The 144,179-nt window shown below is 39.4% G+C and overlaps 1 protein-coding gene and 1 non-coding gene across 2 annotated transcripts; both read left to right on the forward strand.

Annotated features, from left to right (window-relative positions):
- Nucleotides 1-10,882: 10,882 nt before the first annotated feature.
- Nucleotides 10,883-71,497, forward strand: LOC126298983 (Bardet-Biedl syndrome 5 protein homolog). The gene is made up of 7 exons (XM_049990606.1): nucleotides 10,883-11,085; nucleotides 13,131-13,279; nucleotides 16,898-16,947; nucleotides 21,925-22,055; nucleotides 49,848-49,983; nucleotides 50,069-50,170; nucleotides 70,746-71,497. Exons 1-7 carry the CDS (start codon nucleotides 11,036-11,038, stop codon nucleotides 70,917-70,919), a joined length of 792 nt encoding a protein of 263 aa, XP_049846563.1. The 5' UTR covers nucleotides 10,883-11,035; the 3' UTR covers nucleotides 70,920-71,497.
- On the forward strand, nucleotides 57,966-58,040 carry Trnas-cga (transfer RNA serine (anticodon CGA)). The gene has a single exon. It is a non-coding gene; the product is annotated as a tRNA-Ser (tRNA).
- Nucleotides 71,498-144,179: the final 72,682 nt, after the last annotated feature.

The following is a 144,179-nucleotide window of genomic DNA, read 5'->3' on the forward strand; positions in this document are numbered from 1 at the left end:
GAGCAAGCATAATGATTAAGAGTATATTTGCTTAAGATAGCTCTGTGCCTTTTCCTCATACAAGTTATTGGCAATGCATTAGTAGATTGCACTTCCAAACACGTGGTACGTGTTATTATGGCTACTGAGGAACATAAATTCACAAAGTTTGAAAATGCTCCCCATTTGGAGCAATGCCTGTGTGTAGTGTATGTCGACTTCGAATGCCTCTTTGCTCCTGTAACCCACTGTGATGGTGACCGTATGGCCTCACATATCACCTTTACAAAAAAACGTATACAAGGATTGTCTGTAAAGTAAAGTCTCCAACGAGCTTCCGTCAAGACGGAGCGAGCTAGCTTAAATCTGACAACAGCGTCATGTTCTTCGCTTCCCACACCACTATTCTTGCCAGTCCCCACCTCTCTGCGACGCTCATTGTTGGCGTAGCCGTCGTTAATGATGGAAGGGAAAATCGACGCTCCCACTAAGTGTGAATTGCAGTCTTTGATTAGATTTCTGTGGTTTACGGAGTCAAACCCTATTAAAGTCCATCCCCAGTTGACCGATGTGTATGGAGAGAAGCATATGGACGTAGAAAATATGTGTAGGTGGTGTGTGGAGTTCGCAGATGGCCATACAAACATTCACGACGAGACCGGCTTCAGGCGTTCATGAGTTTCAGAAGAGACAGTGACGAAAGTCGAAGAAGTTTTGCTTGCGGGTCAGCGTCTGACTGTGAAGGGGACGTGTCTAAGACTACTGTGGACAAGATTTTGACGGACACTTTGAAGTATCACAAGGAGTGCGCCAGGTGGGTGCCGCAGATACTCACTGATGAACACAAAAATAAGAGTATCAAAAGTGCCAGCAAGTTCCTGCACCGTTGCTGGGAGGAGGATGAGGAATTTTTTGATTTAGTTGTAAATGGGGGCGAGACCTGGGCCCACTACTTCACGCCAGAGACCAAGTAACAATCAAAAGAATGGCGGCATTACAGTTCTCCAAATGGCAAGAAGTTCAAGCAAATGCCGTCAGCAGGGAAGGTAATGGCTCCGGTGTTCTGGGATAGGAAAACTTTCTCCTGGTCCATTACCTAGAAAGAGGCACAACAATCAATGCGGCAAGGTGCTGTGAGAAACTAAAAAAGCTATGCCGTGCTATACAGAACAAAAGGAAGGGTAGGATGACAAAGGGAGCTTGTTTGGACCATGACAATGCGTGCCCTCAACTCGCCAGCAACAACACAGATCTCATGGCCAGCTTCTGGAGCGTCTCCAGAAATGCCTCCATCATGACGGGGATTACGTTGAAAATCAACTAAAAATCCAAGCTTTCAGAATCTGTTCTTGGTTTTGCAATAAAATGATGTCAGGTATGTGAAAAGTCGCTGGAAGCCTTAATTTACACACAACCCTCGCACCATTTCTGGCAGCGTACACAATTGCATCGTGCTATGATTTAAGACTTAACTGTTACAAATCTTATGTCGGGGATAATCTTGCGGTTTGGCTGCTCACGTAGCTCAGAATACTTTCATGGGAGCTTGATTACCTTTACAGTGACAACGTTCCCATAACCAGATCGAAGGAGATTTGTACAATAACGCGGTTGACGTGTCATATTTTTGGGCTGCCATTAGACAGAAAAACGGAGACTCCTCCTGGGAACCACAGTCATCTTACTAGGAAGTTCAGTGATGCAACTCACAATACGTGCAGTTTGAAGTACCAGCTAGCAAGGAACATACCCATTTTCTTCCATAATTTAAGCGTGTATGACTCTCACCTGCTTGCTGAGTATTTGGCTGATTTCGGCGTGGAGAAAGATCAGGTCAGTGTCCTACCCATGAGCGTTCAGAACGAGAGGATATGCATATCACTCTAGCTGCATTTCCCAACGAGGAAAAAGTGCAAATTGTGGCTAGAAAGGGGGTTTTCCCTTATGAGTGTCTGGATAGTATGGCAAAACTCAGCGAAACCAGGCTACTCGACTTGACTTCATTCTATAGCAACCTAAACAGGCAATGCCATAACGGACGCAGAGTATGAGCATGCCCTGAATGTCTGGCGGGAATTCAATATCACCACTTTAGGAGAGTCTGTTTGCTTGTGGACGTTTTCGAGAAATTCAAGAGTCTACGCATGGCCACATATCCTCTACAGCACCTGGTTTGTTTTAGGACGCAATGCTCAAGGAAATGAAGTGCTACATTGAATTATTGACCGACGCTGACATGCTTATTTTCTTCGAGAAAGGGGTCCGTGGGAGGCTTTGCCAGTGTGTCTATAGACACTCCAAGGCATATAACCTACGGATTTGTGACAGGTTCAACACATTCCTTGATTCAGGTTACATCACGTGCTTCGACGTAAAATACATTTATGAGCAGGCCATGCAAGAATCACTGCTGATAGGCGAATTTCGATGGGTGTCCAAAGATTAATGCAAGAGGGGTGTGGCAGCTGATTCTGATGTAGGATATGTGGTGGAAGCAGAGCTCACATATCCTATACTTGGCATGACGAGCAAGCCGATTTGCCACTGTGTCCAGAGCAACTAGTTCCTTGAGAAGGCTCCACCCCAAATTGATAACAACACTGGGGAATAAACGGAGATCCATTATTCATTGTCGTAATCTCCAGCAGTGTCACAGAGTGAGGATGGAGATCGTTAGTATCACTTGGACTGTCTCCTTCGAGCAGTCCCCCTGGTTGTAGCAGTATATTGATTTGAATACCAGACACAGAGCTTCTACGACGTGTGACTTCGACAAAGAGTTTTATATATCAATAAATAATTCAATTTTCTGCAAAACAATGGGGAATTTGAGGGAACGACGTGAAATTTTGATTAGAACCGAATGGGATGCGTGTATGGCGAGAAAATCGGTTGTCAGACAAAATTTTAAGCGGGTCACTATGTTCAATTGGAGCTTTATTGCTGTGGAGATGGCCAAGACTGCAATACAGTTTACAAAGCCTATTTATGTGGGTATGTGCATACCAGACCTCTCCAAATTCCACATGTACTGCTTTCATTATGAGTTTGCAAAAACTCATTTCACAGATCTTAAATTATTTTGTATGGATACGGATAGCCTCATCTTTTGAGTGAAAAACTGTGATCCATATAAAGTAATGAGGTATCATGGTAATGAATTCGAAAAGTCCTAAAACACAGCCGATAATCCTTACAGTATTGTTACACAGATCAAGAAGGTTATCAGCATTATGAAATAGGAGGCAAACGGTTTGCTGGTTGTCGAGCTTGCAGATCTGTGACTAAAAATGTATGCATATTGCATATTGGAAGGTGGCATCCAGAGGTGGGCTAATGGTGTGCATCATATGGCATCGAGAGATCTCTCTATCGAAGACAGTTTGCTGTGCTTGTACAGTGGTGTTCGTGGTGCTGTACTGCAGCCGTTGTCTGTGGTACAGCAAACTATTATTTGATTGAGAGGACACGAGGTGTACACTGTGCCATAGTCTAAAATTGGCCTGTCGCTTCATTATGATAAAAGAGTCATTTGTGATGAAGGGATTGTAATTCTCCCATACTCACACTACTCACTTGTAGTGAGAGAAGGTATGGGGAACTCAGACCAAATGAGAGGGAGGGAATAAGTGACACAGAGAGTGCGTGTGTCTGCAGAGTAGTCGACCCTTTTATCATAGTGTATGTAATTGTGTGTGCATGTGTGTGTGTATCTCTGAATTGAAATAGCACAGTCAAACTGTGTCTCAAGAGCTGAACTGTACCTCAAGACCTGAACCTTATGTTTAGAACTGAGCTGTATCTCCAAAATCAAATTGTATCTATGTGGATCGAATAAGTGAGAAAAATCGTTAATATACGTCGTTATGTTGTTATTTACAAAAGAAACTTATCCCCTGTTTCATTGTGCATATAAAGGCTGTGCATGACACAAATGACATTAGTTTTTGTGAAGATGAGTGCTATTAAGGAGGTAAAGTTTAAGATGGAAGATAACAAAATATATAGAATGGTTGTGGGGATTGCACCTATCATACAGCATGAATTTCCTTATCAGAGCAGAAGGCACATGACCATGTCTACTTCCAAAGACGTATAGCAAATATGTCTATAATTATATCTCCTGTGTTTCAAGAAAACCACAGGTGTAGTATCTGGGTGACACTGTATACTATTAAAGGGGGAACAGGGTGAAATTAGTAAAAAAGTACTCGCATATTATGAGATAAAAATTCATTTATTTCTCATTCAACTTATAAGTAATTTTACATTTTGATAAGCAGACATAGGAACGCCATTTCCAACCATCTTCTTCTTGAGTCGATGGAGAACAGAGCACCCGTTGAATTCCAGGCCTTGAATAGCAGCATCGATGCGATCTTCTCCTTCCACTTCATATAGATGATGGTACTCATATGGTGGAATAATCGAAGCGACGTCACCATATCCTTATAGGGTATCCCAGGATTATCCCAGAAATGTGTTAACCACTTTGCACTTTTCCGTGTTTCAGTGCACTTCACATTCTTGAAAAGCCTTGGTGACGCGATGTTTGCTGAGAAAGTCTCTATTAGTCCGGCATCTTTTATGATCGCTATGAATGCAAAATCTTGATGTATGAACTATGAAGTAAAGCTGTGAGGAGTGGGCATGAGTCGTGCTTGGGTAGCTCAGTTGGTAGAGCACTTGCCCGCGAAATGCTAAGTTCCCGAGTTGAGTCTTGGTCCAGCACACAGTTTTAATCTGCCAGGAAGTTTCATATCAGCTCAAACTCCGCCGTAGAGTGAAAATCTCATCACAGTGTATTATTTACTTGGAACTCAGCTCGTCCGTTCCTTCGAATTTCTCCCCTTCCCCCGCCCCCCCCCCCTTCATTTTGGTCAGTTCCAAATTAAAATGGTGACAATGTTGCAGAGAGGTTTCATTAAAGACAGAGGAAGAGCTACGAGGTGCCTAGAGATAGCCCATTATAGGCCATTCAGAGTGTTTCTCATCATCCTTCGCTGCTAGGTTCAACAAAGGAATAGCTCGTTGGGAAATAGAGGAGAGAGTACTAGATCTTTGAATCTTCGACTTTTTCCTGTGAATGTGAGAATACTTGGTGACTCCCACCAGCATCAAGAGTGAGGGAAGGGGGCAAATCATAATAAAATCTTACCAAATTTAAGCAAGTGTTTTTGCACCTTCTCTCTGCTGAAGGCTATATCCTATGCTGAGAAAGAGTATTTGTGTCATGTGGTGTAGGCAATGTAACAGGTTTCACAATATGTGCACATGTATAGGACGCTCGCAAAGTTATGCACAGGTTGGTTTAGCAATGATACAGAAATTGAGAACTGTGATGCACTGTCACTGGCTGTTAGAAGCCAAGTTTTTTTACTTGCTAGCTTCGTTAACAACTTATGGGGAGGGGGGGGGGCGACGTGTAGAATACCTCCAAGATGATGTACCCAGATATCGACTGCTAAGGCAGGGAGGCGAAAACTCTACTTTACTGGCAGCCATACTAGATCAGTCTCTCATGGCTACTCAAGACAACAGAGCAAGATAACAAACAACAACAAAGACTCTTCTCAGAGCCAGAGAAGGAATATGAAAACTTTTGGACAAAGTATTAATATTATACAAATCAATGTAGAAGGATCGACACAAACAAATGTGACTACTTCAGCATACTCACAAATGACGATGGCACTGAGATCATAGACCTCCAGGAATCCCATCCAAATGGAGACAAAATAGCAAAGAAAAAGTTTTTATGTTACAAAATGATAGGATACCTGCAATCATCAGCAGTTGGGTCTGTGATGTACACCAATTTTTTGTACTGGCTAGGGTTGTTAACAACTTGTAGAGTGCGACATGTAGACCACTTCCAAGGTTATGTACCTCGGCCAACAGACTGCTAAGGCAGGACAGCAAAAGTCTACATTACTGGTAGTCACACTAGTTCAGCCTCTCATGGTTCCTCAAGACAACAGCACAAGGAAACAAACTACAACAAAGGATCTTCTCAGAGCCAGACAAAGAATTTTAATATTTTTGGTCGAAGTGTTAGTATTTTACAAATCAATGTAGGAGAATTGACAAAATACAAATGGGACTTCTTGAGAAAACTGGGCACACATCATGGCACTGTTACCGTAGGCCTCCAGGAATACCATCTACACGAAGACAATATAGCAGATGGAAATCTTACAGGTTACAAAATGATAGGACACCTGCCATCATCTATATGTGGCAGTATCACGTATGATATATATATTTTTTTGCTTGATAGGCTTGTTAACTTGTTAGGATCGACATGCAGACAACCTCCTAGATGGTGTACACCAGGCATGGGATTGCTAAGCCAGGATGACTTACAGCCTACACTACTGGCTGCCAAAATAGATCAGTCTCTAATGGCTACACAAGAAAACACAGCAAGAAAACAAACTACAATACAGCCTCTTTTCAGAGCAAGACATAGGGTATGAAGGATTTTGGGGAAAGTTTAGTATTTTACATATCGATGTAAAAGGGTTGGCAAAAGAGAAATGTCACTACTTGAGCAAACTAGCCACTGACCATGGTACTGACACATATAATAGCATTCCATGAACCCCATCTGAACAAAGACAATATAGCAAAGGAAAAGGTTACAGGTTCCGAAATGATAGGATACTTACCATCATCAAAACATATGCTCTGTCATGTACATCTTTCTTTTTTTTTTTTTTTACTTGTTAGGGTTGTTAGCAACTGGTTGGGTCCGATGTGTAGTGCACCTCCAAGATTACGTACCCCTGGCAATGGTCTGCTAAGGCAGGACGGCTAAAGGTGTACACTAACGGCAGCCATACTAGATCCGTCTCTCTTGGCTCCTTAGGACATCAGTACGAGAAAACAAACTACAACAAAGACTCGTGTCAAAGCCACACAAAGAAAATGAAAAATTTTGGACAAGGTATTAGTATTATACAAATCAATGTAGAAGGATTGACAAAAGACAAATGGGACTACTTGAGAAAACTAGCCACAGACCATGGCAATGACATCATAGCACTCCAAGAATCCCATCTAAACAAGGACAATATAGCAAATGGAAAGTTAACAGATTACTAAATGATAGGATATTTGCCACCATCTATACATGGCTCTACCATGTAGCCAAAGTTTTCTTTTTTTTACTTGCTAGAGTCGATAATAACTTACGTTCTCCGATGTGTAGACCATATCTAAGATTATGTACCACAGGCAACGGACTGCTAAGGCAGGACGGCGAAAAATCTACACTACCGACAGCCATAGTAGCTCAGTCCCTCATAGCTACTCAAGACAACAGCACAAGAAAACAAAATATAACAAAGGTTCTTCTCAGAGCCAGACAAGCAGTATGAAGAATTTCGGACAAAGTATTGGCATATTACAAATCAATGTAAAAAGATTAACAAAAGACAAATGAGACTTCTTGAGCAAATTGCCCACAAACCATGGCACTGATATCATAGCCCTCCAGGAATGCCATATTAACGATGACAATATAGAAAAACGGAAAGTTTAGAGGTTACAAAATGATAGGATCCTTGCCATCATCTACACATGGCTAGAACATTTACTCCAATTTTTCTTACTTGCTAGGGTTGTTAACAACTTACTGGGTACGATGTGTCGACCGATTCCAAGATTATGTACCCTCGGCAAAGGACCGCTAAGGCAGGAGAGCGAAAAATCTGCACTACCAGGAGCCATACTAGATCCGTATCTCACTTCTACTCAAGACAACAGGGCACGGAAACAAACTTCAACAAAGGCTCTTCTCAGAGCCAGACAAAGAATATGAGGAATTTTTGGCAAAGTAGTTTCCAAATCAATGTAGAAGGATTGACAAAAGACAAATATGACTACTTGAGCAAAGTGGCAACAGATGATGGCACTGATATAATAGCCCTCCAGGAATCCCATCTAAATGATGACAATACAGCAAAGGAAAAGTTGTTAGATTACAAAATGATATGCTACCTGCAATTATCGACACATAGGTCTATCATGTACACCAATATTTTTTTTTTTTTTACTTCATAGGATTTTTAACGAGTTCTTGCTTGCGACATGTAGACCACATCCAAGATTATGCACTCCAGGCAACGGACTGCTAAGGCAGGATAGCGAGAAGTCTACACTACCACCAGCCATACTAGATCAGTCTCTCATGGCTACTCGAGAAAACAACACAAGGAAACAAACTACAGCGAAGGCTCTTCTCAGAATCAGACAAAGTGTATGAAGAATTTTGGACAAAGTATTAGTATTTTACAAATCAATCTAGAAGGATTGACAAAAGACAAATGTGACTACTTGAGTAAACTAGTCACAGATCATGGCTCCGATATCACAGCTTTCCTGGAAGCCCATCTAAACGAAGACAATATAGCAAAAGGAAAGGTTACAGGTTACAAAATAACATGATACTTGCCATCATCTACACATGGCTCTATCATGTACGCCAGTTATTTTTTTGTTTTTGATTTTTACTTACTTATTGGGTTGTTAAAAATGTATGGCTTGCGAAGTGTAGACCACCTCCAAGATTATGTACCCTGGGCAAAGGACCGCTAAGGCTGGACGGCGAAAAGTCTACACTACCGGCAACCATACTAGATCAGACTCTCATGGCTACTCAAGACAACAACTCAAGAAAACAAACTACAACAAAGGCTCTTCTCAGGGCAGGACAAAGAGTATGAAGATTTTTAGAAAAATTATTAGTATTCTTAAATCAATGTAAAAGGATTGACAAAAGACAAATGTGACTACTTGAGCAAAGTTTTCACAGACCCTGGTACTGATATCATAGCTCTCCAGGAATCCCATCTTAACGAAGACAATATAGCAAAGGGAAAAGTTACAGGTTACAAAATGATGGGATACTTGTCATCATCTACATGTACGCCAAAAACAGCGTTTCCGATATTAAAGGTGTGTGCTGCCAGGTGATCAGTGAAATAGAAGTGATAACCCTGTAGCTGAGTGGCTTAATTGTTGTCGCAGTCTACAAAGCACCAGTTGTCCCGTGGCCCACCCCATTCTTGCTATCTGTACCCCAGCCATGCATATATCTTGGTGATTTCAACAGCCACCACACAACCTGGGGTTACATAATCAGTGACATAAATGGAGAAAAATTAGTGGATTGGGCAGAAGGAGAAAAACTCTATCTCAGCTGTGACGCCAAAGAACCGAAAACCTTTCGCACCTGTAGGTGGCACACTGACACAAATTCTGACCTGTGTTTCTTCTCCACCGAAGAAACACACTCCCCTTGAGTCATACTAGGAAAGTTCTCCAACGGCTTCTTAAGAAGCCAGCACCGGCCAACAATAACAAAACTGTGATGGAGATACCCATAATAAATGTCATTAACAAGCCAAGATGAAATTTCAAGAAAGCTAACAGGGACCAATATACACGAGAAGTTGACAGCAACCTACGCTGGGTAGCCGCAAAAGCAGAATACTACAAAAGATTCGCGGGAGTCATAATTGGTGCTGCCAAACGTAATATACCTCGAGGGCTCAGGAAACAATACAGCCCTTGCTATGACGACACAATAGACACAATAGACACAATAGACACAATAGAAAACTTGCAGAATACCAACAAATTGAAAACCCTGACACTGGTAAAATAATACTAGAACAGCTAAATGAAGCAAGAAAGCAAAAATGGGTGGACCTGACGTCTAGTTTAAATTTCACCAATTCAAGCGGAAAGGCATGGAGATTATTAAGAAAACTTGGCACTGCAAGCAACGTCCGCAATCAGCAACCGAAGATAACACCATCAGAACTGGCACTACACATAAAATCAAGAGCTGAGAAGGTTCCTCTAGACCCAACCATGAAAGAAACAGTAAAGAACGAACTGAATGAAGTCAACAGACACCTCGAAGATAACACCACACTATCAGACCCCATTTCACATGAATTATTTCTTGATACCGGTTTGTGAAAGTCTGCAACAGAGGCGTAAGGTGGGATGCTTTTTACTGTCGGATATTTTATTGTGTTATAGAAGGAATTTCACAGTTTCTAAAAGATTATTTCATATCGGATTACTATGGCGACTATCTGGGCTTCGTAAACACGACTGCAGTTCCAATATAGTGAATGTAGAAATAAATAGAAAACAAACACCTCTAACGGCGTAATGGCTATAATTACATGGAGCTCTGTTAGGTGGCAGTAGGCCTAAATCCAAAAAATACTGCGCTGAAACACGAAAAAGGTGTTGTTAGCTTGCTGACACAGTATTTTATGGTCTGGAACTTCTTACGTGTTGACGAATATTATACATGTCGAAACATGGCATTGTTGAATTTTTTGTGCAGTATACTGGATTTCGGTGCCTGGAGGAGGCTGAATGGTTCGTTTCAGGAACTGTTTAATACACTGGAGACTTCGACGATGGGTGGCACTCGCGAGCACGTCGGTTTCTATGTTGTAGCGACGGCTTGGGTGAGGATTGTGCCATAGCCTACTGTGTTACTTAACTAGTGGCTGTAAATTGGACTACAGTGTAGGTATGACATTTCTGGTCTCATTTTATTTCAAACCGGTATTTACGATTATTAATTTGACTTCTCTATCTTTGTTTGGGTTCACTGTTCGAAATAAGTTATATACGGTCACAGCAAGACCAACATCTCTGACGAATACCGGTGAGATACAAGAACTGAAATTACGTAATATACTTCTCGAAATAACTTACAACGTAAAAAAAGTGTTACGGAAATGTTTTCAAATATTACTCTTTTTAACTTATTTGTTTCCGTTCGTTTCCGTTTACTTCGGTTGTTATGTGACCCACGTAGTGTTCACTACAACGAGCGCCAAATTTAGTTTTGTATCCGCAACCTAACGTCTTAACAATTGAAAAACAAACGACTGGCCCATAACTGTCGCATCATTTTTCTACGTAGAGGGAAATCTGGTAGGCTGATGCTTTCATAGCAGGTCAACAGCCATAATACAAACGGTAGGTTAATGTACAGTGTCGCCAAACTGTAAGAGTAATGGAGATGGAGATTCGCTCTGACAAATACGTTCGACACAACATGCCGAGGTACGTTAGTTTTCTCAAATTAAACTTATATTTAACTACTTACTTCATAAATGTAATCGTAACTGGAAAAACTAGCAAGTAAATAGTGTTCAGTCATAATTTTGCTTACGGTAAAATAGTAGTTTCTCCAAACAACATAGAAATTTTCATTTCATTTTTTACATTTATTTACTCATCATTCTTTTAGCAAAATGTTCCTACTATGTAACATAACAAAGGTATCTGAATCGTTTGGTGTCTTTAGAACAGAAATGATTCTGCAAATATACCGTGTAATATTACCGTATTTCATACATGGAGTGCTTTCGTACATCCCTCCTTCGATACTTGTAGGAAACTCCATCTGAGAAAAATTGCTTAGAATATTAAGGTTTCTTTAAAAGTTAACTTTAATAGGCTGCGCTTCTTCACTACTTACGGGTACTGTGACGCAAAGGGTCGCAATGAGAATTGTTGATTCCTCCAATTAGAAAGGTGTAGTGGTAGTCAAGTCTACTGCTAATTACGTCTCGTGAACATTATTTAATTTTTGTAAAAATAACCGTTTCACTTAGAAACGGGTGTGGTCTGGTTACTTACGAGGTGCTCTGGGCTACTTTTGCTCAGTGTTACCACTGCTTCTTTCAAAATTTAAAAATTTATAAGTTAGCAAGAGAAAGAATAGCTCATTTCTACACAGTGGCAGCATTTCTTATAAAATCAAACAATGGTCGTGTAGATTGTCAGAAGATCTCATAGTACTGTAATTAGAACACATTGCAGCATCGGGTTCAGTTACGAGGGTTGCACTAGGTATCAAAATCTTCTGTTAGCTTTAGTGTTAAATCGAACTTTTTCTGTCTCAGTTTATATTACAGTACTGACCTTTTTTAATAACTTCACATTGCTTAATGTTGTACATGTCATAACATTAATTATAGTACTGAATAAATGGTTCATAATATTGTGCCATTACAACACTGTGATAAACCATAAGACACCTCCAAAATTTTCCTACCCAGTCCAGCTTTATTATTTCCCTCACCATGTGACAGTAAACACCTGACACCGCTATACAGTAGCCAATGAGCTATGTAACTAGAAAAATGAACGAGTAAAAATGTCCCACATATTTCCCAAATATTAAAGTACCACATTGACCACTTATAACCCCTGATTCGACTAACCCTTCGATCTACAGAATCTCATTCAAGAACCAATGATGCGCTTCCCATCATGTCCACATGTTTTGAATTTTCATAGTTCTTACCACACTTACATTTCATAACTATTATAGCTCTGTTGTATGACAAATATGAAGCAAGAGATAATATTGGTGCTGTTATTACATGTAACTGTAATGAACCTGTAGTAATTGGAAACTGAAAATCATTCTCCTTTAATGAAAACATTTCACATTTTAAATTTCTGAAGTTATGTTATATAAACCTACATAATTGATGTTCGCATGTACAAATGTGGTATAGTGTAATAATTGTTGTAAATGTGATGAGAATGAAACAGCCTCTGCCCTACATTGAAACACAGGCTATACTAAATGCTAAATATGTTTTTTTTTTTAAAAAATGACTTCTGCAGAATATACTTACATTGTCCAAGATTACACATTGGAAAAGGCTTCCTTCTTTTCCTTGTCCGTTTTTGAGGACTATTGTACCACCCTTGTGCGCTGCACTGTCTGATAACACAAACAACTTGTAATACAGAAAATATCTCTGTCGTACTGTGGGTCCATTTATTGAAAGTGTAGTAAATATTCTTTATACTTGAGCTTTTTTTCTGACCACTTGTGTCATTTCCTTTTGTTCCTGTGATTAGGAGATAACTTGGGTAGTTTGACAGAAAACGATAAATGTTTGCAATTTGTTTATATGAAGAGCATAGGACAATCAGTTCGTACAGTGCCAACTAACAAAACGAACATGTCATGTATTGGACATTAAAATAAATTTTTGAGGTGTTATCATATCTGCTTTCATGAACTAAAAACTGATGTTCTGTGTTGATGTTCTTTGAATTTCTACGTACGGTTTTATTATTTGCAGTGGCTTTGTGCAGAGCTTTGGGGAATCAGTCCGGCGCAGTCTTAAGGGAATTGAAATAATGGATAAGTTTCCTGGAGATGTCGGTACTTTACTTACAACAAACTTCCGAGTGTTCTGGTATTCTGAGACCAACACTGGTCGTAATGTATGTGAGTATCTTGCTTTATAAAGTGGGTGCCAGAGTATCACATTTCCCTGTCCATTCATATGCTACATTAAGCAGAGCCTAGTATAATACCAAATATTACCTCATATTAGTATGGAAGTCTCCATTATGTTTGAGGAAAGTGAAGTACTGGTGCCTACTTTAGCTGCTGTCTGTGTGTTCCTTTGTACTTCATTTATATGTATGTATCTGCAATCATGTCAAATGATAACAAATATGTGCTGCTTGTAAGAATCGTATTATGTGATCACAGTAATTTGACTCAATATCAAATTTTGCACTTCTTATTTTCCATGAAGCAACTATCTGACATGTTAGCACAATAATTATATGTTAGATATGCTCTCTTAATATGAGAAAATGTGTAATGTCAGTGGACGTGTTTGCACATGAATTTAGATATGTATTAGAACGGACTGAAATGTGGTGAGCCTGGTCATCTTTAAAAGAATGCTGTGTTGTATGTGCTTGCTGGCTAGTTGTGTTTTCATTTTTAAGGGAACCAGTAAGATTAGATTGAAAATTGCACCATTATTAAAGACAGGCAGGATATAAATAAATATTGAGATGCTGAAAATGATTTATGAATCCTCACCCAGGCCAAAAGTTTCTAAGTTCATGAGATATATGCATGCCACACACCTAATAATAGTGCAATGGAACTTGGCACAGCTGTCAATGAAACCACGCATATCACCCTAGGAGTGCATAACCACTCAATATTCAAAACGTAAACCAACAAAGCTTACAAAAAGTTTTTTGGTTCAGCTGTGATAGATCTCGGTAATAAATTGTGCATCAAGGTAGTTATTACTATAGGAACTTAAATGTACTAGCACTTTTACTTTGTCACATACCAGTTGAGGGAAAGGAGAAGTCATCTTGGCTCATGAGAATTTTGAGTTAAAAATTAATGTAAATAATTTTTAGTTATACAAAAAGAAGACAGTTTAGTGTAATTTTCATAAAGGAATTTATCTGAAAAGTTATTTAAATATGCTGTGAGCCACTTACAGTCTAGTATCAGTGAAAAATTTCTCTACTCGGCTGTCTTGGATTATAGCACCTCTATAGGGCCTATATTATTTTTCATACAACATACATAAGCCTGTTCACTTGTAAGTTACACTGTACTTTGTGCTCACTGTGAAGAGTGTGCCAACACTGATGCCATTAACTGCAGGTCCACATTGTTTTGCAAATTTGTTCAAAACCATACTCACGAATCTTTCGTACAATTCCAATTTTTCTTTCATTAGCACACCTCCACTCTGACAGGCATTTATAAAATTATTGAATGAGTAATAAAATTTTTACATGCCCTTCTAAGGAATACACTACACATACAAGTGAACACAACTCACACACATATGACAACTGTTTCTCACCACTGAGAACTCAGTGGCCAGAGGCAGTGGTCTTGTGTGAATGTGTGCTGTCTACTTTAGAAGGAGGTCTTTTGGCTGAAAGTTAACATTCTTAGCACTTATAACCTTCGACTAGATGAGTTATATTGTTATGCAGTAGATGGACATTTTGTTCTTATTTAAAAAACAATATGAAGAAAGATACTGTTGGCCTTTCCAGTAATTCTGAAAAATAACACCACATTATTTGTTTGGGGAGGAAGTACAGCCAGAATTCTGATGGTTTTCATCATTAATTATTCTTAATTTCTATTATTTCTTCTCATGGCAAAATGAATACATTTTAAAGAAAAGTATTGTTGTCAAAATGTAGGGGAAACATCAACAGAGAAAATGACATTTTTTCATTTGTGGAAGTTTGCAACTAATGTTGTGCAAACAGGCTGGCTGTGAACCTTTGGGACTGCAAGGCTAATCCTCTTTCAAAATACCATTATTATCCAGTTTCCAAATAATAGATTGTAAGAATATAAAATAATAAACAAGGAAGAATTTTTCAAATTCTTTGATGTCCATACTGATGTAATTGCAACTGGGAAATCCCTATAGTAGGCCTGAAAGGTCATGTAGCCCCTGTTCGTTTCCCACATGAATAACTGCCAATTTTTGGCATGTAGGTATTCGCTTCTTTTTTCAGGAATAAATTTCATTTGCAATGATACTTTATGGTAATTACTTACTTAGGCAAAACACAGCTGATTGTACCACAGATCATATATCGATTTAAGTGTCGATTTGACATATTTACATCTTGTAGACATTGATTTAAGCAGTTGTGGTTAACAATCACAGCTGCAGAGTACATTTGTTCACTGATGAACTTTGTCATCAGCTGTATATATTAGAGTGTCAGAAGTAAAAATATTGGCAAAATCTATTTTAGAATTAAATATTATGTACTCTACCTTGTAGTGAAACAGCCTATCACCCACAATTAGCAATATGCTAGTACCCAAATCTCTTCGATCAATCATCCATAGAATAAAATGCCCATCTAACAGCAACATTGATTTCAAATGTAGTATGAAGCTATTTCTCCTTACAAACTTCTAATGAACGATTAACCAACTTCATTAATAAGAGAAATACATAGCCAGCCAGCAGGTCCAGATTTTATAATTGTCAGCTTATGAACATCTACCTGCACCAGTTTATGAGATCTAGACATAAACATATTTTTTGCACTAATAACTCATTTTGTTACCTTTATGACATTTGTATGCTCACTGCTTACATAATGGCTAACACTGCTAGTATGTGCTGGAGGACTGTATATGCTAATAGCTTTTGCAAACCATCCACATACTGATATTTACTTTCACATACTGGTATTGTATTTCTTGAAATATGTATGTTATGACACCTAATTTACAGCAACATCTGTCAAACAATTCCACTTATAGCACTACATTCATTAATATGATTCATTGATACAGCTCTGTTTTTAACAGCCGTTTCCTTTACACAGTACATGAGCCCAGAACATCCATTCCTAAAATAGGTTTGATTTACCTAGGTCTGTATAATGCTCTTGTGCTTTTCTATCTTTTCCAGACATTCCTCTCCCCATGACTTTTTTCTCTTTCTCTATGGATTAATGTTCATCCTCATGATCTTCCTTCCCTTCTTTTCTCTGCTGCCTCCCATATATTACATGACGCTCAAAATTAATATTTTTATTTTCCCATAAGTGATGTGTTTGACTACTACAAAATCAAATCAGGGACACTCAGTAAATGACGAATTGTTGACATTCTATGTCAGTTTACATGTGTACTTGAATGTACGAGACTGTAGATGATGTGTCACTGTACACTCTCTTATGTTCAAGATGGACAATGTATTGAACAGTTCCTATACACAACAAGCTCTGCTTTGTAAAACATTAAAATGATCTATGCAACATTTAACTAAGTAACTAAAATAGAATTTATTTTACTATACAGAAACAATATTATTACACTACTATACATCCTGTTTGTTTTGTTAAGAAAATGTAAACTTGTATCTGATATATTATTATATGCAATAGTAAATAAATAAATATAATGACATGCTCTTGTCTGTATATTTTGAATATTTTGCTGTTCCAAGATTAACATTCATTGCCCTATTACCTTTAAGACACTTAATACAGTTTTGATATAAATTTCTGAAATCATTTTGCCTTTCAGCTATTGGCTTTGAGAAAGTGATTGCAGTTGGAAGACAGAAAATATATTGTGTAAGTTAAGTTCTTTTCTGCAAAATACACATTCATGTTAATAATTCTGTCTGTCTCTCTTTCTCCACATATTTCTAGATGATGTGACAGCTGTCAAAATCATTTAGGAGCCATTACTCTTTATATTTCTTAATTTGAATGTCAGTATTCTGCACTCTCAGGTAGACGAGCTACAATGAACTAGAAAGCTGAAAACAGATGTCTTATCTTCACATTGTTACAGAGATTCTTATAGTAAATGCATTGTGCACCTACTCACTGTAGTAAACATTGCCCTCATTAAGGACATGTTTGAAAGCACTTTTGAATAAGCATTGTCTGTTTGTTTCTCCTGTGTAATGCATGTCTTAACAACTTTTTCCAGAAATATTTAGTCTTTTGTCTCATGCAACAATACATTCTGATGCATTTCCATCTTAGACTGTCCTAGTGGCATTTATATCCATAACTTTTACTTTGCTTCCTATTAGTGAGAGAGATTGCCACTGAAATATTTGTTGCTACTTCCACTGCTCAGAATAATAATTTTCTCATTTCTACATGCTCTAGCAACAACCCATAAACATTCAGCTGTACATCAGAAATTTGAATTATGTTACACTGACAGTTTTCCTTTAGTTTGTGACATTTGAGGAATTCTGTGATGTGAGATTGGCTGCAAGTGCTATGTAGTTTTCACTGAAAATTTTACTGACTTCGTTTGGCTCCAAAAGTTCTTGGCCTTTCTTTCTCAGAGTTGTACTTCCATGAGTGTGACAGAGCTTCCATTTAGTTTTATGTTTTTGTAATTCAAATCCTTGCCACACTATCACATATTTCAATACCATTTTTGAAGTACTGTAATTTAGTCACTCTTATTGATCTGTTTTACAGTTTCTCAAATTTCTTTTGGTAATTCTCTTTAGTGCCTTGGTTTTAGTCAGTTCTTAATTAACCTTACTTTTCTCATACATCACGTATCAATAACTCTTGAGTTATTGCTGAATCATGCAAGGTTTTTGACTTGCATTTCTAGATACTGATTATTGATTCAATCATGTAGGTGTCTGTCAATTGAACTATCTTTCAGTGTAATAATATTAATGTCCTTCATGACTATTAAGTATGAGAATTTCTTCAGAGCCTTTTGTAGCATCATGCCCAGTTGCTTTAGAAACAACCCACTCCTGTGCTTGGAGATCTATATAGTTCTGTTAGCAAATACATCCTTTCTTGTATCGTCATCTCTATAGCTGACACTTCATAATGCATTTCTGCACGCTTCCACATGTCACTGGTATCCTATCCTCTACTTTGCTAATAATATATATTGCTACTCCACCCCATCTGTGTTACAATATGCTGTGAGAAGCAGGAGTTTCATAGCCATAAATGCTGTAGTTAATTTTTTTTGTCTCTCACTCTCAGTCCATGCTCAGTCATGATTTATATACTTGTCAGAAATAAAAGGTATTAAAAAACATATTTGAATACTTAAATAGAAAATCAAATCACTCTTCTACCAACTTTGATAACACTCATAGCTAATCAAAATATGCGGTCTGTTTATTGGCACAAGGAATGCTAGCCACTCAGCCCTCATCTCCTATAGTTATTATTATTTGGTTCATGGCCACACCATATTTTGGTTCAGTGAAATGTTCAGGATGTCCTTAAATCACAAGAATCTGTTTCTAAATCTGAAGTATCAAAATAATTAATTATTTTGACAACTGTGTATGCAATTTTGACTATAGATAAGGTACATAGTGACTAACCACAGGTCTTTGAAGCCATCTGCGTCATGCCAACAGGATGAGCTATTCGTATTTGTTTGTTCTTTTAACGCTTTGAGGTCCAACCAATTAGAAAGCTTTTGGGATTAGAAAACCACCCATTTATGCCATTATTTAAAATGTTACTGGTGCCTTTGTGTTTGCCTATCTTAAAGGATAAAAAAATGCTATAAATATCACACTTGAAGATTTATTTTTCATATTGATTTCAGTTCTTTGATACAATAGATGTATTACAATAAAGATGGCAAAAATTATAGTTATCCTTACAAAAAAAGAAAAATTTTGAACCTAACTGGTTTTTTTTTATGGAAATGTCTGAAGTATTCTGTCATGCAAAGAGGTGTGTATTAATCAGTATAATACTACATTGTTTCTTTCCCGCTTGCTTTACAAGTAAATTGTGTCCTCTCCTCCAAACAAGTTTTGTAATCCAGTCATATGTTGAATGGGGGGATTCATCATACGTGTTATCTGTAAAAAAAGAAGAGCTTTAGACAGGTAAAACAAAATGAAACTGTAAATAAAATAGCAATGTCTGTAGCAACAATATCAGTGATGAAGAATCTCCCTTTAATACAGAATCATGAAATTCTCCCCCCTGAGGTTCCAAATAATCTGGATAAACAGGAGTTTTTATTTTGAAAGATTACAACATAAAACAAAACCCAATGAGTACACACACAAAACTCACAACTACACAAGCACACACTGGCTCAGTCAGTCACAACAACTTCTATGTTTTCTACTGTTTGTTCTGAATGTATTCCAGAAATTGACAATAGAAGACATCACCTGAGAATGGGTGGGTACCAAGAAGGCTGTATGTTGTTCTCATACAAAATATGTGTGATATGAATCTCCCTATCTCAGTGAGTGAGTAACTTAATATAAAATTGACAGTCCAGCATTCAGTTCATGTGCAGTAATGGAACTTCTCCTGACTTTTATTCCTCCAACAAGTCTTTCAATTCTTTGTGTAGGCAACATGAATTGACAGCAGATTGGTCAGAATCCATTTTAAACTTCATGTGTACATAATACTAGCTGGTCGACTTAGTTAAAGTGTAAGATAAAGTAGAGTCTGCAGTTTGATGCAGAATTTTGTTTATTTCTGAAAACTGGAAGATTAACATCACTAATACACTCCTGGAAATTGAAATAAGAACACCGTGAATTCATTGTCCCAGGAAGGGGAAACTTTATTGACACATTCCTGGGGTCAGATACATCACATGATCACACTGACAGAACCACAGGCATATAGACACAGGCAACAGAGCATGCACAATGTCGGCACTAGTATAGTGTATATCCACCTTTCGCAGCAATGCAGGCTGCTATTCTCCCATGGAGACCATCGTAGAGATGCTGGATGTAGTCCTGTGGAATGGCTTGCCATGCCATTTCCACCTGGCGCCTCAGTTGGACCAGAGTTCGTGCTGGACGTGCAGACCGCGTGAGACGACGCTTCATCCAGTCCCAAACATGCTCAATGGGGGACAGATCCGGAGATCTTGCTGGCCAGGGTAGTTGACTTACACCTTCTAGAGCACGTTGGGTGGCACGGGATACATGCGGACGTGCATTGTCCTGTTGGAACAGCAAGTTCCCTTGCCGGTCTAGGAATGGTAGAACGATGGGTTCGATGACGGTTTGGATGTACCGTGCACTATTCAGTGTCCCCTCGACGATCACCAGAGGTGTACGGCCAGTGTAGGAGATTGCTCCCCACACCATGATGCCGGGTGTTGGCCCAGTGTGCCTCAGTCGTATGCAGTCCTGATTGTGGCGCTCACCTGCACGGCGCCAAACACGCATACGACCATCATTGACACCAAGGCAGAAGCGACTCTCATCGCTGAAGACGACACGTCTCCATTCGTCCCTCCATTCACGATTGTCGCTACACCACTGGAGGCGGGCTGCACGATGTTGGTGCATGAGCAGAAGATGGCCTAACGGTGTGCGGGACCGTAGCCCAGCTTCATGGAGACGGTTGCGAATGATCCTCGCCGATACCCCAGGAGCAACAGTGTCCCTAATTTGCTGGGAAGTGGCGGTGCGGTCCCCTACGGCACTGCGTAGTATCCTACGGTCTTGGCGTGCATCCGTGCGTCCCTGCGGTCCAGTCCCAGGTCGACGGGCACGTGCACCTTCCGCCGACCACTGGCGACAACATCGATGTACTGTGGAGACCTCACACCCCACGTGTTGAGCAATTCGGCGGTAGGTCCACCCGGCCTCCTGCATGCCCACTATACGCCCTCGCTCAAAGTCCGTCAACTGCACATTCAGTTCACGTCCACGCTGTCGCGGCATGCTACCAGTGTTAAAGACTGCGATGGAGCTCCGTATGCCACGGCAAACTGGCTGACACTGACGGCGGCGGTGCACAAATGCTGCGCAGCTAGCGCCATTCGACGGCCAATACCGCGGTTCCTGGTGTGTCCGCTGTGCCGTGCGTGTGATCATTGCTTGTACAGCCCTCTCGCAGTGTCCGGAGCAAGTATGGTGGGTCTGACACACCGGTGTCAATGTGTTCTTTTTTCCATTTCCAGGAGTGTATAAAGGCAAGAGGAAATAAATTGGTTTAACACTATTGCATTTGTAATTTTTGCATCAATGATGTTAAGTGGTTTTTCACATATTATATTCAGAAAAAATTAAATGTTTAAACCAGTATGCAGATGAGATAAATTTGCTAAAGTAATGATTGATATAAACGCAGTTTTTTTACCTTTCATCCATCTTGGTTCAACAATATAATGAAACACACCAACTAGTAGAAATTTCTGTGTGTAATATGTGCAGGATAGGGTCTCCCGTCATTCCTGATGACACTACCATTATGTCAGGGTTTTATATCTGTGGCACGCTATGTACAAATTTTTGTCTATCATCTTACTGCAGTTCATTATTCAAGCTATTGCCTTATCTCACACTACATCAGTTTTTCTATATAGCCTCTAGCGTACCTCCATTTTCTCAACTATATTGGTCTCTACTACATTTGTTGAGTACTAGCAAAATAGTGTAATATTTATCATCTAATGCACAGTACTTTTGATGTCTCAAGTTTGAAATATAATATTATTTAGTGAATAATAATAATAATAATAATAAGTAACACTGCACATGATTATTTTGTTACTTTTATGGCTTTTAGGCATGTCTTGTAACTGTAAATTTCATTTAACAGGGTGAACCAGATGAAACACAAGTGTTGCGTTTACTCACATATGATAGCCCATTCCACAGAGAATATGTGTTCAAAAATGCTAATGATGTGTATAATGTAGATCATATTAAAGTACTTCCGGATATTTTTAGGTGAGTAATATTGTGTATTGTATGCAAGGCTTCTATTACATACTGAAGGGATATCATCATCCTTGTATAACCTTTTTTCTGATATTTAACATTTAGTTCACCTGGAAAATATTCATATTAATGACTCTATGAACATTTAAAACCTTTTTTATTAGTCTTTAAACTTGTAGTTTTACAGATGTTGAATCAGAAGCATTTAATTAGGATATAACTTAGAAACTTCTTTATTAACCAGTGTTTATGAGTCTCCATTTACTTGTCTGAAGAGGAGCACCGAACATCAAAAGCATAATCTGTACTGTCATAACGTCTTAATAATATCACAAATTAATACTTCATATTTTTCCAGGCTACTATAAGTGCACCATGTTCTAGACTATCAACAATGGTAAGTTATGTCACTAACTGATTGATACTTGTGAAAATTTGTGATACTGAATGATGACTTAGGATATACATATTACAGAAATTCCCAAATTGCACAAAAATTCAAAAATATAATGAATCTGCATACTTTAGTTCCTTATGAACTTTCCAAACCATTACTGCAGCATCATTTATTTATTATTTATTTTATTTCTTACACCATGGATCCAACTGTGATAATTTCACATGGCTGTAGTGTGTGTCAGTTTTTACATTGCCAGTGACAAGTACTTATACACTATGTTCACACGTAAAGATTAGAAAGTTACGTAACTACTATAATGATACATAACACAATATGATGAAATGAGAAACCTTTGGCCTACAGATTACAAAGTATAAAACATAGTAAATTAAATATGAAAAGGTCATATAACCCAGAGAGTTAAATATAAGCAATTAACACTAAAAGAGTTACATATGTGGCAAGAATGTACAGTTTAATGTTCAATTTATATGCTAATACATCTTATTTTGTGTTAAGGCAGTTCCTCACTGTGTTTCATAAACTCTTCCAAACTGTAAAAAGGCATGGCTAAAAGAAATTGCCTGAGAAGCTCTTTGAATGTAGATTTGATGCCTATTTCACAGTAAAGGCCCAGGAACTCCACAATTTATGTCTGTCCATTCTGATGAAATCATTCCACCACACAAATTGTGTGACTTATCTAAGGCTACTTTCTGTTTCCTATCTGTCAGGTATGGTTGAAGCCAGTTGTTTGCCACACCACTTATTCCTAGATGGTCTGCCTTCAGTAATAGTATTTGGTAATTCACAGTGTCAAAGCCTTGAGATAAATAACAAAATAACCCTGTTGTCACCATTTTCTCATTTAGAGATTCCAAAACCTTATCTATAAAGCCATATATAGCTTGTGCAGCTGACAGACCTTTCCAGAAACCAAACTGATGTTTGTTAAGGGTATTGAATTTGTATAGGTGTTCTAAAATTCTAGCATACATAAATTTTTCTAGTACCTTTGAAAACACAGCCAGGAGAGATATTGGTCTGAAATTTGTATCATCAGTTTTCTCCTCTTTCTTAAAGAGTGCCTTCATGTTAGCATACATTAGTCTATCAGGAACAATTCCTTGTTGCAAAGAGGCATTGAAAATATGACACGGTATACAGCATACAGAAGTACATTACTGTTTTAACAATTTGTAGAAATATTGACTACTCCACAGGAGTTCTTGGTTTTCATGGAGACAATTTTTCTTTCTGTTTCTGATACTGTAATAGGTCTAATATGCATTTGAATGATTATCTTAGGGACAGCATTTTGTACAAAGTCTGTGATCTCAGGATTTTACACAAGATTCCCTTTGTGTTTAATTTTGAAGTTTTCTACAAGTCATTTTTTATTGTTCCCTGTCTCCTTGCTAACTATTTGCCAGACAGTCTTCATTTTATTATTGTAGTTATCAATTTCTTTTACATAATACAGTGCTTTTGATGTCTGAATAACCTTCTTCAGGATTTTACAATACATATTATCATGGATTATAAATTCTCTGTCCCTGGACCCTCTGGTTGCAATATAAAGTTTCCTCTTACATTTGCAAGAGACTCTAATACCCTTTGTGATCCATGGCTTCTTTATGGATCTTTTTATGAAAAGCTTCTTCAAAGCAGGATAGGAATTCGTTTATGAATATGTTAAACTTTGTATCAACATAATCTACCCTGTGCACTGAATTCCAGTCTTCATGCTGCAGCTCATGGTTAAAAATTTCCAGGGACTCTTTGTTCATAAGTCTGATTGCCTTGCAGGATGGGACTGTTTTCTTGAGAGGTCTATAGTCATGTAGAGGGAGGAGTTGTCCATCATGGTCTGGTATGCCATTTAAGATTGGGATGACAATGAAGTTCTGGTATAAACGTACATCTAAAAAGATATTGTCTATCAGAGATTGACAGTGAGGAGTGATCCTAGTAGGAAAGTCAACTACTGATGTAAGATTGTAGGAACTCTGCAAATTCTGGAGCTCTATTTTGTTGTTGCATTTGATTACAAAGTTGACATTAAAGTTCCCAAGTAAGATAATGTTATTATTTTTTAAAAAAGTTCTAACTGCACCATAAAGACTATGAAATTGGTTCCTGGTGCCCTGTAGACTGTAACCACTAATAATTTTCAACCATTTAATGTCACTTCTACTGCACATACTTCAAACTGTTGGTCAGTGCAATATTTCCTTACATCTACATATATAAAATTAAGTTACTTTTAATGAAAATAGCTACTCCACCATTTCCCATGCTATCTCCACAGTAGTAGGTGGCAAGGCTGTAACTGTCTACAGGGTGGTCCAGTCATAGTGACCAGGCCAAATATGTCACGAAATAAGCATCAAACGAAAAAACTACAAAGAACGAACTCTATCTAGGTTGTAGGGGGAAACCAGATGGCACTATGGTTGTCCCACTAGATGGCGCTGCCATAGGTCAAACGGATATCAACTGCATTTTTAAAAATAGGAACCCACATTTTGTATTACCTTTTCGTGTAGTACGTAAAGAGATATGAATGTTTTAGTTGGACCACTTTTTTCGCTTTGTGAGAGATGGCACTGTAGTAGTCACAAACGTATAAGTACGTGGTATCATGTAACATTCTGCCAGTGTGGACGGTATTTGCTTCATGATACATTACCCGTGTTAAAATGGACCATTTACCAACTGCGGAAAAGGTCAATTTCAGGTTGATGTATGGCTATAGTGGTCAAAATGCCCAACGGGCATGTGCTATGTAAGCTACTCGGTATCCTGGACAACATCATCCAAGTGTCTGGACCGTTTGCCGGATAGTTACGTTATTTAAGGAAACAGGAAGTGTCCAGCCACATCTGAAATGTCAACCATGACCTGCAACAAATGATGATGCCCAAGTAGGTGTTTTAGCTGCTGTCGCGGCTAATCTGCACAACATAAGCAGACAAACTGCACAAGAATCGAGAATCTCAAAAACGTCAGTGTCGAGAATGCTACATCAACATTGATTGCCCCCGTACCATATTTCTATGCACCAGGAATTGCCTGATGATGACTTTGAAAGTCGTGTACAGTTCTGACATTGGGCACAAGAGAACTTACAGCATGATGACAGATTTTTTGCACGCGTTCTATTTAGCGACGAAGCGTCATTCACCAACAGCGGTAACGTAAACTGGCATAATATACACTATTGGTCAACAGGAAATCCACAATGGCTGCGACAAGTGGAACATCAGCAATCTTGGGGTGTTAATGTATGGGGTGGCATTATGGGAGGAAGGGTAATTGGACCCCATTTTATCAATGACAATGTAAATGGTGCAGTGGATGCTGATTTCCTACCAATGTTACTACAAGATGTTTCACTGCATGATAGTGGTAATGAACTTCCAGCATGATGGATGTCCAGCACAGAGCTTGCGTGTGGTTGAAGCAGTAGTGAATAGCATATTTCATGACAGGCAGATTGGTCGTCGAAGCACCATACCATGGCCCACATGTTCAACGGATATGACGTCCCCGGATTTCTTTCTGTGGGGAAAGTTGAAGAATATTTGCTATCGTGATCCACCGACAATGCCTGACAACATGCGTCAGTGCATTGTCAATGCACGTGTGAATATTACGGAAGGCAACCTACTCGCTGTTGAGAGGAATGTCTTTACATGTATTGCCAAATGCATTGAGGTTGTTGGACATCTTTTTGAGCATTTATTGCATTAATGTGTTATTTACAGGTAATCATGCTGTAACAGCAAGCATTCTCAGAAATGATAAGTTCACAAAGGTACTTGTATCACATTGGAACAACCAAAATAAAATGTTCAAACATACCTATGTTCTGTATTTTAATTTAAAAATCCTACCTGTTACCTACTGTTCATCTAAAATTGTAAGCCATGTGTTTGTGATTATTACAGCACCATCTATCACAAAGCGAAAAAAGTGGTACAACTAAAACATTCATATTCCCTTATGTACTACAAGAATATGTAATAAAAATGGGGGTTCCTATTTTAAAAAATGCAGTTGATATCCATTTGACCTGTGGCAATGTCATCTAGCGGGCCAGCCATAGCGCCATCTGGTTTCCTTCTTCAAGCTAGACAAGTTTCGTTTGTTGTAGTTTTTACGTTTGACGCTTATTTCGTGAGATATTTGGCCCAGTCACAATCAATGGACCACCCTGTATAAGTAACATTTCAATTCTTTCTCTAATCTGGTGTTCTGAGAAACGTAAGATCTGATGTTCATAAAGTTTTGTCATTTATGTTAACTTCTAATTGATCTAGTTTGCTTCTTATTCCCCTTACGTTTTGATGAAAAATGGGGAAGGTGTTTGGGTTATTACCTCTTTTGGTGGTTTCTTCTTTTTCAAGCCTGTGGTTAAAAATCCTTCAAATGAGGAGGACACACAACTTTACATTTGGTTAAAGAATCCTTCAAATGAGGAGGATGCACAACTTTACGTTTACCTGCTGTTGTCTGAGAAGATGTTGATTTTTCTCAGTACATGCTGCCTTCATTACTGAAGATGATGAAGGTGTTGACTGGCTTGTTGATTTACCTTGAGCTGATGCTGTCATTTCCTTTGAAGATGATGAAGCTATTGACTTGATTGTAGGTGGGGATAAGACTGCTGTTACTGTGGGTTCCAGGGGTCTTACTGCTGTTCCAGCTGACCTTTCTGCTTATGACGATATTTTTGATGAACTGCACATAGGCTGGTGCACAAGCAGTGCTTCTGTAGGTTCAAAGGGTGGAACTGCTGCCTTTTCTTCTTCGATTGCAATTTCTTCTGAAGTATATGTAACCATTGACTTAACTCTGTTTGATGATGAAACTGGGTCATCTGAGCATCTAGCTACTGGAACTTCTGATGCATTCATTTCCTTCATTTTTGTTATGAACCTTATCATAAAGAAATGCGAATTATTCTATTCTCCTTTGAGGGAAAGAATTCACTTTTTTACAGATATGCCCTACTTGATTAAAATTGATGTTAACTGTTGGACAGTCTAAGCCCTAAATGGACCATAACATTTGCTGCTCTTCAGTCAAAAATAACAGTTGCATTTTGGTGGCTTTACTCCTGGTAATGTATGTGGGTTGTTGCTGAAACTGGTAATATAATTAGTGAAATAAAACTTGGCATTATATTTAATAAAATGCAAGAAACACTGGCAACAAAGCTGTCCAAATGCTTGACAGAACTGAATTTTTGTAGTTCTGACAACAATAAAAAGATCCATGGTGACAGAAATCTGTTCTGACTACATCGTTGTATGCAATTCTCGTACACATGCTTTTGTCACCATACCTAACAAAAGTACTTTGTTTACACCAAACCATTAATTCAATCAGTTGTTCATTCATATTCCTGTAGAATTTAGATTCCTTTATTCAGGATAACCCTGTGGGATAAAAAATAAAACATGGTATATCTCAGCAATAACAAAAGTATTTATAAATTTTTATTTATTTCAAATTCCATGAATCCAAATAGTGATGAACCACAAGGATGTGGAACGAAATCTACCCACTTCATCAAGGATCAGACAACATTTCTGTGTTATATAGTCTTTAGTAGATATATGAACTAAATATAAGATACTAATATTACCATGGCTATCTATTGCCAAAAGAATAGTTTATTTTGTCTAACGACACTGCTGCAAAAGCAAATTGCACTGTACAACAGGGAGTTAAATCACACAATAAAACTTGCAATGTTTCACTTCAAGTTACAGTCATGAGTGATACTTCCAAATACAAAACACACTAATCTAAAATTCTTGATTAATTTTTACATTTTGCTCCCAACATCAGTAATGGAAGGGAAAATGGCATCCCCTCTCCATATCATTGATAAGCTAAAATACACACAGTTCATTCAATGGAAACTCAGGCGGAACACTAGGACTGATATGAGATGTGTTGGATGGCCACACTGCTACTTTTCATCAATCCATTCTGACACTATTTGGAAGCACTCTGGTAGTGCGTTGTCTTCTGAAATGTATAGGTCACATTCTGAGACATGCAGACAAACAATGTGTGCACATAACAGCATAGTGTAATAGTATAATATTCACCAGCAGGTGATGATGGCAGATATATGACAGGTACCATTTAGTCTCAAACATCTCCCACATGAAAGTACCGCACATCTGCCTGAGTGGTTCACCAATTGCCAAAAAGGCACATCACCTAATGTGGTCGTCAATGTATTCACATGGTGCCACCATCATTGAAATTGCAAGTGATTTTCTGCACAGTGATTTGATAATCTATAATTACATTTATGTTCTGATGGTGGTGGTGGTGGTGGTGGCGGTTAGAGTTTAACGTCCCGTCGACAACAAGGTCATTAGAGACGAACCACAAGCTCGGGTTAGGGAAGGATTGGGAAGGAAATCAGCCGTGCCCTTTTAAAAGAACCATCCCGGCATTTGCCTGAAACGATTTAGGGAAATCACGGAAAACTTAAACCAGGATGGCAGGAGATGGGATTGAACCGTCGTCCTCCCGAATGCAAGTCCAGTGTGCTAACCACTGCGCCACGTCGCTCGGTTGTTCTGATGGAAAGCTCTGTATCCAAAATGTTGATCATGGCACTTTACGTTGTCAGTGACTGTATTCTTCTCTAAATTGAGGAACTCAGCAAACATCCTTAGCACAAACTCATATTAAAAGGCTAGAACCTGTGTGACCATAGAAATCGAATATCCCACTTATCAGCAACCTTCAGTTTATGTAAGATGACATGTCTGAAAGAACAGACTCCACCTGGAATCCACAGCTCTGATACATCAAACAGGGTGAGTCACTAACTATTGTCACCTAGAATAACTCCGAAAGTATGATAGTAGCTGAAATGTTTGTGGGACAAATGTTGCATGTTTTTTTTGAATGGGATGCTATAGTTTGGTATATATTTTCTGATAGCAGCTATTGAGATGAATCCAATGATGTGTAACAAACAGTAAGGTCTTTGAAGACCAGTGAAGGTCAAAAAGGTGGCATCAACTCCCATTTACAGAAGGTGTTTGAAGTGATGACCATTAGTATCAATGCAGTGTTCCAATCTTCTTATCATGGATTGAGTGGTATTCCTTATCACACTGACACCTATCAAAGCACATACTCTGACAATTCTCCCTCGTATATCGGGCAAATAGTAAATATTCGCCAAATATGGCATATCCATCTAACGTGCCATTGACATGTAAACACCAATCGATGGTTTTGCAATACAACACTAATAGGAATAGTAAGACTAGTATCATTGAATCAAGCAAATGTGAATGATGTATTCCTTCCAAGAACAATTCGATAGGCTTCTCATTTGTGTTCTCCATTGCCATAAATATCATGCTTACCATATCAGTCTCCACCAAGAATTAACGGATTGTATGTGTCACATTGAATTCTGCCGATGGGCTCAACTTCAGATTCAGAGAGATTGCACAGTTATTAATTTGATTTTATTTACTGCCAAGGCTACAATTATGAAGCATGAAAATGTTAATCTGCATAGTGCATTATTGGGCCACTGAAAATCCATGTCGGCTGTGGCAAATTGCACACCACAAAACTGTGGTCATTGAAAGTATGGTGTTGGATTCTGGAGGACAGAATTATAAAGCCCCATTTCATCGAAGGAAATCTTAATGGTAGTAAGTACACCACATTCCTGCAAGAAACATTAGGTCTGTTATTGGAAGAAATACCTTTACAAACAAGGAACAGTATGTTGTATCAATATGGTGTGTGTCCAGCACATTTTTCGCTGATGGCTAGGAATAAGTTGCAGAGACTATTCCCAAATCGTTGGATTGGATGCGGAGGAGATGTGTCATGGCAGGCTCATTCACCAGACTTGATGCCTCTGGATTTTTTCTTATGAACATTTGTAAAAGACATTGTTTATAAAGACATTCCAACTACAGAGAGAAAATTGTCAGAGCATGTGCTTCGATAAGTGCCAATGTGATAAGGAACACCACTCAATCCATGATAAGAAGATTGTAGCACTGCGTTGATTCCAATGGTCATCACTTCAAACACCTTCTCTAATGAATGTTCATGCCACTTTTGTGACCTTCATTGACCTTCAAATACCTTGCTGTTACACATCATTGGATTCATCTCAATAGCCCCTATCAGAAAATAAGTACCAAACTATAGCATCCCATTTAAAGAAACAACACTGACATTCATATTCTGACATGACCCCAACTACCAACAAAAAACCAACATCATATTAAGGCCCCCTTTGTCCCCTGCAACTTCTGTACCACAAACTTTACAGCTCCTCATACTTTCAGAGATATTCTTGGTGACAATAGTTAGTGACTCACCCTGTACATAAATTGAAGGTGGAGGTGGTGAGAAAGGAAATAGATTACTCATGTTAACTGCAATGAGATATTACTTACTTGGAATGCCTCGCAGCCAATCCACATTCCCATCAAGTGCCACCTAACCTCAGTGTCCTAAAGAACAGACACCATGCATTCATATAATTAATTCTCCTAGATGGGCAACAGATCCAGCTCCTTCAATGCAGATGCATAGGTACATCCAGCCTCCTGAGGGAATCTCAAAGTAGCAAACATGGAGGAAATGAACAGAGACTGTGGATAGTTGGCACTCATGGGAATGTGGATCGGCCGTGAAGTGTGCTGAGATAGCCCACACAGTTGCAATAACACTGTTACCAGATGATGCAATGGCTAACACATCTGCCTAGTAATGAGCAGATCCTGGGTTCGAATCCAGATCCACTACACATTTTCACTCTTCATGGCTGATTCTGCCTAATGTCCTGATGCAGCAGACATCAGTAACCACTTCCCTTCCCTTTCCTTTCTCCTCAAATCTACCTTCAATTTACCTAAACGATTTCTATGGTCATGCAGGTTCTATCCTTTTCACATGAGTATGTCCCAATGGTGTTTGCTGGGTTCCTCAATTTAGAGAAGAATACGGTCACTGAAAATATAAAGAGCCGTGCCCAGTATTTTGATTACAGAGCTTTCCATCAGCAAATGATGAATGTAAGGATTGATTATCAGATCACTGTGCAGCAAATCACTTGCAGTGTCATTGATGGAGTAGTCAAACAAAAGAAAATCAATTCCTGACATTCATATAACTGACAAAAAAAACCTTCAGGTTGTCTGCACACAAACACGCTCATGACAAGCCATGCCATGGTTTCACTTGACTCACATGTTAACAGCTTGTTTCATGTCCCAATTGTAATACAGCAGCTTTCTCCTATTTCTAATAAATATACAGAAGACCACAATGGTTGCTAGGCTGTAAAGCTACATTCCCAGAAATGTATCTTTACTTTGCATTCTGCTTTCAAATGGTACACAGTTCTGTTCTTAGGTAATTAATCTTCTGCTGCTATTTTAGCTTATAATGTATATACAGAATAAGAAATTTCATCCTCAGTGTTTCACTTACATTGTGACAAATTATTCCTCAGTGACAATGGCATACAGTAGAATACCATTTCATACTGAAATTGTATGTTGCCTCATTGTGGCACACTCTTATAATGTTATATTCTTCTGTTTCTTATTAAAGTGAAACTATATATAAAAATGAAGGTGATGGCTACTTGATTAATAGCATAACTTTTCAGTTTATTAATCAGAATCCATCCCTGTTTCACAGCCAAGATTACAGGAAATGATATCTGAATAATTATCCTTCTTTAGCACTACCATTGATTTTGTCTAACCAGGGGACCTCATTGTGATCAAAGTTTTGTAACTTTTTATATTCATTATAAGGGAAGTTCAGAACTCTAATATATCCCTCCAAAAGCAATTTGATGCAGCTCTCAAAAATTCTCAAGAAAAATGACTTTGAAGTTTTCCAACCAGGTGTAATATGTTACAGTAAGGTAAACATTTTTAATGAGCAATGTGTCTCCGTGGTTGAGTGCTTGCAAAATGAGTAACAGTGTGGGTTTGATTCAAGGTGGAATCAAGTTTTTAAAAACAGGTACATGTTCTATGAGCATTTAAGAATAGAATACATAAAGTGCATAAGACTGGTAACCATTAGGTTGTCTGATTTCAATCATTATTTTTTCCATTTTTCTTTCAGTTTCAATACCTAAGTAATGTAAATGTAAAATCTATCAGATATATGCATATTAACACACCAAAACATCATTTGTATCAAAAATACACATCTCCTTATTTCTATTTATATAGTTCACATGAAAATCCAGTTTTCGTTGCACACAAAAATTCTTAATTACCAATTTTTGTAAAAGAATATTAATCAATATTTAATAATTTAAAAAAATTTAAAATGCTTATTTTTGTCTTTTTGTGTTTTATGCTTCAGACAAATTATCATACAATGACTCCTTTGTTTAAGAGTTTGATTCTGAAAGGATTTGAACAGAGGCCACCTGCATCTCACATGAACACTCTACTACATAACCACACTGTTTGTCAAAAGAACGGCAGCTTTGTGTAGCATATCTTGATTAAAAATGTTAGGAAAACTGTAAAGTCATTTCCTCAAGTATTTTTTAGTATTGCATCAAACTGTTTTGGAAGAAGTATATTTATCTTTTGAACTTTACATACTGTAAATACAAAAAACTTACTGAAATCTGATCGCTGTGTGGGCTCCATCTAAGTCATTTCTTGTGATATTGTTTTTCCCAGAAGTGTTACTTGTGACAGGTGGACAGGCAAGTCTTTTTGGCATTTGGAAAGTTGAATGTACAAGAATGGCTTGGTTAGCAGATTTTCCAAATTTAATGACTTTTCAGGATTATATAACTTTTCACGTTAGATATTTTGTCAAATTATGTTTCATTTTGTGCTCTGTAATGGTTTTTATGGTTTTTTGGTTCCTTATGTAAGATTTGGTTATGATCTAAATAACTCAAGTGTTGTCCTATCTTTAGATATTTGCATGTCAAAACATGGGTGTCATTACATTTCATCAGAAAACTTTCTTTTGTTTATTAACTTTCAAGAATATAGGCTAAAATTAAATGAGTATAAATGACAGAGATAATATCCTGATGTTTATTTCTTCATATAAGGATATAATATGCCAATGATTGAGCATGCTAATTTCTAGTGAAGACCTCATACACAGGCAAAAGTTTGTTAATATTCGATACACAACCTTATCCTGTATTTAAGTATCTGATATATGGTAAAAAAATTTACAATATTTGTGTAAATGTTAAGCCCTATACATCTTTGTAGATGTTTATGTGGCCCTTTTATTGTTCTCATACTTTATGTAAGACAACTACAGAACTCACAGGTAGCCTGGGACAGATTTAGGGTGTGGTTGTGGTGGGGAGGGAGGCGTGATGGTTTTTATACTGACTCCCATCCCCTAAATATAAGATATTCTTATAATTACTTGTTACTCACCACAGACACCTAGGATTTTAATAACAATAAGAGTAAAATGTTTACTAGTAAGCTTACATTACTACTCAGCACATTAAGGTAATATAACCTCCTAGGAATTACAGTTCAGAAAATACATAGTTTGTAATGCATTCATCTGAAAATTTTAGATATACAGTTCATTAAAAAGCTATAACAGCAAGATATCCTCACAAGTTTAACACTGTCATAATTAACACAAAACAAAAGTCAGGGTGCTTATTTAACAGTAATCTCTGTTCCCTTCCTACAAGGTCATCCACGTGAGCCTTTTATGTAATTTTCTAGATTCCTTGCCATTTTAGAGACTTCAAGTATTGATGCTGCTTTATTTTTAAATAGTTACCTGAGAAATTTGGAAATGGATGTAGGTAAGAATATAAATTCTTTTAGTAAAAGGGGGGGGGGGAGGTGAATGTCATGACCCCACCTTTTGTATGCACCATTAGGTAGCACCATATTATATTGTAGGAAATACTCTATAGACAGTCACAAGTTCAGTTTTAAATGATTTTATTGTACCATTATTAGTTTCAGGTGAAAAGCCTTTGTCAGATGGTAGCATTGACTTCGTTGCAAGTTTTACATTTTTGTCCTAAAATATAACAAAGGTTTTATGATTAAATTGTTTTTCACACATATGTGTTCTATACATTGTACTTACTTCCTGGAACATGCTTCTTTACATATTGTAAGACAGAGGTTGGATTTTCCTTTAAAAAAATAAATAATAAAAATCCAACCTCTTTTATAACATATAAAGGAAGGCTTTCCAGGAGGCAAGTACAGTGTACAGAACAAGCATATACACATGAAAAACTATGTAATCATAAAAGTTTTATCCTATTTTAGGATGCAAAGGTAAAACCTTTTGTAAACTATGCATCACAAAAACTTTGTTATATTTTAGTACACAAATGTAAAACTTGCAGAGAAATCAACACTACCATCTGACAATGGGCTCAGGTCAGAAACTACTTATGGTACAAAAAAATCACTTCAAAAATCCTTGTGTTGGTTGCAGTGTTTCCTACTGTGTAATTTACAAAAACAGCTGTGCTGTTCAATAAAATGTGTAAAAATAGCACTGTATTATTAATGTTAAGTAAAGTTACTGTAATTCTATGGGAGGGAGGGGAGGGGGGATGATTCTTTATGTTATTTTGTGGTATGGCTATATAACAGTTTACCATTTTTAATGTAAATTTATTCTTGCTTCATATAAGCTTTGATATATTCCATTGCAATGACTTCATATTTTTAGGACATACATTTTTCTTTTACTAGATGTTTCTTCATGTAATTCAAACATTAAAAATAGAAAAATCTCCTGCACATTTCTGTGAGAAGAAGATCGACAGTTTCAGAAGGACTCTGTGCAGGGGTGAATGATTTTTCACAAGAATGAAAGTATCCAAAATACATTAGTTTCCCCATTCTTGAATCACAACTCCTACAGATTTTTCTGAACTAAGATGACTCATTATTTTTAGGATGTGGGTTTTCCAAACAACGTTGTGATGATGATGTTCGGTTTGTGGGGCACTAAACTGTGTGGTCATCAGTGCCCATACAAAGACCCAATTTTTACACAGTCAAATTGTTTGTGCACCATCCAATCCAGATGCGACAAACAAGCTGGGATATTTTTACTTCCCCCCTTGTTTTGCCATGTGTCTCCTTAAAAATCATTTTTTCATGTCTGACTAATTACCATTAACATACGTGAGTATAATCTGCATTTTCGTAATAAAAGAAAATGGTTGGCCCTCAGTTTTAAAGAATATAACACCAGATATAATTTTGTGCTTAGTTTTATATATGTAATTACTTTTCAACAATGCATCAACTTAACTGTGAAAGTAGTGTAACACAATTAGGCCATGTGTTAAAACAATCACAGTGTCTATTCAACATGTACCGTTTTATTCTGCAAGAACTGTGAACTGTGTGGTTAGATAGACAATCAACAGTGAACTGTGGTAGCAGTATGTTGATAACAAAGCTGTGGAGGTTAAGCTTTTAAATGAACAGAAGGACTTAATGGGAACTGGTTCTGTAGATGATAGTGCCTATAAATCATACATGAATGTAACTTTGGATGATAGGGATGGAAGTTCTGCTGTAAATGGAATGATAAGTGTCATATACATAGTATGGTGATGTGAGCAACATGGTCGAAAACAGTACTGAAGTGGATGAGATCATTATGATTAAGTAGGACGAATCTATCAGCAAAAGTCAGCAAGGGCAAAGTTTATGGCAGACAGAAAAGTGGTAGTAATGTTAAGGCAAATTATGAGTAGTTTGAGTAATATGAGTTCGAAAAAAGACATTAGTAGTATGAAAAAAGAGATTAGTAGGGTGGAAAATAGTATGAAAGGAAACATTAGTAGTATGAAAGTAGACATTAGTTGTATTAAAACTGACATGGCTAGCTTAGAAGATGAACTGAAGAAAGAAATTAAAAAGGAAATTAAGGTAGGTAGCTGTAGCCTTTCAGAATTAAATAAGAAGGTTGAGGCAGTATGGAAAGATTTTGATGAAAAGAAAAAGAAAATAGTACAGGATAGAAGTGAAACTGTGAAAGACTACTTGCTTCACCACTGCTTCTATTCTCTTTCTGAGTTTTTAGAGCACCATAAAAGTATAGTGTAACTGCTCAAATATTCTAAACCAATCTATCATTTTATTTCAATTATATTACTTTTGTCATCAGTATTCGACATGTACTGAATAATTTTTAATTATTTATCTTTTCAAAATAACAATGTGTATGATGTATATACTGTACCTGCCTGACTTGTCCTACATCGTGTGCACAAAATATGTACCTAAACACGATTTACAGGATGAATAAAGATATATAAATAAAAATATTAAAAGTGATTTAGAAATGGAGGTAGAAGCCTTGTGTACATTAGTGGTAGAGGAAAAACTGGTAAAAGTAAATAAAAATATAGACTCAACATTGGCTGAAATGAAGAAAAAGGTGTAAGAGGTAAAAAATCTACTGCATAGAGTATGCAGCATCCCAAGCAGTCCTTCATTTGTTAACTGTAAGAAATTTAATACTTTTGAATCATATGAAGAAGTGCATCCACTTGATTTCATTAGAGAATTTAATGATTTCCCCAAAACATGAAATGACAAAGAGAAAATGTCATTTGTGAGAGGATTTTTGAAAGTAAGTGCTTATGGACATGCAGCCCAGGTAGCTGATAGTTGCACTTCATGGCACAGCTTTGAGGAAGCGTTTTTAGATGAATATTGGTCCAAAGAGAAGCAGCAGAGATTTTTGAATGGATTTTGGGGAGGAGAGAAATTTGACTCTAGGGAGGGTACTGTGAAAGGTTTCTGTCTAACAAACTGAAATATTTGGACAAAGAGCTAGGTAGTGAATCAATAATTATGGATTTAGAAACTTAGTTGCCTCAGAAAGTTAGAGGATTGCCTGTACCTACCCCTAGAGGTAATATTAGTGATTTCTTGAATTGTGTTGATAAAGTGGAGAGGGTGAAGGCCTCAGTGGAAGATTGTAGGAGGAATTTTGATGACAATAATCAATCAGGGAGAGAATTTCAGGTAAATAGGATGAATAGGACTAATTCTAATAGAAATTCAAGAAATGGTTGGGTGGAGGATAGCTGGAATGGGCATGGAAATGGTAGGAGAAATTCAAGTAGCAGAAGTGGAGGAGATGATTTTAATTCTGGATGAAACCATTTAAAGTAAGCAATGCTCCAGTTTTGGCTTGCACTAGAGCAGGTAGTGATGAAGAACCACTTGTATATAAATTTTCTGTAATCACAGGTAACAGTAATGTAAATGATAGTAGTAAGACAAGAGTAAATTCTAATTCTAGTGAGATGTTGAATGATGATGTGTTGGTAGCAAAGTTTATTCCATAAAAGGAGAGGAGGAATTACAGACACTGCAGGAAGGACAAAGCAAGGTCAGTAAGTGTGCCGAATCTGCTTGTAGTCCCAGCAATCGAGCCTCCGTGTGCTTACCTCCTGCTACCCCTCACAACTGTGCTAACAAGTCTACCATAACGAGTACTGATAGTTCCACAGGACCACACACTCCTAACACAGCAGCATTTGACACTCGGCTGGACACAAGTGCGCATGCGTGACGAGTGTCACGTGTTCCTGTACTGATAGATCCTACCCCTCCCCTCACCGATAGCAACTAAAACTATGTAACTTCGGCTCCTGCGAACTGCCATAGGACCGCCACTGACAACACAAACAGTGCACTCGTGCCTAGGGCTTCGCTCGTGACTGTGCTACCACAGGCTGCATCCTCAGACAATGGACTCACTAACGCTTGACGAGCTCTACCGAGCTCACCTGAGCATGGTGCCACTGTTTCGGACTGGTTGCCATCTTGTCATGTTGACTCCTGGGATACTTCACCACCTCAGCTCCTGTCAGATCCACCGAATGGCTCCGAATACCACGACCTTGCCTTGCCTGTCCTGCCTGCCTCACATTATAAAAAAAACCCTCCCATGCCGCCGGCAACATTTCCGTCATCACCTACCGCATGGTTCACAAGCTTCACCTCATGCCAGGCCCTCCAATCTCCAATAAACCATGTCGACTTTGTCCTGAGCACCTCTCCGACCTTAAAAATCAGATTTCTGAACTTCTAAGCTCTGGCGCCATCGAACACTCTGCCAGCAGCTGGTCTATGCCCAATCATATGACACCCAAGAAAGACAGGTCCTGGAGCAAATGCGAAGACTACCGCCGACTAAACGCATGACAATTATGGACACCTACCCCATTTCCAACATTGCCGACTTTACTAGTTCCCTCGCAGGTGCAACCATTGATTGCAAACGGGCCTACCACTAGATCCCCATGGCTCATGGAGACATCGAGAAGACAGTAATCACCACTCCAATCGGATTATTTCAGTTTCAATTCATGCACTTTGGGCTAGAACAAATGCAACCCAGACCTGGCAATTCTTCATCAACGAAGTGGTATTTGGCCTAAAATTCTGCTTTGCATATCTTGATGACATTCTTGTGTTCAGCTCGAGGACAACATTTGACATGTGCAAACTGTTACGGACACACTCACGGCACCTAGCATCAAGACCAACCAGGACAAATTGCAGCGCTTTCTGGGGACAGTTAATTATTATCGCCGTCATCTACCATGACTTCTGGATCTTGGCCCATTCCGAGTACCCCTGCTATGACTGACTCTTTCTCTGCCCTCAAAAACCTTCTTGCTGAGGCCTGCACCATCGCGCATCCTAATCCCAATGCGCAGATTTCCATCACCACAGACGCGAGCGATACTGCCATCGGCCCTGTCCTTAGCCAGACAGTCGATGGCCAAACTTTGCCTCTGCAGTTCTTATTGCACAAGCTCACCAATGCACAACAGAAATATTACCCATTTGAGAGGGAGTTTCTCGCAGTTATCAACCATTTTAAGATCGACGTTGAGGGATGCCCTTTCTATGTTTCAACAGACCACTACCCCTGGCTGCGGTCATATCAAACCCGCCAGCTGACCCGCCTCCTCGCCGTTTCCCATACATGAACTTCATATCTCAGTTCACCACCGATGTCAGACACTTAAAGAGTGCTAACAATATAGTTGCTGATTTCCTTTCACGAGTCAACGCCATTCATTCACTGTTAGACCTCTCTGACCTGCCTAGCCGCCAACCAGCTGATGAGGAGACACAAAACCTGATTTCAGATTCTGCCTCTTCACTACACTTCCGCAGCACCTTCCCTGGCATTTCTGGTGAGATCTGGTGCAACAACAGTACGGGCATGTTATGCCCTCTCATCCCAACCATGCTCCGTCAAGCTGTCTTCAACGCACTGCATAATTTAGCCAACCCTGGTGTTTGTGCATCCGCCATCCACTTCTCTGTAAGCCTTACTTGTGTGAACATGTAAATAAATGAACTCCTGATTATAAAGTGTTGTTTGGTGTATCTCACCCGAGCATCCACCTCACCATCTTTATTTGCATCTGCCCCCTTAAAATCCATTTCTTTATGTCTGGCTAATTACCATTAACATACATAAGTATAACCTGTATTTTCATAAAAGAGAAAGGTTGGCCCTCAGTTTTAAAGAATATAACACCAGATATAATTTTGTGCTTAGTTTTATATATGTAATTGATTTTCTAATTTATTTTGAATATTCCTAATTAGTATCTTTTGTTGTAGGGTGAAATCAGTAATTGTTTCATAACTTAAATTTTATTGTTGGCTTACAAACATATATAAATTCAGTAATAATGATAAACATTTGGAAAAAGAATCACTAGGATTCTTACAGTATTTATTTGGTTCTATTCGAAAACATGTTAGCAAAGCCATTCCTTAATTAATTCCAAAGTAATTACCAGATCTGTCAAAAGTATCATTTGAACAACTATATCTGTTAGTTTCATGAGTTAAACAAATAATTTGGCTTAACCCTTGCAGTAGAAGAAGCTGTTAAAAAAAAAAAAGAATTTCTCCATGTTTTCAGTTGATTGAATGAGATATGTTTTAATTGTAATTTCTGTACATGAAACATCAAACAATGTATACTTTCATTGCCTATTATTGTGATGATATATGAAGGCCTGATTTTTGGTCTCGAGACAGTCAGTCCACGTCCACGGTCAAGTTTCAGATGAGGAACCCATATTGGTTAGATCAACAACAATGCATCAACTTAACTGTGAAATAAGTGTAACACAATTAGGCCATGTGCTAAAACAGTCACAGTGTCTATTCAATAAATACTGTTTCATTCTGCAAGAACTGTGAACTGTGTGGTTAGATAGATAATCAACAGTGAACTGTGGTAGCAGTATGTTGACATATGCCTGCAAACTATTAATGAAGCTTATTGAAAGTTAAACAATACTGCACTGACCATATAACTGTGTATTATTGGGGGGCAGGGGTTGTGAACAGTGAAAGTAAAGAACTGTGAAACACAAATATGCACCTGCTGACTACATCATTTAAAGTAGTCAGTGTTGAACTTCCACCCACCATTTTTCAGCCAGTATAGCAACCCAGTATGTCAACACTGAGAACAATCAATGAAGAAATAAAGCAGGAGAACATCACACAGCCACTGTCATGAATTATGATGATGATGATGATGCATTGATGAGGACAACAGAAACACCCAGTCCCAAGGAAGATAAAATCCCCTACCTGGCCAGGAATAAATAAGGTCTTGATGTACCTATAACTGTTAATTTGCATTAAACTTTAATGTACTGGAGTTTTTTTCTCTTACGTAATTGTAAACCAGAGATCATTAATATAATACTTTCATACATGCAGTATTGGCATCTGATTTATATATCTGTCAGTTTGATTCTCCCTTTTTACTCAGGGACAATAAAACAAATTTCACAGTCTGTAACAGCAGTTTGTGAGATTACTCCACAGATTTTATAATGACCACTTACAATTAGAATTCCTTTTTAATTCTAACACAGTCAGAGCATATTTAGTTAGGCAGTAAGAAACACTGAATGTATTTATCCCACAAATGGGAAAGTCTGAGATGCCACAGGTGCCCTATAGAATGAGCAACATGCTTCTAAAAACACACTCTATAGTAGAAAATAAAGTTGAAGTTACCATAACAATTTGTAAGTAAGCTTTAAAAGAAGTGATAGAAAACTCCAAATGCATCTACTGCAAGCCAACCATCATATATATGTGTCAAGGAAAAGATTCAAGCATTCATTTCTGCCCTGCTGGGCATAAGTCTCTTGTAGATTTCACTCAATGTCTGGAACCTAAAGTTTTAGTTATTATAGGAACTTGAAAATATATTTTTTGCCAGTAACTGTACCATGTTATATATGATGTAGTATGACTGATACTGTGTGCAACATATTTTATTCCAACCAATAGCCAGTGCTGTACACCATCATGGCAGATAGTACCATTGTGGGTTGAATATCAATAAGGTGATATAACAATAGTAGATTGTAGTAAACTTCAACTGCAGTTAAACATTTGTTTATTAGGGAATATAGGAGACATAGTTTCTTTACCACCACATCAGTTTATCAGTTTTACTTTGATGTTATATGAAGCAGATTAATGCACAGGTAATTCATAAATAAAAGTAAAGTAATCCATATATAGTGACCTGTGACTACTTACAGGCCTGTTGAAGGCCTTTAGTTTTAGTAGCCATTTCAATTGAATTATAATTTCCCATGCTTTCAACATTACTATGCTGTTTTTTAAGACAGCTTTCTTGTGAACAATATGATCAGAATTGTTTGTATCATCATCTTCCCCATAAGAAAAATGTTATAAACACAATAACACATAGGTCTAACATGACATCTGATAATGATCTTCTCCAGGCGGCACTGACATATTTCACACATTTGTTCAAGACAGGTGAACAGTTGAGTCACTTGCTCCATCAGAGTGGTTGTTCTATCACTAACATCAGCTGACCTTGTGTCTAGCATTTTTGTGCACTTTACCACTATCTTACATTTATACAGAAAACATTTGCATAAAACAGAGCAACATATTCCAAACAAGAAAAACACAATGTACAATGTTTGAAACTAGACTCAACTACTTCATTTGCCTGGTCATCACACAGCAACACTCAATACACTCGTGAGCTGCATTACCATACCATCTACAAGTAGAACAAATTACAGGTACAAATTTAGTGCATGATTCATCAAGACCTGCTTAATTACAAATAGTACATCTCACTCGTACCAAATGTTATTATTTTACAATTTCCTCTGAATTATAATAAATTAACAGATTCCATAGGTTTCAAAAAAGTTGCCTCGGTTCTGAGAGTTCAGGAACCTGTGTAGAAAATTGGAATAGAGATGAACATAAAATCATTTCCACCCTTTTTATTGCTCATGAAAACCACATATTGCATGTTGTACCATCATCCAGCGAGACCTTCAGAGGTGGTGGTCCAGGTTGCTGTACACACCGATACCTCTAATACCCAGTAGTGCATCCTCTTGCATCAATGCATGCCTGTATTTGTTGTGGCATACTATCCACAACTTCAGGAAGGCACTGTTGCTCCAGATTGTCCCACTCTTCAATGATGATTCAGCATGGATCCCTCAGAGTAGTTGGTGGGTCATGTCATCCATAAACAGTCCTTTTCAATATATCCCAGGCATGTTCAATGGGGTTCATGTCTGGAGAATGTGCTGGCCATTCTAGTCGAGCGGTGTCGTTATCCTGAAGGAAGTCATTCACAAGATGTGCATGATGGGGACATGAATTATTGTCCATGAAGATGAATGCCTCACCAATATGGTTGCACTAGAGGTCAGAGTAAGGCATTCATGTATCATACAGTCATTCTCAAAACAGCAGGGAACCCCCACCTTGCTGCACTCACTGGACAGTGTATCTAAGGCGTTCACCCTAATCAGGTTGCTTCCAAACACGTCTCCAGTGATTGTCTGGTTGAAAGCATATGTGGCACTCATCAGCATGCTGCATGGTGTTGTGGTTGCAAAGATGGACCTTGCCACAGATGTCGGAAGTGAAGTTGCGCATGATGCAGCCTATTGCACACAGTTTGAGTCATAACACAACATCCTGTCACTGAACTAAAAGCATTATTCAACATGGTGGCATTGCTTTCAGGGTTCCTCCGAGCCATAATCCATAGGTAGCGGTCATCCCCTGCAATAGTAACCCTTGGGTGGCCTGAGCAAGGCATGTCATTAAGCGTTCCTGTTTCTCTGTATCTCCTCCATGACTGAACAACATCGCTTTGATTCACTCTGAGATGTCTGGACGCTCCCCTTGTTGAGAGTCCTTCCTGGCACAAAGTAACAAACACAGTTTTGACTGTCTAGGCATGGTTGAACTACAGACAAAATTAGTCACATACCTCCTTCCTGATGGAATAAATGGAAGTGATAGGCTGTCGGACCTCCTGCATGTAATAGGCACTGCTCATGTATAGTTGTTTACATCTTTGGGTGGGTTTGGTGACATCTCTGAACAATCAAAGGGACTGTGTCTGTGATAAAATATCCACAGCCAAAGTCTATCTTCAGGAGTAAAATGCTTTTTGATGTGTGTAGAACGCCAATCGGTATGCCTAGACTCTGCCATATCACACCAAAGAAAGAAAAAATGTTCTTGGTGCATACTGCATTGTGGTTATTTCTTCAATGTGCTGATCACTGCCTTCAAATTCCAATGCCAAATTCTCTGTTGCCAGCATCAAAGCGCACACTTCTGCACAAAATTACATAGGAACTGAGTGGAGACACCTCTGCATGAAGTCAGGATAGCTGTTGGCAACCTGTGAAGTGTCTTCAACACTAACAAAACATTATTAGAGGTCGATCATTTATTCACTGTGTTTACAAGTTGGTGGTCTCCTGCACCAGCCTCATCTGTTGCTCATTCAGCATTGTGTTGGCTTCTACCACACATCCATCCAGGTAGTTAAGCATCTACAAACCCAGGAGATGGTGTAAGTGACCATGGTGCTGCAGCAGGTGGCGAGTGAGGAAATGCAGTTGTTGCCTTGTACAAAGTGACCTTACACTGGTTTCTGGAGTGTTCTCAGTAACACTCCAAATTCTACAACAAACCTTGATGATCCATCTGTGATACCCTGGTGTTGGTAGTCGTGTGGTCAGTTGACCATCTCCCTGCTGACCTGGTAGAGTTTAGCACCCATAGATGCCAGAGTGTTGAGCAGGAACATGGACCCCATGTTAGGTGCTGGCAGCACTCTGTGATGTGGTGTTGTTGAAAGACACTTTCTCCTTCAGTAGATAGTAGACTGTGAGCAGCGTACAGTTGATGAGGCAAAGACCATTGTCTTGAATACATCTTCAACTAGTTGATAAATTGTTCTGGAGCATGTAGGACATAGATTCATGGCAATACCGAAATGGTGGAATTGAGTGCTATTACCGTGTATGCCATCGATGCCAGTGATTAGCTAACGAGAACTGTATAAAACTGGAGCATTTAAAGGGTGCTATTATGAGGCTATGACACAAGGCTTAGTTCAGTATGATCGTATGTGTCCTCCTTATTATGCCATATTCTCTTAACAGGTTGCTAACTGCTGTATCTGGTCCTTGCTACATGTACATCTGTAAGAAATAGAGTTTCTTGTAGCACGTCTTAGGAGCTAATGAATATGCTCGTCTCAATTCCCTTGGTTTCCTGTCACAGTCTTCTTTTTGCTGAATGTGTATTCTTACTTGGTGGAGAGTGTCATAATGTGTCAAAGATCTGATCCACTTGTGACATACTGGCATGCTGCCTGCATCAGCCTCTGTCTCTGGCTTAACTCGATATTGCTTCAGGTAATGTAAACGAGTTTGAATAAAAATTTATCATTTCCTACATCTTACTCTTCTGTGCTGTAACAATGTGCACACCTGTGCTTAACACATGTGACATATAAAACAATTATGCCAGGTAATTTAGCAATGGTAATACATTGGCTACATAATATCTAACAAATATTGTTTTGAAAGGTAAGAATTATGTACCACGTAATAACTTTTTGGGATTTAGTTTTAAAAGATGCAGCCAAAAATGGATTATAACACAATAACTGTAAGTAAGATCAGGAGTGCACACTTAACAGGCATGTGGGCAAGATTTGGGACCTGGAACAAAACCAAAGATTGCTGCTGCAAAAGATTTTGAGAATGCTGACAAGGATTTATGGTACATCTACATCTACATATATATTTATACTCCGCAAGCCACCCAACAGTCTGTGGCGGAGGGCACTTTACATGCCACTGTCACTACCTCCCTTTCCTGTTCCAGTCACGTATGGTTTGCAGGAAGAACAACTGCCGGAAAGCCTCCGTGCGGGCTCGAATCTCTCTAATTTTACATTCGTGACCTCCTCAGTAGGTATAAGTAGTGGGAAGCAATATATTCAATACCTCATCCAGAAACGCACCCTTTCGAAACTTAGACAGCAACGTACACCACGATGCAGAGCGGCTCTCTTGCAGAGTCAGATACTTGAGCTTGTTAAACATCTTCGTAACGCTATCACGCTTACCAAATAACCCTATGATGAAATGTGCCTCTCTTCTGTGTATCTTCTCTATCTCCTCCATCAACCCGACCTGGTACGGAACCCACACTGATGAGCAATACTCAACAATAGGTCAAACGAGTGTTTTGTAAGCCACCTCCTTTCTTGATGGACTACATTTTCTAAGGACTCTCCCAATGAATCTCAACCTGGTACCCGCCTTACCAACAATTAATTTTATATGATCATTCCACTTCAAATCATTCAGTGCACATCCTCCCAGATATTTTACAGAAGTAACTGCTACCATTGTTTGTTCCGCTATAATATAATCATACAATAAAGGATCCTTCTTTCTATGTATTCGCAATACATTACATTTGTCTATGTCAAGGGTCAGTTGCCACTCCCTGCACCAAGTGCCCATCTGCTGCATTTTGCTGCAATTTTCTAATGCTGCAATTCTCTGTATACTACAGCATCATCCGCGAAAAGCCGCATGGAACTTCCGACACTATCTACTACGTCATTTATATATATTGTGAAAAGCAATGGTCCCATAACACTCCCCTGTGGCATGCCAGAGGATACTTTAACTTCTGTAGACATCTCTCCATCGAGAACAACATGCTGTGTTCTGTTTGCTAAAAACTCTTGAATCCAGCCTCATAGATGGTCTGATATTCCGTAGGCTCTTACTTCGTTTATAAGGTGACGGTGCGGAACTGTATCGAATGTCTTCCGGAATTCAAGGAAAATGGCATCTACCTGGAAGCCTGCATCTAATATTTGCTGGGTCTCATTAACAAATAAAGCGAGTTGGGTGTCACACGATCGCTGTTTCCGGAATCCATGTTGATTCCTACGGAGTAGATTCTGGGTTTCCAGAAATGACATGATATATGAGCAAAAAACATGTTCTAAAATTCTACAACAGATCAACATCAGAGATATAGGTCTATAGTTTTGCGCATCTGCTCGATGACCCTTCTTCAAGACTGGGAACCTTACTTTCCACTAGAGACTTGCGGTACATGGCTGTTAGAAGGGGGACAAGTTCTTTTCCGTACTCTGTGTAGAATCGAATTGGTATCCCGTCAGGTCCAGTGGACTTTCCTCTGTTGAGTGATTTCAGTTGCTTTCCTATTCCTTCGACATTTATTTTGATGTCAGCCATTTTTTGTTTGTGTGAGGATGTAGAGAAGGAACTGCAGTGCGGTCTTCCTCTGTGAAACAGCTTTGGAAAAATGTGTTTAGTATATAGCTTTACATGTGTCATCCTCTGTTTCAATGCCATCATCATCCTGGAGTGTCTGGATATGCTGTTTCGGGCCACTTACTGATTTAGTGTAAGACCAGAACTTCCTAGGATTTTGTGTCAAGTTGGTACATAGAATTTTACTTTCGAATTCACAGAAGGCTTCACGCAAAGCCCTCCTTATGCTAACTTTGACATCGTTTAGCTTCTGTTTGTCTGAGAGGTTTTGGCTGCACTTAAACTTGCAGTGAAGCTCTCTTTGCTTTCTCAGTAGTTTCCTAACTTTATTGTTGAACCACGGTGGGTTTTTCCCGTCCCTCACAGTTTTACTTGGCACGTACCTGTCTAAAACGCATTTTACGATTGCCTTGAACTTTTTCCATAAACTCTCAACATTGTCAGTATCAGAACAGAAATTTTTGTTTTGATCTGTTAGGTACTCTGAAATCTGCTTTCTATTACTCTTGCTAAACAGGTAAACCTTCCTCCCTTTTTTTTTTATATTCCTATTTACTTCCATATTCAGGGATGCTGCAACAGCCTTATGATCACTGATTCCCTGTTCTGTGCATACAGACTCGAAAGGTTCAGGTCTGTTTGTTATCAGTAGGTCCAAGATGTTATTTCCATGAGTCGGTTCTTTGTTTAATTGCTCAAGGTAATTTTCAGATATTGCACTCAGTATAATGTCACTTGATGCTCTGTCCCTACCACCCGTCCTAAACGTCTGGGTGTCCCAGTCTATATCTGGTAAATTGAAATCTCCACCTAAGACTATAACATGCTGAGGAAATTTATGTGAAATGTATTCCAGATTTTCTCTCAGTTGTTCTTCCACTAAAGCTGATGAGTCGGGAGGTCGGTAAAAGGTGCCAATTATTAACCTAGCTCGGTTGTTGAGTGGTACTGTGCTCTTTTTGTATTTCCAAGGAGTTTAACTGATTGTAGAGAAAGTAATGTTTTGTTATACATTCATACATATTTCATTAACAACCATTGCACATGTTATACTTCCTTTCTATTTACATGAGGAACACTAAGATACTGCTGACTTTCACTATACCCTCCCTGCTTTTGCATTTGTCTATTCAAATGACTGACTATGTTCTCCCCTCCCCCATGCCCCCACCCTGTTCTCAAATTAAGAATGATGGAACACTGGGGGAAGTATTGTCTATGACAGATATTGGGTGTAATATTTCTTATTATGCTTTATAAATGTAAGCAAGGATCAAGCAGGCTACTACTGACAAAAAGTAAAACTAGTGTTTGTGATATTCCTGTTTTGGCAATTTGGAGACTTTTTAGCTTATTTATTTTTCAGTCGGTAAGCATTATCTAGCAATCAGTGTTATAGTTTTATATACATGAACATGTTTGTGATATTTGTTTGTGATATTCCTGTTTTGGCAATTTGGAGACTTTTTAGCTAATTTATTTTTCAGTCGGTAAGCATTATCTAGCAATCAGTATTATAGTTTTATATACATGAACATGTTTGGAATGCAAATGGCTGCTCAGCACAATTCCGCTGACTCCATCTTCAGGTTTCAGCTTCCCCACACATTTATTGTCTTGGCCACTGAGCTTGATGGCTCTGGAGACGTTAGGTGTAAATGAAATTGTTTATTTGTCCAAAATGGAAGTAGAAGTATGTTTGTTGGGAACTATGTTCACAGAAAATTGGGGAAATAAACAAAGCATACCCTTAGAATTAGAAAGAAATGCAACTTTAAGTTTCCTTTATGTCTCTCACCATTGTGTTGAGGAAAAGAGTCAATTATCTGTACCATAGGTGAGGGTACCTGACACTGTGTTGTATGAAGAAACTGAACTGAAGCTATTGGATAGGATTGTACCATATGTTGGTATTTGTTTCCCTCTCATACTTCCCTCTCATCATCACCAACAACATAAATATTGCATTAAAATGCTCCATGCAGCACTCATCTCATGATGTGCTCATAGAGTCCACAATGCCACATAAAGTTTTTATCTCTGAGATTCAGAGTGGATCTCAGTATCTAGTATACATCACATACCACATATGGATACCACAACATGAAGTGTACATTGCTTATGAAATGCTGTGTACTACATGTTAACAAGTTTTCTTTATTCTGATATGAGGGCAGAACTCACCTGAAACAGTTTGATTTAGTTGATGATGAGGAAAGTGTTGTGTGACTTTGTATTTTGTGTGGATTCCTGTCCAAGCTTTTATGATTATGGTTGTAGTGTGTTTCCTGAGTCACTAGGTAATTTCATGATTAGTTCGGTAATCAGACATTTTTCTATGCTATATTGGCAGATATTTCTCAATCCAAATAAATCATGTCTGCAAAGTCTGTGTCTATAATGGTAGAAGAATATTCACTTGTTTTTCCTCTTATTTATGTGGATATTTTGTGTACTTGATTTTCCTGTTCATTACATGTACACTGTGTGGGGACAGTGACCCATCATTACCAAGTGTGTGTATTTATGATTATGTACTATTTTAAAACTCTAGTTATTGTAATTATGAACATAAGATACTACAATTACAGTTGTAAATGTATGGTAAATTTTTGTATTAATGGTCCGGAATAACCCAAACTTACAGGGCATACACCTCTACAAGATCCTACCGCGATGTTCTGTATAACTCTGACATCATTGAAAACAGGCAACTAAGAGTTCTACCATACGAGCAAATTTTTGGTAATGTGGATGGAGTGTGGAACCTGAATTATGTTGAGGTATCATGTGTGCACAATCAAATGACTATTAGCCATTTCAAGTACATTATAACAATAATTTAACCACCTTTAATCACTTTTTCAGAAACCATGTGGTACATTTGTCCTATCAAATATTCGATTTATTTGGTTTGCTGATGAAAATGAAACAAACAATTTATCTGTGCCATTTCTGTGTGTTGAAAAAGTAAGTACATCAAGCACACTTATTAAAACAGCATAATAAAAAAGTTACTTTTAACTATAAGTCTTTCCAATACATGATTTGTTAATAATGAGGCAGTGTTATTGGGTTAAGAGTACTTAACTTTTATATACTAATTTTGTAGTTGTATAAACCTTACACAAAATACTGATTTGGAATTTTAACCTTCTTAATATTAAATGTTTCTCTGTGGAACGAAAACATAGTGTCAGGGAGCATATTTTGTTGCTTCCCTTAAGGTTTGGCACTTGGACCACTAACGATGTTGGAATACACAAGTGACTCATCAAAGATAATAAAAGACTTAATGTAAACTGTAATTCTTGCTCATACCATGAGCGTGGAGATGAAGAGCTTAAGTCATTATTCCAGATATAGTGAAAGAGGTATATAAATTAGAGGAAGGAAGACTAAATTTGGATTTTCTGTTGCTGACAGTTTGGTTACAGTTGCCTTAAGCAGTGTGGGGAAACTGTGAGAAACCCACGTCTGAATGGCCATATGATGAATTAAACAGCTCCCCCCCCCCCCAAAAAAACCCACTGTATCTTACCACTCACTTGATATTGATAAATGACCTAGTGGGAAACACGTATCTCTTGCAGTTAGTGCAGTGTCTATATTTGACCATGAGTGTATAGTTTGATGCAAATGTCTTTCAGACTTGCATGCATATGTGAAAGAACAGACACTGATGATCTATGGTCATATTAAATTATGAAATGTATTCACAAATCATGAATATTTTATTACACCAGCTGCATAGTTTACATGAAAAATTTATACCAGACTGGGAGTTGAACACGGATTTCTTGCTTATCATGAATAGTCACTTTAACCATTTTGGCTATCTGTGCATGCCTCTGAGAACTATCCAGATTAACATATGTCAGAGTGTCCACTTCCCAGAGTGCTCGCACACCATTTGTGTGATTCCTCCAGAAATTAAGTGATCATGAGGGATACTGAGTTAAGTCAATAAGTAAACGTTGTTTGTGATTGACCATTAGGACAGTGTACTGTATTAAATATATAATAGCTTTTGGACTAAGAGGAAGAGAGAGTGCTAAATTAATTTATTAAACTATAAGTCATAAAGATATTTTCCATATAATGAGCATGCAGCTCTACTGTATGGTTAAATGATGATGGTATTCTCATGGGTAAAATATTCCACAAGGAAAATAGTCCCCCATTTGGATCTCTGCGAGGAAACTACTCAGAAGGATGTCATCATCAGTTGAAACAAAATTGCTGTTCTACAGATCCGAGTGCGGAATTTTAGACCCTTTACTCAGGCACGTAGGTTAGAAAATTTAAAAAGGGAAATGGATAGGCTGAAGTTAGATATAGTGAGAATTAGTGAAGTTCAGGGGCAGGAGGAACAGGACTTCTGGTCAGGTGAATAAAGAGTTATAAATGCAAAGTCAAATGGGGATAATGCAGGAATGGGTTTAATAATGAATAAGAAAACAGGAATGTAAATAAGCTGCTATGAACAGCATAGTAAATGCATTATTGTAGCCAGTGTAGACATCAAGCCAATGCCTACCTCAGTAATACAAATTTATGTGCCAACAAGCTCCTCAGATGATGAAGAGATTGAAAAAATGTATGATTTGATAAAACAAATTATTCAGCTTGTTAAAGTAGACAAAAATGTAATTTGATGGAGAACTGGAATTTGGTAGTAGGAAAAATAAGAAAAAGAAAAATAGTAGGTGAATATTGACTGGAGGAAATGAATGAAAGAGGGAGATACCCGGTAGAGTTTTGCACAGAGCATAATTTAATCATTGCGAACACTTGGTGTAAGAATGATAAAACGAAGATTGTTTACATGAAAGAGACCTGGAGACATTGGAAGGTTTCAGATTGATCATATAATGGTTAGGCAGAGATTTAGGAACCAAATTTTAAATTACAAAACATTTACAGGGACAGATGTATACTCTGACTGCAATTTATTGGTTATGAACCATAGATTAAAACTGAAGAAATTACAAAAAGGAGATGGGACCTGGATAAATAGAAAGAACCAGAGGTTGTTGAGAGTTTCAGAGGGAGCATTAGTCAACAGATGACTAGAACAGAGGAAAAATACATTAGAAGACACATGTGAGTAGTTGTAAGAGATGAAATAGTGAAAGCAGCAGAGGATCAAATATCTAAAAAGACAAGACCTAATAGAAATCCTTGGGTAACACATGAGATATTTAATTTAGCTGATTAAAGGAGAAAATTTTAAAAATGCTGCTAATGAAGCAGATGAAAGGGAATACAAATGTTTAGAAAATGAGATTGACAGGAAGTGCAAAATGGCTAAGCAGGAATGACTAGAGGACAAATGTAAGGATTTAGAAACATATTTGACTTTGGGAAAGATACATACCCACCTGATGAAGATAAAGAGGCCTTTGGGGAAAAGAGGAGTAGCTGTACAAATATCAATGGCTCAGACTTTCCCAGTCTCAAGCAAACAAGGGAATGTTGAAAGGTGGAAGGATACAAGGGACATGAACTTGAAGGCAATTTTGCAGAAAAGAACTGGATGTAGATGAACATGAGATGGGGGATATGATACTATAAGAAGAATTTGACAGAGCTCTTAAAGATCTAGGTCAAAACAAGGCCCTAAGGGTAGATCATATTCTGTCAGAATTACTGACAGCCTTGATAGAGCCAGCTATGACGAAACAGAGAGAGATTAGATTAGATTAGGTTAGATTTCTTTCATTCCAATTGATCCATAGTGAGGAGGTCCTCCAGGATGTAGACCATGTCAGAAAAACAATAATACATTAGAAATATTTACAACTGAAACATATAAGCTCATGTACCTTGCACAGATGGAATAACTGTCATTTTTTTAATGAACACTATATGAAAGCATCATTTTACAAACACTCATTTACTAAGATCACATTAATGTACTGAATTTAATATTTAAAAAATGTTTTTATTTATGTATAAGGTAATAAACATATAATAGAACTACTACAATACATGTGTTACTTGAGGCTTTCCCGATGGACATGTTGTATATATGGCTCTCGGTCGAGACGTCGGATGTCATAGTGAAAACTCCACAATATCTTGTCAGTGCAACTGTCCGACATCTTCTGGTGCGATGAACACAGTGCTAAGGCAGGACCAGAGCCCCACATTTATAACAGTCTTAGGCAGGAAGTATGCATGCGTGGAGGCACCAAATTCGATGGCGAATAGCGACGATATCAACCGATAGCTGGAAGGACAGCAACGCCACCTACAGGATGAAGAACCACTGCTCTGCGCTGCCATCGGCCACCCCAGTGACCTCTGTCAGAAGGCGCAAGCACGGAGGCTGCCGCTGTTACTCTGCGCTGTCATCGGCCGCCCCAGCGAACTCTGTCGGAAGCCGCAAGCAAAAATGCGCTTCCACGTGGGGGCCTTGATTATCCTCCTGTTGTCAACAGAATATTTATGTTGCTGGCGAATCGTCATCCATCTTATGATCAATAGTACTCCTCTCTGCCCTAAGCGACTTCAATATGGCCAGTGCAGGATCCCAAGCTGTACTATGCTGAAAGCCCTTGTCTCTGTTTACAAGATTCATCGAGCTACATATTTCCACTGCTTCCTTAATAAAACTGTCCCAGTATGAGCTCGGTGATGTGAGAATTTTTGTATGTTGATAATTCATAGAATGGCCTGTACTGAGACAGCTTAGTACTGCTTGGGATCCAGCACTGGCCAAATTGAAGTTGCTTAGAGCAGACAGGAGTACTATTGGTCATAAGACAGATGTCGATTCGCCAGCAACATAAATATTCTGTTGGCAATGGGAGGATAATCAAGGCACTTACGTAGATGCGCATCTTTGCTTGCGGCTTCCGACAGAGGTTGCTGCAGCAGCCGATGACAGTGCAGAGCAGTGGCGGCAGCCTCCATGCATTCGCGGAAGTATTTGGTTCTTCATCCTGTAGGTGGTGTTGCTGTCCTTCCAGCTATCTGCTGATATTGTCGCTATTGACCATCGAATTTGGCGCCTCCATGCATGCACACTGTCTGCCTAAGAATGGAATAAATAGGGGGCTCTGGTCCTGCCTTAGCAGTGTGTTCATCACACCTGAAGATGTCGGCTAGTTGCGCTGACGAAATATTGTGGAGTTTTCACTATGACATCCGACGTCTCGCCCGAGAACCATATATACTAATACAATACTTATTTACAATGTACACATTATTGCACTGAAATGCAACATAAATATTCTGTAGAAGGAGTTGGTCACCAATAAATCCTTTAGGCTTCAAATTGAATTTCATTGGTTGTTGAGCTTTTTATGACTGCTGTCAAGTTATTGAAAATGTATGTTCCTGAATAATGCACACCTTTTTGTACAAGAGTAAGTGACTTTAAATCATTGTGAATATTATTCTTATTTCTAGTATTTATTCAATGAATTGAGCTTTTGGTTTGAAAAAGTGATATATTTTTAATGACAAATTTCATTAAGGAAGAAATATATTGCAATGCCATAGTTAGTATCCCTAGTTCCCTAAACAGCCTTCTGCAGGATGTTGTTGAGTTCACACCACATATAACTCTTATTGCACATTTTTGTACCCAGAAAACGCTAGTTTGGCTTGATGAATTACCCAAAAAATAATCCCCTTATAGAATGAATGTAAGCATAGTATGCCAGCTTTTTCATTTTTATATCCCCTATGTCTGACACAATTCACATTGGAAATAGTGATTTTTTAAGACGCTTCAGCAGTTCTGTGATGTGCTCCTCCCAGTTGAATTTATTATCAAGCTGCAATCCCAAGAATTTAACATTGTCCACTTCTGCTATCTGCTTGTCGTAGTACACCCCTTACAAGTTCTGAACTGCATGTAGTGTGTTTTTTCAAAGTTTAGTGACAAAGATTGGCTAGGAACCAGTGATCAATGTCCACAAATATTTTATTAGCTGATCTTTCTAAGACTATACTTGATTTGCTATTTATTGCAATGTTTGTGTCGTCTGCAAACAAAACGAACTTGGCACCTGGTAATGTTACTGATGAAAGGTCATTGATATCCACAAGAAAAAGGGCCCTAAGATGGCACCTTGTGGAACCCCACATTTAATTAGTTCCCAGTTGGATGATGCCTGATAGCTTAATACATGTCTCTTTTCTAATAATGCCCTTTGTTTCCTGCCAGAGATACAAGATTTGAACCATTTTGCAGCATTTCCTGTTACACCATAATATTCTAATTTACTTAAAAGGATATTGTGATTTATGCAGTCAAATAAATTTGACAGATCACAAAATATACCAATTGCCTCCAATTTATTGTCTAATGAATTAAGTACATTTCCACTGTAAGGGCAGATAGCCTTCTCAATATCAGAACCCTTTAGAAATCCAAACTGTGACTTTGACAGTATGTTATTTGTGATAAGATGGTTATAAAGCCCACTGTACATTACCTTTTCTAAAAATTTTGAGAACGCTGGAAAAAGTGCAATTGGATGGAAATTTGATGCTATTTCTTTATCTCCCTTTTTAAACAATGGATTAACTTCAGCATATTTCAACCATTCAGGAAATATTCCACTGATAAATGACTGGTTACACAGATAGCTTAATATGTTACTAAACTCAGAATCACATTCTATAATTAACTTTGTTGATATTTCATCATACCCACTAGATGTTTTTGATTTTAAAGATTTTATGATGGACATTACTTCTGCTGGTGTAGTGAGGTCAAATTCATATAATGGTAGTTACTTGAAATGTTTGGTCTGAGGTATTGCATAGCAGCATCTACAGAAACTCACAACCCCATCATTTCAGTAACAGTTACAAAATGTTTGTTAAAAAGTTCTGTTCTGCAACACTATACATTTCTGTCACCAATGTATCATTTACTCTTAATGCTATTTGTCCCTCTTCATGTCTGGTTCTTTCGGTCCCCTCCTTTACTATATCCCATATTGTCTTTATTTTTTTATTTGATATGACTTTCTTTTCCTTCTAATATATGTGCTTTGATGCCCATATTACATTGTTTATTGCTTTGCAGTATTTAATGTAATGTGCTATAGCATCAACATCAGAACTGTTTAGAATTGACAGATACAGTTTTCTTTTTGTTTTACAAGATATATCTATTCCTTAAGTAATCCATGGCTTCTTTGTAGACTTTGCTCTTATCTTGGGGGGAAACAGTGTTCAAATAAGGTAAGCACTTTATACAGTAAGCAGATTGAGAAGGATGTAGGTTTCAGTAGTTATTCAGAGATGAAGAGGCTCGCATGGGATAGAGTAGCATGGAGAGCTGTATCAAACCAGTCTTAGGACTGAAGACCAGAACAACACCAGTCACCTTAGCCTTACCTAAAGCTCAGTACAGAGTCCTGTACTCAAGTGAAAAGTTGCTAACAAAGGTAATACAACAAATCTGAAATCTCCACAAATGCAGATGAAAATTAAAATGTCAAGCCACACAAAACTACTGAAGTGATCAACATGTTTTGATGGTATAACTGCAGATTTTCATTACAGAGGAAAAGAAATATTATATATACCACCTTCAGTCTACATTCTTGGAGGTCATACAGACCTTTCATCAAGATAAATCAATCATTTAATGGAAAATGAATTTTACAGGAAATCCTATGAGACAGAAGTGTGCCCATCCAAGCAAGAATAGTACTATTGTGGTATAGATGATATCCTATATGTTGATTGCAAAAAGAGTATTTGAGTCTGTTATCTTGAGGTTTGGATATTTTTTGATAAACCCCTGTCATTTCCAATAATGGAGTTCTTGCTGTAACTTCACTGTGGTTTTGTAAAATAGTAAAAGTTGGCCTGTGAGTACCAGGTGTGAGTTGTGCTTCGGTAGCTCAGTTGGTAGAGCACTTGCCCGCGAAAGGCAAAGGTCCCGAGTTCGAGTCTCGGTCGGGCACACAGTTTTAATCAGCCAGGAAGTTTCATATCAGCGCACACTCCGCTGCAGAGTGAAAATCTCATTCTGGAAACATCCCCCAGGCTGTGGCTAAGCCATGTCTCCACAGTATCCTTTCTTTCAGGAGTGCTAGTCTGCATGTTTCGCAGAAGAGCTTCTGTAAAGTTTGGAAGGTAGGAGACGGATACTGGCAGAAGTAAAGCTGTGAGTACCGGGCGTGAGTCGTGCTTTGGTAGCTCAGTTGGTAGAGCACTTGCCCGCGAAAGGCAAAGGTCCCGAGTTCGAGTCTCGGTCGGGCACACAGTTTTAATCAGCCAGGAAGTTTCATATCAGCGCACACTCCACTGCAGAGTGAAAATCTCATTCTGGAAACATCCCCCAGGCTGTGGCTAAGCCATGTCTCCACAGTATCCTTTCTTGCAGGAGTGCTAGTTCTGCAAGTTTCGCAGAAGAGCTTCTGTAAAGTTTGGAAGGTAGGAGACGAATACTGGCAGAAGTAAAGCTGTGAGTACCAGGCGTGAGTCGTGCTTCAGTAGCTCAGTTGGTAGAGCACTTGTCCGCGAAAGGCAAAGGTCACGAGTTCGAGTCTGGGTCGGGCACACAGTTTTAATCAGCCAGGAAGTTTCATATCAGCGCACACTCTGCTGCAGAGTGAAAATCTCATTCTGGAAACATCCCCCAGGCTGTGGCTAAGCCATGTCTCCACAGTATCCTTTCTTTCAGGAGTGCTAGTCTGCATGTTTCGCAGAAGAGCTTCTGTAAAATTTGGAAGGTAGGAGACAGATACTGGCAGAAGTAAAGCTGTGAGTACCGGGCGTGAGTCGTGCTTCGGTAGCTCAGTTGGTAGAGCACTTGCCCGCGAAAGGCAAAGGTCCCGAGTTCGAGTCTCGGTCGGACACACAGTTTTAATCAGCCAGGAAGTTTCATATCAGCGCACACTCCGCTGCAGAGTGAAAATCTCATTCTTGACTTCAGTATTATAATGAGTGAGTTTGCTTTGATCAAAGTAAGGAAATGTAAAGTAAAATTATAATAAAAATAATTTCTATTGAGCAATAGTTACTCAGTTTTTAATTATAACCCTTTTTGTTTCAAATGAATAATTTATGCATTATAAATAATGTGTGAGGTGCAAACAATATCTGTTCTTTCTTATACATCATACAAAAATCAATGTACAGTAGCCACCATAAACAGTAGGATATAGATTTTGTTTTACCTTCACCTTTTTTAAAAAAATTTTATAATTTGTAATTTAGTAATACAGTGTAAGGACACTTCAGCTATCAAGATAGTAGCAGTAAATTTTCAGAGTGTTCGGAATAAAGTTCCTGAATCTACTACCCTCCAGGAAGCGTGTGGCGCACCAATTATTCTCGGGATTGAGACCTGGCTGAACCCTGACATAGGAAGTTCTGAAATATTTAGTGAGGGTTGAAACATGAATCGGTAAGACAGATTAGACACCGTAGGAGGTGGTGTCTTCATTGCAGTTGACAAAAATATTTTATCTGCTGAGTTTGAAGTAGAGTGTGATTGTGAAGTTATCTGGACACTTTTAACAGGGCCAGGAAAAACAAAGTTAATTGTTGGGTGTTATTACTTGCCACCAGGTTCCACCATGACGGTTCTAGAATCATTCATTGCGAGTCTACACTCTGTATTGCGGAAGTACCTGGATCATGCTATATTAGTCGGAGGCGACTTCAACCTAACTAGTATAGACTGGTATGTCTATGGATTCATTACAGGTGGTACAGACAAGCCATCGTGTGAATTACTTTTGAACACATTATCCGAAAACTGTCTTGAGCAGCTAAATTGACAGCCAACGCATAATTGAAATCTTTTAGCTCTGGTAGCCACAAACAGACCAGACCACATCGATGGTGTCAGTGTTGAGACAGGGATTAGTGATCGTGATGTTGTTATTACGACTATGGTTACGAAAGTTAAAAAGTCGCTCGGTCAAGAAGGCTAGGAGAGTATTCTTACTAGAAATAGCAGATACGCAGTTGTTAGCACCCCACGTAGTAAATAAATCGACTTCATGTACTTCTGGTACAATGGACGTGGAAGAATTATGGGCAAATTTTAAATGCATTGTAAATCATGCATTCGACAAGTATGTGCCGAAAAAGTGGGTTGCCGATGGAAAAGACCCACTGTGATTTAACAGCGCAATTCGGAGAATGCTCAGGAAGCAAAGGCAGTTACACTTGCGGTACAAACAAGATCGGGAGAATGTGGACAGGCAAAAGTTAGTAGAGATTCGTACTGTTGTAAAAAGAACGATGCACGAAGCATACAGCCACTACCACCATCATACCTTAGCAAAAGATCTTGCTGAAAACCCAAGGAAATTCTGGCCTTACATAAAATCGGTAAGTGGGTCGAAGGCTTCCGTCCAGTCACTCACTGATCAGTCTGACCTTTCAACAGAAGACAGCAAAACGAAAGCTGAAATTTTAAATTTAGCATTTGAGAAATCTTTCACCCAGGAGGATCATACAAACATACCGCCGTTTGAGTCTCATACAGATTCCCGTATGGAGGACATAGTAATAGACATCCCTGGGGTTGTGAAGCAGCTGAATGGGTTGAAAATAAATAAATCGCCAGGTTCTGTTGGGATTCGAATTCGGTTTTACAGAGAGTACTCTACTGCATTGGCTCCTTACTTAGGTTGCATTTATCACGAATCTCTTGCTCAACGTAAAGTCCCAAGCGACTGGAAAAAAGCATAGGTGATGCCTGTATATAAGAAGGGTAGAAGGACAGATCCTCAAAATTACAGACCAATATCCTTAACATTGTTTTGCTGCAGGATTCTCGAACATAAACTCAATTCGAATATAATGAATTTCCTTGAGACAGAGAAGTTGCTATCCATGCATCAATATGCCTTTCCAAAGCATCGCTCCTTCAAAATGCAACTCGCCCTTTTTCACATGATATCTTCCAAACCATGGATGAAGGGTATCAGACGGATGCCATATTCCTTGACTTCCAGAAAGCGTTTGACTGAGTGCCCTACTGCAGACTCCTATCTAAGGTACGAGCATATGGGATTGGTTCCCAAATATGTGAGTGGCTCGAAGACCTCTTAAATAATAGAACCCAGTACATTGTCCACGATGGTGAGTGTTCATTGGAGGTGAGGGTATCATCTGGAGTGCCCCAGGGAAGTTTGGTAGGTCTGCTGCTGTTTTCTATCTACATAAATGATCTTTTGGATAGGGTGGATAGCAATGTGCAGCTGTTTGCTGATGATGCTGTAGGGTATGGGAAGGTGTCGTCGTTGAGTGACTGTAGTAGGATACAAGATGACTTGGACAGGATTTGTTGTTGCTGTAAAGAATGGCAGCAAACTCTAAATATAGATAAATGTAAATTAATGCAGATGAATAGGATAAAGAATGTTTGAATACTCCATTAGTAGTGTAGCGTATGACACAGCCACGTCGATTAAATATTTGGGTGTAACATTGCAAAGGGATATGAAGTGGGACAGGCATGTAATGGCAGTTGGGGGAAGGCGGATAGTTGTCTTCGGTTCATTGGTAGAATTTTGGAAAGATGTGGTTTGTCTGTAAAGGAGACTGCTTATAAAACACTAATACGACCTATTCTTGAGTACTGTTTGAGCGTTTGGGATCCCCATCACGTCAGATTGAGGTAAGACATAGAAGCAATTCAGAGCCGGGCTGCTAGATTTGTTACTGGTGGATTTGATCATCATGTGAGTGTTACAGAAATGCTTCAGGAACTCGAGTGGGAGTCTCTGGAGAAAAGGGGGTGTTCTTTTCGTGAATCGCTACTGAGGAAATTTAGAGAAGCGGCATTTGAGGCTGACTACCGTACAGTTTTATTGCTGCCAATTTATATTTCACAGAAAGGCCACAAAGATAAGATTAGGGCTCATACAGAGGCATATAGGCAGTCATTTTTCCCTCGTTCTGTTTGGGAGTGGAACATGGAGAGAAGATGCTATTTGTGGTACGAGGTACCCTCTGCCACTCACTGTATGGTGGATTGAGGAGTATGTATGTAGATGTAGATGATGCAATAATAGTTTGTTTAAGTAATGATTTATAATAATGCTTCATTTTTATTAAACCTACATAGAAAATTATGAAATTCACTGACTTACCCTGGAAATAATGCAGAAAGACAGTTTTCTTGGGAGATGGTGATTAGGGTGTGGGAGGGTGGGAGCTTTGTTTTGGCACATAAGTTTGGCATTAACCAATATCATCACTGTGTGGACACTACATTCTAATACCAGATGAATCCCATACAAAATGTTTGTGAAGAGCCCTTGATGGCGTCCACATTTAGCATGACATGAGAGAACATTTTAAGATCTTTGTAAATGAAAATTGGGAAATGTGGGTTGTTTCTGTGGAGGGATACTGTGTATGAAGAGAAATGCAGTTCTTTATCTCCTATATAAGAAGGGAGGATCTCAGTGTTGGTAGCTGTTGGTAGGTGATGGTATGATGATGTATAAAATCAGATATATCTACCACATTACAAAGAAGGAGCTCTGAAACTGATGGCCCTGGTCCATCACTATATTTCTCAGGCAGCCAAACTGTGAGATTCATGTCATGAGAAAGGTTTGTGTGACCATATCTGCCAAAATATCCATAATGGATACTGCTTCCACTCAGTAGGTGGGCCTATTAGTAGCCAAAAATATATTCTAAGAGCCTTGCACAGCGATGAGATTTCTAACCGGGTTGATCTGAATGTGAGAAAAATGTTGTGTAGGCTCCTTGGAGGAACCACTAGTTTTGTGGATACAGTATCCCATCTTAGCAGATAGGCAAACCAAACAAGTCTTTAATGACAACCTGCCATCACACCTCACACATGGCCACACAAATCTGTCAGTACCAATTCATATGGTGCTGCTGGCTCCACGATGTGCAAGTCCATGGATGGTATTAAAGACTTGTTTCCTAAAACACATCAGAACTAAAGGGCTTAAACGTTCTTCAGAAATATCACAGTACACAAGGAAACTGGCCATTGTTAACTTCTGTAGGTGTAACCCCATATTATGTATCTTGATAAGTTCTGCATCTACAGAGCAGTGTCTCGCACTGTAGTCAGTTGCATAAAGTCAAGGCCTGTAGAAGTCACATTTATTCTAGAGAAATAATCAGCTATAACATTATCAGCACCTCATACGTCACAGACATCAGTAGTATACTGACCAATAAATTCCAGATGGTGGAACTGTGTAAGTGAGAAAGAGTGACAAGAGGTGCTGAAGGCAATGAAACCAATGTGCGAATGGTAAAAACTGTGAATTTAAGCACTTCTGCATTCGGTCTGAAATGCTTAACGGCTTCATAGACTACCAAAAATTCCATTCCACAGGAACTTCATTTTGTTTGTGACTCTTACAGTTTTCTGGCAAATAACACTGGTGGCTGCCATGTATCACTTACTTGCTGTTCTAGGCCCACTATTATCATGGTCTGGCCATCATTAACTACAATAGTTAGAGGTACAGAGGGAGTAGGATATGCTATAAGCACTGCATCCAATAAGAAGGCCTTGACCTTGTTGAATGCTGATTGCATCTCTGGAGTCCATGTGATAGGGCATTATCCTCTTGAAGTTGGGCTTGAGAGGTTGTGGTGTGGGGGAGATGGTAGCTCTAGAAGTTTGCCATACCCAAAAAATAGTACAAGAGGCTCAGACTGAGTCAATTCAACCTTATTTTGTAAAGGCAAAATGCCAGAAGAGGTAACTGGGTGATCTTTCTGCCTGAGCAGACATTTGTCTCTATTGATTCGCATCCTGTAATGTGACAATCTATGAAAAATGAACTGATATGTTTGTCAGATTCCATAGCAAAATTTGAAAAAATCAACACATTTTTGATACACATGAAACAGAAGGGCAAGCCATGAAGCACTTCACTGATGAAACACTGCCACGTGTGTGCTGCGTTCTTAAGACCAAACTGTGTTCAGATGTTTTAGAAGAGTCCAAAAGGTGTGGCAACTTCTGTCTTTGGTAGATCTGTCAGTTCCACTGAAATCTGGTGATATGCTATTTGGAAATCAATAATGCTGAACAGCTGAGCACGTGGTAATACAGCTGTAAAGTTATGGAGGTGTGGAATGGGGTGACAGTAAGGAGTCATGTGCACACTTTTGAGGTGCCAACCTGTGGATTTTGGAAGCAACTGGTGGTCCTGGCATAGTAAAAATGTGGTTTCTGGTGCTGTGCAGTGTCCTAGGGAGGGGTACAGTAGCTGTTTCATTTTGTGCAGGTCACCCATGTAGCAATGTCATCTTGTAACATTGAAAATATGAGCCTTAGACATCCTGAATCTGTTAATTTGAGTACGTAACACATCATCGTCCACAATAATGCATATTTTTCTTCCTTCAAGGTTGGTACTCTCCCAAGTAATTCACTAAAACTGTTCCCTATGGTAAGATTTTTTTAAGAAAGACAGTTCTATATTGATGGGTAAACATTCAGACATCGCTCAGTGGGTGCTGTATCCAGAAATGCTGTATTTTCAGTTTGTGAGCAATATGTGAATAGCTGGTTTCTCTATAACTGTCTCACTGTTCATATAGAGTTTGCCCTTCTTTAAAGACATGTCCGTGAGAAAATGGTGGAAAGAAGAACAGGGTCAGTGACATCAGCAATCAGAAATGTTCACTGCAAGATCTTTGTGAATCCCAAACCCATGACCTCACTACATTGTCTGAAAGTAAGTATCTTTGAGTTATTCACAGCAGTGAGCCAGAAGATCACTCTTCATATTTTGCTGATAGTACACTGAATGCAGTCCAGAGTTGATTGAAAATTACACTGCAGTTTTCCTTGACATACAAGCAGTGTGGTGTAATAAAACTCTTAACAGTGGAATGTCAGCCAGACATGCCTGGTAGAGTGAGAAATCTACCTTCTTGTGACTAAGTTCCACAGCTTACATTAGCCCATATGAAACACAAATTCTTGTAGTGCTGTGCTGTAGGCTCTTTACATGAGACTGGTCAGTCATGCTGATACTCAGTCATTGTCTTCATTTGATTAGTTGCATAGAGAGGTGCATCTTTTAGCCAGCCATCCAAAGTGAAAATGATACCAACACTGTCTAAAGTGCTGACATCATGGTGAGTGCTGCATAGTCTGGTAGGCTGGGGGCTACTGGGATCAGTGGAACTAGCAGGAATAGCTGTTGGAGAGTGCTGTACTGAGCTAACTAGTTCTGCCAGTGGAAGCTGCTCCCTTCTACCAGCCTCCAGTGTAGCTGCAATTGCGATGCCATTTTCAGTTAGTGGGTTTCCACTTGCAGTATCATGTAACAGTGTACTATATATTTCGTCAGCAATGAGTAACTGAAGTCCAAATTTGAAGTGTTGACCAAAGGAAGTCACTGTTTTAGCACTGCAGGGCACACTTCAAATTTGGACACTAAAGACCAGAAATGATGCCAGAATATAGTAAGCAATTTGTCAATGATAACTTCACTTGTCAAGACTTCTTGTATTTAAAGGTCTGTTGGTTTACACACTCACCAAAATGTGTTGTCTTTAAGGTGTGTGTATTTGCACAGCTGTGGAGTGTCAAGCATATCAGACAATAACAGCAAGGTTTGAGAATCTACAATGATCAGAAAAAATTGAAGGCTCTTGATACCATAGAGGGAAATGAAAGTTCTAGGATCTGGAAGCATCTGGTTGTTGCAGCACATGTGACGGATGCCGCATTTTCCTCAAAACAAGAAACTGAGCACCCTGCTCCAAATTAATTTTGAAAGTACTAATACTTTGCACATGAAGACTTAAGAAAAGAAGTTTAACTCTATCAATGTCCCATCAAGACACCAAAATCTTTGTAGATATTGAAATGATTTATTTTCCAAATGGCAGACAAGCATGACTAACTACACAAAGTACCACATAATAAGCCTGTGGAGTTGTGCATAATTAGTCACAATTTGTTTCTAACTGTGGAGACCATGTGCTGCCACAGATGTACATACATCATTTCTAGTACAAGTCTTAAAGACTGTTAATGTGACATAACAATACTTATAGTGTATTGCTGAAGATGAGTATGTAGCCCCGTATTACCTCAGCATAATAAAAGTGAAACTAAACCTATGGATCTTATGTCAACATTTTTGTCATGAAATTGAAGTTCCTGAGTTTAGTTCAAGCTGCTGAGTTACAAGTGTATAAAAAGATTTATGAAAACTCTAATTTCATCTAATTTTGATTCACATAATTTTACATTTTAGTTAAACCCAGTAAATTTTATAAGATGACAGATGGGCTTCCTCTCCTTTACAGCCTCCTTCAGGTCATGTTTTAGTAATAACATTACATATATCAGAAAAGAGAATGCAGGTTATACTCTAATTGTCTACTTCCATATAAAGATATCCTTCTGGCTCAGTTGTCATCCACATACGTGCCACCTGGAATAATAGTTTAAAATATAGTTACTGTGACTATGATACCAGGAGTTCATTAATCACACCAATCTAGTTACTGTAAGATATGGTTTATATGTTTGTATCAGTGTTAACATTTTCAGTTAACAATGCTATTGATAACACTATGCCATCCACACACTTTCTTATTCACTTCACGTTTCATTTGAAACAAAGCTCTTACTCTTTGGGTCAAATATGAGGGTGGGAACGTAAATAATGGCAACCTTTTATTTACAACCGATACTAAGGAGTTACAGGTTTGCATCTGTTACTGTTGTTCAAAGTAGTCACCAGCATTGTGTAGAACTCATTGCCAGCAGCGTAGTATACCGTTAGCAGAGCATGTTCTGTTGATGGTGCGAATGGAGTGGTCTACTGCCTGTCAAGTCTCTCAAATTCTATGGTGTACAAGACTCTGCATTGGCAGTAATTGAATCATACCTAAACAATAGGAAGCAGTTTGCTTCTGTCGGAAACAAAGACTCACAATTGCTAGATGTTAAGACAGGAGTTCCACAAGGTTCTGTCCTTGGGCCCTTCCTTTTTATAATTGCAGTCAATGATTTACCCCATTGTATCCCCAATACTGTTATCTGTTATGCTGATGACACAACTTTGCTTGCTCAGCATGAGAACATTTCAGTTCTGGAAGATATGATGCGAGATGGCCTGGAAGCGGCACTAAATTGGTTCTCATCAAATACACTGCTTTGCAATCCTGATAAAAACCAGCAGATTATACTTGGATTGTCAAAAGAGATAGAGGTGAAAGCAGTTAAAATTCTAGGAATTCATGTAGATTCTAAGTTAACGTGGGAAACACACATCAACCATATCTGCACAAAATTGTCTGGAGTTATGTATTTAATGTGGAAACTGAGAAGCCTAGTGACGAAAGAATATTTAAGAGTTTTTTATTTTGGACTTTTTCAGTCACATATAGAATATGGACTGCTGATATGGGGACACTCTCTTCACATCACTGAAGTTCTAAAAATTCAGAAGAAAGTGATAAGGGCAATGAGCAATTCTGGTAGATTAGAGCACTGCCGGCCACAGTTCATTCAGCTGAAAATATTAACAGTTATTAATCTTTATATATACACCTCAGCATTGTATGCAAAAAACAATATAGCAGATTTCGAAATGAGAGAAAACATACACCACCATAATACCAGAGGCAAAACAAAATTAGACATACCTAGGCACAGGCTGACAAGAACAGGAAATGCCCATCTAATCAATAGTATAAAAATATTTAATAAACTTCCATTTTCTTCTCGGTCGGCTCACATAAGTATCTTCAGGAGCAAGCTACTAAAATGGTTACTAATCAATCCTTTTTACAATATAACAGAATTTATGAATATAAAATCAATTGACATTAATTTTTAAGAATTTCATTATGTGATGTCACTGAATGTATTTATCTTATGTTATGGTGTATGTTAGCATCTATGGGTACTATTTGCAATGTTCATTTAGCTTTAATATATTATTCAAGGAAAGTGTTATATTATATCCATGTAAATTGCCTATTCCACCTCTGGTGGTCAATGGTGAATAAAGAATATGAATATGAATGAATATGAATATGAATATGGAACAATTCTGAAGAGAATGCCACGAAATGGTTCCTTCATCTTTGGAATCAAACCTAAGCCACAAGGACTTTAGTACATGGAGTACGGTGGATTGTACAATACTTCCCAGTCCCATCGACAGAACAGAGCAGCCACAGCTTGCACTGTATGCGCCCGCGCATTGATGTGCAATATGATGGGTGGTTTGCAGAGAAAGTGTCGCCAATTCTTTCGCAAAACTGCTCGCAGGTGATACTCCAAAAATGAACAGTAATACTGTGCATTGATGGTCTGCTGTGGAGGAATGTAATGCATTATGATAACACCATCACAGTTGAACATGAGAATCACCATAACTTTAGACTGCTCCATTTCCACCATCAACAGAACAGGCTCTGCTAACAGTATACTATGCCATCCACATCACTAGCAAAGGGTTCTACACAATGCTGGTGACTACTTTGAAGGACAGTGACAGGTGCAAACATGTAACTCTCTTGTATGAGTTGTGAATAAATACACTCCTGAAAATTGAAATAAGAACACCATGAATTCATTGTCCCAGGAAGGGGAAACTTTATTGACACATTCCTGGGGTCAGATACATCACATGATCACACTGACAGAACCACAGGCACATAGACACAGGCAACAGAGCATGCACAATGTCGGCACTAGTACAGTGTATATCCACCTTTCGCTTCAATGCAGGCTGCTATTCTCCCATGGAGACGATCGTAGAGATGCTGGATGTAGTCCTGTGGAACGGCTTGCCATGCCATTTCCACCTGGCGCCTCACTTGGATCAGCGTTTGTGCTGGACATGCAGACCGCGTGAGACGACGCTTCATCCAGTCCCAAACATGCTCAATGGGGGACAGATCCGGAGATCTTGCTGGCCAGGGTAGTTGACTTACACCTTCTAGAGCACGTTGGGTGGCACGGGATACATGCGGACGTGCATTGTCTTGTTGGAACAGCAAGTTCCCTTGCCGGTCTAGGAATGGTAGAACGATGGGTTCGATGACGGTTTGGTTGTACCGTGCACTATTCAGTGTCCCCTCAACGATCACCAGAGGTGTACGGCCAGTGTAGGAGATCGCTCCCCACACCTTGATGCCGGGTGTTGGTCCTGTGTGCCTCGGTCGTATGCAGTCCTGATTGTGGCGCTCACCTGCACGGCGCCAAACACGCATACGACCATCATTGGCACCAAGGCAGAAGCGACTCTCATCGCTGAAGACGACACGTCTCCATTCGTCCCTCCATTCATGCCTGTCGCGACACCACTGGAGGCGGGCTGCACGATGTTGGGGCGTGAGCGGAAGACGGCCTAACGGTGTGCGGGACCATAGCCCAGCTTCATGGAGATGGTTGCGAATGGTCCTCGCCGATACCCCAGGAGCAACAGTGTCCCCAATTTTCTGGGAAGTGGCGGTGCGGTCCCCTACGGCACTGCGTAGGATCCTACGGTCTTGGCATGCATCCGTGCATCGCTGCGGTCCGGTCCCAGGTTGACAGGCACGTGCACCTTCCGCTGACCACTGGCAACAACATCGATGTACTGTGGAGACCTCACGCCCCACGTGTTGAGCAATTCGGCGGTACGTCCACCTGGACTCCCGCATGCCCACTATACGCCCTTGCTCAAAGTCCGGCAACTGCACTTACGGTTCACGTCCATGCTGTCGCGGCATGCTACCAGTGTTAAAGACTGCGATAGAGCTCCGTATACCACGGCAAACTGGCTGACACTGACGGCGGCGGTGCACAAATGCTGCTCAGCTAGCGCCATTCGACGGCCAACACCACGGTTCCTGGTGTGTCCGCTGTGCCGTGCGTGTGATCATTGCTTGTACAGCCCTCTCGCAGTGTCCGGAGCAAGTATGGTGGGTCTGACACACCGGTGTCAATGTGTTCTTTTTTCCATTTCCAGGAGTGTAGTTTCCACTATTTATGTTAAACCCCTCATAAATCTTATAGTGAGAATATCTCAACAACACAAAATATGTAAACACCTCATGGATTAGGCCTTAAGCTGACTGCTGCCTACAAGGCAGTACTAGGAGCAATCTATGACCATTGGACATGTAATTGGCATGTTGCCAATCCCTCCTGCCATTATTGGTAGTGGATGGATCCTTGTGAAGCCACTGCTTCTTTATTCAAGCAGCTCCTTACTTGGCCTTATGAGTCTGAGTGGACCCTGTTACAGACCTCCCAACGCCACAAAAAAATCTGAGGAAGGACCAAAAATCAAACTTGAGTCCTTCTGCACCAAAGGCAATGACACTAACTGTCTGTCTAGAGATCAAGTAATTAGAATTATTTTTTTTATCGTACAATTATCTCTATCATCATCCACACAGAAACACAAAATTCATTTACTGCTTGTTTTCCTTCCACTAAAGGATGCAGAATTATATTTCAAGGTAAGTCCTTGTATTCTCAGATGATGTTATTCACATGGCAATGAGGCATCCAGAAGAGCAGGTATGTCATTTTGTAATGTATGTCTGAAATATTATTCAAGTGCACCAGAAATGTAACTCTTGCATCCCTTTAATTCCATCATTACATTCCTGGTTCATCACATAAATGCAATTCAAGAGAACTGCAAGAATCAGTCAGTAGGAACTAATTTAATAACTGATTGCCTATTGAATAATTGGTCATTAATGCATATTATAATTTTCACATTACAATTCACATTTGATTTAGAGTGGACTTGCTACAGAAATCTCAGTTTTTCAAATTTATAACGAAAATCTTTCTGGGGACACATTCTTTTATTTTGTTCAACAGTTTTCTCAGTACCTTAAATAAAACCTTTTGTTGTATTCTGTTACTGAAACATACTACAGAAACTCATTGCATCTAGTACCAGTATGTCTCCAAATATACGGGGTACATTAATGTATAATTTAATGGCATTGTCAAACTATTTTCAAGAAATGAGTTTCTTCACAGAAAGTTGTATCTGACTGAAATAATGAGTTTTGTGGCAGATGAAGGATACAACTTATCCTTCCAAACTAACGTATTTGGTGGTTTAGGCATAAGTTGACTTTGACAGTATTATTTGTGTATGTGTGTGTGTGTGTGTGTGTGTTTTAATGGCTAGCATATTATCTCAATAACAGTGAGAAAATCGTCACTTGGAGAGAGTATATCCCATTAACATAACTAAGCTGACACTCAAAACAGTATAGTTCAATGGATTAAACATACATAGCCTATGATGGAGGAGTTAAGTCATCTACTATCACTCAGTAAGATAGAGTTGAAGTAAGAGTCGATTAATTTATTTTACTGACAGCATGAAGTACCTGGCATTTATGTGATGTATTTTAATATGTAAATCTAATTATCTGAATGGTGGTATTGTAATGCATTCATTGTTATATAAACTAATGTATGTCTGCTTCATATGTAATTTATTGGTCTTAATATATTTGTGAAGATCCGTGATATAACTGTCAAATATTTCATACTTCCTTTTCAACAACTGAAGTAACTAGTACATGTTTACTTCTCTAGGTTGCTGTTGTACCAACAGAATATGGACATGCATTTCATATAGAAGTTATAGATGAGGGTAAAGTATATGGATGGAGATTTAAGACAGAGCCTGAAGAGAAGCAACAGTTTCTTTTAGGAAATTTGTGTGGCCACCTTGTTCAGTTCAAGGAACATCCATTTGTAGGATTTTAAAATAAATGCATTTTGTGTGCAGGTTATGTTGCTTTCCTGTTATATCACACACCAAAATTATATATGACCATTGTGTGTAGTTTTGAGCAACAAATACATTCTGGTATCTTCCGTTTTTTGCATTCACTTAAGTTACAAAGTATTATTTAAAGTACATCTGTCTATGAGTGTTATTTGAAAATTCATCTAATTTTTTAGCTCTGTGCCTCCAGTGTGAGATATAATAACACTTGCGTGCTCCAACAGTAGCTTTCAACAGATTAATTGTATGTTTGTTGTTTTGTTATTTTTTTTCCAAAGTTATCTTTAAGGTTTCTTATGATATTGTAATTGCTGACACATTTTTATGAATATGTGATTAAATTTTTATGAGCAAATAAATGGGAACAGGTTATTGACACTTTGATGATTGTACTAGTGTTTAATATGCAGTGAGCTATGATATTTATGGATTTAAAAAGGCCATTATTGATGCACATGATTTTCTTGTAGCTTACCATGTAGCAGCAGGTTAATTGGGGACACCCTTTTTTCGGTACACTACATAAATTTACTTACTTTTAAAGAATTATCATGTAAATCCATGCTGCAAGTATGTAAGCAACTGAAATTCGTATAAAAAGCAATAAAAAGGACTGTAACTGATATTTGGGCTGTTGTCTCTTAAGGAGGTTTTAATTTATGAGTTGATTTATCCAGCTTCTGATTCACTCGAGTGAAAGATTTAGTTTGACTATATCTCTCCTAATCTTGATTGATTTTTCTAATTCCACTTTTCCAATAATATACATGAATAATATCACATCCTTAACTAATTATCAGAAAGCTCATCCATTTAATTATTAATGCCACTGGCTGATGAAGTAGTTTTCTGTTGCAATGAAATTCTTGAAGTAAAACGTTTCTGAAAGTAAGAGCAGTAAATTTTCTGACATAGTAATGTAAATGTTCCTTTATCATTGTCAAAGACTTTAAGTTTTGTGTGTAAGGGACAACACCTAATTAAAGCCACCTTTTGTGGCATATTATAAGGTTCATGTGCTCCAGTGAGACTTTTGCCCATGCAAGTAATAGCAATGTACAGCTTCCAGCAATACCAATCAGGCTGAATACATTTGAAAAGAGAGGGTGACAAATTTTGTCCCACATCACTGTGACTGAAGTGATCATTGGGTGTCCCCACCTCAGCTATGTGTGTGATGTCTGTTCATTCTGTCATCTCCAAAAGAACCAACCCCATTGTGACCCTGCAGCCACTATGAAGCAAGATGCAGAGGAATGAGATTAGTTGTCAGTGGGAATCGATGTAAATCACTGGGGTAAATTGAAAATTTTTGCTGGACCAGGATTCATATCCAGGTTTCCTGCTTATTAGGCCAATACACTGACCACTGCGCCATCCAGACACAGTGGTCATTGCGGCTGCATGGACCAACCTAGAATGCCTCCCATCAGTCTTTAGCTGCGAGTGGGCACTCATATAAATCAATAGAACAGTTGAAAAATTGTGGCAGGCTACAATTTGAACCTAAGTCTCCTGCTCAATAGGCAGAACTGCTGACCAGTGTACAATCAGGACACAGTGGTCATTGCAATTGCACGAACTACCCTAGCGTTCCTCCCGTCAGACTTGTCCAAACACTACTGATGTAGTGATCGTTGCACATTATTCCCATTACGTGTGGCATTTCACCAATTCCCATAAGGTTTCAAGCATGGTGTGCATCCCCACTGAAGTGGTAGTTGGCCACCCACCTTAATTGTATACAAGGTGTTACAAAAAGGTATGGCCAAAGTTTCAGGAAACATTCCTCACACACAAAGAAAGAAAATATGTTATGTGGACATGTGTCCAGAAACACTTACTTTCCATGTTAGAGCTCATTTTATTACTTCTCTTCAAATCACATTAATCATGGAATGGAAACACACAGCAACAGAATGTACCAGTGTGACGTCAAACACTTTGTTACAGGAAATGTTCAAAATGTCCTCCATTAGCCAGGATACATGCATCCACGCTCCATCGCATGGAATCCCTGATGCACTGATGCAGCCCTGGAGAATGGCGTATTGTATCACAGCTGTCCACAATACGAGCACGAAGAGTCTCTACATTTGGTACCGGGGTTGCGTAGACAAGAGCTTTCAAATGCCACCATAAATGAAAGTCAAGAGGGTTGAGGTCAGGAGAGCGTGGAGGCCATGGAATTGGTCCGCCTCTACCAATCCATCTGTCACCGAATCTGTTGTTGAGAAGTGTACGAACACTTCGACTGAAATGTGCAGGAGTTCCCTCGTGCATGAACCACATTTTGTGTCATACGTGTAAAGGCCCATTTTCTAGCAGCACAGGTAAAATATCCCGTATGAAATCATGATAACGTGCTACATTGAGCGTAGGTGGAAGAACATGGGGCCCAATCAAGACATCACCAACAGTGCCTGCCCAAACGTTCACAGAAAATCTGTGTTGATGACGTGATTGCACAATTGCGTGCGGATTCTCGTCAGCCCACATATGTTGATTGTGAAAATTTACAATTTGATCACTTTGGAATGAAGCCTCATCCTTAAAGAGAACATTTACACTGAAATGAGGATTGACACAGTGTTGGATGAACCATTCGCAGAAGTGTACCTGTGGAGGCCAATCAGCTGCTGATAGTGCCTAAACAAGCTGTACATGGTATGGAAACAATTGGTTCTCCCGCAGCAGTCTCCATAGAGTGACGTGGTCAACGTTACCTTGTACAGCTGCAACTTCTCTGACGCTGACATTAGGGTTATTGTAAACTGCATGAAGAATTGCCTCATCCATTGCAGGTGTCCTCCTCATCCTAGGTCTTTCCCAGTCGCGGGTCATAGGCTGGAATGTTCCGTAATCCCTAAGACGCCGATCAATTGCTTCGAACGTGTTCCTGCCAGGACACCTTCATTCTGGAAATCTGTCTCGATACAAACATACCACGCCACGGCTATTGCCCCGTGCTAATCCATACATCAAATGGGCATCTGCCAAGTCCACATTTGTAAACATTGCACTGACTACAAAACCACGTTCGTGATGAAGTCTAACCTGTTGATGCTACATACTGATGTGCTTGATGCTAGAACTGTAGAGCAATGAGTCACATGTCAACACAAGCACCAAAGTCAACATTACCTTCCTTCAATTGGACCAACTGGTGGTGAATCGAGGAAGTACAGTATATGCTGACGAAACTAAAATGAGCTCTAACATGGAAATTAAGCGTTTCCAGACACATGTCCACATAACATATTTTCTATATTTGTGTGTGAGGAATGTTTCCTGAATGTCTGGACGTACATTTTTGTAACACCCTGTATAAGTGGTGTCTGTTCTTTCAGATGTGTCTGAAAGAATAGACGTCACATATATAATTAAGGTGAGGACAGGCTCTGATCACTTCAGTGACAGGAGGCGTGCTATGGTAGTCCACGCAGTTTGCGATGAATATTGTGCCCGGATGGCGCAGTGGTCAATGCATCATCCTAGTAAGCGGGAGACTGGTGCTCAAATCCTGGTCCAGCACAAACTTTCAACTTTCCCCATTGAATTATATCAGTGTCCACTAGCAGCTAGTGAAATTAACTCCTTTGCATCTTGATTCATAGTGGCTGCTGGATCAAAGTGGTGTCTGTCCTCTTGCAGATTTCCAAACGAACAGAACCACATATTTAAGTTAACTAGTTTCAGTAAAATCAAAATATGTTACTATAAAGTCTGGATGTCAGTCTCCGTACATAGAGAAATCCATTAACTTAAAATGTTATCCCCCTTGTGTACTCTAGAGATGGATTTTCAAGTAGTGTTTAATAAACATGTTTTTAAACAAAAGTAATTACAGATATGCAGTCAGCTCATCTCAAGACTAAAACTATGTTAATGAAACTGAAAGGAATCTGTATGAAATAATAAATGGATAGTTTTGTTTTGAGACCACCTGTACATGTTACAGAGAATCAGAATCAAACAGCATTAATAATTAGTTAAAAGATGGGAGATTCCAGTATGCTCTGTGTCATCACTCCCAGCAGGGTTGTGGATTTTCTTTGCCCAGGGACTGGGTGTTTGTGTTGTCCTCATCACCATCATCATTCATGATAGTGGCTAGATTGGACTGCGTAAAACACACGAATGTGAAAAAATTGGTACTTTGTATGGGTGCCGATGACCACACAGTTGAACACCCCACAAACCAAACATCATCACCATCATCATCTGTTTCATCACACCCCCTCACCTCAGTCACCTTTTTTGATGTATACAGATTGATATTCACAAAACCTGACTGGAAATTTGATGGGAGATGGCTGGTTTTTAAATACTCTTCTAAAATCATAATAAACAAGGACAATTCAATTAATCGGATAATAAGAATAATACAAATATGTCATAAAATAGGCGGTATACAAATGTTGGACAGTTTTATAGACATTACATATAAGTGCATATTGAAAATTTCCTTAAAAAATACAACTCCTTTTGCAAAAATTTTTACTTTATTGCGAGGTTAAGCCTCTCATTTCAAAGATCAAAGATATGGCTCCATTTCCCAAGCACTTATCTCAGTGCCTATGTTTTCACTCATTCTCAGCATTCAGATACACGTAAAAGTTTAGGCAACATACTATGTCTGTAATGCAATATGTATTACTCCTAAACTTGAAAAAATTTATTCATACAATGTTGTGGATCTAACACAGGTCATAATTACATATGATACAACTGTTACATAATTAAGCATAAACTCATTTATAAAGGATGGGAAAAAAGCATTCGGTCATCAGGCCACATGTGGCCCACCAGAACCATCCAACCGCCGTGTCATCCTCAGCTGAGGATGCAGATAGGTGGGGCGTGTGGTCAGCACACCCCTCTCTGGGTCATTATGATGGTTTTCTTTGACCGGAGACGCTACTATTCGGTCAAGTAGCTTCTCAATTAGCATCATGAGGCTGAGTGCACCCCGATAACCACTTTCTCCAGTTATGAATACTTAACCATGAGTTCATGTCACATGATTTAATGAACGTAACTTTCTACCATACCTGACACTAAATCCCTAAGCAATTGCTTCCTCAACCAACATTACATGTCTGCACTATACACAGTGAATTACCTAAAACTTGCACTGCAGATATTTCTGAAATGGAAAGTGATATTGATGTCTGGTTCTCACAGAATGGATTGGTAGTCAGAGGCTCACATTGTTACCCAAGAAACAGAGTGTAGCAATACTTAGGAAGTGTATTTTTTGTGCAAACATATTATTTTTTTATTGTAACAATGCCTATTGGCATTATCAAAATAAAAGAAAGGTAAATGAGAATGTCAGTGGTGTTCACTACAGGTTTCTAGTGTGAGTCATTTACGAGATACATATTTTGAAAAGTTTCCACACTAACATTTGTTTGTGCCGTTCAACTTGCATAGTTGCTATATACAATGTTACATTTGCTAATAGTGTGCTTGTGTGTTTCTTAAGTGCATTGTGACATACTAGTCAGTTATTGAGTGACAGTCCAAGCAGTAGACCATGAGCGGGCAATGTTCATGGTGTATGTAGAGTGTAGGAATAATGCAGTTTGTTCTTCTAGGGTGTACGTGGCAAGATATCCCAATAGACAACAAACATATTGGCAGTTATTTATCAAACTCTTCAGCCAGTTATGTGAAAGCAGTAGTGTAACACCTACACAATGTAACAGAAGGAAACAAGCAACAATAGAAGACAAGGAAATTAATGTTTTGCTGTGGTTGATGTTGAACCGCATGTTAGCTCCCTCAGCTCATAGAAACATTTTTCATAGACAGAACACTGAATGTGCACAAGTATCACAGGCTCCTAATGTACCACCTTCCACAGATGCTTGAAGCTATTCCCCAGCTGCATAGGAGGAACCTGTGGTAATAACATGATGGCTGTCCAGCACGTAGTGCAATAAGTACTACAGTGTGTCATCACGAATTGTTATCAAATCATTGGGTTGGACACAGAGCACCTGTGCACCATGCACGGCTTGCGTTTATCCCATTTATTTTTTGTCATCTTCTATTATGGTACTACCACCTTGTGTCCTATTCCATTTACTGGCGTCACTACTTCCTGCCTTACTTGCTAGTTAGTGGCAGCAGCAGCACATATCAATAAGTGCACTGTCGTACCAGCTCTGGAGCTACGATAATATTTCCGGCACATTGTGTGTCTGGCAGTCAGTTCGGGATGGACCAGCAGTGTAGTCAGGAGGCAGCAGCAGTGAAGTTGGGGATGGAGTGCTGGTGAGGTGCCAACAGCTGGTGCTCGCCAACCATTGGCGACAAATATGCACAACCAACGGAGGGAGATTGGAGGGGGACAACCATTTGTTGGTCATTTGGTTGGTCGTCTCATTGGCCAATGTATATTTGGTCAATCACCACTTCTGAGCCTGGCCAGTTGTTCGTTTGGTGTGGAGCAGAGAGGAAATGTCTGCAGCATGTAGTTTGGCCTGGGCCGGTGCCAGTGTCCACATGCGGTCGGAGTATGAGGGGCTGCTCCAATTGCTACGAGGCCCAAGGCTCATCGAAAACGTTCATGGAAATTAAGTTATACTGTCACTTGGTCCATTGCCTGTCTGTCGGTTGGTTTGCCATCAGATTGTGAATGCTTGGCCTGACTGCCTGTATCACCTAAGTGAGCGATAGTGTTTGAATTCCAGACCGACCCTCAAAGACCTGAGCGGCCTTGGGTGTGCCAGTGAAACCCCAAATTTACTTACAGGTGGGACAGGTAGTTTTAATTGTGTAAAGGGATCAAAATAATGGGCTGTCAGTTACACTCGAACATACAACTTTATTATTTGATCAAACATTACATGAGACTGGCATGCAATAGTAACCAAGTTAATAAACAAAATAATACAAATGTCATTAGAGATAATACTGGAAGCAGAGATCTGAAGTTTTTATCATGAGTAACCGTATTTTCAGACATTCCTTGTATACTTGTCATATGAAGTTTTTATCAGTCACTGCAGAACAACTACTATATGAGAAATCAATATGCTCCCATCCTGATCCATATGAACTAGGTGACAAATACGAATGATGTTGCTAGAATTGTTATCTGTAATATGGTGATGAGGAAGTGAATGTTATACTAGTATGATGACGTTTCTTTAAGGTAATTTTATTTTTGCTGATGAAATTTCATAGTGACTTGTAAAAGAAGAATATATATGATAGTAAAAAGAGAGAAATGCAAATGTGTTATGGCTTTCCATGATGATGATGTTGATTATTGTCTTAAAAATGATTATACTGATATACACAGTGAATCACCACAAGTGTTACAGCAATTGAAAGTGATACTGATGTACGGTTTTCATACAATGCATTGGTAGGCAGTGGCTCCTATTGTTAGCCAATCAATAGATTGTGATAATAGATAGAAAGCATATTTTTTCTGCAAACATATCCTTAATTAAGTGGTACAATGTCTATTGACATTAACAGACAAAAAGTAGGGTAAATTAGAATATCAGTGGTGTTCGTTACAGGATTCTAGTACAAGTCATTTATGAGATATCTCATTTTCAAAAGTTCCCACACCAACAGTTGTTCAATACCTGTGATAGCGTGCACTAAAGAACAATGCCAATGCACTCACTAGTTATGTGGATCCTGGCCGCTACAGAGACAGTTGAATATCACAGGTTGTATTCAAAATGAGAACTGACAGAGACAATACATGCTTCCTGTCTGGTATATAATGACTACTGCACATGTGCTAGTATTTCAACAGAGATGCCTGAGCAGGTTGCAGTAATACATTGTCGCGTATCATTGGGTGTAGTTGATATGTCCTTGCTAAGAGCTTATCCTACAGAAAAAAGTCTATAGGTGTCAGATCCAGTGAACAGGCCAGCCAAGGTACAGGTTGAGCTGTGCACGACTCACGTTTATTCCATTTATTTGTTGTCTTCTTGTGTTATGGTACTGCTGTCTCGTTTCTTATGCTATTTACTGGGGTCACTACTTCCTGCCTTACTTGCCTGTGAGCTGCAGCAGCAGTGTGTATCAATAAGTGCACTGTTGTGCCACCTCTGGAGCAACCGATAGTATTTTTTTTTAACACACAGCTTTAATCTTTGGACTTAATTATCAGCTGAAAGCCGCTCTCTGATTTAAAAACGTCTGAAGGCCAATAAATTAAAACGCAAGCATAATCAGAAATTTAAAAGACAAGCCTTATCTTGCAACAGTGCTTTATTTAGGCTGAAGGCCCAGAGTATCTGAGATTTTCAGAGCCCAACACTTAAGGCTAAACAACATCTAGTTAAAAAAAATCATTAGGCAAAAGTCAACCAAAACAGATATTTAAAAGGAAAAGCCGTATCTTAGAACAGTTCTTTAGTTAGACTGAAGGCCCAAAGAATCAGAAAAAAAATGGTTGAAATGGCTCTGAGCACTATATGACTTAACTTCTGAGGTCACCAGTCCCCTAGAACTTTGAACTACTTAAACCTAACTAATCTAAGGACATCACACACACCCATGCGTGAGGCAGGATTCAAACCTGCGAACGTAGCGGACACGCAGTTCCAGACTGTAGCGCCTAGAGCCACTCGGCCACACCAGCCGGCAGAATCAGACACTTCAAGAGCAAACAAGTTAAATTCAAATTGGCTGAACACATAAGACTTAAAACTCCATAACATCAATCATTTTTTAAATACCAAAGGCCTTATGTGAACAGTTCTTTAATTTAGGGTGAAGGTCTTAAGAGCAAAACAAGTCAAATTCAAAATCGACTGAAGTCACAACACTTAAAATTCAACAACATTAAAATTTTTAAAATGCCAAAGGTCTTACATGAAAATGTTCCTTAAATTAGGCTGAAGGCCTAAGGAATTCTACTTCTTAATGGCAAAACAACCTTAATTTAAAAAAATAAATAACGGCTAGAAACCATACATGTACAAACAACAAGAACAAATTTAAAAAAAGGCAGTACACGCAAGGGCGCTCAGATGTTAGAGGGTTGGCCTGGAATTCAAACACTAATGCTCGCCTAGGTGAGACAGGCAGTCAGGCCAACTATTCACAATCCGACGGCAACCTAACTGACACACAGTCATTGGACCAAGCAACAGGATAACTAAAATTTTTTGTCCGATATCGGTAAGCCACAGGCCTCACATTCCGACTACACTGCTGGTCCATCCCAAACTGACTGCCCGACACACAACGACCCGGAAATACTATCGGTTTCTCCATAGGTGGTATGACAGTGCACTTATTGATACACACTGCTGCTGCCGCTTACGAGCAATTGAGGCAGGAAGTAGTGACCCCAGTAAATAGCATAAGAAACGAGACAGCAGTACCGTAACACAAGAAGACAACAAATAAATGGAATAAATGTGAGCCGTGCACAGCTCAACCTGTACCTTGGCTGGCCTGTTCACTGGATCTGACACCTATAGACTCTTTTCTGCAGGGAAAGCTCTTAGCAAGGACATATCAACTACACCCAATGATACGCGACAATGTATTACTGCAACCTGCTCAGGCATCTCTGTTGAAATACTAGCACATGTGCAGTAGTCATTATATACCAGACAGGAAGCATGTATGGTCTCTGTCATTGCTCATTTTGAATACAACCTGTGGTATTCAACTGTCTCTGTAGCGGGCAGGATCCACATAACTAGTGAGTGCATTGGCATTGTTCTTTAGTGCACGCTATCACAGGTATTGAACAACTGTTGGTGTGGGAACTTTTGAAAATGAGATATCTCATAAATGACTTGTACTAGAATCCTGTAACGAACACCACTGATATTCTAATTTACCCTACTTTTTGTCTGTTAATGTCAATAGACATTGTTCCATTTAATTAAGGATATGTTTGCAGAAAAAAATATGCTTTCTATCTATTATCACAATCTATTGATTGGCTAACAATAGGAGCACTGCCTACCAATGCATTGTATGAAAACCGTACATCAGTATCACTTTCAATTGCTGTAACACTTGTGGTGATTCACTGTGTATATCAGTATAATCATTTTTAAGGCAATAATCAACATCATCATCATGGAAAGCCATAACACATTTGCATTTCTCTCTTTTTACTATCATATATATTCTTCTTTTACAAGTCACTATGAAATTTCATCAGCAAAAATAAAATTACCTTAAAGAAACGTCATCATACTAGTATAACATTCACTTCCTCATCACCATATTACAGATAACAATTCTAGCAACATCATTCGTATTTGTCACCTAGTTCATATGGATCAGGATGGGAGCATATTGATTTCTCATATAGTAGTTGTTCTGCAGTGACTGATAAAATCTTCATATTACAAGTATACAAGGAATGTCTGAAAATACTGTTACTCATGATAAAAACTTCAGATCTCTGCTTCCAGTATTATTTCTAATGACATTTGTATTATATTGTTTATTAACTAGGTTATTATGGAATGCCAGTGGAAACCAAACTAAGTAAGTCCCATTAATATGTAAAAACTACAAAGTCTTAATCAGGTCCAATAGAACGTCTTAGTAAATCATTAGATACCATTTAATAAAATCATTCAGTGAATATGCAATTTATATCCTAAAATTACTTACATCACAGCCAAAAATTCAAAGTCCATATTACATACAAGATAAGAGAACAAAATAATTTTTTCACACGTAAATATAAATCTGTATGATATAATAATATCCCTTCAAAATCAATTACCTTAAAATTTTTCAGATATAACTAATAATCAAGAAAACTCTTTCAATAAGAGGCAAAATAATGTCGCAGCGCTAACCAGCCAGGAGGTCTCCATTGCCTATCATTTAATTAATCTGTGGAATTCTTTCCCTTGGAAAGTCAAATACAAAGCTAATTTTCTTGACACACTTTCCATGAATATACACAATGTAACTGTTACTGTACATTTTAAGTTCATATTTTCTTTTAAGTTTATTGACAAACCAAACCTGTCTACTTTTCTACCACAAACAGACATGACTATGGGAAATGTCTTAAAGATTTTTAGACTTCATCACCTTTCTACATCTTTATTCTTCATCTTTACATATTTATTTGCCAACATGGTCAGTCTGTAAGAACCACGTTTCTGCCGACAAGAGACCAGTTTGTTGATACCGTCATTGTAGAATGTTTGACTTCATTGTCAGAGGCACAACCTACCTCCACTTACACTGCCAAAATGAAGTCTTCAAAGGTGTTCTTTAAGTTTTGAAAACAAATGAAAGTCGGATGGGGTGAAATCAGGACTGTATGGAGAATGATTGAAGATAGTGAATCCAATGTGTGGCACTGTTGCGGATGTCACACCACTTGTGTATGGTCTAGTATTATCATGCTAAAGGAGGGGGTACTCCATGCGTGTATGAACTCTTCAAATTCATGCTTTCATTCCTCTGAGGGTTTCTAATGTACTGACATAGTTACATTACACACCGCCACGTTACATTCAACAACTCAGAGCCTTCTAGCGGCAGAGGGTTGCATATGATGTCAGCATAATGAGGAAGTCGATCCAGTAATGTGCATAGGTGCAGCCATCCCAGTTTAGGTTTTCTGTAATTTCCCTAAATTGCTTTAGACAAAAGCTGGGATGGTCTTTCGAAAGGGCACAGTTGACTTCCTTCCCCATTATTCCTTAATCCGAAGGGAACAATGACTTCACTGTTTGGTATGTTCCCCCAGATCAACCAACGAACCATAACATGAGTTTGTGTGACTTGTATAGATTCAGGTGCAAGGATACATTTAGGGGCAAATTATCCCTCTAACCCTTCCCCTAACATATTGTTATACTAATTGATTTATAACCCCATGGGGATAATCCTTCCTTCTGGGAAACCCTTACCTCTCTGGCAAATGTCCCTCCCCTTCTCTGATACAAGCACACTTAACGTTACACACAGCCACAGTACATGCAACAACTCAGACACTTCTAGGGTAGAGAGTTGCAGCTCGTGTCAGCATAATGGGGAGATCGATCCAGTAATATGCGTAACATGAATAGTGGGATAGTAGTAGCATGAGCACATTTCGTTTGTGTGGCTTGCATACGTACAGGGGCAAATTATCCCTCTTCCCCCTACATGTAACAAATTATTATACTAATTTATGACCTCCTGGGGATAATCCATCCTTCTGAGAAACTCCAACCCCTCCTCAGTCCTCTCAGTTCCAACATCCCACTGGAAAACCCCAATCCCTTCCTCCCTCTCACCAATACATGCATACATTATGCTAATTGATGACCCCTTGAAGTAATCTGTCCTGAAAACCTCCCATTCTCCCCCCCCCCCCCCACGCCCTCATTCTCTTCATCCACCACCTACCCTCTGGGAAATCCTCAATCCTCACTCCCCCTCACTTATGCAAAAACACATTTGATATAAAATTAATTGACTAATTAATATGATTAACTATGATGAACTGATCAATTACTGTAATTAACTCCTCTGCCTCTAGAGAAGCCCTAGCTGTCCCCCACCCTCCCCCACATCCCCCTCTGAAAATTAGCGGGAAAAGAATCAGTCTGTGCTGAGCTGCTGGAGAGGAAGGACGTAAGTAGTTTATTTTATATATTTTAGGTGCTACCCTGTTGGAAATTAGCGGGAAAAGCTCAACTCCTCCCCTTCTCTCCTCTCCTCGCCACCTACCTGGTGAAATGACAGGCTCAGTCTGTGTCTTATTGGACAATTTTCGTGTATGCTCACTTCAAAATTTGGGGATCGGACGAGTTAGTCCACAGTGCCACCACCAGAGGACTTCCCACTCCTGCCTCTCGCTCCCACTCTCCCCACCCCTTCTAGAAAAAGTTGATGGGAAAAATCGCTCAATATGTGCTGAGCTGGCGCGTTGGAAGGATTCCACTAAAGACAATTCAACAACATTGCAAAGGGCAGCTGTCAGCTTTATTTAGCTTGCAAGGCATGCAGTTTGTTTCCGAAAATGGATGTATGTAAACTTTTTATGCTCTATTAAAACGCACACTCCTTCCATGTCCATGTGCTAATCATGTTGTTCTGTCTGTGGCACATCTAAATATAAATTTCTATATCCATGAACATGTAATTAGACAAAACGGAAGAGACATGTCCATTTAGTAAGGATATTAGCTTGTAAATGTTCAAACAATCAAAGAAATTCACTCCTACAGAGAGCACTTGTATATTTACATAACATGAAATATTAAATAAACTATATCTGTTAATGTAATAAGAAAGTCTCTTAGCCTATTAGATAACGTGAAAGTTGAAACAAAAATCTGGGCCCAATAGGTCACCAACCCACTACCAGCTGTTTTGTAATGTGGCACTTCTACCAGATGCTCTGTTCTGAAGCTCTGTAATGAACGACCTATTTTATGTTACAGTCTTTTCAAGAATTTAAACACTGATTTGTTATTAACCGAAATTTAATTATAACAAATCGTAGCAAGAACAACATGTTTTCCTTGAATCTTCAATGTTCTGTAGCGTTAAAACGTTGTACTTGAATAAAGTGCGAGTTATAACTAGAAAATAACTAGATACGAAAGTAGTTTAACCATTTTCACATCGTTTTATTGCAACAAATCGTACCAATAATGATGTGTTCTAGAGAGATTCAGTGTACTGGTGTTTAGAAATAGTATACAGGGTGTTTTTTTCCACCTTGTACAAACTCTAGGTATCGATCGACGAAAGGATACGGAACAAAAAATGTCTAATGAACTTATGACCAGAAATTCATGGTTTCCATGCTAGAGACCATTTATTCAATCATATTTTGTTACAGTAACTGCAGTCTAATACGTGCTGTACCATGCAGCCACAGTTACAGTATGCATGGTTTCTCCTGTAGGGTGGTACTGTTCATCATATGTCAAGCCCTATTGCCCTCTCCTGCCAAGGTAATTGGTAATGTTGTGTCCGATTCACTTCTCTTGTTGACTCATCTTGTAGTGGATGCAATACAGCGTTGCACACAACGGTTCTATATTTGAATCTAGAGCTTGCTGACATGGTGTCTACTTATGGAAAGGCAAATGGCAATGGGAGGTGGGCAGCCAGGATGTGCCAAAAAACCTATCCCCACTGTTAACAAGGACAGCATTCATTGTTTTCAACAGCATTTTGCGATTTGTCTGAGACAGGGTCATTTCAGGAAGCAGGAAATTATGAAGGTACCATCCGAAATGTTCAGACACCATACTTGGAGGAAAATGTGATTAACACTGTGGAAGGCGACCGCCATGTCAGTACCAGGGAGTTGGCCTTACTTGCGACCGACTTTCCACATCAGAAGCAGTTTTGTCCCTGGTTGCTTCACCAGGCAACCGTAATTTCTGTCATCCATCCTTTTCATAGATGATGCTACCTTTATGCGGACTGAGATCTTCAAATTTCGTAATGTTCATCTGTGGGATAGTATGCAGAACCCCATAGTATGGTGACAGCAAATCGTCAGCATTGGTGGAGCCAGAATGTTGGACCGGGATAATTGGTGACTGTATTTTGGAATGAGCCTTCCTTCCACATCGCCACTTTGCAGTCATCTAAGCGATCAAATAGTAAACCAATACTTAGTATGTGTTTGGCGGCTTTTGTAATCAAGTGGAAATTACATCCGAACGTAAGTGGTGACAGATTCATTTCGTAAACAGCTGCACAATATAGCAATGCAAGATTTCAACTGGACATGCTATAGTGTAGAAACCGGACAGGGAATACGGCTGTAACAATACGTCCCCTCATCGGCAGCCCTAAGCGGGCCCTAGAATTTTCCTTGCTGTTCTATCGATAGTGATGTTGATTACAGTACACCAACCCGCGTTGGTGATGCCTTTCCAAGCATTACGGCCAGGGGTGCGGTATACATTATTTGAACACAGTTCTAGGCACCTGTCCTTCATAACATGTGTTTGAGAGAATCTTGGCAACGTCTTCCAGAAGCGCTGATGCAACGACTTTCTCAGATAATTTCCTAGGACTGAGGAGATTCGAGACATATAGCAAGTGGGACTTCAAACTTTCAATGACAGTTGTAACGCTCTCGAGATGGTTAAATGTACCAATCACGGATCTTGCAGTTCTTCTCTGAACCTTCTCAATCTCTTTACTCAGACACAACTGGTAAGGGCCCCCATACAGACGAACAATACTCTATGACCAATAGGATGTTCAGGCCCTCTGTCCGGAACTGCGCGACTGCTACGGTCGCAGGTTGGAATCCTGCCTCGGGCATGGATGTGTGTGATGTCCTTAGGTTAGTTAGGTTTAATTAGTTCTAAGTTCTAGGTGACTGATGACCACAGATGTTAAGTCCCATAGTGCTCAGAGCCATTTTGAACCAATAGGATGCCGTTAATTAAAAAAAACTAAGCCATACGTATGAAGAATATCGATTTAACTAATTTGCATAAATTTTTTATATCAACGTGGTATTAGTGGTAAAATAGTTAAGGGTAGGCTGCGTGAGACTGGGTGACATGGAGCAGAGCACTAAGTTAATTTTAATAATTTTTATGTGAAACGCAGTACAATAGTTTAAGGGGGTGGGGGTGACATGAAAAACCACTTAAAAGAACAATAGGTTAAGTGCCGACAAAGGGCCAAACATTACGTTAAGACACCTAGAGTACAGTGCCGAACATTAGTGTATGCAACATGTTTGCCCCATGTAATTGCTTCTTGCAAGACCTTGATGATTCCAAATGGCAGAGAATGGTGAGTAAGAGAAATAAAATCCCCACAAACCGAATTTTTAATAAATAAACAATATACGCTTTCCATATATTCCATGCTATGTCTAAATTGTTTAAACAATATTCAATACAGAGAAATCGAATACCCTCTTTTTTCCTGCCAATCCCTAGGAGAAGATGGTGGTCAGATGACTTAGGTTAGTGGAGGTGCCCTTTTTTATGTAGACCGCATGGAGCAGTATGCTCCTACATCTGTAGTCACCAAGGTGACACCTTTTCATTTTTTTCCTTGTCATGACGCCTCTCGAATGGAAAATTTGTGGCCTTCAATCTGACAAAGAGGATTTACGGCTGCTTTTAGAAATTCAGTGTCCACTCATACTCTGCCTTCTGCCTTATGAGCGCTTTGAGCTTTTACATTTTTTCCTGGTCAGTTTTGACCATCCGCCAAAGGTCAGCATTCCATCTCATGGGGGAGTCATGCTGTTCATATGGGATGACGTTCATAGTCGACCCATCTCCCTGACTACCGATCTTCAAGCTGTTGCAGTTCGCCTTTTCCTTCCTCATTTGACTTTTTCCCTTTGTACCAATTACTTCCTTCCATCATTCGATGTCACCAGGGCCAACTTCCTCCAGCTTGTCGGACTGATACCTCACCCATTTCTGCTGCTCGGTGACTTTAATGCACACCATTCCATTTAGGGTTCACCAAGAACCTGTCTGAGAGGCACTCTCTTCGCTGACCCTTTAATCAATTTAACATTTTAACACAGGAGCACCCATGTTTCTTTCAGACTACTGATACACCTATTTCCAATTGGACCTATCCTCCTGCACTACCCATCTTGCCCAAAATCTCGAGTGGTCTGATCTTACTGACACCTACTCAAGTGACGATTTCCCATGTGCTATCCGTTTGCTGACTCCTACCCCACCTACGTGCACATTCAAATGCCAGCTTACTAGGCCTGACTGGAGGATATAGCTGATAATGATGATGATGATGATGAGGTCCCATGCTCTGAGCATAGGGAACGATGCGGAAGACCCACACCGCCGACTAGGCAAGGTCCTAGTGGAGGTGGTTTGCCATTGCCTTCCTCGGACCATAATGGTGATGAATGATCATGATGAAAACAACACAACAACACCCAGTCATCTTGAGGCAGGGAAAATTCCTGACCCCACTGGGAATCGAACCCAGAACCGTGTGCACGGGAAGCAAGTTTGCTATCACAAGACCACGAGCTGTGGACATATAACTGAGAAGAGAGTATGTATTAATGTCGAAAATAAAAAGATTCAAGCTTGTTTTGCATGGTAAATTCTGGCTTGAGAGAGAAATTACATTAAAAATCCGCAGCACACATATCATTATGATAGATACCTTGACATTCATAAGTGGTATAACTTTGATGGTACTGAGGTCCCGATCAAGACCCAGAATATGCCTAAATTTGATGTGCACTATACCGGAATATTGGGTCATATTTATGTCCTGGAGAACAAAAGCAAGACAGATGAGCAGGACAAGCATATGGTTACCAGCCCCTCTCCATTTCTCAAAATTTACTGGCGAGCATAAGATGCATGTAAACACGCTCTTATTCTGCTACGAGAATAATAAGAAAAAAGACAATTGTCCCTGTGTTTGGATCAAAGATATGTCCTGACTCCTTTCTGGCCATCTGAGCAAGCATAATGATTAAGAGTATATTTGCTTAAGATAGCTCAGTGCCTTTTCCTCAGACAAGTTATTGGCAATACATCTAGTAGATTGCACTTCCAAACACGTGGTACGTGTTATTGTGGCTACTGAGGAACAGAAATTCACAAAGTTTGAAAATGCTCACCATCAGGAACAATGCCCGTGTGTAGTGTATGTCGACTTCGAATGCCTCTTTGCTCCTGTGACCCACTGTGAAGGTGACCGTATGGCCTCACATATCACCTTTACAGAAAAACGTATACAAGGATTGTCTGTAAAGTAAAGTCTCCAACGAGATCCCGCCAAGACGGAGCGAGCTAGCTTAAATCTGACAACAGCGTCATGTTCTTCGCTTCCCACACCACTATTCTTGCCAGTCCCCACCTCTCTGCGACGCTCATTGTTGGCGTAGCCGTCGTTGACGATGGAAGGGAAAATCGACGCTCCCACTAAGTGTGAATTGCAGTCTTTGATTAGATTTCTGTGGTTTACGGGGTCAAACCCTATTAAAGTCCATCCCCAGTTGACCGATGTGTATGGAGAAAAGCGTATGGACGTAGAAAATGTGCGTAGGTGGTGTGTGGAGTTCGCAGATGGCCATTCAAACATTCACGACGAGACCGGCTTCGGGCGTCCATGAGTTTCAGACGAGACAGTGACGAAAGTCCAAAAAGTTTTGCTTGCGGGTCAGTGTCTGACTGTGAAGGGGACGTGTCTAAGACTACTGTGGACAAGATTTTGACGGACTTTTTGAAGTATCACAAGGTGTGCGCCATGTGGGTGCCGCAGACACTCACTGATGAACACAAAAATAAGAGTATCAAAAGTGCCAGCAAGTTTCTGCGCCGTTGCTGGGAAGAGGATGTGGAATTTTTTGATTTAGTTGTAAATGGGGGCGAGACCTGGGCCCACTACTTCACGCCAGAGACCAAGGAACAATCAAAAGAATGGCGGCATTACAGTTCTCCAAATAGAAAGAAGCTCAAGCAAATGCCGTCAGCAGGGAAGGTAATGGCTCCAGTGTTCTGGGATAGGAAAACGTTCTCCTGGTCCATTACCTAGAAAGAGGCACAACAATCAATGCGGCAAGGTGCTGTGAGAAACTAAAAAAGCTATGCCATGCTATACAGAACAAAAGAAAGGGTAGGATGACAAAGGGAGCTTGTTTGCACCATGACAACGCCTGACCTCAACTTGCCAGCAACAACACATATCTCATGGCCGAATTCGGGTGGAAAGTCATTGACCATCCTCCATTCAGCCCCGATTTGTTCCCCAATTTGAAACAACACTGGAGCAGGGGTGGGGGGGGGGGGGGGATGAAATTCTGAAGCGATGAAGAGCTGAAGGCAGCTGTCCATTCCTTCCTGCACGAGTCGGCAGGATAGTGGTACCACTTGGGTATGAAACAACTTCTGGAGCGTCTCCAGAAATGCCTCCATCATGACGGGGATTACGTTGAAAATTAACTAAAAATCCAAGCTTTCAGAATCTGTTCTTGGTTTTGCAATAAAATGGTGTCAAGTATGTGAAAAGGCGCTGGAAGCCTTAATTTACGCACAACCCTCGCACCATTTGTGGCAGCGTACTCAATTGCATCGTGCTATGATTTAAGACTTAACTGTTACAAATCTTATGTCGGGGATAATCTTGCGGTTTGGCTGCTCACGTAGCTCAGAATACTTTCATGGGAGCTTGATTACCTTTATAGTGACAACGTTCCCATAACCAGATCGAAGGAGATTTGTACAATAACGTGGTTGACGTGTCATATTTGTGGGCTGCCATTAGACAGAAAAACGGAGACTCCTCCTGGGAACCACTGTCATCTTACCAGGAAGTTCAGTGATGCAACTCACAATACGTGCAGTTTGAAGTACCAGCTAGCAAGGCACATACCCATTTTCTTCCATAATTTAAGCATGTATGACTCTCACCTTCTTGCTGAGTATTTGGCTGATTTCAGCGTGGAGAAAGATCAGGTCAGTGTCCTACCCAAGAGCGTTCAGAAATATATATCATACTCCAAACGATTGACGCCAAGAATTACGCTCAGCTACGTTTTACGCAGACACCATACCAGATACTCGTTGAAATTCTACCTCGAGAGGATATGCATATCACTCTAGCTGCATTATCCCAACGAGGAAAAAGTGCAAATTGTGGCTAGAAAGGGGGTTTTCCCTTATGAGTGTCTGGATAGTATGGCAAAACTCAGCGAAACCAGGCTACTCGACTTGACTTCATTCTATAGCAACCTTAACAGGCGATGCCATAACGGACGCAGAGTATGAGCATGCCCTGAATGTCTGGCGGGAATTCAATATCACCACTTTAGGAGAGTCTGTTTTCTTGTGGACGTTTTCGAGAAATTCAAGAGCCTATGCATGGCCACATATCCTCTAGATCTCGCCTTTTGTTACACAGCACCTGGTTTGTTTTAGGACGCAATGCTCAAGGAAATGAAGTGCAACATTGAATTATTGACCGACGCTGACATGCTTCTTTTCTTCGAGAAATGGGTCCGTGGGAGGCTTTGCCAGTGTGTCTATAGACACTCCAAGGCATATACCTACGGATTTGTGACAGGTTCAACACATTCCTTGATTCAGGTTACATCACGTGCTTCGACGTAAATTACATTTATGGGCAGGCCATGCAAGAATCACTGCTGATAGGCGAATTTCGATGGATGTCCAAAGATTAGTGCAAGAGGGGTGTGGCAGCTGATTCTGATGTAGGATATGTGGTGGAAGCAGAGCTCACATATCCTATACTTGGCATGACGAGCAAGCCGATTTGCCGCTGTGTCCAGAGCAACTAGTTCCTTGAGGGGGCTCCACCCCAAAATTGATAACAACACTGGGGAATAAACGGATATCCATTATTCATTGTCGTAATCTCCAGCAGTGTCACAGCGTGAGGATGGAGATCGTTAGTATCACTTGGGCTGTCTCCTTCGAGCAGTCCCCCTGGTTGCAGCAGTATATTGATTTGAATACCAGACAGAGAGCTTCTATGACGTGTGACTTTGACAAAGAGTTTTATTAATCAATAAATAATTCAATTTTCTGCAAAACAATGGGGAATTTGAGGGAATGATGTGAAATTTTGATTAGAACCGAATGGGATGCGTGTTATGGCGAGAAAATCGGTTGTCAGATAAAATTTTAAGCGGGTCACTATGTTCATTTGGAGATTTATTGCTGTGGAGAGGCGAAGACTGCAATACAGTTTACAAAGCCTATTTATGTGGGTATGTGCGTACCAGACCTCTCCAAATTCCACATGTACTGCTTTCATTATGAGTTTGCAAAAACTCATTTCACAGATCTTAAATTATTTTGTATGGATACGGATAGCCTCATCTTTTGAGTGAAAAACTGTGATCCATATAAAGTAATGAGGTATTATGGTAATGAATTCGACAAGTCCTAAAACACAGCCGATAATCCTTACAGTATTGATACAGAGAACAAGAAGGTTATCGGCATTATGAAATAGGAGGCAAACGGATTGCTGGTTGTCGAGCTTGCAGATCTGTGACTAAAAATGTATGCATATTGCATATTGGAAGGTGGCATCCAGAGGTGGGCTAATGGTGTGCATCATATGGCATCGAGAGATCTCTCTATGGAAGATAGTTTGCTGTGCTTGTACAATGGTGTTCGTGGTGCTGTACTGCAGCCGTTGTCTGTGGGACAGCAAACTATTATTTGATTGAGAGGACACGAGGTGTACACTGTGCCATAGTCTAAAATCGGCCTGTCGCTTCATTATGATAAAAGAGTCATTTGTGATGAATGGATTGAAATTCTCCCATACTCACACTACTCACTTGTAATGAGAGAAGGTATGGGGAACTCTGGCCGAATGAGAGGGAGGGAATAAGTGACAGAGAGAGTGCGTGTGTCTGCAGAGTAGTCGACCCTTTTATCATAGTGTATGTAATTGTGTGTACATGTATGTGTGTGGTGTAAATATTTATTTATTTATTTATGTGTACTATGTACACATCTATATATACACACACACACCTCATGTGGGAAAAAAGTATCTCTGAATTGAAATAGCATAGTCAAACTGTGTCTCAAGAACTGAACTGTACCTCAAGACCTGAACCTTATGTTTAGAACTGAGCTGTATCTCAAAAATCAAATTGTATCTGTGTGAATCGAATAAGTGAAAAAAATCGTTACCATACGTCGTTATGTTGTTATTTACAAAAGAAACTTATCCCCTGTTTCATTATGCATATAAAGATTGTGCATGACACAAATGACATTAGTTTTTGTGAAGATGAGTGATACTAAGGAGGTAAAGTTTAAGATGGAAGATAATAAAATATATAGAATGGTGACAGGGGATTGCACCTATCATACAGCATGAATTTCCTTATCAGAGCAGAAGGCACATGACCATGTCTACTTCCAAAGACGTATAGCAAATATGTCTCTAATTATATCTCCTGTGTTTCAAGAAAACCACAGGTGTAGTATCTGGGTAACTCTGTATACTATCAAAGGGGGACAGGGTGAAATTAGTAAAAAAGTACACGCATATTATGAGGTAAAAATTCATTTATTTCTCATTCAACTTATAAGTAATTTTACATTTTCATAAGCAGATATGGGAACGCCATTTCCACCCATCTTCTTCTTGAGTCGATGGAGAACAGAGCACCTGTTGAATTCCAGGCCTTGAATAGCAGCATCGATGCGATCTTCTCGTTCCACTTCATATAGATGATGGTACTCGTATGGTGGAATAATCGAAGCGACGTCACCATATCCTTATAGGGTATCCCAGGATCATCCCAGAAATGTGTAACCACTTTGCACTTTTCCGTGTTTGAGTGCACTTCACATCCTTGAAAAGCCTTGGTGACGCGATGTTTGCTGAGAATGTCTCTATTAGTCCGGCCTCTTATATGATCGCTATGAATGCAACATCTTGAAGTATGAACTGTCTACGCTCATCACTATAGAAACCGTGAGAGTCTGCAACGATTTTCATTCCTTGCGAAACCATTGCGGAATGCCCTAGGTAAGGTGCAGCACCTGTTATTCTGTAGAGCTAGTTGGACAACACTGGTGAGCGGACAGTAGTTAATCACACGGTCATGTAGAACTAGAGCATACAGTCTAGTGTGTTCTGGAAATTTGATGAAGATTCAAATTCAAGTCGTACACCTATGTCCTGATTTAATTGTCTCGTTCTGTATTGAGCAGATTATTACGATGATTGGCGCCAGCTCTTTGAATTTCCATGGACTGAGTTGACATCCATCCTCTTCATCGTATGAAGCATGGAACCTCACATACAAGTCATGTACTAGACTGTACACATTATCATCCTACTACAGAGTAAATTATCCAGCGATAGAATTTAGAGTTCAGGTAGACTCTCTCATTAGTTAACTTGCAATTATCAATTTGATGGAATCATTTGTTATATTCTCTCTTCTACTGGTCTGAAACGCAAGTACAATGAACCTTAGCGTCTCCATCCGAGCGGCGGTTTTAGTAGACCACGTTTGTCGGCTTGCAGTTGGTGTCACTTGGTACTCGAAAACATCCCATGAACAGAAAGATAGAGGTATAAATACGCCAGCATTCAGAACTTTTAAAAGCTTCCAGCGCTGCTCATCCAATACTGCGGTGTGCGGGATTTACCATGTTATTTTATTGATGGTTATCTCTTTCGCCTCTTGAACTCCTTCAGTGTATTAGTTGTTACCTGTTGCCCTCCATACCAGAATAACTTCCTGTTTAGCATTCAGAACAATTCGCCGCATGCCCTCAAAGTATCCCATACCTAATTTTAAAGGTATACATGCAGTAAATCAGAGACATACATTTTAAGAGTTGATGTTATGAGTACATTGCGTGTACGGTCAGTCTTGACCCACTTAAGTTTATATCGTATCTCATGGAACAGGAACGATAAAACATTACGTATTAAGGTTCGATCCCATTGTAGCTGCACCATCTCTTTTCCTAAATGATCCATTAAGATATGTGAAACTCTCACATGGAAGGGTTAAAGAGTCTTGGTGTTGAATGACAATCCTAATTTCATCGTTCTTGTCAAATCTGGTTGATGCATAAGGTTTATGCGAGAAGTGTTCCTGGCGTAAAATACTCTCTCCATATTCCACCGGACTAGCTACATCGACGACGCTAGTGCGCGGCTTCAGATCCATTGATTTAAGAAACTCGTAGTTTTCACATGTTATCACCTTGCTGTTCTGTTGTGAAGTGCTGCGCTGCACGATGTCCATTTTGGTTTTATACCTTACGCCCATCCTATCTTCGTTGACAGCACAGGGCTGCTGTAAACCCTGACTGGTTGAAGCTCGCCGCCGACTCTTGCAGTCCTGAAGTTGTGGCTGTCGATTGTGCCTCCAGCACGTCCCGGCTGGTTAAAGGTCGCCACCGCTTCTGGGTCTCTTCATGCTCAGCGTCACTGCTGGTTCTGCTTTAGATGTAGACGTACAGTGGTTTCCTCCCAGAAAAAATCGACGAGTTGATTATGCTAGTCCACAATACACAGCTCCAGATAGTCCATTGTCTGAACTGTTACTAGGAGGTAAATGGCGTTGGTAGGGGCCTCAGCGATTTTATGCCATGTTCCCACTGATGGGAAGAATCCGTCTACCTGACCTATTGTGAGATCCAGCAGCCACTCTATTGAACCTTTCTGGTTAAAGTCAATCCTTGCAATCGTCTTTATTTCAGATATCAGTGTATTGATGTTTGCACGCAGCGCAATCCCTTTTCCAGACTGTTTTAAAACTTCATTTAATTCGTCAATATCGTATGCAGCAAGTTCTAATTCCACAATTTCTTTTCCACCATTAGTTTCAAGATGAAGTTTGTTGTTAGCATCTGTGATATTCGGAATGCTATTGCAAGTCTCCAGTCCGATCAGCGCAATACTCCACTCCCCGTTGCTTAAATCAATCGGTGGGAACTAATTCGCTCGTAATACTGACAATCGTTCTTTTAGTCAGAATGCACAACATTACATCTGAACCTTGACTGACGGGTAGATGCTTAATCCATGACCATATATATATGCTTCTTCGTAAATGTTGGGAGGAACATGATGCACAGATGCCTGCATACTTAGGTTAAGTCTTGGTATCGATAAAATTGTAGAACACACGTCTTCTGTCGCTGAAGTGTCTTTGCAACTCTTCTGAAAGTCTGCAAATGAGTAAATAGTAGACGTTATATGCATTTTTTTAACATACGAAAACCAGTGGGTCCCTGGTCCCTCAGCAATATCTATATTCACAATTCCATATTCTCCGGATTTCCGCCTAATCTTCGGTAATGTACCCCGCATAAACACAGCACGGAACCTTGGACTGCTGAATGTTTCCCTCACAAACTTGTGCAGATCTATATTTGTAAGAGGTCTGTCTGTTAGAATAGCTAACGGACTTTTTGGTTTATGAAAAGATCTATTCCTTTCTTGTATATTTTCAGGCATAGTCCTTTTCTGGTGGCTACTGCTTCCATCATGCTGTTATGTCTTCTTGCTTCCTCTAGCTGCTCCTGGGAGTTCTGTCGGTTCTTCACTGTTCTGGAAACAGCCAATGAACGTACCGGCAGAACCCTGGGTGCTGAGTGCTTTAACCAGTCCTTTATGCTTCAGGGCACTTTCAGCTGCATACATAGCTGTCGGGATACAGTTTTTTTGAACATTCCTTCTTCTTCTTCTTCTTCTTCTTCTTCTTCAACGTTGTCTTCTTCTTCTTATTCAGTACACGAGATGCAGTATTCATAACTTGCTTGACATTCATCGCCCCTATGCTCAACTTAATTTTACCACACATGGTTTTATCAAATTCAAATGCTGCAAGGCGCTGTCGTATACCAATATCCTTCCTTGAACGTATTGCCTTCACTTTATCAACTAAAATTCGATCTGCAGCGTGACGTCCTGGGAGAGCTTTATGTTTTGCATATGCAATGTTGTGTTCCAAACACACCTTGTCAAGCAGGCTAATACCCTTGTCACCAGGAGCCAGACGTTTTTGAAGCTTTGTACTACGTCCACGGTAACTGTACCTCAGAATATGCAATTCAAGAGGAAGTTTGTCTAGAATGCCACGATCTCTCCTATCACGCATGTTATGCTACTGTGCTGGTTGTGCTCTGTACACCCTATTATACAGCAAATTATCAGCGTCAATTCAGCTGCTTTGTGTCGCAGGAAAAATAAGTCATTTAACTGGTGCTCTATCCTCTCGATGTCTTAGGACATGCTGTATGAGAAACACATGTGGTTCTGAGGTCTTCTGCATTTCCTCATTGTGAAAGCATCCCGAAGTTTCAGTGCCATTGCTATCTTTTAAGATGTAAGTGTTGCGATTTATTCTCTGTACTCTGGAAACTGTGAATATCTCACTCGACCAGTTTGGGAAGTACGACTTCTCAAATGCTGTCTTGTCTTTTGAGATATGTACCAAATCACCTACATTAAATTTCTGTCTACATGGGTGCATTGTAATACGATAGTAGACAGTATCCAGGAGTCCATTATCACGAACATCGATTGGTCTCACTGTTATTGTGTTAATTTTGGTTCGATTATAGCGGACAGTTATTTCTGGTAGGACATCTGTCCATCATGTCTACGAGCTGTGAAGGTTAAACATATTCATAATTGAACCTTTACTGTTCTGTTCACACGTTCCACGATACTCACCTTCAGGTGGATGAATTTTAAGTAGTGATGTATTCCATGCCACCGCATAATGGTCTTGAAGTATCTATTGTAAAACTCTCCACCGTGATCGGTTTGGAGGTTGTGCAGGCACTGATTCGTCGCTGTCTGTAACAAACGCTCAAATACATCTGAAGATTTCTCCTCATTTTTGTTTTCACAGAAAATTCCTAGGCAGATTTGGAGGATGTATCAATAACCATTGAAATATATTTGGATCCATTATTCTCATGCGAGTGTTCCTTCATATCCACAAAATCAGCCTGCCATAAGTCATCCAAACCTTTAAGCGCCGGCCGCGGTGGTCTAGCGGTTCTAGGCGCTCAGTCCGGAGCAACGCGACTGCTACGGTCGCAGGTTCGAATCCCGCCTCGGGCATGGATGTGTGTGATGTCCTTAGGTTAATTAGGTTTAAGTAGTTCTAAGTTCTAGGGGACTGATGACCATAGATGTTAAGTCCCATAGTGCTCAGAGCCATTTGAACCATTTGAACCGAACCTTTAGGCATAAAATGCCTATAAGGATATATTTTGTATGCTGGTTTGTGCAGCTCATGAAACTACTGTCTCCATACTCATACGATTATACCTCTCTCACTATACTCTGAAATTATTGAGACAACTTCACTGGAATGAGCAGCAGCTGACGCCATTAGCAGTCATAGTTGATCTAGTAGCTCATTGCGATCGTCGTAGTATGTCTACTGACGATAATGATTAATGACTTTTTTATGCTGAATGTCCATATCATCACCACTGTTATACTGACCGTCAAATAATAATGGCTTTATAATGTCTCTGTATATTGCACGCATTGGTTTAATGCTTTCCTATGTACACTCGTCAATTGTAGTAAGAGTATTTCACCATACATCTCCAGATCTTTGGACAACAAATTTACTGCTTTTGAGAGTTTCAGGAAAAGGAGGTTCAGTAGAACTAGTGTTCTTTGAAATTCCCTAACCCCCATCTGTATTGTTTTCTCATTTAAAGTCATAGGCTGCATGTCCAACACATGATTTTTCACCACTGACATCAAATGTTTTGTCTATTCTAGCGTAACTGTGATGGTTAATGAAACTGGCAATAGTATCATGGTCGTGGTTGTGTAATTTTGATGAGAGTTCATCGAGAAATTCAGTAGTGGTTGAAAGGTCTCTTGCAGAGTCTGCTCTCACTCCAAATTTCGTAACCTCTGCAACGGCCTTCCATGCTGCAGTGATCTTATGCTTGCTATGTACTAAGCGGGCTGCTTCAAAGGTTGCACCTTATATACATTTCACTTAACTTTTACAGTTAAGTCGTGTACTTTTTTTTCAATTCCATCAACTTTTACAACTGGGCTCTCTTTTTTCTTTCTCAGAATGAGGTGGATGTATGTCTCTAGTTCCTTAACCCTAGGATCTAATTCGTTGATCAGTCTCAGAAGGGTCTCGGCATACATCTCTAGCTTCTTAACATTACGTTCAAGGGATTGAAATTTTCCATTTATACACAGACGCATTCTCTGTCTATGTGCACACGTATCCTCCCTGGCTGAGTGCCTAACATCTGTGCAAACTTGTCCGTGGCGTTATGTATACTAATATAATAATTACTTTTTCATACCTATGTATATAGAAACTTCTGGAAGTTCATTTTATACCTACTATCATTCCGTTTTCTTGATTTATCAATAAAAAGAAACCCATAGTCTGTGACCTACATACCTGTGGAAAGCTATATAGTGCATGGATCACAGAGAATCTATGTTTTTCTTTTCTTTGGTGTAGAAGTTAGTAGTTTTATCATCTTAAAATTTCTCACGATAGTGATTGGGATATAAACCTTGCATAGTCAATTTATGTAATGTGTTGCAAATATATTTCCTGCATTGGATTATTACAGCATTTCATTCCATGCAACTAATATTTCGGGATCCACATGCTGAAATGTAGAGCTGTGTAGTCTTAGGGGTGTATCTGCATGTTCTACGATTTTTTCTCTCTTCCCAGTACCTTCTCGGTGTGGAACGTTCATATGGTTCAAATAGCTCTGAGCACTATGGGACTTAATATCTATGGTCATCAGTCCCCTAGAACTTAGAACTACTTAAACCTAACTAACCTAAGGACATCACACAACACCCAGTCATCACGGTGTGGAACGCAGATACTACAACAATTCCACAGAGTTGAGATCACAAGAGATTAATGTTGAATGTTTGAAACTCCTTCCGTCTGGAGCTCAATTATGCATAAATCATACATTTATTCTTCTTCTAAATTGTTTGTTACATCACCACAACACTCTCAAATGTATCAGGTTCATATCTACTATACAACAATAAGGAATGCTATATTCCTCATCATGCAAGCATCTAGAGAGATCGTGTCTAAGTGGATCAGTGACATGAGTGAGACTCATACAGAACAGTCTTCACGGAAATGCAGTTACATTACTAGAATGAGAGTACTAGTCTGTACCACTCGTGTTGATCCGTACAAGTCTGGAATGCATGTTATACTCTCTGTGCTAAGTTCCCGAGTTGAGTCTTGGTCCAGCACACAGTTTTAATCTGCCAGGAAGTTTCATATCAGCTCAAACTCCGCCGTAGAGTGAAAATCTCATCACAGTGTATTATTTACTTGGAACTCAGCTCGTCCGTTCCTTCGAATTTCTCCCCTTCCCCCGCCCCCCACCCTTCATTTTGGTCAGTTCCAAATTAAAATGGAGACAATGTTGCAGAGAGGTTTCATTAAAGACAGAGGAAGAGCTACGAGGTGCCTAGAGATAGCCCATTATAGGCCATTCAGAGTGTTTCTCATCATCCTTAGCTGATAGGTTCAACAAAGGTATAGCTCGTTTGGAAATAGAGGAGAGAGTACTAGATCTTTGAATCTTCGACTTTTTCCTGTGAATGTGAGAATACTTGGTGATTTCCTGTGAATGTGAGAATACTTGGTGACTCCCATCAGCATCAAGGGTGAGGGGAGGGGGCAAATCATAATAAAATCTTACCAAATTTAAGCAAGTGTTTTTGCACCTTCTCTCTGCTGAAGGCTATATCCTATGCGGAGAAAGAGTATTTGTGTCATGTGGTGTAGGCAATGTAACAGGGTTCACAATATGTCCACATGTATAGGACGCTCACAAAGTTATGCACAGGTTGGTTTAGCAATGATACAAAAATTGAGAACTGTGCTGCACTGTCACTGGCTGTTAGAAGCCAAGTTTTTTACTTGCTAGCTTCGTTAACAACTTATGGGGAGGGGGGGGGGGGGCGACGTGTAGAATACCTCCAAGATGATGTATCCCGGATATCGACTGCTAAGGCAGGGCGGCGAAAACTCTACTTTTCTGGCAGCCATACTAGATCAGTCTCTCATGGCTACTCAAGACAACAGCGCAAGATAACAAACAACGACAAAGACTCTTCTCAGAGCCACAGAAGGAATATGAAAACTTTTGGACAAAGTATTAATATTATACAAATCAATATAGAAGGATCGACAGAAACAAATGTGACTACTTCAGAATACTCACAAATGACGATGGCACTGAGATCATAGATCTCCAGGAATCCCATCTAAATAGAGACAAAATAGCAAAGAAAAAGTTTTTATGTTACAAAATGATAGGATACCTGCAATCATCAACACTTGGGTCTGTGATGTACACCAATTTTTTGTACTGGCTAGGGTTGTTAACAACTTGTAGAGTGTGACATGTAGACCAATTCCAAGGTTATGTACCTCGGCCAACGGACTGCTAAGGCAGGACAGCGAAAAGTCTACATTACTGGCAGTCACACTAGTTCAGCCTCTCATGGTTCCTCAAGACAACAGCACAAGGAAACAAACTACAACAAAGACTCTTCTCAGAGCCAGACAAAGAATATTAATAATTTTGGTCAAAGTGTTAGTATTTTACAAATCAATGTAGAAGAATTGACAAAACACGAATGGGACTACTTGAGAAAACTGGGCACACATCATGGCACTGTTACCATAGGCCTCCAGGAATCCCATCTAAACGAAGACAATATAGCAGATGGAAATCTTACAGGTTACAAAATGATAGGACACCTCCCATCATCTACATGTGGCAGTATCACATATGATTTTTTTTTTTTGCTTGATAGGGTTGTTAACTTATTGAGATCGACGTGTAGACAACCTCCTAGATGGTGTACACCAGGCGTGGGATAGCTAAGCCAGGATGACTTACAGCCTACACTACTGGCTGCCAAACTAGATCAGTATCTAATGCCTACTCAAGAAAACAAACTACAATATAGCCTCTTTTCAGAGCAAGACATAGGGTATGAAGGATTTTGGAGAAAGTTTAGTATTTTATATATCGATGTAAAAGGGTTGGCAAAAGAGAAATGTCACTACTTGAGCAAACTAGCCACTGACCATGGCACTGACACATATCATAGCATTTCATGAACCCCATCTGAACAAAGACTGAAATGTTGTTGCTTTAATTTGTTATGTGAAAGCGGTACTGATAGACAATAAAAGAGGGTTAAAAGCTGTGAGCTATTTGAGGAAGTTAACGTTGCATTACTGAGCAACTGTTTCACCAGGTATCCAGTCTAGCTTACCAAATTTCCAACCAGACTAACATTAATTATAATCTTTTAATAGTCATACGTAAACCGGTGATACTTATATAAAAAAGAGAATTTAAATAACAATAAATAAATCAGTTTATATTTGGAAATCATAGCTAACACTTGGTTCAAGAATCATAAAAGAAGGTTGTATACATGGAAGAATCCTGGAGATACTAAAAGGTATCAGATAGATTATATAATGGTAAAACAGAGATTTAGGAATCAGGTTTTAAATTGTAGGACATTTCCGGCAGATGTGGACTCTGACCACAATCTATTGGTTATGAACTGTAGATTAAAACTGAAGAAACTGCAAAAAGGTGGAATTTAAGGAGATAGGACCTGTATAAACTAACTAAACCAGAGGTTCTACAGAGTTTCAGGGAGAGCATAAGGGAACAATTGTCACGAATGGGGGGAAGGAATACATTAGAAGAAGAATGGGTAGCTTTGAGGGATGAAGTAGTGAAGGCAGTACAGGATCAAGTAGGTAAAAAGACGAGAGCTCGTAGAAATCCTTGGGTAACAGAAGAAATATTGAATTTAATTGATGAAAGGAGAAAATATAAAAATGCAGTAAATGAAGCAGGCAAAAAGGAATACAAACGTCTCAAAAATGAGATCGATGGGAAGTGCAAAATGGCTAAGCAGGGATGGCTAGAGGACAAATGTAAGGATGTAGAAGCTTATCTCACTAGGGGTAAGATAGATACTGTCTACAAGAAAATTAAAGAGACCTTTGGAGAGAAGAGAACCACGTGTATGAATATCAAGAGCTCAGATGGCAACCCAGTTCTAAGCAAAGAAGGGAAGGCAGAAAGGTGGAAGGAGTATATAGAAGGTTTAAACAAGGGCGATGTGCTTGAGGACAATATTATGGAAATGGAAGAGGATGTAGATGAAGACGAAATGGGAGGTAAGATACTGCGTGAAGAGTTTGACAGAGCACTGAAAGACCTGAGTCGAAACAAGGCCCCCGGAGTAGACAACATTCCATTAGAACTACTGACGGCCTTGGGAGAGCCAGTCATGACAAAACTCTACCAGCTGGTGAGCAAAATGTATGAGACAGGTGAAACACCCTCAGACTTCAAGAAGAATATAATAATTCCAATCCCAAAGAAAGCAGGTGCTGACAGATGTGAAAATTACCGAACTATCAGTTTAATAAGCCACGGCTGCAAAATACTAACGCGAATTCTTTACAGACGAATGGAAAAACTGGTAGATGCGGACCTCGGGGAGGATCAGTTTGGATTCCGTAGAAATGTTGGAACACGTGATGCAATACTGACCTTACGACTTATCTTGGAGAAAGATTAAGAAAAGGCAAAGCTACGTTTCTAGCATTTGTAGACTTAGAGAAAGCTTTTGACAATGTTGACTGGAATACTCTCTTTCAAATTCTAAAGTTGGCAGGGGTAAAATACAGGGAGCGAAGGGCTATTTACAATTTGCACAGAAACAAGATGGCAGTTATTAGAGTCGAGGGTCATGAAAGGGAAGCAGTGGTTGGGAAAGGAGTGAGACAGGGTTGTAGCCTCTCCCCGATGTTATTCAATCTGTATATTGAGCAAGCAGTAAAGGAAACAAAAGAAAAATTTGGAGTAGGTATTAAAATTCATGGAGAAGAAGTAAAAACTTTGAGGTTCGCCGATGACATTGTAATTCTGTCAGAGACGGCAAAGGACTTGGAAGAGCAGTTGAACGGAATGGACAGTGTCTTGAAAGGAAGATATAAGATGAACATCAACAAAAGCAAAACGAGGATAATGGAATGTAGTCGAATTAAGTCGGGTGACGCTGAGGGAATTAGATTAGGAAATGAGACACTTAACGTAGTAAAGGAGTTTTGGTATTTGGGGAGCAAAATAACTGATGATGGTCGAAGTAGAGAGGATATAAAATGTAGACTGGCAATGGCAAGGAAAGCGTTTCTGAAGAAGAGAAATTTGTTAACATCGGGTATAGATTTAAGTGTCAGGAAGTCATTTCTGAAAGTATTTGTATGGAGTGTAGCCATGTATGGAAATGAATCATGGACGATAAATAGCTTGGACAAGAAGAGAATAGAAGCTTTCGAAATGTGGTGCTACAGAAGAATGCTGAAGATTAGATGAGTGGATCACATAACTAATGAGGAAGTATTGAATCGGATTGGGGAGAGGAGAAGTTTGTGGCACAACTTGACCAGAAGAAGGGATCGGTTGGTAGGACATGTTCTGAGGCATCAAGGGATCACCAATTTCGTATTGGAGGGCAGCGTGGAGGGTAAAAATCGTAGAGGGAGACCAAGAGATGACTACACGAAGCAGATTCAGAAGGATGTAGGTTGTAGTAGGTACTGGGAGATGAAGAAGCTTGCACAGGATAGAGTAGCATGGAGAGCTGCATCAAACCAGTCTCAGGACTGAAGACGACAACAACAACATATATCTGGAAATTTATTTAACATTGATCATTGAAATTTCAGCATATTAAACTTGAGTCGTAACTAAGCTGGTGCCTTATTTAGGACTGTGAAAATGTGAGTTTGTAATCTTACGGAACACATCAAATACAGAGCCAAGATTGGGAGACTGCATACAACACTACATTCAGAAAATAACACACGAAGAACATTGAAACATATGTAAGAGGAAATTAACCACAACCAACCGATTCAATTTTCACCCAAAGAAGTAACGTTCGTAGCGTAATCCTGTCCGTCATGTAATTACCACACACTGGTATACTAAATTCATACTAACTCTCTGTGAAATCTTCCCGAAAAGAATAGCTGAGAGCTACTTTGATGATTACACCACATGCTTCACGTGGTTAACTTGGTTTACACAAAGAGTGTAACTCCACAATAATTTTGATAATTAAAATAAATTAGATCGAAAAGCAATTTACAAAAGAAAAACCTCGAACTGGTTTCTATCGTCTTACTATTAACCTGATGGGTCAAACAATTGTATAAGCACGTAGTACTGGTCTCACGAAGTACACTCCACGTGGGTTGAACATAAAGAAAAGTTGGTATATTGAAAAATATTGTTAAGGCGAGACGTTATAATCTCACGCACATTCGCATTTAAGATTAATGATCTTAGTTAGAGTTTCTGATCAACACGTGGTTCCACTTTACTCACAAAGTAGTGACAAAGCAACTACTGTAAAATATTCTGAAGTTCACACTCGAAATACACTGCGTTGCAATTTAAGATAACATTAGATGTTTTAGAGCTAAACCTGAAATAAAGTTGATAAATTTTCAGTTAGGCTGAACTTAAGAAATCCATTCTCCTGCGGACTTAGCAGACACGCGCTTAGCCGGAGATCTTACCACTTCAGACGCTCGCCGCGTACAGACTGACCTGCGCTCCTAACAAGGGTGCTTCCGTATACAAAACGAAAGTGATCAGAGAGGCAGCTTCCTATACCAACATGACAAGGGACGGACAGAACCATACTAAGGATAGAAACCTCTTTGCGTTTAGAAAGCATAGCTACCTGTTCCGACGTTGGTCCTACTGTTCTCTAGCAGACAGGCTTGTCTGCTACCCTCAAGCATGCAACTAGAAATACATTTGCTCATTCATCCTCTCACACAGAAGGGAAGGGGGATGACAGTATCTTATCATGTACAGTACATAAAAGAAAGCGGATGTAGGTTCCGTATGAGACTGTGTGACATGAATTACATATATGAATTAGATATAAACTGTGTTTTAAAGTGTAGTAGTGTGACAGATCGTTCTTGTTTATGTGTAAAGGTAACACTGCTCAGTCTCCTCCCAGATAGTCAGAAACACCACAGTGAATTTAGAAAAGGAATTTGTGCCGTAAATGGCAACAGATTTAAGAAATTAACATAAAAGGAATCCAACAGAGACCTTTCAAGACAATATAGCAAAGGAAAAGGTTACAGGTTCCAAAATGATAGGATACTTACCATCATCAAAACATGGCTCTGTCATGTACATCTTTCTTTTTTTTTACTTGTTAGGGTTGTTAGCAACTGATTGGGACCGATCTGTAGTGCCCCTCCAAGATTACGTACCCCTGGCAATGGTCTGCTAAGGCAGGACGGCTAAAGGTGTACACTAATGGCAGCAATACTAGATCCGTCTCTCTTGGCTCCTTAGGACATCAGTACAAGAAAACAAACTACAACAAAGACTCGTGTTAGAGCCACACAAAGGAAATGAAAAATTTTTCCATTTACTCCAATTTTTCTTACTTGCTAGGGTTGTTAACAACTTACTGGGTACGATGTGACGAGCGATTCCAAGATTATGTACCCTGGGCAAAGGACCGCTAAGGCTGGACGGCGAAAAGTCTACACTACCGGCAGCCATACTAGATCAGACTCTCAAGGCTACTCAAGACAACAACTCAAGAAAACAAACTACAACAAAGGCTCTTCTCAGGGCCGGACAAAGAGTATGAAGATTTTTAGAAAAATTATTAGTATTTTGAAATCAATGTAAAAGGATTGACAAAAGACAAATGTGACTACTTGAGCAAAGTGTTCACAGACCCTGATACTGATATCATAGCCCTCCAGGAATCCCATCTTAACGAAGACAATATAGCAAAGGGAAAAGTTACAGGTTACAAAATGATGGGATGCTTGTCATCATCTACATGTACGCCAAAAACAGCGTTTCTGATATTAAAGGTTTGTGCTGCCAGGTGACCAGTGAAATAGAAGTGATAACCCTGTAGCTGAGTGGCTTAATTGTTGTCGCAGTCTACAAAGCACCTGTCGTCCCGTGGCCCACCCCATTCTTGCCATCTGTACCCCAGCCATGCATATATCTTGGTGATTTCAACAGCCACCACACAACCTGGGGTTACATAATCAGTGACATAAATGGAGAAAAATTAGTGGATTGGGCAGAAGGAGAAAAACTCTATCTCAGCTGTGATGCTAAAGAATCGAAAACCTTTCACTCCTGTAGGTGGCACACTGACACAAATTCTGACCTGTGTTTCTTCTCCATCGATGAAAACACACTCCCCTTGAGTCATACTAGGAAAGTTCTCCAACGGCTTCTTAAGAAGCCAACACCGCCCAACAATAACCAAAACTGTGATGGAGATACCCATAATAAATGTCATTGACAAGCCAAGATGTTATTTCAAGAAAGCTAACAGGGACCAATATACACGAGAAGTTGATAGCAACCTACGCTGGGTAGCCGCAAAAGCAGAATACTACAAAAGATTCGTGGGAGTCATAATTGGTGCTGCCAAACGTAATATACCTCGAGAGCTCAGGAAACAATACATCCCTTGCTATGACGACACAATAGAAAACTTGCGTGCAGAATACCAACAAATTTAAAACCCTGACACTGGTAAAATAATACTAGAACAGCTAAATGAAGCAAGAAAGCAGAAATGGGTGGACCTGACGTCTAGTTTAAATTTCACCCATTCAAGCGGAAAGGCACGGAGATTATTAAGAAAACTTGGCACTGCAAGCAACGTCCGCAATCATCAAGCGAAGATAACACCATCAGAACTGGCACTACACATAAAATCAAGAGCTGGGAAGGTTCCTCTAGACCCAACCATGAAAGAAACAGTAAAGAACGAACTGAATGAAGTCAACAGACACCTCGAAGATAACACCACACTATCAGATTGCATTTCTGAAATAGATATAAATGAGGGTTCCGAAACATTGAAAATGAGAAAAGCCGTAGGACTGGATATCATATTCCCTGAATTTATAAAACACATAAGGGAACATGGAAAAACTTGGCTGAAGAAGTTATACAACGTTATACTCAAGACCGGAAGGGTGCCTCAGCAGGACAAGATCGCACACACATTAACAATCCTCAAATCTGGAAAGCCAGTACATGACCCTGCAAGTTACCGGGCAATTTCACTGCTGATAGTGTGTTTCAAACTACTGCAACGACTCATCCATAACAGAATACAAAGAATAATAAACAACATAGCTCCAACATATCTGACTGGGTTCAGAAGCAAGCTGTGCTGATGTGAGCATGTCTTAGCCTTGACATCCTACATTGAGGCTGGATTGCAAAAGAAATTAGAGACATCAGTGGCATTTGTTGATATGTCGGCAGCATATGACACTCATGGCTAAATGGACTCCTACTGAAGTTAAAAAAGCATGTCCCAAGCAAGCAAATGACGACACTTGTGGGAAATACGTTAACCAACTGCTACTTCAAAGTTAGCGTTGGACAAAAACAGAGCAAGTCATTTAATTTGGAAAACGGGCTCCCCCAAGGGCTCATCCTACCACCCCTACTCTTCAATCTGCACACCAGTGACATGCCAAACACGGCTAGTGCAAAGTTTTGCTATGCCAACGACCTTGTCATAGCGATACAAACCAGCACACTTGAGGAAGGAGAAGCTATGTTATCTAGAGACTTAGAAACTCTCAACACATACTACAAAGCATGGAGACTCCATCCAAATGCAGCAAAGACAGAAGTCTGCGCATTTCATCTAAACAACAGAATTGCAAACCAGCAGTTGAGTGTGAGCTTCTGCCAACAAAAGGTTAGATATAATTTATAGCTTAAATACCTTGGTGTCACACTAGATCGGTGTCTGACGTATAAAAAACACTTGGAAAAAACAAGCCCAAAACTAAAGACCTGAAACAACATCGTAAAGAAACTATCTGGTACAACATGGGGTACCGACGCATCGACTCTACGTACCACAGTACTAACGCTGGTGTACCCAGTTGCCGAATGCTGTGCTCCAGTGTGACAACATAGTACCCACACGAGGAAGCTGTACCTCCGCCTGGACCCCCTGGCTGCACACCATCAGGAACATCCCACCACTTGAATTACGACGCCTAGAAGCAATCGATCGAGAATGGAGGAAACTACACCACCCCGACTACCCACAAGACCTCCCAATTCATACAGACTTTAAACAATCCTCTCCCAGACAGCTTAAAATCTCGCAAACCACTGTGGCGTAATGGAAGGAATGATTATAAGTTCTACATTAAAGATGAGTGGCGCAAGAGGTGGAATGCTGCAGCAATAGCACATCAACGTATTCAAGACCCAACTGCCAGCCTATCAGGATTTCATCTGCAGAGAAATGAGTGAACCAGGCTGAACAGAATAAGAACTAGCCACGCCAGGTGCAACACAATGATGCACAAGTGGGGACTCCGAGATCTCCAGCCTGTGATTGTGGGGCCCAAGAACAAACTGTTCAACATACTGCTAGAGACTCTCCTCAGAGAAAGTATCCTGGACCATATAGTGACTTTATTACTCCCTCTGTTGTTAGTTGGCTTCAGTCATTAGATATTGAACTATGATTAAATGTATCTGCCTTTTTTAACTTGCAATTATATCAGTCGAGGATAGTCAGTAATATTAAGTTAGTAATCTTCACTATTTAAAAATGTGTATAAAATTAGTGTCAAAAAAGTGAAACTAAAGTATATGTAAATACTTAACTAGACATACATTGAAAATTAAACTTTGTGTTCTTGTCAGTGATTGCTGTTGTTGATGTACGATAAATAAATAATAAATAAATTAACAACTTATAACTATTGGCGGTCTATTGACGTAAATCTATGAGTAACTTTAATGATCCACCTGCAAGAGGTATGTTTTCGTTTCCTTGTTTGTTCGGAAATGTTTTAACTTGGTCTACACTATGTGCACTATGTGATCAAAAGTATCTGGACACCCCTAGAAAAATATTTTTTCATATTCAGTGCACTGTGCTGCCACCTACTGCCAGGAACTCCATATCAGAGACCTAAGTAGTCACCAGACATCGTGAGAGAGCAGAATGGGGTGCTCCGCGGAACTCACGGACTTCGAACGTGGTCAGGTGATACGGTGACACTTGCGTCATACGCCTGTACGCGAGATTTCCACACTCCATAAACATCCCTCTGCCCACTGTTTCCAATGTGATAGTGAAGTGGAAACGTGAAGGGACACGTACAGCACAAAAGCGGACAGGCCGACCTCGTCTCTTAACTGACAGAGACCGCCAACAGTCGAAGAGGATCGAATGTGCAATAGGGAGACGTCTGTCCACACCACCACACAAGAATTCGACTGCATCAGGATCCACTGCAAGTACTAAGACAGTTAGGCGGGAGGTGAGAAAACTTGGATTTCATGCTCGAGAGACTACTCATAAGTCACACATTACACTGGTAAATGCCAAATGACGCCTCGCTTGGTGTAAGGAGCGTAAACACTGGGCGACTCAACAGTGTAAAAACGTTGTGTGGCGTGATGAATCACGGTACGCAATGTGGCAGTCCGATGGCATGGTATGGGTATGGCGAATGCCCGGTGAACGTTATCTGCCAGCTTGTGTAGTGCCAACAGTAAAATTCGGAGGCAGTGGTGTTGTGGTGTGGTCGTGTTTTTCATGGAGGGAAATTGTACCCCTTGTTGTTTTGCGTGGCACTATCACAGCACAGCCTACATTGATGTTTTAAGCACCTTCTTGCTTCCTACTGTTGAAGAGCAATTCGAGGATGGCGATTGCAACTTTCAACACGATCATGCACCTGTTCACAATGCACGGCCTGTGGCGGAGTGCTTACACGACAATAATATGTCTGTAATGGACTGTCCTGCACAGAGTCTTGACCTGAATCCTATAGAACACCTTTGGGGTGTTGTGGAACGCCGACTTGGTGCCAGGTTTTCCCGATCAACATCGATACCTCTCCTCAGCGCAGCACTCTTTGAACAATGGGCTGCCATTCCCCAAGAAACCTTCCAGTACCTGATTGGACGTATGCCTGCGAGAGTGGAAGCTGTCATTAAGGTTAAGGGCAGGCCAACACCATATTGAATTGCAGCATTGCCAATGGAAGGCGCCACGAACTTGTAAGTCATTTTTAGCCATGTGTCCGGATACTTATGATCACATAGTGTAAGCACGCAGCCAGTAGTGTGAAGAAAGGAAGATTAGGGTCTAACATCTCGTAGATGACGATTTCATTAAGGATGGAGCACAAGCTCGATTGCTGCAGAATGGAACTTTATGACAGTACCACACATATATTGCTTCTGCGTTAGGAAGTAGAGTTGGCAACTTAATATTCTTAACCATGCTGGAGAGAAACACATAATTATTGGCTTTTAGCTTAAGATCCGTAAATTTTCTTTTGCTGAGGCAGACCTGAGAGAATTCGGTGACGAACCTGGTTGACTGAAACGCTATGAAAATGGAACGGCTGAAGGGCCCCTCACGCATCCCCCGCCTCTTCTGGGCTGCTGGTTTGCAGAAGTGTTATAGCCGCACGCTAGCCGGTTATCGTTGACCGCGATGTGGCACGGTCTTGGAAGTTATAGCAAGGCGACTGCTGCTAACTTGAGCATTTCTAGTGCGACGAATCTGCATTTACTGTTGGCGGTTGCAAATACGCGACACCATTATGCCATGTTCAGTGTGGGAAAGTTCCGGAATCCAGCCATCCAGATGAGGTCAGTAAATCAGAAGTGTCATCAGCACAGTGGCTATAGCGTTAATGTCTGAACCGATGGGTAGCGGCACAGCATATACAGTGTACCAATCTCTGACCAGTTAACGCACATACAGTAAGCAAGAGTGCAGATTTTTTGGCAGGTTTCCCCTGTCTTTTAGCTTGTTGATAGGAATTCTTGGTCGTCACTGTGGTGAAACTTAGGAATCGTCGCCTCCGAGCTGTTTACTTCTGGGAACAGAATAGAACGCGAGAGAGTCGAAGTCTGTAAGGTGATGCCTGGCCTAGACGGCAATGGGAGGGAGAAGTCTCTAGTTGCGGCCTGACACAGTTGTCGCTGAATCGATCGAGTAAGTGTCTTTTTTTAGCGTTAGTGCTGCTTTTGATCTGAGCAGCTCACAACTGGCGAGAGCAATTCCACGACTTGTGCTGCTTGTCTGTGTCTTTACTTATTTGCATCTATGATCCGGTTTCAGATTGCGTTTGCGAGCTCCGCAGATTTTGGAAAGTTAGTCGTGGCACAGTAGCATTCTTCAGTTCACCACATATTGAGAGAACAGACTGTCCCAAGTAAGCTTCGTTCAAGCAATAATTTATTGTACTTTTTAGCAATCAATGCGCATTCCACTGTGGAATATAATTAGTTAGATTTTTCAGAGGTAATTGCTCTTTCATTGAGCTTCAAGTAAGCAAGTAAGCAATCATTTATGCCTCAATTACGAATAAATATTCATTTTTTATTGTGAAGCAATTGAGAGAAAATAAATCCGGTATTTACAACACTTTATTTGTTTTCCCCCTTTTTTATTGTCTTACAACAGTTCAGGTCACGCCACCCTCATTAAATAACAAATATAACCGATGTCTTCTGTATAACCGAATTATGCTCTTACTTTGACGGTATTTCGTTGTAAAGCAGGTGCCCCTACAAGGAACAATGTCTATATGATACGAAATTCAATTAATTTGTATGAGAAATGACTAATGATAACTGCTCTCATCTGCATTCAATACATTCTTGAGATGACAGAGCTTTTTCAATTACTGTGATTAGTAAGGCAATATAGTGGGTTAAGGCAATATAAGGCATACAACAAATTGGATATTGTTTGAGTATTGAGCACGTCAGTGTAGCAAATAGCACTCTCCACTGCCGAGCTCCAGCACATCGTACTCAGGCCAGCGATCTTCAACACAGCAGTGCACATTTCAGCTTCTACAAACACATACATACAGAGGTGGGCCAGAAGTCATGAAAGGTTTATACCTATGAATAACGCTTTTATTTATTCTTTTCTCCATTATGTCTTCAGATTGTGACAGAGGAAGGACTGGAGATTGACCCATCCTTGGTCTTTATGTCTGTGAAATATCAATTAATCTAATGATAAACAGAAACGTTATTCACAGTTATAGCCCCTTCATGATTTTTGACCCATCCTGTACATTGTCAGAAAGACGCATATTACATAAAGTTATTTGCCAGTACTGTTACTAATCAGTCCGGAGTCGTGGTCGTGCGGAAACGTTCTCGCTTCCCACGTCCCGGTTCCCGTGTTCGATTCCCAGCGGGGTCAGGGATTTTCTCTGGCTCATGATGACTGGGTGTTGTGTGCTGCCCTTAGGTTAGTTAGGTTTAAATAGTTCTAAGTTCTAGGCGACTGATGACCATGGATGTTAAGTCCCATAGTGCTCAGAACCATTTCAACGTACCACACACTTTACACACACACACACACACACACACACACACACACACACACACACACACATGTATATTGTAGATACCGCAAGACTGGTACTTTCTATCATATTCAGGGAAAATTGTTATTTGTTCTATTGAATGAAACTAAAGTTTTCTAAGCCGTTTTCATGCTGTATGTGACACACCACTTGCCTGATTTGGCAAGAAGGTAAGTAATTGTAACCCCATGCATGAGTAATTGTCTTGAATTTTTCTAAGTGTGACAGCTGTGATGTCAGTCTGCTATTTTTGCGGTATGTTATATTGATAAATATGGTTCTGTTAGTTTTCCTTTTTGCATATCAGAATGGAAATGGATGTGACTACAGGTATCGTATTTCTTTAATACTGAAAAATTATTTTGAAACAGTAATAAATTATATAAACAATATCGAGGTATCATCAGTACAATTATTTTTCAGTTTGCAGGCCACTTAACAGAGATAGCATGTTGAACACTGTAGGCCTATTGCACGACACTATGTGTTCAACAAATCTCATTTTCGGATACAACGTGCTGTAAGTACATTTCATTTCGAAAATGCAGTTTTCTTCGTACGTCTTCAGAATATTTTTGGGTTGGATTCGAATAATCCATTTGAGTTCTCAGAAGATAATTTCGAATGAGTCGTATTTCATATCACAGGGTAAGGTCGGGTAAGAGTACAGGCCTGATAAAGGGTTTGCAATGGCATTTTCTCTACATTGCCAATACTGACCGACAACGAAAAACTACATTCAGTTGTTGGTTCTACAGCGACCCCATCACATGTTATCTTGAAGAGCTCCGCCAGATTTATTGTTTGTAGCATGTAAATGGAAGTTTTTGTATCAAATAATGTAATCGTTAAGTTGTATATCGTAAGCAATAAGCACTAGCTAGGTATGTACTAGAAAATAAAAGTATTTCTCAAGAGAATCACCTTTCTGCGAGGAACAAACCATGGCACTACAAAGAGGGAAACGAATAATGATTACCATTTGTGATATTTTTTTTAAACTGTGTGGCCCATCGGTTAAGAGTACGCTGTAAGATGGAGGGAAAGACCAAGCGTGTACTCCTAAGGCCCCCTCCCCCCCCCCCCCCCCCCCACTTCCCTCTTCGTTTCCAACGGTTACTATTGCAGGAAGACCCATTATTCAGACAGATGTGTTTTGTTTCGAGATGCACATTCTAGAGTAACCGCAACTCAATGAGCTGAAAAATACTTCGAGGCAGCCGGAGTATTACCGTTCAATACGGATTTCTTCACAGCAGAAGAAATTTCTCAATCAGAAATCACTGAGAGAGCCGAATTTCCAACAACTAAAGAAAGGAAAAGGAGTTTAACAGAAGCCCACGCACATATACTGCTACTCAGTCACAGATGATTTGTCTGTGCAGTCACCGGGAAAAAACCAAGAACGTGACACAAATGAAGTTCAGAGAGCTAATATACGAACAGCTGTAGGCCTATCTAGTATTTATCCACTGCCAAAATTTAATCGACCTACAACATAGATGTACATTGCAAAGAAATTCGAGATTTTGTCTGGGTCTCAGTACAAAAATGCTTTGTTAGACAAATAAGCTAAACCAGACAAAACCAAGAAGAGACAAAATACCAGTACCAACAACGCAGAATCTCTTGCGACGATCTGGACTTAATAGCTCCATCAGCTTCAGGGTCAACCAGGCCCCAACCCAAGGGGATGTTTTGAATTGCCCAGGATGAAGGATACAAGGAGCCTACCACCGAAGACTGGATTTAGTGTGACAATTGCTTCCAATGGTGGCAAGAAGAATCCACAGGTTATGAAGGACAAGGTGTATTTTCTAGTCACTTATATTAGTACATACTCTTTGGCTACATGTCACGTACTCTTACCAAATCGTGCGGCTAAGAGTACGAACGAGCAGTGTCTCACATATGTTGACATATAACGACTGTGTTAAAAGTTAAGCAGCTGTAACTGATATATGTAGTTTCTGAATACAATATAAATACTTTTTATAAGAAAAGTCTGTTTTAACCTTCTCATGTATTACACCAAGACATAAAATACTAAGTGCTTACTCATTCCCAACTTTCGCCTATCCTTGTGTATTCCTCACCTATCACTCATAAGTGAACAACTCATAAGTAGGTCACTAGCCTGGCAGTATGGAGTACTGTGATGCATTTAAGCTAAGGTACAGCCTGACCAATGATTGTTCTTCACCAATGTGTTGTGTTCCTGGTAACCCGTAGTACATTCAAGTTGCTTTCAACTTGCAGTCCAAGATTCGTATACAGACTTTGACATGCCCAAAGGAGCTGTTTTTCTGTTTAACTCACAGTTACTACATTTCCTAAATTACTTTGGTGGGCGAGTATTTTGGGCTAGTTCTTGGTGAACATTCACGAATGTTCAAGGTCATAAACATTCAGGTTGGCTTGTAGCGATATTATAGGATACCATCTAGAGACAGTAGGTGGGTCTACATTGTAAGATACAGAAACACCTGTTCTTCCAATCAAAGGTCGAATAACAGTGACTTATTTTCTTACCGCTTAATCAAAATACTGTCATAGTTTGGGAAATTATGTGTCACCTACATTTCACACTCGATACCACCACAATTACAGCAGCACACATTGATGCATCCAAGGCCGTTTCAAGGGCCAAGCGACCAGACCGCCACTTGGGGCGCCAAGCTGAGGGGGTGCCTAAGGTGCCACAACTGCTAAGATTTCAGTATATAAGATGTGTGATTATTAGTGTCGGCCTCTTGGGGCGCCAACATGAGACTGGTGCTAGAGGCTCCGAAATGCAAGATTTGTAATACAATGTGTATCACAATTAGTAACGAAAAATGACACAGGTTAAAATGTATGAGGTAAAAAGGGGAAAGAGGGTTGGGTGGGGAGGGGGGGGGTGCAAATGAATGATCATCACTTGTTCTCGAACTGGCCCTCTTTGTGTCATAACATCAATTTGTGTATGCTTAAAAGAACAAATGATCAGTTTAAATAGACTTAATTTTAAAAGATGCATCGCCAACTGTTTTTGGTGTTCGTAACATCTAATATCATCAGAAATGAGTCCTCATCAAAACTGTTACGAACCATTAGCACTTAGCACTTTATTGTCTATTATTGTGCCGGTTACCACATGCACATGTGTCCATGGTACGGTTAATGTTGTCGAGTGGCATTATGTAAACGTAAATTATTGCATTTTTTGGACCTGTAACCAACCAAATGAACGCCTGTGCCTTATCCCACCTGCTGCTGAGCCAGTATTACGATTTCTCACCCAGCAGCAAGTCATTGTCCGATAGAGAAATAGCCCCATACGTCTCTCTCCGATCTTCCAGTAAGAGGGGAAAGCGCTTCTAATGCCATAGCAGTGCACTGCAACTTACAATACATTTACAACTGTTTTATGGTTGGCTGAAACCAAAACTAATAAAAGTAGCATCAGTCTTCAGGAAATGATATTATCTTTACCCTCTCCTAAAACAACTGTCAATACATTTTCTTCTCTGTACGAGAAAAAGGATGAGATTCTCGTCCTTGGAATGCTTCTTTCTTATACCTTACCCCTCCCCCCATGAACCATGGACCTTGCCGTTGGTGGGGAGGCTTGCGTGCCTCAGCGATACAGATGGCCGTACCGTAGGTGCAACCACAACGGAGGGGTATCTGTTGAGAGGCCAGACAAACGTGTGGTTCCTGAAGAGGGGCAGCAGCCTTTTCAGTAGTTGCAGGGGCAACAGTCTGGATGATTGACTGATCTGGCCTTGCAACATTAACCAAAACGGCTTTGCTGTGCTGGTACTGCGAACGGCTGAAAGCAAGGGGAAACTACAGCCGTAATTTTTCCCGAGGACATGCAGCTTTACTGTATGATTAAATGATGATGGCATCCTCTTGGGTAAAATATTCCGGAGGTAAAATAGTCCCCCATTCGGATCTCCGGGCGGGGACTACTCAGGAGGATGTCGTTATCAGGAGAAAGAAAACTGGCGTTCTACGGATCGGAGCGTGGAATGTCAGATCCCTTAATCGGGCAGGTAGGTTAGAAAATTTAAAAAGGGAAATGGATAGGTTAAAGTTAGATATAGTGGGAATTAGTGAAGTTCGGTGGCAGGAGGAACAAGACTTCTGGTCAGGTGACTACAGGGTTATAAACACAAAATCAAATAGGGGTAATGCAGGAGTAGGTTTAATAATGAATAGGAAAATAGGAATGCGGGTAAGCTACTACAAACAGCATAGTGAACGCATTATTGTGGCCAAGATAGATACGAAGCCCACACCTACTACAGTAGTACAAGTTTATATGCCAACTAGCTCTGCAGATGATGAAGAAATTGAAGAAATGTACGATGAAATAAAAGAAATTATTCAGATAGTGAAGGGAGACGAAAATTTAATAGTAATGGGTGAGTGGAATTCGAGTGTAGGAAAAGGGAGAGAAGGAAACGTAGTAGGTGAATATGGATTGGGGCTAAGAAATGAAAGAGGAAGCCGCCTAGTAGAATTTTGCACAGAGCACAACTTAATCATAGCTAACACTTGGTTTAAGAATCACGAAAGAAGGTTGTATACGTGGAAGAACCCTGGAGATACTAAAAGGTATCAGATAGATTATATAATGGTAAGACAGAGATTTAGGAACCAGGTTTTAAGTTGTAAGACATTTCCAGGGGCAGATGTGGACTCTGACCACAATCTATTGGTTATGACCTGTAGATTAAAACTGAAGAAACTGCAAAAATGTGGGAAATTAAGGAGATGGGACCTGGATAAACTGAAAGAACCAGAGGTTGTACAGAGTTTCAGAGAGAGCATAAGGGAACAATTGACAGGAATGGGGGAAAGAAATACAGTAGAAGAAGAATGGGTAGCTCTGAGGGATGTAGTAGTGAAGGCAGCAGAGGATAAAGTAGGTACAAAGACGAGGGCTGCTAGAAATCCTTGGGTAACAGAAGAAATATTGAATTTAATTGATGAAAGGAGAAAATATAAAAATGCAGTAAATGAAGCAGGCAAAAAGGAATACAAACGTCTCAAAAATGAGATCGACAGGAAGTGCAAAATGGCTAAACAGGGATGGCTAGAGGACAAATGTAAGGATGTAGAAGCTTATCTCACTAGGGGTAAGATAGATATTGCCTACAGGAAAATTAAAGAGACGTTTGGAGAGAAGAGAACCACGTGTATGAATATCAAGAGCTCAGATGGCAGCCCAGTTCTAAGCAAAGAAGGGAAGGCAGAAAGGTGGAAGGAGTATATAGAAGGTTTATACAAGAGCGATGTACTTGAGGACAATATTATGGAAATAGAAGAGGATGTAGATGAAGACGAAATGGGAGATACGATACTGCGTGAAGAGTTTGACAGAGCACTGAAAGACCTCAGGCGAAACAAGGCCCCCGGAGTAGACAACATTCCATTAGAACTACTGACGGCCTTGGGAGAGCCAGTAATGACAAAACTCTACCAGCTGGTGAGCAAGATGTATGAGACAGGCGAAATACCCTCAGACTTCAAGAAGAATATAATAATTCCAATCCCAAAGAAAGCAGGTGCTGACAGATGTGAAAATTACCGAACTATCAGTTTAATAAGCCACGGCTGCAAAATACTAACGCGAATTCTTTACAGACGAATGGAAAAACTGATAGATGCAGACCTCGGGGAAGATCAGTTTGGATTCCGTCGAAATGTTGGAACACGTGAGGCAATACTGACCTTACGACTTATCTTAGAAGAAAGATTAAGAAAAGGCAAACCTACGTTTCTAGCATTTGTAGACTTAGAGAAAGCTTTTGACAATGTAGACTGGAATACTCTTTTTCAAATTCTAAAGGTGGCAGGGGTAAAATACAGGGAGCGAAAGGCTATTTATAATTTGTACAGAAACCAGATGGCAGTAATAAGAGTCGAGGGGCATGAAAGGGAAGCAGTGGTTGGGAAAGGAGTGAGACAGGGTTGTAGCCTCTCCCCGATGTTATTCAATCTGTATATTGAGCAAGCAGTAAAGGAAACAAAAGAAAAATTTGGAGTAGGTATTAAAATTCATGGAGACGAAGTAAAAACTTTGAGGTTCGCCGATGACATTGTAATTCTGTCAGAGACGGCAAAGGACTTGGAAGAGCAGTTGAACGGAATGGACAGTGTCTTGAAAGGAAGATATAAGATGAACATTAACAAAAGCAAAACGAGGATAATGGAATGTAGTCAAATTAAATCGGGTGATGCTGAGGGAATTAGATTAGGAAATGAGGCACTTAAAGTAGTAAAGGAGTTTTGCTATTTAGGAAGTAAAATAACTGATGATGGTCGAAGTAGAGAGGATATAAAATGTAGACTGGCAATGGCAAGGAAAGCGTTTCTGAGGAAGAGAAATTTGTTAACATCGAATATAGATTTATGTATCAGGAAGTCGTTTCTGAAAGTATTTGTTTGGAGTGTAGCCATGTATGGAAGTGAAACATGGACGATAACTAGTTTGGACAAGAAGAGAATAGAAGCTTTCGAAATGTGGTGCTACAGAAGAATACTGAAGATAAGGTGGATAGATCACGTAACTAATGAGGAGGTATTGAATAGGATTGAGGAGAAGAGAAGTTTGTGGCACAACTTGACTAGAAGAAGGGATCGGTTGGTAGGACATGTTTTGAGGCATCAAGGGATCACAAATTTAGCATTGGAGGGCAGCGTGGAGGGTAAAAATCGTAGAGGGAGACCGAGAGATGAGTACACCAAGCAGATTCAGAAGGATGTAGGTTGCAGTAGGTACTGGGAGATGAAGCAGCTTGCACAGGATAGAGTAGCATGGAGAGCTGCATCAAACCAGTCTCAGGACTGAAGACAACAACAACACCCTTTAACCACAAGAGACAATAGAAAATCCCAAGTAACTTTGCGGTACTTGTCTCACATTTTTATAACTTCTGTTAAACCCGTAGGTGAATGTTCTCCATATTGTACACGTTGTCCATTTGTTGTCAATTTGGCTGATAATGTTAGGTAACGATGTTCAATGTTTACAACATACTACATACCCATTAAGATCTAAAAATGCTGTATAGCGAAGCATATCATGAGTAAAAAATAAAATAATTTTGGTGAGCCAAACGTGGTCACAGTCACACTGAAGGATTTCATGTCGAAAGTAATGATGCTGTCAATTTTTCGGCCACTTCATTTAATCCAAGTTTCGGGAGCAAACAAAAGACCAAGGTTGCGCAGTGGTTACGAAACTAAATGTTGATTTGGGAGGATCTGGTTTCTACTCCCTGTCTTGCCAACCAGATTCAGGTTTCTGTGATTTTTCTAACATACTGAGGTGATAAAAGTCGTGGGATAGATATATGTGCATATACAGATGGCGTGAGCATTGCGTACACAAGGTATAAAAGGACAGCGCATTGGCGAAGCTGTAGTTTGCACTGAGGTGATTCATATGAAAAGCTTCCCTACATGATTATGGCCACACGAAAGGAGTTAACAGACTAGAACGTGAAATGGTAGTTGGAGATAGCTGCATGGTTCGTTCCATTTCGGAAATCGTTAGGGAATTCAATATTCACAGATTCATAGTATCACGAATGTGCTGACAATACCAAATTTCTGGCATTACCTCTCTTCATAAACAGCGTAATGGCCGACGGCCTACACATAACGACTAAAAGCAGCGGCGTTTTGCGTAGAGTTGTCAGTGCTAACAGACAACCAACACTAACATGAAATGAACGCAGAAGTCAATGACAGTGCGACGAAATTTGGCGTTAATGGACAATGGCAGCACACGTCTGAGACAAGTAGTGCCTTTTCTAACAGCACGACATCACCTGCAGAGCCTTGCCTGGGCTCGTGACCATATCGCTTGGACCCTAAACGGCTGCAAAAACATAAGTTAAAATTTCATTTTGTAAGAGCCGATAATAGGTATCTAGTGTGGTGCAGACCCCACAAAGCCATGGACTGGTTGGTTGATTTGGTAGAAGAGACCAAACAGCGAGGTCATCGGTGTCATCGGATTAGGGAAGGATGTTGGCCATGTCCTTTCAAAGGAACCATCCTGGCATTTGCCTGAACCGATTCAGGGAAATCACGGAAAACCTAAATCAGGATGGCCGGACGCAGGATTGAACCGTCGTCCTCCACAATGCGAATCCAGTGTGCTGACCACTGTGCCACCTCGCTCAGTGAAGCCATGTAGTGCCAGTAGTGCTAGTGTCGTCGTAACTGCCGACTGCTTCAAATCTCCTGTGCAGCAAGCTACGTGAATATAAGTATTAACTGTGTTTTTGAAACTTGTCACTTCTTTTTACACGTGTTTTTGCTTTTAGGAAGCTTTAATTTTCGAGTACTAGTAATAGTGTTCCATAGATTTCGTGTTTGTTTTGAATACAATCCAGAGACAGTTAGTGCTTATTTTCATTGTTGCCAAAAAGAAGTGACTAGTAACCACAGTTTAGTCAGCTATCAGCCACCTTTAGTGAATTAGCAGTCTAGTTAAAAGTTGACTACTTAAATCTCTACAGTAAATTGTTGATTTCTTAGGATGGATAGGATGTGTGACTGCTGTGTACGGACGCAGGAGGAGCTGGTCACTGTTCGCGAACAGCTGAACGTGCTGATGGCCGGGGCAGCCGTCTTGAGGCTGCTACCTCGGAGTGTAACGGCAGTGGGGAGTCTGGTGCCTCGCATGGTACACCCCAGGTATTAATGCTTCACCCACGGCACCTGCTGTCGATACATCTTCGCGGGTACTGGGCGCAGTTGGGCCAACCTCTCCCCAAGAGATGACATCGTAATTCTGTCAGAGACAGCAAAGGACTTGGATAGTGTCTTGAAAGGAAGATACAAGATGAACATCAACAAAAGCAAAACGAGGATAATGGAATGTAGTCGAATTAAGTCGGGTGACGCTGAGGGAATTAGATTAGGAAATGAGACACTTAACGTAGTAAAGGAGTTTTGGTATTTGGGGAGCAAAATAACTGATGATGGTCGAAGTAGAGAGGATATAAAATGTAGACTGGCAATGGCAAGGAAAGCGTTTCTGAAGAAGAGAAATTTGTTAACATCGGGTATAGATTTAAGTGTCAGGAAGTCATTTCTGAAAGTATTTGTATGGAGTGTAGCCATGTATGGAAATGAATCATGGACGATAAATAGCTTGGACAAGAAGAGAATAGAAGCTTTCGAAATGTGGTGCTACAGAAGAATGCTGAAGATTAGATGAGTGGATCACATAACTAATGAGGAAGTATTGAATCGGATTGGGGAGAGGAGAAGTTTGTGGCACAACTTGACCAGAAGAAGGGATCGGTTGGTAGGACATGTTCTGAGGCATCAAGGGATCACCAATTTCGTATTGGAGGGCAGCGTGGAGGGTAAAAATCGTAGAGGGAGACCAAGAGATGACTACACTAAGCAGATTCAGAAGGATGTAGGTTGTAGTAGGTACTGGGAGATGAAGAAGCTTGCACAGGATAGAGTAGCATGGAGAGCTGCATCAAACCAGTCTCAGGACTGAAGACGACAACAACAACATATATCTGGAAATTTATTTAACATTGATCATTGAAATTTCAGCATATTAAACTTGAGTCGTAACTAAGCTGGTGCCTTATTTAGGACTGTGAAAATGTGAGTTTGTAATCTTACGGAACACATCAAATACGGAGCCAAGATTGGGAGACTGCATACAACACTACATTCATAAAATAACACACGAAGAACATTGAAACATATGTAAGAGGAAATTAACCACAACCAACATGTCAAAGTGGTAGGTGTATCAAAGCAAAATGTCCAGACACTCTGTGGCCAAAATGGTACTGAAACAGACGATGGCAGACTAAAGGCCGAAATAGTAAATGTCTTTTTCTAAAGCTGTTTCACAGAGGAAGACTGCACTGTAGTTCCTGCTCTAGATTGCCGCACAAATGACAAAATAGTAGATATCGAAATAGATGACAGAGGGCATGAAAAACAATTAAAATCGGTGAAAAGAGGAAAGGCCGCTGGACCTGATGGTATACCAGTTCGATTTTACACAGAGTACGTGGAGGAACTTGCCCTCCTTCTTGCAGCGGTGTACCGTAGGTATAAGAGCGTACCGTTCCAGAAGATTGGAAAAGGGCACAGGTCATCCCCGTTTTCAAGAAGAGACGTCGAACAGATGTGCAGAACTATAGACCTATATCTCTAACGTCGATCAGTTTTAGTATTTTGGAACACGTATTACGTTCGAGTATAATGACTTTTCTGGAGACTAGAAATCTACTGTGTAGGAATCAGCTTGGTTTTCAAAAAAGACGATCGTGTGAAACCCAGCTCGTGCTATTCGTCCACCACACTCAGATGGCCATAGATATGCGTTCCCAGGTATATGCCATGTTTCTTGACTTCCGCACGGTGTTTGATACAGTTCCCCACAATCGTTTAATGAACAAAGTAAGAGCATATGGACTATCAGACCAATTGTGTGATTGGACTGAACAGCTCCTAGATAACAGAACGCAACATGTCATTCTCAATGGAGAGAAGTCTTCCGAAGTGAGAGTGATTTCAGGTGTGCAGCAGAGGACTGTCGTAGGACCGTTGCTGTTCACATTGTAGATAAATGACCTTGTGGATAACATCGGAAGTTCACTGAGGGTTTTTGCGGATGATGCTGTAGTATATCGAGAGGATGTAACAAAGGAAATCTGTTCTGAAGTGCAGGAGTATCTGCAACGAATTGACGCATTGTGCAGGGAATGGCAATTAAACCTCAATGTAGACAAGTGTCATGTGCTACGAATACGTAGAAAGAAAGATGCTTTATCATTTAGCTACAATATAGCAGGTCAGCAACTGGAAGCAGTTAATTCCATAAATTATCTGGGAGTAATGGAATGACCATATAAAATTAATCGTCGGTAAAGCAGATGCCAGACTGAAATTCATTGGAAGAATCCTAAGGAAATGCAGTCCGAAAACAAAGGAAGTAGGTTACGGTACACTTTTTCGCCCACTGCTTGAATACTGCTCACTGGTGTGGGATCCATACCAGATAGGGTTGATAGAAGAGATAGAGAAAATCCAACAGAGAGCAGCGCGCTTCGTTACAGGATCATTTAGTAACAGCGAAAGCGTCACGGAGATGATAGATGAACTCCAGTCGACGAATCTGAGAGACAGACGCTCAGTAGCTCGGTACAGGCTTTTGTTGAAGTTTCGAGAACATACCTTCACCGAGGAGTCAAGCAGTATATTGCTCCCTCCTACGTATATCTCGCGAAGAAACTAAGAGGATAAAATCAGATAGATTAGTGCCCACACAGAGGCATACCAACAATATTTCTCTTTCCGCTAACGATACGAGACTGGAATAGAAGGGTGAACCGATAGAGGTACTCAAGGTACCTTCCGCCACACAAAGTCAGGTGGCTTGCGGAGTATGGATGTAGATGTAGATTCTGGTTGTCAACAAGACACTGTGCAAGCTGATAGTGGTTCCATAATGATCTGGGACGTGTTTATGTTGAATGGACTGGATCCTCTCGTGCAACTGAAACGATCATTGACTGGAAACGGCCATATTCTGCTACTTGGAGACCATTTCCAGCCATTTATGGGCTTCATGTTCCCAAGTGGTTTGTTATGGACAACAATGCACCGTGTCACCAGGCCATAACTTTCTGGGACGATTTGGTCACCCAGATCACCCGACGTTAATCACATAGAGCATTTATGGGACATAATAGAGAGGTCAGTTCATGCACAAATTCCTTCACCGGCAGCACTTTCGCAGTTATGGCGACTGTAAGGGTAGCAAGGCTCAATATATCTTCAGGGTCCATGCTCTGTCATGGGGAAAAGTAGGTCCGACTTGATATTAGGAGATATACCATGACTTTTGTCGCCTCAGTGTAATTACCAGGATAGTTATTTTGAAATGGACAGCACCATTTCTTACCTCATCCTTGTATTATTAAAGCTAGTATTCCTTCAAAGATATTCTCGATGATGGGACGTTAAACACTACATTTTGTTTCTTCCTTTGGATCTAAACCTGTGTTATGGGTAGGTCCGTATTTTGCCAAGGCCTGTTCGACTTCTTTTACTTTATTATACTTTACTAGGCTAAGATTCTTTCCTCCTTTCTTGTCAAATGTTCAAATGTGTGTGAAATCTTATGGGACTTAACTTCGAAGGTCATTAGTCCCTAAGCTTACACACTACTTAACCTAAATTATCCTAAGGACAAACACACACACCCATGCCCAAGGGAGGACTCGAACCTCCGCCGGGACCAGCCACAAAGTCCATGACTGCAGCGCCTCAGACCGCTCGGCTAATCCCCCTTCTTGTCTGTCCTAGTTGTTGTTCCTTCTTGTTTAGTCTTAGAATAGATAATTTTACTGTAATCTTTTTGCAGTGAAAAAAGGTAACTCACTGCACAAGTCACATGAATCAGGTGACTGGCGGTAGGTGTTTTTATTTCTTGATAAGGTTTGTAAGAGTCTGCAACAGAGGCGCAAGATGGGATGCTTGGTATTGTCGGATATTTTATTGTGTTATAGAAAGAATTTCACAGTTTCTAAAAGATTATTTCATTTTGGATTACTATGGCGACTACCTGGGCTTCGTAAACATGACTGTAGTTCCAATGTAGTGAATGTAGAAATAAATACACTCCTGGAAATGGAAAAAAGAACACATTGACACCGGTGTGTCAGACCCACCATACTTGCTCCGGACACTGCGAGAGGGCTGTACAAGCAATGATCACACGCACAGCACAGCAGATACACCAGGAACCGCGGTGTTGGCCGTCGAATGGCGCTAGCTGCACAGCATTTGTGCACCGCCGCCGTCAGTGTCAGCCAGTTTGCCGTGGCATACGGAGCTCCATCGCAGTCTTTAACACTGGTAGCATGCCGCGACAGCGTGGACGTGAACCGTATGTGCAGTTGACAGACTTTGAGCGAGGGCGTATAGTGGGCATGCGGGAGGCCGGGTGGACATACCGCCGAATTGCTCAACACGTGGGGCGTGAGGTCTCCACAGTAACATCGATGTTGTTGCCAGTGGTCGGCGGAAGGTGCACGCGCTCGTCGACCTGGGACCGGACCGCAGCGATGCACGGATGCACGCCAAGACCGTAGGATCCTACACAGTGCCGTAGGGGACCGCACCGCCACTTCCCAGCAAATTAGGGACACTGTTGCTCCTGGGGTATCGGCGAGGACCATTCGCAACCGTCTCCATGAAGCTGGGCTACGGTCCCGCACACCGTTAGGCCGTCTTCCGCTCACGCCCCAACATCGTACAGCCCGCCTCCAGTGGTGTCGCGACAGGCGTGAATGGAGGGACGAATGGAGACGTGTCGTCTTCAGCGATGGGAGTAACTTCTGCCTTGGTGCCAATGATGGTCGTATGCGTGTTTGGCGCCGTGCAGGTGAGCGCCACAATCAGGACTGCATACGACTGAGGCACACAGGGCCAACACCCGGCATCATGGTGTGGGGAGCGATCTCCTACACTGGCCGTACACCTCTGGTGATCGTCGAGGGGACACTGAATAGTGCACGGTACATCCAAACCGTCATCGAACCCATCGTTCTACCATTCCTAGACCGGCAAGGGAACTTGCTGTTCCAACAGGACAATGCACGTCGGCATGTATCCCGTGCCACCCAACGTGCTCTAGAAGGTGTAAGTCAACTACCCTGGCCAGCAAGATCTCCGGATCTGTCCCCCATTGAGCATGTTTGAGACTGGATGAAGCGTCGTCTCACGCGGTTTGCACTTCCAGCACGAACGCTGGTCCAACTGAGGCGCCAGGTGGAAATGGCATGGCAAGCCGTTCCACAGGACTACATCCAGCATCTCTACGATCGTCTCCATGGGAGAATAGCAGCCTGCATTGCTGCGAAAGGTGGATATACACTATACTAGTGCCGACATTGTGCATGCTCTGTTGCCTGTGTCTATGTGCCTGTGGTTCTGTCAGTGTGATCATGTGATGTATCTGACCCCAAGAATGTGTCAATAAAGTTTCCCTTTCCTGGGACAATGTATTCACGGTGTTCTTATTTCAATTTCCAGGAGTGTAGAAAACAAACACCTCTAACGGCGTAATGGCTATAATTACATGGGGCTCTGTTAGGTGGCAGTAGCCTAAATCCAACATTGTCAAATACTGCGTTGAAGCACGAAACAGGTGTTGTCAGCTTGCTGACACAGTATTTTAAGGTCTGGAACTTCTTACGTGTTAACGAATATTATACATGTCCAAACATGGCACTGTTGAATTTTTTTGTGCAGTGGACTGGATTTCGGTGCCTGGAGGAGGCTGAATGGTTCGTTTCAGGAACTGTTTAATACACTGGAGACTACGACGATGGGTGGCACTCGCGAGCACGTCGGTTTCTATGTTGTAGCGACGGCTTGGGTGAGGATTGTGCCATAGCCTACTGTGTTACTGAACTAGTGGCTGTAAATTGGACTATAGTGTAGGTATGACATTTCTGGTCTCATTTTATTTCAAACCAGTATTTACGATTATTAATTTGACTTTTTTTTATCTTTGTTTGGGTTCACTGTTCGAAATAAGTTAAATATGGTCACAGCAAGACCAACATCTCTGACGAAAACCGGTGAGATACAAGAACTGAAATAACGTAATATACTTCTCGAAATAACTTACAACGTAAAAAAAGTGTTACGTAAATGTTTTCAAATATTACTCTTTTTAACTTATTTGTTTCCGTTTACTTCGGTTGTTATGTGACCCACGTAGTGTTCACTACAACGAGCGCCAAATTTTGTTTTGTATCTGCAACCTAACGTCTTAACAATTGAAAAACAAACGACTGACCCATAACTGTCGCATCATTTTTCTACGTAGAGGGAAATCTGGTAGGCTGATGCTTTCATAGCAGGTCAACAGCCATAATACAAACCGTAGGTTAATGTACAGTGTCGCCAAACGGTAAGAATAATGGATATAGAGATTCGCTCTGACAAATACGTTCGACACAACATGCCGAGGTACGTTAGTTTTCTCAAATTATACTTATATTTAACTACTTACTTCATAAATGTAATCGTGACTGGAAAAACTAGCAAGAAAATAGTGTTCAGTCATAATTTTGCTTACGGGAAAATAGTAGTTTCTCCAAACAACATAGAAATTTTCATTTCATTTTTTACATTTATTTACTCATCATTCTTTTAGAGAAATGTTCCTACTATGTAACATAACGAAGGTATCTGAATCGTTTGGTGTCTTTAGAACAGAAATGATTCTGCAAATATACCGTGTAATATTACCGTATTTCATACATGGAGTGCTTTCGTACATCCCTCCTTCGATACTTGTAGGAAGCTCCATCTGAGAAAAATTGCTTAGAATATTAAGGTTTCTTTAAAAGTTAACTTTAATAGGCTGCGCTTCTTCACTACTTACGGGTACTGTGACGCAAAGGGTCGCAATGAGAATTGTTGATTCCTCCAATTAGAAAGGTGTAGTGGTAGTCAAGTCAACTGCTAATTACGTCTCGTGAACATTATTTAATTTTTGTAAAAATAACCGTTTCACTTAGAAACGGGTGTGGTCTGGTTACTTACGAGGTGCTCTGGGCTACTTTTGCTCAGTGTTACCACTGCTTCTTTCAAAATTTAAAAATTTATAAGTTAGCAAGAGAAAGAATAGCTCATTTCTACACAGTGGCAGCATTTCTTATAAAATCAAACAATGGTCGTGTAGATTGTCAGAAGATCTCATAGTACTGTAATTAGAACACATTGCAGCATCGGGTTCAGTTACGAGGGTTGCACTAGGTATCAAAATCTTCTGTTAGCTTTAGTGTTAAATCGAACTTTTTCAGTCTCAGTTTATATTACATTACTGACCTTTTTTTAATAACTTCACACTGCTTAATGTTGTACATGTCATAACATTAATTATAGTACTGAATAAATGGTTCATAATATTGTGCCATTACAACACTGTGAGAAACCATAAGATACTTCCAAAATTTTCCTACCCAGTCCAGCTTTATTATTTCCCTCCTCACCATGTGACAGTAAACACCTGACACCGCTATACAGTAGCCAAAGAGCTATGTAACTACAAAAATGAACGATTAAAAATGTCCCACATATTTCCCAAATATTAAAGTACCACACTGAACCACTAATAACCCCTCATTCGACTAACCCTTTGATCTACAGAATCTCATTCACGAACCAATGATGTGCTTGCCGTCTTGTCCACATGTTTTGAATTTTCATAGTTCTTACCACACTTACATTTCATTTTAGCTATTATAGCTCTGTTGTATGACAAATATGAAGCAATAGATAATATTGGTGCTGTTATTACATGTAACTGAAATGAACCTGCAGTAATTGGAAACTGAAAATCGATCTCCTTTAATGAAAACATTTCACATTTTAAATTTCTGAAGTTATGTTATATAAACCTACATAATTGATGCTCGCATGTACAAATGTGGTACAGTGTAATAATTGTTGTAAATGTGATGAGAATGAAACAGCCTCTGCCCTACATTGAAACACAGGCTATACTAAATGCTAAATATGGTTTTTTTAAAAAAGGACTTCTGTAGAATATACCTGCATTGTCCAAAATTACACATTGGAAAATGCTTCCTTCTTTTCCCTGTCCGTTTTTGAGGAGTATTGTACCACCCTTGTGTGCTCCACTGTCTGATAACACAAACAACCTGTAATACAGAAAATATCTCTGTCATACTGTGGGTCCATTTATTGAAAGTGTAGTAAATATTCTTTATACCTGAGCTTTTTTTCTGACCACTTGTGTCATTTCCTTTTGGTCCTGTGATTAGGAGATAACTTGGGTAGTTTGACAGAAAACGATAAATGTTTGCAATTTGTTTATATGAAGAGCATAGGATAATCAGTTCGTACAGTGACAACTAACAAAACGAACATGTCATGTATTGGACATTAAAATAAATTTTTGAGGTGTTATCATATACTGCTTTCATGAGATAAAAACTAATGTTCTGTGTTGATCTTCTTTGAATTTCTACTTACGGTTTTATTATTTGCAGTGGCTTTGAGCAGAGCTTTGGGGAATCAGTCCGGCACAGTCTTAAGGGAATTGAAATTATGGATAAGTTTCCTGGAGATGTCGGTACTTTGCTTACAACAAACTTCCGAGTGTTCTGGTATTCTGAGACCAACGCTGGTCGTAATGTATGTGAGTATCTTGCTTTATAAAGTGGGTGCCAGAGGATCACATTTCCCTGTCCATTCATATGCTACATTAAGCAGAGCCTAGTATAATACCAAACATTATCTCATATTAATATGGAAGTCTCCATTATGTTTGAGGAAAGTGAAGAACTGGTGCCTACTTTAGCTGCTGTCTGTATGTTTCTTTGTACTTCATTTATATGTATGTATCTGCAATCATGTCAAATGATAACAAATATGTGCTGCTTGTAAGAATCGTACTATGTGATCACTGTAATTTGACTCAATATCAAATTTTGCACTTCTTATTTTCCATGAAGCAACTATCTGACATGTTAACACAATAATTATATGTTAGCTATGCTCTCTTAACATGAGAAAATGTACTTTGTGCAATACACAGTACAACTTTATGTGTAATGTCAGTGGATGTGTTTGCACATGAATTTAGATATGTACTAGAACGGACTGAAATGTGGTGAGCCTGGTCATCTTTGAAAGAATGCTGTGGTGTATGTGCTTGCTGCCTAGTTGTGTTTTCATCTTTAAGGGAACCAGTAAGATTAGACTGAAAATTGCACCATTACTAAAGACAGGCAGGATCTAAATAAATATTGAGATGCTGAAAATGATTTATGGTTCCTCACCCAGGCCAAAAGTTTCTAAGTTCATGAGATATATACATTCCACAGACCAAATAATAGTGCAATGGAACTTGGCAGAGCTGTCAATGAACCCACGCATATCACCCCAGGACTGCATAACCACTCAATATTCAAAACATAAAACCAACAAAGCTTACAAAAAGGTTTTTGGTTCAGCTGTTACAGTTCTCGGTAATAAATCGTGAACCAAGGAAGTTATTATTATAGGAATTTAAATGTACTAGCACTTTTACTTTGTCACATACCAGTTGAGGGAAAGGAGAAGTCATCTTGGCTCATGAGAATTTTGAGTTAAAAAGTAATGAAAAAAAATTTTTAGTCATACAAAAAGAAGACAGTTTAGCGTAATTTTCATAAAGGAATTTGTCAGAAAAGTTATTTAAACATGGTGTGAGCCACTTACAGTCTAGTATCAGTGAAAAATTTCTCTACTCGGCTGTCTTGGATTATAGCACCTCCATAGGGCCTATATTATTTTTCATACAACATACATAAGCCTGTTCACTTGTAAGTTATATTGTACTTTGTGCTCACTGTGAAGAGTGTGCCAACACTGATGCCATTAACTGCAGGTTCACATTGTTTTGCAAATTTGTTCAAAACCATACTCATGAATCTTTTTTACAATTCCAATTTTTATTTCATTAGCACACCTCCACTCTGACAGGCATTTATAAAATTATTGAATGAGTAATAAAATTTTTACATGCCTTTGTATTACCTATATGGATAACTGTTGCTATCAAAGTGATTTGAATATGTCACTCATAATATTCTGGAAAATCCATGGTGAAATAGCAACAGTACTACAAGAAAGATAGATTGTTACTCACCATATAGAGGAGGTGTTGGTTCGTAGACTGGCCCAACAAAAAGACAGGTATACACATCAGCTTTTGGCCAAAAGCCCTTCTAAGGAATACACTACACATACAAGTGAACACAACTCACTGAGAACTCAGTGGCCAGAGGCAGTGGTCATGTGTGTGTGTGTTAGCTGTGCTTGTGTGAATGTGTGCTGTCTACTTTAGAAGGAGGTCTTTTGGCTGAAAGTTAACATTTTTAGCACTCATAACATTCTACTAGATGAGTTATATTGTTATGCAGTATATAGACATTTTGTTCTTATTTAAAAAACAATATGAAGAAAGATACTGTAGGCCTTTCGAGTAATTCTCAAAATGACACCACATCATTTGTTTGGGGAGGAAGTACAGCCAGAATTCCAACGGTTTTCATCATTATTTACTCTTAATACTCTTAGTTTCTGTTATTTCTTCTCATGGCAAAATGAATACATTTTAAAGAAAAGTCTTGGTGACAAGGTCAAAGGGGAAACATCAACAGAGAAAATGACGTTTTTTCATTTGTGGAAGTTTGTAACTAATGTTGTGCAAACAGGCTGGCTGTGAACCTTTGGGTCTGCAAGGCTAATCCTCTTTCAAAATGTCATTATCATCCAGTTTCCAAATAATAGATTGTGAGAATATAAAATAATAAACAAGGAAGAATTTTTCAAATTCTTTGATGTCCATACTGATGAAATTGCAACTGGGAAATCCCAATAGTAGGCCTGAAAGGTCATTTAGCCCCTGTTTGTTTCCCACATGAATAACTGCCAATTTTTGGCATGTAGGTATTCGCTCCTTTTTTCAGGAATAAATTTCAGTTGCAATGATACTTTATGGTAATTACTTACTTAGGCAAAACACAGCTGATTGTACCACAGATCATATACCGATTTAAGTGTGGATTTGACATATTTACATCTTGTAGACATTGATTTAAGCACTTGTGAGTAAGAACCACAGCTGCAGAGTACATTTGTTCACTGATGAACTTTGTCATCAGCTGTATATATTAGAGTGTCAGAAGTAAATATATTGGCAAAATCTATTTTAGAATTAAATATTATGTACTCTACCTTGTAGTGAAACAGCCTATCACCCACAATTAGCAATATGCTAGTACCCAAATCTCTTCGATCAATCATCCATAGAATAAAATGCCCGTCTAACAGCAACATTGATTTCAAATGTAGTATGAATCTATTTCTCCTTACAAACTTCTAATGAACGATTAACCAACTTCATTAATAAGAGAAATACATAGCCAGCCAGCAGGTCCAGATTTTATAATTGTCAGCTTATGAACATCTACCTGCACCACTTTATGAGATCTACACATAAACACACTGTTTGCACTAATAACTCATTTTGTTACCTTCATGACATTTGCATGCTCACTGCTTACATAATGGCTAACACTGATAGTATGTGCTGCAGGACTGCATATGCTAATAGCTTTTGCAAACCATCCACATACTGACATTTACTTTCACATACTGATATTGTATTTCTTGAAATATGTATGTTATGACACCTAATGTACAGCAACATCTGTCAAACAATTCCACTTATAGCACTACATTCATTAATATAATTGATTGATATGGCTCTGTTTCTAACAGCCGTTTCCTTTAACACAGTACATGAGCCCAGAACATCCCTTCCTAAAATAGGTTTGATTTACCTAGGTCTGTATAATGCTCTTGTGCTTTTCTATCTTTTCCAGCCATTCCTCTCCCCATGACTTTTTTCTCTTTCTCTATGAATTAATGTTTATCCTCATTCCCTTCTTTTCTCTGCTGCCTCCCATATATTACATGACGCTCAAAATTAATATTTCATTTTCTCATAAGTGATGTGGTTGACTACTACAAATTCAAATCAGGGACACTCAGGAAATGACGAATTGTTGACGTTCTATGTCAGTTTACATGTGTACTTGAATGTACAAGACTGTAGATGATGTGTCACTGTACACTGTCTTATGTTCAAGATCGACAATGTATTGAACAGTTCCTATACAGAACAAGCTCTGCTTTATAAAACATTAAAATGATCTATGCAACATTTAACTAAGTAACTAAAATAGAATTTATTTTACTATACAGAAACAATATTATTACACTACTATACATCCTGTTTGTTTTGTAAAAAAATGTAAACTTGTCTCTGATATATTACTATATCCAATAGTAAATAAATAAATATAACGACATGCTCTTGTCTGTATATCTTGAATATTTTGCCTGTTCCAAGATTAACATTCATTGCCCTATTACCTTTAATGCACTTAATACAGTTTTGATATAAATTTCTGAAATCATTTTGCCTTTCAGCTATTGGCTTTGAGAAAGTGATTGCAGTTGGAAGACAGAAAATATATCGTGTAAGTTAAGTTCTTTTCTGCAAACTACACATTCATGTTAATAATTCTGTCTCTCTCTCTCTTTCTCCACATATTTCTAGATGATGCAACAGCTGTGAAAATCATTTAGGAGCCATTACTCTTTATATTTCTTAATTTGAATGTCAGTATTCTGCACTCTCAGGTAGACTAGCTACAATGAACTAGAAAGCTGAAAACAGATGTCTTATCTTCACATTATTACAGAGATTCTTATAGTAAATGCATTGTGCACCTACTCACTGTAGTAAGCATTGCCCTCATTAAGGACATGTTTGAAATCACTTTTGAATAAACATTGTCTGTTTGTTTCTCCTGTGTAATGCATGTCTTAACAACTTTTTCCAGAAATATTTAGTCTTTTGTCTCATGCAACAATACACTCTGATGCATTTTCATCTTAGACTGTCCTAGTAGCATTTATATCCATAACTTTTACTTTGCTTCCTATTAGTGAGAGAGATTGCCACTGAAATATTTGTTGTTACTGCCACTGCTCAGAATAATACTGTTCTCAATTTCTACATGCTCTAGCAACAACCCATAAACATTCAGCTGTATATCATAAATTTGAATTATGTTACACTTACAGTTTTCCTTTAGTTTGTGACATTTGAGGAATTCTGTGATGTGAGATTGGCTGCCAGTGCTATGTAGTTTTTACTGAAAATTTTACTGACTTTGTTTGGCTCCAAAAGTTCTTGGCCTTTCTTTCTCAGATTGTTGTACTTCCATGAGTGTGACAGAGCTTCCATTTACTTTTATGTTTTTGTAATTCAAATCCTTGCCACACTATCACATATTTCAATACCATTTTTGAAGTACTGTAATTTAGCCACTCTTATTGATCTGTTTTACAGTTTCTCAAATTTCTTTTGGTAATTCTCTTTAGTGGCTTGGTTTTAGTCAGTTCTTAATTAACCTTACTTTTCTCATACATCACGTATCAATAACTCTTGAGTTATTGCTGAATCATGCAGGGTTTTTGACTTACATTTCTAGATGCTGATTATTGATTAAATCATGTAGGTGTCTGTCAATTGAGCTATCTTTCAGTGTAATAATATTAATGTCCTTCATGACTATTAAGAATACGAATTTCTTCAGAGCCTTTTGTAGCATCATGCCCAGTTGCTTTAGAAACAACCCACTCCTGTGCTTGGAGATCTATATAGTTCTGTTAGCAAATACATCCTTTCTTGTATCGTCATCTCTATAGCTAACACTTCATAAAACATTTCTGCACGCTTCCACATGTCAGTGGTATCCTATCCTCTACTTTGCTACTCCACCCCATCTGTGTTACAATATGCTGTGAGAAGCAGGAGTTTCATAACCATAAATGCTGTAGTTAATTTTTTTTGTCTCTCACTCTCAGTCCATGCTCAGTCATGATTTATATACTTGTCATAAATGAAAGGTATTAAAAAACATATTTGAATACTTAAATAGAAAATCAAATCACTCTTCTACCAACTTTGATAACACTCATAGCTAACCAAAATATGCGGTCTGTTTATTGGCACAAGGAATGCTAGCCACTGAGCCCTTATCTCCTATAGTTATTATTATTTGGTTCATGGCCACACCATATTTTGGTTCAGTGAAATGTTCAGGATGTCCTTAAATCACAAGAATCTGTTTCTAAATCTGAAGTAGGATAATAATTCATTATTTTGACAACTGTGTATGCAATTTTGACTATACATAAGGTACATACTGACTAACCACAGGTCTTTGAAACCATTGCGTCATGCCAACAGGGTGAGCTATTCGTATTTGTTTGTTCTCTTAACACTTTGAGGTCCAACCAATTACAAAGCTTTTTGGATTAGAAAACCACCCATTTATGCCATTATTTAAAATGTTACTGGTGCCTTTGTGTTTGCCTATCTTAAAGGATAATATGTGCTAAATATATCAAACTTGAAGATTTATTTTTCATATTGATTTCAGTTCTTTGATACAATAGATGTATTACAATAAAGATGGCAGAAATTATAGTTATCCTTACAAAAAACGGAAAAATTTTGAACCTAACTGGTTTTTTTATGGAAATGTCTGAAGTATTCTGTCATGCAAAGAAGTGTGTATCAATCAGTATAATACTACCTTGTTTCTTTCCTGCTTGCTTCGCAAGTAAATTGTGTCCTCTCCTCCATACAAGTTTTGGAATCCAGTCATATGTTGAATGGGGGGATTCATCATACGTGTTATCTGTAAAAAAGAAGAGCTTTAGACAGGTAAAACAAAATGAAACTGTAAATAAAATAGCAATGTCTGTAGCAACAATATCAGTGATGAAGAATTGCAACAAACTGCACCTAAACTTAATATGAATCTTCTTTAGACTGCTCCCACTTAGATATTTCTCCCTTCAATACAGAATCATGAAAGTCTCCCCCCTGAGGTTCCAAATAATCTGGATAAACAGGAGTTTTTATTTTGATAAAAAAACAAAACCCAATGAGTACACACACAAAACTCACAACAACACAAGCACACACTGGCTCAGTCAGTCACAACAAATTCTATGTTTTCTACTGTTTCTTCTGAATGTATTCCAGAAATTGACAATAGAAGACATCACTTGAGAATGGTGATATGAATCTCCCCATCTCAGTGAGTTAGTAACTTAATATAAAATTGACAGTCCAGCATTCAGTTCATGTGCAGTAAGGGAACTTCTCCTGACTTTTATTCCTCCAATGAGCCTTTCAATTCTTTGTGTAGGCAACATGAATTGACAGCAGATTGGTCAGAATCCATTTTAAACTTCATGTGTATGTAATACTAGCTGGTCGACTTAGTTAAAGAGTGAGATAAAGTAGAGTCTGCAGTTTGATGCAGAATTTTGTTTATTTCTGAAAAGTGGAAGATGAACATCACTAATATATAGACAAGAGGAAATAAATTGGTTTAAGACTATTGCATTTGTAATTTTTGCATCAATGATGTTAAGTGGTTTTTCACATATCATATTCAGAAAAAATTAAATATTTAAACGAGTATGCAGATGAGATAAATTTGCTAAAGTAATGATTGATATAAATGCAGTTTTTTTACCTTTCATCCATCTTGGTTCAACAATACAAAGAAACTCATCAACTAGTAGAAATTTCTGTGTGTAATATGTACAGGATAGGGTCTCCCATCATTCCTGATAACACAACCATTATGTCAGGGTTTTATATCTGTGGCACGCTATGTGCAAATTTTTGTATATCATTTTTACTGCAGTTCATTATTCAATTTATTGCCTTATCTCACACTACATCAGTTTTTCCCTATAGCCTCTAGCGTACCTCCATTTTCTCAACTATATTGGTCTCTACTACATTTGTTGAGTACTAGCAAAATAGTGTAATATTTATCATCTAATGTACAGTACTTTTGATGTCTCAAGTTTGAAATATAATATTATTCAGTGATGAATAATAATAATAAGTAACAGTGCACATGATTATTTTGTTACTTTTATGGCTTTTAGGCATGTCTTGTAACTGTAAATATCATTTAACAGGGTGAACCAGATGAAACACAAGTGTTGCGTTTACTCACATATGATAGCCCATTCCACGGAGAATATGTGTTCAAAAATGCTAATGATGTGTATAATCTAGATCATATTAAAGTACTTCCGGATATTTTTGGGTGAGTAATATCGTGTATAGTATGCAAGGCTTCTATTACATGATAAAGATATATCATCATCCTTGTATAACCTTTTTTCTGATATTTAGCATTTAGTCCACCTGGAAAATATTCATATTAAGGACTCTATGAACATCTAAAACATTTTTTATTATTCTTGAAACTTGTAGTGTTACATATGTTGAATCAGAAGCACTTAATTAGGATATAACTTACAAACTTCTTTATTAACCAGTGTTTATGAGTCTCCATTTACTTGTCTGAAGCGGAACACTGAACATCATAAGCATAATCTGTACTGTCATCATGTCTTAATAATATCACAAATTAATACTTCATATTTTTTCAGTCTACTATAAGTGCACCATGTTCTAGACTATCAACAATGGTAAGTTATGTCACCAACTGATTGATACTTGTGAAAATTTGTGATACTGAATGATGACTTAGGATATACATATTACAGAATTTCCCAAATTGCACGAAAATTTGAAAATATAATGAAGCTGCATACTTTAGTTCCTTATGAACTTTCCAAACTATTACTGCAGCATCATTTATTTATTATTTATTTTATTTCTTACACCATGGATCCAACTGTGATAATTTCACATGGCCGTAGTGTGTGTCACCTTTTAAATTGCCAGTGACAAGTACTTATACACTATGTTTACACGTAAAGATTAGAAAGTTATGTAACTACTATATTGATACATAGCACAATATGATGAAATGAGAAACCTTTGGCCTACAGATTACAAAGTATAAAACATCGTAAATTAAATATGAAAAGGTCATATAACCCAGAGAGTTAAATATAAGCAATTAACACTAAAATAGTTACAAATGTGGCAAGAATGTACAGTTTAATGTTCAATTTATATGCTAATACATCTTATTTTGTGTTAAGGCAGTTCCTCACTGTGTTTCATAAACTCTTCCAAACTGTAAAAAGGTATGGCTAAAAGAAATTGCCTGAGAAGCTCATTGAATGTAGATTTGTTGGCTATTTCACATTTGATTTCTGGAGGAAGAGCATTAAATAACTTTATACCAGAGTACTGTACACCCTTCTGCACAACCTTCAAATTTTTACCTTCAGTGTGGAAATCATGTTTCCTCCTTGTGTTGTACTGATGGTATTCACTGTTTGTATAAATCAGAGTTTTTACTTACGAAACACATAAGTGAATATATGTAACGAGAAGTAGTTGTACGAAATCCCAGACTCTGCATCGGCTTCTGCAACTGCATCTAGGGTCTACACCACCCATCACTCTTATGTCACGCTTCTGAGCAATGAATATTTTCTTTGCAAGAGGTTGATTCCCCAGAAAATAATTCCATACAACATCAAAGAATGGAAGTATCCATAGTATGCTGCTTTTTTAATGCTTAAGTTTGCACTATCAGAGATGATTTGCATTGCAAAAATGAAGAGCTGAGTCTGTTGTAAAGATCTAAAATGCGATGGGACCAGTTTACTCTACAGTCAGTCTTCACGCCTAGAAACTTTGTTAATTCCACTCTTTCTATGACCTGTGTGGCATATTTAACAGTCATTTCTTCCTCAGTTTTGGCAGGTGGGATGAACTGAATATAATCAGTCTTACTACGGTTAGACCATTTGCAGTAAACCATTTCCTTAAATCTATAATATTAACAGACTCTTGGACGTTTTCCCATTTATGACCATTAACCATTGTGTTCGTGTCATCTGTGAAGATGCTAAAATTACACTGTATCATGGTAGAATAGGGTAAATCATTTATAAATAACAGGAACAAACAGTAAAGGCCCAGGAACTCCACAATTTATGTCTGTCAATTCTGATGAAATCATTCCACCACACAAATTGTGTGACTTATCAAAGGCTACTTTCTGTTTCCTATCTGTCAGGTATGGTTGAAGCCAGTTGTTTGCCACACCACTTATTCTGCCTTCAGTAATAGTATTTGGTGATTCACAGAGTCAAAGCCTTCACATAAATCACAAAATAACCCTGTTGTCACCATTTTCTCATTTTGAGATTCCAAAACCTTATCTATAAAGCCATATATAACTTGTGCAGCTGACAGACCTTTCCAGAAACCAAACTGATGTTTGTTAAGGGTATTGAATTTGTATATGTGTTCTAAATTCTAGCATACATAATTTTTTCTAGTACCTTTGAAAACACAGTCAGGAGCGATATTGGTCTGAAATTTGTATCATCAGTTTTCTCCTCTTTCTTAAAGAGAGCCTTCATGTTAGTCTACTTTAGTCTATCAGGAACAATTCCTTGTTGCAAAGAGGCATTGAAAATATGACACAGTATACCGCTTACAGAAGTACAATACTGTTTTAACAATTTGTAGAAATATTGACTACTCCACAGGAGTTCTTGGTTTTCATGGAGGCAATTTTTCTTTCAGTTTCTGATACTGTAATAGGTCTAATATGCATTTGAATGATTATCTTAGGGACAGCATTTTGCACAAAGTCTGTGATCTCAGGATTTTGCACAAGACTCCCTTTGTTTTTAATTTTGAAGTTTTCTACAAGTCATTTTTTATTGTTCCCTGTCTCCTTGCTAACTATTTGCCAGACAGTCTTCATTTTATTATTGTAGTTATCAATTTCTTTTACATAATACAGTGCTTTTGATGTCTGAATAACCTTCTTTAGGATTTTACAGTACATTTTATCATGGATGATTAATTCTCTGTCCCTGGACCCTCTGGTTGCAATATAAAGTTTCGTCTTACATTTACATGAGACTCTAATACCCTTTGTGATCCATGGCTTCTTTATGGATCTTTTTATGAAAAGCTTCTTCAAAGCAGTATAGGAATTCATTTATGAATATGTTAAACTTTGTATCAACATAATCTACCCTGTGCACTGAATTCCAGTATTCATGCTGAAGCTCATGGTTAAAAATTTCCAGGGACTCTTTGTTCATTAGTCTGATTGCCTTGCAGGATGGGACTGTATTCTTGAGAGGTCTATAGTCATGTAGAGGGAGGAGTTGTCCATCATGGTCTGGTATGCCATTTAAGACTGGGATGACAATGAAGTTCTGGTATAAACTTACATCTAAAAAAATATTGTCTATCAGAGACAGTGAGGCGTGATCCTAGTAGGAAAGTCAACCACTGATGTAAGATTGTAGGAACTCTGCAAATTCTGTAGCTCTACTTTGTTGTTGCATTTGATTACAAAGTTGACATTAAAGTTCCCAAGTAAGATAATGTCATTATTAAAAAAAAAAAAAAAAATACAGTTGATGGTAACAATTCTAACTGCACCATAAAGACTATGAAATTGGTTCCTGGCGCCCTGTAGACTGTAACCACTAATAATTTTCAACCATTTAATGTCACTTCTGCTGCACATACTTCAAACTGTTGGTCAGTGCAATATTTCCTTACATCTACATATATAAAATTAAGTTACTTTTAATGAAAATAGCTACTCCACCATTTCGCATGCTATCTCCACAGTAGTAGGTGGCAAGGCTGTAACTGTCTACAGGGTGGTCGATTTCGGGTTGATGTATGGCTATAGTGGTCAAATGCCCAACGGGCATGTGCTATGTATGCTACTCGGTATCCTGGACAACATCATCTAAGTGTCTGGACCGTTTGCCGGATAGTTACGTTATTTAAGGAAACAGGAAGTGTCCAGCCACATCTGAAATGTCAACCACGACCTGCAACAAATGATGATGCCCAAGTAGGAGTTTTAGCTGCTGTCGCGGCTAATCTGCACATCAGAAGCAGACAAACTGCACAAGAATTGAGAATCTCAAAAACGTGGGTGTCGAGAATGCTACATCAACATTGATTGCCCCCGTACCATATTTCTACGCACCAGGAATTGTCTGATGATGACTTTGAACGCCGTGTACAGTTCTGACATTGGGCACAAGAGAACTTACAGCATGATGACAGATTTTTTGCACGTGTTCTATTTAGCGACGAAGCGTCATTCACCAACAGCGGTAACGTAAACTGGCATAATATGCACTATTGGGCAACAGGAAATCCACAATGGCTGCGACAAGTGGAACATCAGCAATCTTGGGGTGTTAATGTATGATGTGGCATTATGGGAGGAAGGGTAATTGGACCCCATTTTATCGATGACAATGTAAATGGTGCAGTGGATGCTGATTTCCTATGTAATGTTCTACCAATGTTACTACAAGATGTTTCACTACATGACAGCGGCAATGAACTTCCAGCATGATGGATGTCCAGCACAGAGCTTGCGTGTGGTTGAAGCAGTAGTGAATAGCATATTTCATGACAGGCGGATTGGTCGTCGAAGCACCATACCATGGCCCGCATGTTCAACGGATATGACGTCCCCGGAAGGCAACCTACTTGCTGTTGAGAGGAATGTCTTTACAAGTATTGCCAAATGCATTGAGGTTTGTGGACATCTTTTTTAACATTTATTGCATTAATGTGTTATTTACAGGTAATCATACTGTAACAGCAAGCATTCTCAGAAATGATAAGTTCACAAAGGTACATGTATCACATTGGAACAACCAAAATAAAATGTTCAAACATACCTATATTCTGTATTTTAATTTAAAAATCCTGCCTGTTACCTACTGTTCATCTTAAATTGTAAGCCATATGTTTGTGATTATTACAGCACCATCTATCACAAAGTGAAAAGTGGTACAACTAAAACATTCATATTTCCTTACGTACTACAAGAATATGAAATAAAAATGGGGGTTCCTATTTTAAAAAATTCAGTTGATATCCGTTTGACCTGTGGCAATGTCATCTAGTGGGCCAACCATAGCACCATCTGGTTTTCTTCTTCAAGCTAGACAAGTTTCGTTTGTTGTACTTTTTCGTTTGACACTTATTTCGTGAGATATTTGGCCCAGTCACAATCAATGGACCACCCTGTATAAGTAACATTTAAATTCTTTCTCTAATCTGGTGTTCTGAGAAACGTAAGATCTGATGTTCATAAAGTTTTGTCATTTATGTTAACTTCTAATTGATCTAGTTTGCTTCTTATTCCCCTTACGTTTTGATGAAAAATGGGGAAGGTGTTTGGGTTATTACCTCTTTTGGTGGTTTCTTCTTTTTCAAGCCTGTGGTTAAAAATCCTTCAAATGAGGAGGACACACAACTTTACATTTGGTTAAAGAATCCTTCAAATGAGGAGGATGCACAACTTTACGTTTACCTGCTGTTGTCTGAGAGGATGTTGATTTTTCTCAGTACATGCTGCCTTCATTACTGAAGATGATGAATGTGTTGACTTGCTTGTTGATTTACCTTGAGCTGATGCTGTCATTTCCCTTGGAGATGATGAAGCTATTGACTTGGTTGTAGGTGGGGATAAGATTGCTGTTAGTGTGGGTTCCAGGGGTCTTACTGCTGTTGCAGCTGGCCTTTCTGCTTAAGACGATATTTTTGATGAACTGCATGTAGGTTGGTGCACAAGTAGTGTTTCTGTAGGTTCAAAGGGTGGAACTGCTGCCTTTTCTTCTTCGATTGCAATTTCTTCTGAAGTATATGTAACCATTGACTTAACTCTGTTTGATGATGAAACTGTATCATCTGAGCATTAAGCTACTGAAACTTCTGATGCATTCATTTCCTTCATTTTTGTTATGAACCTTATCATAAAGAAATGGGAATTATTCTATTCTTCTTTGAGGGAAAGAATTCACTTTTTTACAGATATCACCTACTTGATTAAAATTGATGTTAACTGTTGGACAGTCTAAGCCCTAAATGGACCATAATACTTGCTGCTCTTCAGTAGAAAATAACAGTTGCATTTTGGTGGCCTTACTGCTGGTAATGTATGTGGGTTGTTGCTGAAACTGGTAATATAATTAGTGAAATAAACCTTGGCATTATATTTACTGAAATACATGAAACACTGGCAACAAAGCTGTCCAAATGCTTGACAGAACTGTAATTTTGTAGTTCTGACAACAATAAAAAGATCCATGGTGACAGAAATCTGTTCTGACTACATCGTTGTATGCAATTCTCGTACACATGCTTTTCTCACCATACCTAACAAAAGCACTTTCTTTACACCAAACCATTAATTCAATCAGTTGTTCATTCATCTTCCTGTAGAATTTAGATTCCTTTATTCAGGATAACCCTGTGGGATAGGAAATAAAACATGGTATATCTCAGCAATAACAAAAGTATTTATAAATTTTTATTTATTTCAAATTCCATGAATCCATATAGTGATGAACCACAAGGATGTGGAACGAAATCTACCCACTTCATCAAGGATCAGTCAACATTTCTGTGTTATATAGTCTTTGGTAGATATATGAACTAAATATAAGATACTAATATTACCATGGCTATCTATTGCCGAAAGAATAGTTTATTTTGTCTAACTTCACTGCTGCGAAAGCAAATCGCACAGTACAAGAGGGAGTTAAATCA

The sequence above is a fragment of the Schistocerca gregaria genome, chromosome X (assembly GCF_023897955.1).
Source record: "Schistocerca gregaria isolate iqSchGreg1 chromosome X, iqSchGreg1.2, whole genome shotgun sequence".
Lineage (NCBI taxonomy): Eukaryota > Metazoa > Arthropoda > Insecta > Orthoptera > Acrididae > Schistocerca > Schistocerca gregaria.

Excerpts from the sequence above, each read along its gene's own strand:
- LOC126298983 (XM_049990606.1), top strand. The coding sequence starts at position 11,036 with ATGGAGATGGAGATTCGCTCTGACAAATACGTTCGACACAACATGCCG. Across the intron at positions 11,086-13,130 it reads GTTCGACACAACATGCCGAG|TGGCTTTGTGCAGAGCTTTG; the intron begins GTACGTTAGTTT and ends TATTATTTGCAG. Across the intron at positions 22,056-49,847 it reads GTACTTCCGGATATTTTTAG|GGCATACACCTCTACAAGAT; the intron begins GTGAGTAATATT and ends CCAAACTTACAG.